The sequence below is a fragment of the Lotus japonicus genome, chromosome 3 (assembly GCF_012489685.1).
Source record: "Lotus japonicus ecotype B-129 chromosome 3, LjGifu_v1.2".
Taxonomy (NCBI): Eukaryota; Viridiplantae; Streptophyta; class Magnoliopsida; order Fabales; family Fabaceae; genus Lotus; species Lotus japonicus.
Window position 1 is genome coordinate 75296177 of NC_080043.1, and position 126071 is coordinate 75422247.

At 35.0% G+C, this 126071-nt stretch overlaps 13 protein-coding genes across 20 annotated transcripts; 9 read left to right on the forward strand and 4 right to left on the reverse strand.

The window, feature by feature from the left end:
* The first annotated feature begins 12572 nt into the window (after positions 1-12572).
* Positions 12573-15792, forward strand: LOC130745908 (rop guanine nucleotide exchange factor 12-like). 2 transcript variants are annotated; one of them, XM_057598330.1, is made up of 7 exons: positions 12573-13042; positions 13354-13470; positions 13627-13781; positions 13873-13947; positions 14038-14313; positions 14415-14735; positions 15038-15792. In XM_057598330.1, the coding sequence occupies exons 1-7, from the start codon at positions 12781-12783 to the stop codon at positions 15458-15460; spliced, it is 1629 nt and encodes a 542-aa protein (XP_057454313.1). In that variant the 5' UTR covers positions 12573-12780; the 3' UTR covers positions 15461-15792. The 2 variants fall into 2 exon arrangements, with proteins under 2 accessions (XP_057454313.1, XP_057454314.1); XM_057598331.1 differs by having other exon boundaries at positions 12903-13042; positions 13365-13470.
* Positions 15793-15993: 201 nt separating this feature from the next.
* Positions 15994-17686, reverse strand: LOC130745909 (photosystem I reaction center subunit VI, chloroplastic-like). Of its 2 annotated transcripts, none has more exons than XM_057598332.1 (3): positions 17478-17686; positions 17236-17374; positions 15994-16312 (listed from the first exon to the last, which is right to left on the reverse strand). In XM_057598332.1, the coding sequence occupies exons 1-3, from the start codon at positions 17603-17605 to the stop codon at positions 16133-16135; spliced, it is 447 nt and encodes a 148-aa protein (XP_057454315.1). In that variant the 5' UTR covers positions 17606-17686; the 3' UTR covers positions 15994-16132. The 2 variants fall into 2 exon arrangements, with proteins under 2 accessions (XP_057454315.1, XP_057454316.1); XM_057598333.1 differs by having other exon boundaries at positions 17236-17362; positions 17478-17684.
* Positions 17687-18236: 550 nt separating this feature from the next.
* LOC130745910 (protein CURVATURE THYLAKOID 1C, chloroplastic) lies at positions 18237-20746 on the forward strand. Its single transcript, XM_057598334.1, has 7 exons — positions 18237-18400; positions 18547-18662; positions 19314-19408; positions 19512-19598; positions 19800-19862; positions 20004-20041; positions 20407-20746. The coding sequence occupies exons 1-7, from the start codon at positions 18318-18320 to the stop codon at positions 20459-20461; spliced, it is 537 nt and encodes a 178-aa protein (XP_057454317.1). The 5' UTR covers positions 18237-18317; the 3' UTR covers positions 20462-20746.
* A 1368-nt stretch (positions 20747-22114) lies between these two features.
* On the forward strand, positions 22115-29934 carry LOC130745911 (probable plastidic glucose transporter 3). 2 transcript variants are annotated; one of them, XM_057598335.1, is made up of 15 exons: positions 22115-22263; positions 22369-22419; positions 22577-22697; positions 23333-23432; positions 23525-23592; positions 23694-23826; positions 24615-24714; positions 24821-24933; positions 25061-25154; positions 25708-25858; positions 26016-26159; positions 26254-26327; positions 27685-27773; positions 28277-28391; positions 29640-29934. In XM_057598335.1, exons 2-15 carry the CDS (start codon positions 22417-22419, stop codon positions 29826-29828), a joined length of 1494 nt encoding a protein of 497 aa, XP_057454318.1. In that variant the 5' UTR covers positions 22115-22263; positions 22369-22416; the 3' UTR covers positions 29829-29934. The 2 variants fall into 2 exon arrangements, with proteins under 2 accessions (XP_057454318.1, XP_057454319.1); XM_057598336.1 differs by lacking the exon at positions 22369-22419 and having other exon boundaries at positions 22147-22263.
* Positions 29935-32052: 2118 nt separating this feature from the next.
* LOC130745913 (cytochrome c-type biogenesis CcmH-like mitochondrial protein) lies at positions 32053-33958 on the forward strand. 2 transcript variants are annotated; one of them, XM_057598337.1, is made up of 4 exons: positions 32053-32209; positions 32615-32764; positions 33163-33294; positions 33404-33958. In XM_057598337.1, the coding sequence occupies exons 2-4, from the start codon at positions 32621-32623 to the stop codon at positions 33605-33607; spliced, it is 480 nt and encodes a 159-aa protein (XP_057454320.1). In that variant the 5' UTR covers positions 32053-32209; positions 32615-32620; the 3' UTR covers positions 33608-33958. The 2 variants fall into 2 exon arrangements, with proteins under 2 accessions (XP_057454320.1, XP_057454321.1); XM_057598338.1 differs by having other exon boundaries at positions 32056-32199.
* Positions 33959-41860: 7902 nt separating this feature from the next.
* Positions 41861-49933, forward strand: LOC130745914 (probable CoA ligase CCL8). Of its 2 annotated transcripts, XM_057598339.1 has the most exons (17): positions 41861-42184; positions 42779-42945; positions 43628-43780; positions 44463-44652; positions 44756-44844; positions 45103-45171; positions 45296-45349; positions 45458-45568; positions 45878-45976; positions 46219-46311; positions 46431-46508; positions 46877-46981; positions 47859-47949; positions 48344-48417; positions 48550-48729; positions 49430-49483; positions 49565-49933. In XM_057598339.1, the coding sequence occupies exons 1-17, from the start codon at positions 42031-42033 to the stop codon at positions 49607-49609; spliced, it is 1806 nt and encodes a 601-aa protein (XP_057454322.1). In that variant the 5' UTR covers positions 41861-42030; the 3' UTR covers positions 49610-49933. The 2 variants fall into 2 exon arrangements, with proteins under 2 accessions (XP_057454322.1, XP_057454324.1); XM_057598341.1 differs by lacking the exons at positions 48344-48417; positions 49430-49483; positions 49565-49933 and having other exon boundaries at positions 48550-48732.
* A 4257-nt stretch (positions 49934-54190) lies between these two features.
* On the reverse strand, positions 54191-60813 carry LOC130744731 (blue copper protein 1b-like). The gene is made up of 4 exons (XM_057596890.1): positions 60629-60813; positions 60234-60427; positions 54752-54950; positions 54191-54462 (listed from the first exon to the last, which is right to left on the reverse strand). The coding sequence occupies exons 1-4, from the start codon at positions 60804-60806 to the stop codon at positions 54266-54268; spliced, it is 768 nt and encodes a 255-aa protein (XP_057452873.1). The 5' UTR covers positions 60807-60813; the 3' UTR covers positions 54191-54265.
* Positions 60814-65565: 4752 nt separating this feature from the next.
* LOC130745916 (uncharacterized) lies at positions 65566-66688 on the forward strand. Its single transcript, XM_057598343.1, has 3 exons — positions 65566-65846; positions 66050-66193; positions 66290-66688. Exons 1-3 carry the CDS (start codon positions 65661-65663, stop codon positions 66449-66451), a joined length of 492 nt encoding a protein of 163 aa, XP_057454326.1. The 5' UTR covers positions 65566-65660; the 3' UTR covers positions 66452-66688.
* Positions 66689-71173: 4485 nt separating this feature from the next.
* On the forward strand, positions 71174-74764 carry LOC130745917 (uncharacterized). Of its 2 annotated transcripts, none has more exons than XM_057598345.1 (3): positions 71174-71790; positions 72007-72150; positions 72310-74764. In XM_057598345.1, exons 1-3 carry the CDS (start codon positions 71623-71625, stop codon positions 72451-72453), a joined length of 456 nt encoding a protein of 151 aa, XP_057454328.1. In that variant the 5' UTR covers positions 71174-71622; the 3' UTR covers positions 72454-74764. The 2 variants fall into 2 exon arrangements, with proteins under 2 accessions (XP_057454328.1, XP_057454327.1); XM_057598344.1 differs by having other exon boundaries at positions 71230-71790; positions 72292-74764.
* On the forward strand, positions 72310-76691 carry LOC130745918 (uncharacterized). 2 transcript variants are annotated; one of them, XM_057598346.1, is made up of 4 exons: positions 72310-72442; positions 75402-75638; positions 75899-76042; positions 76281-76691. In XM_057598346.1, exons 2-4 carry the CDS (start codon positions 75477-75479, stop codon positions 76440-76442), a joined length of 468 nt encoding a protein of 155 aa, XP_057454329.1. In that variant the 5' UTR covers positions 72310-72442; positions 75402-75476; the 3' UTR covers positions 76443-76691. The 2 variants fall into 2 exon arrangements, with proteins under 2 accessions (XP_057454329.1, XP_057454330.1); XM_057598347.1 differs by lacking the exon at positions 72310-72442 and having other exon boundaries at positions 74918-75638.
* Positions 76692-77330: 639 nt separating this feature from the next.
* Positions 77331-81531, reverse strand: LOC130745915 (protein NRT1/ PTR FAMILY 1.2-like). Its single transcript, XM_057598342.1, has 4 exons — positions 81312-81531; positions 80984-81201; positions 78645-79198; positions 77331-78444 (listed from the first exon to the last, which is right to left on the reverse strand). Exons 1-4 carry the CDS (start codon positions 81442-81444, stop codon positions 77547-77549), a joined length of 1803 nt encoding a protein of 600 aa, XP_057454325.1. The 5' UTR covers positions 81445-81531; the 3' UTR covers positions 77331-77546.
* Positions 81532-86550: 5019 nt separating this feature from the next.
* Positions 86551-89626, reverse strand: LOC130745919 (protein NRT1/ PTR FAMILY 1.2-like). The gene is made up of 4 exons (XM_057598348.1): positions 89376-89626; positions 89083-89300; positions 87824-88371; positions 86551-87724 (listed from the first exon to the last, which is right to left on the reverse strand). Exons 1-4 carry the CDS (start codon positions 89473-89475, stop codon positions 86803-86805), a joined length of 1788 nt encoding a protein of 595 aa, XP_057454331.1. The 5' UTR covers positions 89476-89626; the 3' UTR covers positions 86551-86802.
* A 7436-nt stretch (positions 89627-97062) lies between these two features.
* LOC130745921 (histone H2A-like) lies at positions 97063-97822 on the forward strand. Its single transcript, XM_057598349.1, has one exon. The coding sequence runs from the start codon at positions 97155-97157 to the stop codon at positions 97611-97613; it is 459 nt and encodes a 152-aa protein (XP_057454332.1). The 5' UTR covers positions 97063-97154; the 3' UTR covers positions 97614-97822.
* The last annotated feature ends 28249 nt before the right edge of the window (positions 97823-126071 follow it).

Below are 126071 nucleotides of genomic sequence, written 5' to 3' on the forward strand. Positions count from 1 at the left end.
AAGATATTGAATAATTAATACTTGAATTCAAAATTTAGAATTTCACTTCAAGATAGTTTTGAGTAAGCTCCCAAACTCGACCATTAATTAAAGACCTGAGTTCTAACCAAATTGATTTGTAGTTTTAATACTTAATCGAATTTCAGAAACAACTCATTTTGAAGAGCTAGGGAGAGATGCACTATGAATAATTTAACAATTTGTATTTTGTAAACATTGAAGCATACATCATATAGTGGGTGCATACTTGGGTGCCCATAAATTCAAATGAGTGTAGGCTACATGAGTTAAGTGTACCAATCATCTTTGTCCATTAACTCAAGAGGTCCATTAACCCAGGTCGGAGAGGAAACATAAACCTAGATTGGATGGTGGTCTCGAGCAATGGAGGCTTAAGCGACAAGTTTGATGGTGGTGCGACCACAGCAGATCGACGATGAGGCCGCAGTTGTGATCGCCAGAACAGAACAACACGGCGTGGTGCTAGGATTATCGATAGGCGTGTTGGGACGGTGAAACTGAAGCAGAGGTTTGAGCGATGACCCTCTTCTCTGATACTGCAGAGGTAGCTGGACTAGAACGCACACAGGATTGTGAAATGAAGGCGGTCGATTTGGATTTATGGGCACCCAAGTATGCACCCACTATATGATGTATGCTTCAATGTTTACAAAATACAAATTGTTAAATTATTCATAGTGCATCTCTCCCTAGCTCTTCAAAATGAGTTGTTTCTGAAATTCGATTAAGTATTAAAACTACAAATCAATTTGGTTAGAACTCAGGTCTTTAATTAATGGTCGAGTTTGGGAGCTTACTCAAAACTATCTTGAAGTGAAATTCTAAATTTTGAATTCAAGTATTAATTATTCAATATCTTTTTTTTACAGAGGAAAATTAATTATTCAATATCTTGAGTCAAATTATATTATATTATATTTTATTTTCTTACTTTTTTAGTCAACAATATAATAATTTCAATATTAAAAGCTAAAGTAATTTACAATAATTATATAAAAAATTAAATAGATTAAAAATCTGGTATTCAATTAATATGTCCATTTATTATTTCTCAAGTCAACTTTATTAATATACTAGATATAAAACCCGTGCGTTGAACAAGTGTTTTTACAATTTTATTAGCATAATATAAAATTTATTATAGTTAAAAAAAATAAATACTTTTTACTTATAAATTATAATAAAATAAAAGTAATTGTGTTAAAACATTTCATTATGAGTATTAGAGTTTTCTTTAAATAATTAATACTATTCAAATTTAATAATTAGCATTATAATAATTTTAAAAATTTAAAAATGAATTTATTAAAACATACAATAAATTACAAAGTGCATTTCAAATATTTTAAATCAATTAATAAGTTTTAATATCACCAATAAAATTATATCAAAATTTTCTTATACTTTTTATCAACAATTAATTAAATTTAAATTTAAATTTTATAATTACAATAAATTATAATTTTAATATTCTAAAATATTATTTAGTAAAATAATTAATTTTTAATTTTAGCCTTAATTATTTTTCTCTGTTATACTTCTTTAAGTTGATCTTTTTTACTAATATATAATAGATCAAAATTTATAATTGAATAAATTTCTGAAAAAAATACACATACGTCATACTTTTTTGACATCCACGTCATGCTTAATAATGTTAATTTTAAAAATATTTTTATAAATTATTGCGGCCTTTTTTAATTTTAAAAATATTTGCTAATTTTTTATTAATAAAATTAATTAATTTTAATTATAAATAATGTTTCCATATAAAAATATTATTTACTAAAATTTTATTCTAAGTATCATCTTGTGTATACTCTATACACTTTTTAATGTATATAAAAAGATATTCTAAAAGACTTAAATAATTATAATATATTAATTTTTTATGTATATAAAATTATTTTATAAAATAACACAAAACAACATTATAATAATCTATATTAAACAACACATGTAACTATTAAAAAAAAAGATTATAAGTATATCTTTACGAAGAGTATTTAATCATTGACTATTTCTGATATTTCATATATTTATTTTATATATATTTAATTTTTTTCTCAAGTTGAGGTCAATAATTAATATTTTAACTACATATGTTTAAATTTTTTATCACATTATATTTAGCTTTTACTTAAATGTATAGGAAATTTTGTAATTAATATATAATATATAAATAATTATAAAAATGAAGATAAATAAGTTTATAAATATATTATTTAATGTTGGTAGTTGAATATTTTTTGACATTACAATTTATTCAGTTTTAATTTTATTATTTAATATATTTATTGCAAATGAAATTCTTTATTTTTAATGCATTTTAATGTAGAGGTAGGAATTACTTGATGTATTTAATGGAAAAAACTCAAGTCTCCTTTACACATATATATAGATAGATAGAATATTTTGAATTTTAAAATTATTTTATGTAAATTATTTGCTAATAAATATTATTTTCTTATTTAATTTAATTTTTAATATCTGTGAAATACAAAACTCAAGGAAATTTTAAGTTTATGAATGTTTTTATTTAATGGTAGTAGTTGAATAGTTTTTTACAATATATATTTTTTTAATTTTAGCTTTATTATTGTTTAATATATTTATTACAAAGTTTTTTATTTTTTTGGTTGCTTTTAATACACACTTGAGTTTTGCTTATGTATTTAATGCAAAAACTCAAGTGTGCTTTACATATATATATAGATATATAGATAGATAGAATATTTTTAATTTTAAAATTATTTTATGTAAATTATTTGCTAATAAATATTATTTTCTTATTTAATTTAATTTTTAATATTTGTGAAATACAAAACTCAAGGAAATTTTAAGTTTATGAATGTTTTTATTTAATGGTAGTAGTTGAATAGTTTTTTACAATATATATTTTTTTAATTTTAGCTTTATTATTATTGTTTAATATATTTATTACAAAGTTTTTTATTTTTTTGGTTGCTTTTAATACACACTTGAGTTTTGCTTATGTATTTAATGCAAAAACTCAAGTGTGCTTTACATATATATATAGATATATTTATATATATATATATATATATCATTAAATGTATGTAGAGTGATTGTTAGAAGTGCGTACAAATATCATTGTTAGAAGTAAATAACATGTATCGGTCACAGTGGTAAAAAGTAGTTGTTTGAAAGGTCGAGAGTTTGATTTCTAAGAACCACACTTATTGGGAGATCTTTGGCATTCACCACACTCGGGCCGAAATTGCAAGAACAATTTAACAAAAAGAAAAAGTAAAGAAAATATAGTCTAGTTTTTTCTAAAATAATTATTATTAAATACCATTTTGCCTCTAATAATTATTAAATGTGTTATTAAAGATTAACACATTTATTAAAGATTCACTTTCCATACATTCATGATATTAAAATGAGAAAAACTAAAAATCCACTTAAAGAGAAGCTCAGAAAACATGCATATAATTTTTCATAAAGGAAATATAATTCTACAGATGAAGGGACAGATCCAGATCATCAGCTTCATCTTTCTCTTTTCCATAATTTGTACCATCAGAAGAAGAAACACATCTAGCTTCTTTTGCATCCATTGTAGAAAGAACCAATTCATTCTTCTCCAGCATCTCTCTTTCACCATGAATAGGTGGAAAAAGGTCGACTTTACGCCTTTTTAGTGGACGCAACATCGAGTTTTCTTGGACTTCATCTATCTTCTGCTTGCCAGCTCTCTCCTTAACATTGTTGTTAGTTATCTTAGGAAAAATATTTCCAAATGATCCCACATGATCTATTGTGGTTGAAAGTAAAAGGTTGGTATCCTGGTGATGAGTTGGAATATTAGGAAGTTGGTCTATCAAAGGTGTTGAAAAACTGACAGTAAAAAAATGAGAGTTGTCAGTTTCAAATTGATGCTTTGAAGTTGAGATTGCACGCATAGCACGACTTATAAGATTATCTGGGGGAACCAAATAATAAAAAGGAATGTCTTTTAGAACACCAGAGGACATAGTCTCTTCATGCTGAACTAATGGTGCTAGTGATGCATTATTGTTTATTGGAGCAGAATTATTTGAAGACATCATCAGTGGAGTCCCTTCTAGGCCATTGTTGCGATAAAAGTTCCCTGCATTGAACACTATTAGTTATACAGTGTCCATAAACCTATCCAATCCCATAAAAATCTAAATCCGACTAAACAAAAATCGAAAAAGTCAAGAACTGAGAAAAAACTGTTTTTTTTTTCAAAACCGAAACAATCCAAACCAAAATAAATATTTGAAAATATATAATTTAATTAATACATATATCATATATTTATATTTATTATACAGTACACACTTATTTATAAAAATAAATTAAAAAAATAAAGTTTCAAGTAATTATTTGAATAAATAATTAAATATGCACAAAATTAAACTTGGCAAATATAATCATAATTTATAAAAAATATTAGTTATTATAATTTATGAGGTCTGATGCTAGAAACTATTTATTGTATATTATATATTATATATCTTTAAGATTCATATACTACAATCTCATAGGAAAGAAAAGTTAAACTAAAATTGAAAAGTTCAATCCAATCCGAATAGTTAGAGATCATACCAGTTCGGATTGGATCGGATCGAATGGGATGAGATCAGATCGTATTTGATTTATAGGAAAATTCAAAGGATGATAAAATAACAAAATTGACGAGATTGGATCGAATGATTTTCCCCTTCAAAACCGATCCAATCTAATTTACGAACACCCCTAATTACTCATAAAACACAATCGCTTTACCATTCACTGCACTAGGGTTTCTTGCACTACCTACAGTCAAAGTTTCGTTTAGGGCATTCCCATGTCTACGATCAAATTTGATGATGTCTAATGGATCGTGAAAATGAATCATATCAGTTTGATTGGTCAGATGATTAATCTTACCTGAATGTACCCTTTGTCCAGCAAATGCAGGATGAATTCTTTGTACTCCTTCACCAATGTGACTGCACTCTCCTTTCTTCTCGGCGTTTTGTTTAGCAAGAGTTAAAAGACGACTCATCTTGGAAACGAAAAGCAATATTCTCAAGTTTAGAACGAATTATCTGATAAGTGAAGTGAGGTATATGCATGATCACCTATATTTATATATATTTCAAGGGAGCAGATCCAGGTCGTGCCTGAGAATACAATAACTTTAATTAATGAGCCTCGCATATTTAATAAATTTTATTTATGATTAAAAAAATTGTAATTTTTAAAACGTAGAAATTAATAGTATAATTAATAGTATGCCTTATCATATTCATTTTTCACTTTAGACTTAATTTAGTATTATAAATGTAAGGGTGACGGTCATAAACTGATGTGGGTGGGTTGAGTTGAGACGTTAGGTGATGCAACTCACCAATCCGCCTAACTCGTCCACCCCGCTTAATCCCCCAAATTGACAGGGCGGGCTAACGTAGGCCAACTCATCAACTCACTCTTGTTGGTGGGCCCAACCCGACCCATCCAGCTTAAGACAAGTTTAGAGTGGAACACGGCAGGTTGACCTACTTTTTCACCTTTATGAATGCATAATGAACTCACGTAACTTATGCTAATTGTTTTTTATTAGAATAAGGGAGAAAACTAGGGGTAAGAATATGTCAGACCGTTCATAAGGATCTATAGTCTAGCATACGTTTGACCTAGGTCAAACCATACCAAATTAATAAACAAACCAGACTTTTTAAAATACCTATTTGGTTAAAAAGGCTAGACTCAAGCCATTCAAAAAGTCTTGTAAGTCTAACAAGTCAATCTATTTAAATAGGCTTAAATATGTTGGAGGTCCCTCTAAAATAAGAGTCCTTTGGTTAAGGCCCCTACAATTTTTTTTTTGGGTGGAATAAGCCCCTAATGTGAAAATAATATATAGTGATAAACCCTTGTCGTGAGGTTATGTTTAATTCCTGATGATTCTGCAAACGACACTGACGTGAATTATATTTTGTATAAATTATTCAATTAAAGAGGGTGCCACGTAAGTAAATGAGGGTTGAAAAAAAAAACCAAAATCCCCAAATTTACTGAACCCTAAAATCCCAATTCCAGTTTCACGATACACACACACACACACACACACACACACACACACACACACACGAGCCAGAGGAAGAGCGCTTGCCACGACGAGAGGGAGAGAGCGTGCGCCGACGAGAGTGCACGGTGGCGAGAGGAAGAGACAACACAATGGTGGTTCGAAATTCAGTGTTACGAAGATGAAGAAGACGAACAGTGGTATCGTAGAGAAGAGGCTTCCCAGAAGCGATTCATCGTCCTCGACCTCTCTTTCTTCTAGGGTGTGCAAATGTGGAGAGCTAGTGACATATCTAACACCTGATAACCCTCGAAGAGCATTCTGGAAGTGCCCAAATTGGATGGTGAGTTTGATTTCTGGTTGATTGCTGGAAACTTGGTATGTTGTCCTTCCTTCCCTGTGCTTGAAACAGAGCCTAACACCTCTTATTATTTGCTATTTTGTTTGCTTTTAATTACTTCAGAATGAGCAAAATTGCGGCTATTTTCAATGGACAGATGAACTAGAGGAGAATTTGCAAGATAGGTGTGTGGTTGAACTTCAAGAAAAGAATGTAATGCTGAAAGCCAAGTTGGAGGCTCAAACTCAGAAGCTGGAGGCTGAGAGGCATATCTTGATCCACTCCTTGAGGCATAGCTTGGTTCTAGCCCTAATTTGTTACTTGAGGTCCTCCTGATGTCCTCCTACGTCTTCTAGATCTCACTTGTATAATTGATAGAAAACAAGTGGAAAGTAAGTTATGCATCTGAATGTGAGTTATATACCAATTAATTTCAAGACCAAAAGTTGCTCAAGTATGTTTTGATACCCTTGGACAAGTATGTTTTGATACCCTTGCACAAGCATGGTTGACCAAGATATGCCTCAAGGAGTGGATCAAGCTATGCCTCTCTAGCTTCTGAGTTTGAGCCTCCAACTTGGCTTTCAGCATTACATTCTTTTCTTGAAGTTCAGCCACATACCCATCTTGCAAATTCTCCTCTGGTTTATCTTTCCATCGAAAATAGCCACAATTTTGCTCATTTTGAAGTAATTAAAAGCAAAAAAATAGCAAACAATAAGAGGTGTTAGGCTCTGTTTCAAGCACAGGGAAGGAAGGACAACATACCAAGTTTCCAACAATCAACCAGAAATCAAACTCACCATCCAATTTGGGCACCTCCAGAATGCTCTTCGAGGGTTGTCAGGTGTGTTAGATATGTATGATATCACTAGCTCTCCACATTTGCACACCCTAGAAGAAAGAGAGGCCGAGGATGATGAACCGCTTTTGGGAAGCCTCTTCTTTGCGATACCACTGTTCGTCTTCTTAATCTTCGTAACACTGAATTTCGAACCACCACCGTGTTGTCTCTTCCTCTCGGCGTCGTGCACTCTCGCCGGCGCACACTCTCTCCATCTCGTTGTGGCAAGCGTTCTTCCTCTAGCTCGTGTGTGTGTGTCGTGAAACTGGAATTGGGATTTTAGGGTTCAGTAAATTTGGGGATTTTGGTTTTCTTTTTCAACCCTCACTTACTTATGTGGCACCCTCTTTAATTGAATAATTTACACAAAATATAATCCACGTCAGCGTCGTTTGCAGAATCATCAGGAATTAAACGGAACCTCACGTCAGGGGCTTATCACTATATATTATTTTCACATTAGAGATTTATTCCACCCAAAAAAATTGTAGGAGATTTAACCAAATGACCCCTATTTTAGAGGGACCTCCAACATATTTAAGCCATTTAAATAAATGTATGATTAACATAAATATATTTTATCCTTGTTACTATTGTTATACGTTGGAATTTTTGTAAAATATCTTGATTATATATTGATATATATTTTTTAATATGTAAAATTTTTGACTTATATAATGATTTAAGGATAATAGTCTATTCTAAAATAGATTTATGATCTATTTAAACACGTTATTATAAAGTGTGATTTTAATAGGATCTAACACGCTGAATTCAACATTATCTATCCTATTTTCATCCTTATTTAGTACCTTATATTCTTGCTATTTTGTTTGTATAAAGATTTATTTTAGTATAATTTAACACGTTAGTTATACATTTCTTTTTCTTTTTTGAAACCTCTGATAGACTCTTTACAAATTAGTTTATTGACATATGTAAAAATCGTATTATGAAGTAGGCCATTAAGCTAACATGTTAAGCCAGAGATTTAGGAAGCCCAGACTAGGTAAGAAAAAGCCTATGGCAGGTATTAGGTAACATGCCAGACTTAGGTCTTAAAATCTTTAGGTAGTCACACTTATGTATGCAAAGTCTAGCTCAATCCAGCTTATTGTCATCCTTAGTAATAATAATGATCAAACTTCAAACTACTTGATTATAGAGGCTCAACCCTCATAGAGGTGAATCACCGTAACGGTAATGAAAAAGAAAAAGAAAAACTAAATAAACAATAACAAATATGTGTGGAGTCGCCAACGTTACTTTTTTCTTTTTGAAAATTTTCAATTTTTGAGAATAACTTGAAGACCAACCTTTAACTAGAAATCTGAATACAAAAGTCGTTAATTATGAGGAGAAAATATATTAGCACCTACTACGTTCGTTAATGACAATTTCCATTAAGTAATGAGTTTTTAAGCAATTATGCAAAATTAAACAACTTAAAAAATTTATTGGGAATTTTATATTCAGACCCCACAGCTATTCAAACCCAAAACATTTTCAGAAATCCAAAAATACCCTTGTCAAACGCACTTTGAAAGTGCGACCCCTCTCTCACTTTGAAAGTGCGACAGTTGTCTCATTTTGAAAGTGAGACAGATGTCTGACTTTCAGACATGTGTCTCACTTTCAAAGTGAGACAGGTGAAAGTGTTGTCTCACTTTCAAAGTGCGACATTTGTCTCACTTTGAAAGTGAGACAGGTAAAAGTGCTGTCTCACTTTCAAAGTGAGTGCGTTAGGGTCGCACTTTCAAAGTGCGTTAGGTTGCAAAAAAAAACAGCAATTCTGAAAACGACACTTTAACAGTAGAAAAGAAGAGAGAGAGAGAGAGAGAGAGAGAGATAGGAGAAGATGGAGATCGTTGTTGTGGTGGTGGTGGTGACGGTGGTGGTGACAGAGGTGGTGGTGACAGTGGTGGTGGTGGTGGAGGAAAGAGGAAAGAGAAGATAGAGAGGAGAATATGGAGGTTGATGTTGTGGTGATGGTGGTGGTGGTGACGGTGGTGGTGACAGAGGTGGTGGTGACAGTGGTGGTGGTGGAGGAAAGAGGAGATAAAGAGGAGAATATGGAGGTTGATGTTGTGGTGATGGTGGTGGTGGTGGAAGAATGAGGTAATGAGAGAGGAGAGAGAATGTGAGTGAGAATTTTTTATATTTTTTTCATTCAGGGCATTTTAGTATTTTTACACATTTAAGGGGGATCTGAATAGCTGTGGGGGGTCTGAATAACAATTCCCAAATTTATTTCACCTCTTTTATACCTTTTTTTATAATAAAGATGAGAATCTCATTTTTGTTTTTTTTTTTATGTTTTGACATTCACAAAGTGAGATTGTCTAAATAACTCATGATATAGTTTAGGTTAAATAACTCATCATCTAATCACATTGGAGATAAGTGAGTTGAAATTTCTATATTTTATTTATTAATTTATTTCCAACTCACTTATCTCCAATATGATTGAATGATGAATTATTTAACCCAAACTTTATCATGAGTCATTTAGACAACCCTCACAAAGTAATTTACGATTTGTTGTTGAAAAAAATTAATAAAGCTTGCTCCTATAGGGGACTATGATGACCGATATTAGATTGACATAAAACTAGTTTTCAAGGCCTAAAAAATCTGAACAAGTAGGGTCCCGATATTTGTATGTATGGTTTGCGCGACATACTTCTGAGGTTTAACAACGATTTTTAACCTTATTAAATGTAAAGAGTAAAAAAATAGTTTAATAAGATAAACACGTAATTTTGTGGAGAGTTTCTCTTTACTCAAACCATAAGAAAAATGTTGAAAGAATAAAAGTTGTTTAACACCGCAAAATAAACACTCAAATGTTTTGAGATTTCATCAATTTGAAACTCTTCTCTAGGAAATTTATTCTGTTATGCTATGCTCAGAGATTGGGAAGCCTAAGGTTGTGCAAATTGCTAGAAAGGCTACTGTTCCTGCCGACTGGTTGGCCAAGTTTGATTTTAGGCAATCTATTTCTATTGTAACTCTAGATGTTCCTTCTTTTAGGTCATGCTATATCAAGATTTGGGGCGGAAATAAGTTAAGTTAAGCTAGATTTTGTGTGGCCCAAGCCTGGTCTACATTCTCTTTTTGTTGCCCAAGTCTGGTTTATAGCCTTTCAACAAGCCGAATTTAAGGTCTGGTTTAGCCTGTTATAAGGTCTGGTCTGACATACAAGACTACTTAAAAGCTTATTTAACAGACAATTTCAAATAAAGAAGACTAATAGACCGACAAGCTAATAGGCCACGGATTAATAGATCAACAGTAATATGTCTTTTTATATATTATTACATTTCATTATCAAATAATAAAACTTGTATATTATTGCTCTTAAATAATATTATTGATAAAAGATAATATTACACAAACAAGCCAGCTTATCAAGCTAAATAAGTTCTTTTTTTATAGCATAAGCTTGACCTTTTTAGTTAATCAAGCATTTTGAAAAGCCTATGTGCATCTTTTTTATTAAACAGGTCACGCCAGACCAGACCTCTAACGAATCAGACCGTAACCCTTGACAAACCGCTTGACTTATTTCCCCCCCTAATCAAGACTTGTTTATGTTTATGTTTATCTTCTCATGTAAAAAAAGAAGGCTTAATTGCAACTTTGGTCCCCGACGTTTACCAATGTCACGATTTTGGTCCCCCACCTAATTTAATTACATGGATGGTCCCCGACGTTGTAGGTCGTGTGCAACGTTAGTCCTACCATTTATTTCTTAATGGAGGAGACTTACGTGGACGTCTAGTTGGAGAGAAAAAGGAGGTATGAGAAGAGAGGGAAGCACGTGAGTATCACGTGAACCTTATATGAACCCATTATACCCAAATCTGAAACCCTAGGGATCTAAATCGTGTTACCTTCTTCGTTCTAGGGAGGTCAGGGGTTTGGGTATAATGGGTTCAGATAAAGGTCACGTGATACACACGTGCTTCCCTTTCTCCTCATACCTCCTTTCTCTCTCCAATTGAACGTCCACGTAAGCCTCATCCATTAAGAAATAAACGGTATGACTAATGTTGCACACGGCCTACAACGTCAGGGACCATCCATGTAATTAAATTAGGTGGGGGACCAAAATCATGGTATTGGTAAACGTCGGGGACCAAAGTTGCAATTAAGCCAAAAAAGAAATACTTTATAAATTATGGCAGTCAAAAGGCACCATACCATAATCTTTGAGGGTCAATCGAACACCACTAGCATCCGTATGTACAAAATCATTATGTATTAAGTAAGTTGAACCGAATAGTTGACCTGGCCAACAATTAGTTGACCAAGTATGAGTCCATAAAGAGATAAAGACACAACGTCTACAACTACATGAATTTAACGAAAAGTGAAAAGTTAGGTGAGTTTAAACAAAATTAAAACAGTCAGTTCTAAAAATATTAATTTGACATTAAAAAATTAATATGAGAATTTTGCATTAAGGAAATTTTTTCATCCAAATCAAATCTCTGCCTCCACCATGTGTGAGATACGAATAGAAGAGAGATAGATGAGATATATAACATGTGATTTGATAAAATAAAAAGAAGAAAATAAAAAAAATCGGATATAAATGTAATAAAAGAGAAAATTGGTGTGAATATACCAAAAGTTAATTTATCATGGATATCTCTATCGATCATAATTTGCTTCCATTGAACTGAATGAGATCAGAAAACATAGTTTCAGAAAAAAAAAAAAAAAAGAGATCAGAAAACACAATAACTTGAGCCCAAGGTAAAGGAAATTTGATTACATAACATCTCACATTAATAAAAGAAAAGTTTTGGGATGCCCAGCTGCAATGACAGGGTGGAAAATTTATGACACACTATAATAGTCATCAAATCTAATAAAAGAGTATAAAGTGTGAACAGATGGCATCATCATAACAATTAACAAAACACAAAATTTGAAAAATGTTTTTTTTTTTTGGACTTCACAGGTAGTAAAATAGTTGTACATGAAAGCTGAAACTGAAATCTCTCCATTGATTCTTCAAGTGAATGGGTTCATGTCTGTCTTCCCAGGTCTTTAGCAACCATTGACCATCAAATTAAAATAACAACAACCATCCAATTTGGCAATTTCTTTCTCAACATTAAATAGAATAAAAATAAAAATAAAATATAAAATACAAAATTTGTTTCTCCAACAACAACTCTTAAACCCATCTTACTTCTCACAACATGCACCCCACGTTCAATTCACACAGCTCAAAAAAGAAAATAAAACTAACAAATAATCACCCTCCAACCTTTTTGTCAAACTCATCCTCCTAAAAAAACACCATTTGCAACTCTGGCTTCTCCCCCTGCTATTTTCCTCCTTCTCTCTCCCTTGCCAGACAAGTAACAACAAACTTGCATTTTCTTTTCTTTCATTCCTCCCCTTTCCCCTCCCTCAGGGACCTGGGAACCCCATGTTTTGTTCTTGTTTGTTCAGGCTTTGAGAAAGTTTTTTCCTTCAAATTTATAAGGAAAAATGGTTCGGGCACTGGAACAAGAGCAGGAAAGTTACAGGTCCAAATTATTCCATTTCAGAGGGATGTTTGAGAATACGGGGAGGCATACAAAGAGCTTGAGCATTGAGAGCGCCAGCACGTTAAGTCCTTCAGACGAAGATCCAGCAACATCGAGAAGTCAAGGATCAAAACCTCTAAATGATTCTACTGAGAAGGCTCAAAGGTCAAGAGCAATCAAGGAGGAAATAGCAGCAAAAGAAGCCAAAGAGAAGCTATTGCAAGGTGAATAAACACCAATGTTAATTACCCCCCAATCTAATTTCCCATTAAGTATGCCTGTGTCACGAAATATGTTATTTTCCCGTTTTCATACTTTTTGATTGGTAAACAAACTGAGTATAAATGTAGAGTTTTACATTTTATAGCTGTTACCAATTTTTTCATGCATAGGGGATATTAATATACACCTGACAGAACAGAATTAGCTCATTTTCTTCAACTATAATTGAAACCATATTGATTTAGAAACTCTGAAGATGCCCTTGCATTGAATTTGTTTATAATTTTAATATTTATGGTTGGGTTTAATTCAGAAATGGAACAGATGAAGGAGAGATTTGCTAAATTGCTATTGGGGGAGGATATGTCTGGTGGAGGAAAGGGTGTTTCATCAGCTCTGGCACTGTCAAATGCATTCACAAACCTTGCTGGTATGTTGACTTTTTAGCTTTTACTTTCTTTATATGCTACTTGAATCATGATGGATACCCATTGTGATGTTACTTCCATTTTCATGAGCTCTGGATAGAAGAAATGTTTCAAATAGCTCTTGTAAGTTTTTCATCGTTTTCTTGCTGAGAATGCAGCTGCTGTTTTTGGTGAACAAAAGCGCCTAGAGCCGATGCCGCCCGAGAGGAAAGCCAGATGGAGAAAGGAAATTGATTGGCTTCTATCAGTGACAGATTATGTTGTTGAGATGGTTCCTACTCAACAAAAAGCAAAAGATGGATCCAGCATGGAGGTAACCCTCCTCACTCACCCTACTTTTCCAATGTTCCTTATTCTCCCTATGACAGTTGCTATACGATTGATCCTCATCTTTGAATAAATAGATTATGACAACGCGACAACGAACGGATCTCCACATGAATATCCCTGCCTTAAGAAAGCTTGACAACATGCTTATTGTAAGATCACTAACCAAAATGATCATTATTTTTCTATAGATAGGTCTCAATTGGTTGTTAGCTCTTAAAAAACTTGCTGATGATGAGCAGGATTGTCTAGATAACTTCAAAGACCAGAATGAGTTCTACTATGTATCAAAAGATGCAGATGATGCAGATAAAGATAGTTCAAAGAGAAAAAATGATGACAAGTGGTGGTTACCTACACCTAAGGTTCCTGCAGAGGGTTTATCTGATGTGGCGAGAAGGTTTCTGCAGTATCAAAAAGATTGTATGAATCAAGTACTTAAAGCAGCGATGGCCATAAATGCACAGACCCTATCGGAGATGGAGATCCCTGAAAGCTATATTGAATCCCTACCCAAGGTAAGTAAAACAGAACTAGTATCTGCATAGAAGTTTTCTTGATTAACAATTTCATATCTTTTCACATTATATAAATTTTGGTCTTTTTACTTCTTTTACAGAATGGAAGAGCCAGTCTAGGGGACTCGATCTACCGTAGCATTACAGATGACGTTTTTGATCCTGATCAGTTCCTAGCTACTATGGACATGACATCAGAACATAAAATCCTAGATCTCAAGAACAGAATCGAGGCGTCAATAGTGATTTGGAAGCGGAAGATGAACCAAAAAGATACCAAGTCAGCTTGGGGTTCTGCTGTGAGCTTGGAAAAAAGAGAACTCTTTGAAGAGAGAGCAGAAACCATCTTAATTCTTTTGAAGCACCGTTTTCCTGGGCTTCCCCAATCTTCATTGGATATAAGCAAAATCCAATTCAACCGGGTAAGAGCATCCCCTGCTAGTAGTTTGATTCTGCATGCTTCTCAGTTTCAATGTTGCATTAATTTTTTCCATGGATGATTGATATAAATATAATACAAAACCATTCATATGCTTTCACCTAACCGCTTAAGCTTTCAAGTTAGTTGGTTCATCACATGTTATCAGAGCCTTTATAACCAAGTATTCTAGAGCTTGATCCTGGCGTGTTGCCATATCTATTATAAGTTCTAGTCATAACAATAGACAAATATTAGTGTTTTGTTTCACTACCATATGTGCTTAAGGATCACTTATGATGGCAGGATGTGGGGCAAGCTGTTCTTGAAAGCTATTCAAGAATATTGGAAAGTTTGGCTTTTACAGTGCTGTCAAGAATAGAAGATGTACTCCATGCAGATCACCTCACTCAAAACCCATCACTAGCTGGAAGAAGGAGCAGTGTGAGAAACCAAGTTCCCAAGCCAGAGAAGTGTCCAACTCCTAGAGAAGAGGTGGACAAGGGTGGAGCAGAAACACCCGGGTCAATGACACTATCTGATTTCATGGGTTGGCATGGTGATCAAGGTGACTCAGACATTAAGAAGGACCCTCTTGCTGCAACAGATGACTTCTACAAAGACATTGATAGTGGAAAGCCTCAAAAACTCCCAAATGTAGTGACAGACAAGAAGGTTTCTTATCTTGAGACCTTGGGAGGTATGAGAAGTCCCACATCGCGTCATTAACCCAGAAAAGTTAAGAGTTAAGAGTTGTAAGAGGGAGAGATTTAAAAAAGGCAAGAAAACAAGAATGGTTGGTCTTGGAGAGGAGTTGTTTGAGACCTTATTTATTCTTGATCATCTATTCTTTCTTTTTGTACATAAAAATGAATATAACAATCATCAGGGTTTGAGGTATTTTTCACAAGTTGTGTATGGTGGCACCTACAAAATGTGAATTTTTTTATGAACTCACACCGCCATTGTACCTTAAAAAGGCTTGTAACTCTAATCAGCCTATGATGGCAGGAGGATTAGGCCTGATAGAAAGAACCATTCCTAACTCTCATTTGCATAAACACTGTCCAATTCTATTGACAATCATCCTCTCTCATCAATATTATGTGTATCCAAATTTGTTCTCATAATTAAGTTACTGTAGTTAACTCTGAAGTTACTTGTATATACATGAATTTGATCTTCTTAATATGTGTCTGTTTTTTTATTTGCATTAATACAATGTGATTCCACAAATGCCAAGACATAAAAAGAAACATGAATTAACATCATAGCAGTGCCACTCAATTAGATTGGAAATTGGAAATTAACATCTTTGAATAGCTGTACGCATACTTACACATTATGCAAGAGAAAAAAAGAAAAAAGAACTCAATAGATGAAGTTCTGAAGTGATAGTAATTAGATCTTGCCACGAGGACCGAGCTTTGGTGGAAGTTGAGGGCCCTTCTTGATTGGTAGAATGTCACCAGAAGCTGTGGCACTGTAGTATGCGAGGGTGGAACCACCTCCCAAGATCAGAAACTTGAGCAACAATCCCCTCTTTGTGAATGGAGCAGCAAATGTCTCAAAGAACTTGCTCTGCAAATCCATATGGATCAAAGAGCTATATAATTAGTTTAGGTATTTAAGGCAAACTCAAAGGACAAAGTTGTTTTGGAAAAAGAAAAAACTTTTTGGGGCCAACCATGTGTTTTCAAGCTCATTTCTATTACAGCATTGACACCGTCCCTATTCAGTTGTGGTGATAGAGTCTCAGGAGAATCCTAATCCTAGAATGGGAGCTTTAGGCCAATTTGAAAGAACTTAATCGAGCTAATCTTATAACATATATGCTTGCTTATGCAAGTGTCGAGTGAGCGTATGCAAATAACTCACGACCTACCTAAAAACTATTTTGAGCTTATTTTCATTAGCAACTCAAATTAGCTTATGAATAAGCGCTTACACTTATTTATAACCAATTTTTTGAGTTTATTTCAATAAGCTTATCAAATTAGCTCATGAGTAAGCATTTATGCTAGAATTTGTTGTCAAGAAATTCCTAAATTCACAAGGTCAAGGAATCTAAGTTGTTCAACAAAAATCAGAGGACTAAAACTTTAAGCTTATCTCTGCATCCAATCTTGATGAAACGTAAGAGCCGACCAATCTTAAAGGAGCCGGGAAGTAGAGTTATGACCCATACAGAAATGTTTCTTCATAGATTTCAAATCATTGAGTCATGGACTGCCTACAATCCAGAATTAACATTTGCCTTACAGAAACCATTCTGCCTATGGCCTTCCCAAAAACATTTCAATCTTCCTACTTTATTCCTTTTATTCTCTTCACTATTTTCTATGTTCATGTTATACATAAGTTGCATTTTCATGTGTAAGGTTTAGCCTCTAGTTGTGACAGTTCTAATGCAAGTAGCAAAGTTCATGTAAAAGATATGTATGAAAATTGAAGAGCAAATAGCCAATCCCCAAATATTACTACTACTACTACTCTTATCAAACCTGAAGAGAGTTGTAAGGTGAAGGTGCATCTGAACCATACAAGTCCCACTGTCCTGTAGTGTTACCAATATCCTCCAAATCAAAGTACACACTCTTGTCACCATACTTTGCTACCACAGCACCATTCCTGCAATGTTTGCTTAAACAAGTTGAGCATACAATTAAAACATACACAAAAAATAAACTAAGGATTTGATATTCCTATAGTCAAGTTGCACAATATGAGTAAATGCATGTGGAACCTGAAGTTCTTGGATTTGATGCTCTGGCGAGAGGACTTGAAGGAGAGCTTAGTTCCATTAAGGGAACTTCCAGCAAGACCATTGATTGCAGCTGGTTGAACAGCAGCTAAGGTAGCAAGAGAAGCCATGGTGATGGTGTTACCTTCAAACTTTCTTCTCTCTTTGTATCAATAAGTGATGATTCAGTTTCTGGTTGTTGCCAATGGGGATGTTTTGGTTTTGATATGTTACTTGGAGATCATGTTGCCATGTGGCCAGGTACGTTTACTTGAGAAGATTTGATGACTCATTTACGAGGTGACATGTGGCTTGAAGATAGATAAGCCTATCCTCTCCAAAACTCTTAGCTACAAAAGCAGTGATAATGCAACTATGGAATCTAAGGTACTTAAATATCAGCTAAACAAACATTGTACATGTAATGTAATATGTAATATTTTATACAAAACAATTAGATTCTAAACAAATCCATAATTCCTATGTTATTTCTTTGTTATTACAATCTTATTCAAAATCCACATTTTTATTCAAGAAAAATCAACTCCCATGTATGGTAAAATGTTTATCTACCCAAGATTTACGTCAGGTAAAATTATCCTAAGAAAAATACTTGACTTAAGGAATACATACATTTTAATTCAAATAAATATTAAAATGTTTTTAATTACAAAATATAAAAAATAATTAATTAAATAGTTTTTCCCTACCAATAATTATCTAAGTGCAAAAGAGGAATTACATTTTCAAATAGGTATTTTTGGAAATGGGGGAGACATGAAAATACATTGGGGGCACCAAAATTAATCCATTTTTAAATGGATATGAATTTGTCTTTATTTTATGTTGGAATTGAACGTCCCTGATTCTGTGGCTCATTTGCTAATCCACTCATCCTTTGCAGCGCTACATCAATCAAATACACGGTAAAGCTTTTTCTTTTTATTTATTATTTGTGTCCTCACTGAATTTTTAGTTCTTATCATCTCATGATCTTTCAATGAAGAAACCGTGAACTAAAATTTGCTATTATATTATAATTAATAATAATAATTATTATTATTTCTGTCAGAACTTTGAAGGTGCAAATGGCTTCCATTGCTGCGAGCTTGCAGCCACCATTGCTGCTCCATGGTAGAAAATCACATACAGGAAACTTCCCAAGTTTCCCTGTTTCTCTTCTTCCAGGTATGGTAACTCTTTACTGGGTTTCAAAGTTGAAAATTTCAATCCCATAGATACTATGTGGAGCTTGTTTTATTCTATAATGGTTTAAGTTTATAAATTTTTCAATTTTGATGTTCCAGTGTGAATAAATGAAAGTTTGGCATTTTTAAATATTTTATTAAGTAATGTTGCGAAGTGAAATTTTTTTGGCCTAACCTCTACAAAATTCTTGTGATCAAATGATATAATTACAAAGGTTGAACTATACAATCACCAGCATGGAATTTGGCAATTGACTGTATTTAGAAATAAAGAATTAAAAGAAGATATTTGTATAAGATTTTTTATGGCTTTTTAGCATGATATGTGCACTCTTGAGACTTGGTAAAACTGATGAGCATTTTGCACAAGGTGGATCCAATTTAAGAAGTCATTGTTGTATGTGATTTTGAAATAAAAGTTTTCATACAATAAAGCTCAATTTTGAACTTAAGTGGGTTGCTGTTATGTGAGCAATCTGTGATCCTAACTATGTCCAGGTCCTGATAACACAATTGATTTGATCACTTGTCATTAAAAAAAAAACTTCTAACTTCTGCTGGCGTGTGCCGTATGTGTTTGTATCTCTTTTGATGTACCTGCTCCCTGATGTTTTATTTGGCCACTTCACAGGAAGACGGAATCTTATTGCTTTGGTTGTGAAGGCTTCCGGAGAAAGTTCTGAATCTTCGACTTCCCTAACTGTTTTACAGTCAGTTCAGAATGTTGTGAGTTTCTCCTCCAACTCCCATCCTTCTTTTCTCTCTTTCAAAATAACAAAAAGTACCATATTATCTTAATTTATGTTTTGGTCTGTTGATGTTCAAACAGTGGGATAAACCTGAGGACCGGCTGGGACTAATTGGTTTTGGCTTTGCTGGTATAGTAGCACTTTGGGCATCAGCAAATTTGATCACGGTAATCTTCATCACGTGTAAAGTATTTTAGAAGTGCGATTGTAAAATTTTGAAGTTTAAACTGCATTACAATGACATTCCTTCTTAATATGGCTATTGAAGCTGTACATTTCTATACCATGAAAATTGAAAAAAAGTGTCTGTAAATTTTATCCCTCTGCCATTCTTATTTTGTTTCTGTCTTTGTGATTTTCATACATAGGCCGTCGACCAATTGCCAGTTCTTCCAACTGTACTGGAATTGATTGGAATTCTATTCTCCGTAGTAAGTGCTGTGCTAAATAATTGATATGGCTGTGAAAACTCACAAGGAATAAAAAGCACCTATGTGAATCAGAATATTTATTGTAATTTCCATTCTCTCTTTACATTTGGCGATCAATCTAAACTTCTCTTTTTATTTCAGTGGTTTACTTATCGCTATCTCTTATTCAAGCCTGACCGGTGAGCATTTTGATCATCTTTTTTTTCTGATCGATTTCCATTGTTTTGATGTTGACTACATCATTATATCATATAAATACCCGTGATTTCATAATTGATGTGAGGAAGGAAAAAGAAAATTAATATCAAGGGCCGGTGGATGTTCATACTTGTAGAAAAAGACCTATTTCTGTTATAAAGTCGTTATTGATTAACTACCTTATAAAGAATAATGCCTCTCTAGACTCTAATAGCTAATAAAACCCTATTATAAATGATATCATTGAGACATTCAATGTTCTTTTCAAGAGAAATCATAGTAGATTGGATAGCTTCTATTGCAGTCAGTTTGCAAGCAACTTCACTTGAGTGTTTTCTTTGTACAGGGAAGAGCTTTTTCAAATCTTGAACAAGTCAGTGTCAGATATCTTGGGCCAGTAAGACGTGCTGCCTCTAGATTGTGATTTGAAGTACAAATTCTCAGCAGCTGAAGTTTTTTTTTTTTTTAATATGGGATCATTGGTGAAAGATAAGGGATGTAAAAGGGGTTTTGTTTCAAGTCTCTGCTCCTATCTTAGATGACAGTGCAATGCTCATTTATCTGGTTTAAGACCACTAATTTGCATCCATGAATTAAAGTTCATGCCTATTGTGGTAGCTTCTCAATGTTGAACATAATAAGATGGTGTCACAATTCTAATGAAGTTCCCTTAAGTATTTAGAGAACCTAACAAGAGTACAATCAGAATATAACCTACTGAATGCCAAGGGAAGAATGAAGACCTTATGCACAGAAGGGTTAGACCCAACAATCACTAATCATTTATCCATTTTTGTTTCAAATATGCTCGAACTATTAATATTTTTCAATATGAATTTATGCATGCCAAACCATTTTACTACAGGCTTATAATTATATGGACAGAATATATTAAACCCTAACCAGTCCATATATCCATCCAAACACTGAGAGGGAAAGAACCTGAAACATGTAGGAAATATTCTCAAGCAAAAGCAATGGGTCTGCTATTTTATCTTGATGCCATATTTGTGTTGTGAAGTACTTATTTAGCACTGGACTTTTTCTGTTGGTTTAAAATGAAGTAACAAAGTTTATAATTTCATGTAAACTACTTTCAAGTTACTTACCACTAGGTCAATTCAAATGGTTTCAGGACTGGACGTTTAGGCATTGAATTGTAGGCAATAAACAGAGAGAGAGTTAGGAGAAAATATTAACAGATAGTTGTTAAAGGATGAACAGAGATCCAAGATACATAGTGAAATGAAAAGTTATTACTTATTACACATTGTAGATAACAAATTAACAAGTTATTACTTATTAGTATTACACATTGTATCATGAACTTGGCATGTCACTCTTGCATTTACCTGTTTCTCTAATAATTGAATCTAATTTTTTATTTTTGTGAAAAAATGAAAACATCACATTGTCATCTAATGAGAGGAACAGAAGTTGTTTCTTGTGTATGATTGATGATCTCTTTGACAATGATGGGATTCTGAATACTATAACAATTTGTTTCTTTATTTATCCCTCATTACATCACGAATCTGCTCAAATTAAAATGTTCGCCACCAGCAGGCATTCTTCTGTTGCACAACAACTCCTATTTGAAGATTCATGTGCAAGCAAATGCAAATCTAAGCAAAACTTTCAACCTTTTCCACAAATAGCCGTAGGAGCTGCCAAGTGTCCAAGCACACATAAAAGTAACATGCCATACCATAGTTAAATTCAGTCTTTCTTTCTCATTTTTTTTTAAATATTCACAAAATCTTTCCTATTTAATTAATATATGTAAAAGAATGCATAAATATAAACTCTTTCCTATTTAATTAAGCTTCTTAAAGACCTAGTTCAGGACTCAATCCCTATATGGTGTGTATGGAAAATGATTTAGCAAAGATTTACGCACCTGATGTGATCTCTTACCTCATGAGGATTAGTCTCGGTTAGCGGTAGATACATTGTGTGTATATATATATATATATTTATTGATTAAAATGTGTATTGATATTGATATAGGCAATACTTATTGCGAAATCTATGGCAACTTTAACATTGTATATTGACCGTGTCACATACTGACACGTGCCTTCGTCTTCAACTGCCATGGCTATACTTCACTCTACTTTTCTGATTCATTCTCACTGTTCTCTGCCAAACTCTGAATCTCAAACACCATTCCAACAAAATCTTCATCACAGAGAACAACAAGGTACCCACCTTTCACTTCTCTCTATTCACCTTTCCTCTTTCTTATTCTTTAACTGTATAGTGTATGATTGCATTTCTTTTCCTTCTTCCTTTTTCTCTTGTGTAGTATTTATGGTGAGACAAGCTTCATGATTTTTGTGATCTCTTCAAAACGATGGTGAGATTTCAGTTCGTCTCATTGTGTGACCATAGTAATGTGCATGAAAAAACCACTCGTGAAAGTGCCATATATATATGTAGCGTAAAATGCAGTTTCTGGGTTTGTCAGATCTGAGAAAAAGTTGTTGAGATTGGTCTCTTGATTGATGTTGCAGATTCTGCAGAAGCCTGTGGAAAGTTACTCTCTTGCAGGTTTATATCGTTTCGCCATGAGGGGGCGTCAGCGAGTAGCATCCAGGGAATACATGTATGGGAATGATAAAGAACAAAATCCAGGTACCTTTTGTTATTTATTGTCTAAAATAAGTATCAAGTTGTTGTTTTTTATTAATTCACTTTTTTTTATGTATTGACTTTGTATTTGAGTGATTTCACTAGTTATCAACTATAGGAGTTGTATGTAGCATCTGAGACTGAACTAAAATGAAAATGCATACTTTTAAACTGATTATAATACTGTATAGCACTTCAGTTTTTCAGCTATAGTATCTTCATTAGTTTCATTAGAGCCTGTTTGGATGCGAATCAGAGAGAACTTATTGGAGCTTATTTGGTGTTTTTTAGTAAATAAGCTCCAATAAGTGCTTTTTAGTCCGTGTCCAAACAGGCTCATAGTCATATGTGTTTCATGAGTTTCTTTGTGATGGGCATGAAATATTGCGTGCATGCATACACTGGTACACATTAGATAACATGATCAATCATGTGTTATATATTTAAGAAACTTGACAAGTCAACCAGCAATGAGCTCTTATCTACTTGAAAATTTTATATTTTCTTTCTGATTGGAGCGAAAATAATGAAGAGGTGTGTTTTTGTTTACCCTTTTCTGAATATATTTTTTATGACCCGTTTGGAGAATTAGTTTGTAATGATATAACTAACAGATTTTATTTTTTTATTCTTAATAGCTTCAATGCGTTTACTGAATGCCAAACCTAGTTGGCGGCGTTCTTTGCGGCATGTAATAGTGGCTTCTATTTCCTCATTCTTATATGGCTACCATATTGGGTATCTTATTCTGTGCTGACACTTGATCTACCTTCATTCTTCAGGTGCCTTTATGAAAACATCTAATTTTCTTATTGCTATTGCCAATGCAGAGTAGTCAATGAAACCTTAGAGAGCATTTCTGTAGATCTTGGTTTTAGTGGGAATACAATGGCTGAAGGTACTTCATCTTCATCTTAATTTTCTGATGATCATTTATCTCTTTAAGATGTTTTTCATCGGAATGTTGATCTAATTTCTTTTATATTTATGTTGGTGAAGGTCTTGTTGTAAGTATATGTTTAGGAGGCGCTTTTATTGGATCTCTGTTAAGTGGGTGGATTGCAGATGGAGTTGGGCGTAGGAGAAGTTTCCAGTTGTGTGTATTGCCTATGATCATCGGGGCAGGAATGAGGTATCAGCTGAAAAATTGAAATTTAATTTCTCTTCATTATTTGTGCATCACCTTGCATTTGTATGAAATAAACTTCGCATTCTGCTAAGGAAGTCTAAATGCCCTGCTTTTTATGTTAATGTTCTTCTGACTGATTTTTGTTTTTGGGGGTTTTGACTTTTGACTTCCGAGTTCCTTCCGCTGCCGAAATCAGAAAATGTTAACAAATTTGATTAGCCCTTTGTTTCTTCAGTGAGAAAATGGTGTAGTCAATTTTCTTTTCTGGTCACTGATGAATTACTAAATCCAGTTTTTTTATCTATTCTTTTTGTTCAAGATGAGCTTTCCTTTGTCTGTCTTAACTCTTAACTCTAAATTTGAATTTTCTTTTTCAAGTTACTTCTGTAAAACAATTGGAAGCTCCTTACTCATGGTTTCTTATTTTGATTTAAACTGTCAATGTTCTCTTGTTATGTGTTCAAATTAATGTCATTCTATTCCACCATGCTTCTGTACAAAGCAAAAGATAATGCCTGAAAAAATAAAAGGGAAAGAATAAGGGAACTTTTTCCATACCCATAGTACATGCTCCCCCACTTTAAATCAAGATACCTGACATGCATAGTTGGTTATTCCCTTTTTAAATGTATTTTTGAGGTAAAAAACTAAAATAACTGTCAATTGTGAGAGCGGATGTACTGAGTTTTCAATTCCATAATTTGCTCGAGAACAAGAAGGCAACAAATCATCAGTTCATCACAATAAACTAATGGATAAAGCTATACACTTATTACTCACATGTTTTGCAGTGCAACAGCAAAAACCTTGTGGGGTATGCTTCTCGGAAGGTTATTTGTTGGTACTGGAATAGGACTAGGTCCGCCTGTTGCAGCTCTATATGTGGCTGAGGTATACTAGATGAAATCATCAATTTTTGTTCTCTAAGCAGGAGATTACTATTTTTTCAATAGAGGTATTTTTTATTAATACTTAGAGGCTCCACTTGCGTTTGTAGGTCTCACCTCCGGCTATACGGGGTGCTTATGGGGGCTTAACTCAGATTGCAACATGTCTTGGACTCCTGGGTGCTCTCTTTATTGGAATCCCTTCCAAGGAAATAGTGGGTTGGTATGGAATGTTAAATAGGCTTGATGAAATTCATGAAAATATGTTTACCGTCGTTTTTCAATTTCATTTTTTAGTGACTTTTTTCCTGCTGTATTTCTTAAAAGGTAAGTATTTTATATGTGCTCAGGTGGCGGATCTGTTTCTGGGTATCTGTCATTCCGGCTATAATACTTGCCCTTTTCATGGAGATCTGTGCAGAGAGTCCCTACTGGCTTTTCAAGGTTATCAAATCTCCATGTAAATTATTAAGAACTTCCAAGTACTATGACTAGTTTACTTAATTTAATGTATTGGATTTTTTTACTATTTTGGATCCTTTGTTGGAGGCTAATTGATTGACTAGAATGGATCCTTTGTTGGATCCTTTTTTTAATGTATGAAGTTGATCTTTGTTTTATGATATATTAAATTTAGTACTTCGATAGATAGATGGATAGGTTAAAGAGAGGTAGTAGTAGAGCCTTCCTTGTTCATGTCTCCAGTCAATATTCTGTCAATATCGTGCTACGTGACTTGTGTGTCCGCCATGTTGTTTCTTATTATTGAAAAACGGAGGATATACTTTCTTTTCATTTTGACTGATACCTCTTTTCTAGATCTCTGAGTTGCCCTCTCAAAATGATTAATTTTAACCTATTATTGACTTATTGTAAAATTTATTTTGTAAGAAGAATACCAAGGGTCTCATCCTTCTAAACTGTATTTACTTTCTTTTTATTAAGGAATTAGCTTATTTGTCTACATAGGCACTTAATTTTCTTTGACTTTGTTCAGAGAGGAAGAACCACTGAAGCTGAAGCTGAATTCGAGAAGCTCTTGGGAGGAGTACATGTGAAATCTGCAATGACTGAACTGTCGAAGTCTGACAAAGGCGATGATTCTGGTGCAGTAAAACTATCAGAATTATTTGGAAGACATTTCAGAGGTACATATTATAATTTTTTATCTTTTGAAATATTTGGCATGTGGAACAGCATTTAGCTGTATCTTCTAGATAATTATATAATTGCAATTTCTTAAAGTTGTTTTTAGACAATATATAGTTGTGTCTTATTAATGGTTGTTAAAAATGCATTTTGCAGTGATGTTCATTGGATCTACGCTTTTTGCTTTGCAGCAGCTATCTGGCATAAATGCTATTTTCTATTTCTCTTCAACTGTCTTTGAAAGCTTTGGTGTACCATCAGATACTGCAAATATATGTGTAGGAATTTGTAATTTATTGGGTATTGCTGGCTAAACTCATTTGAATTCTTTTGTTTTTTTTGTTGATCTGTATTTGCTGTAAATTTCTCAGCGTTTTTGTGCCTGCCACTTCAGGGTCAGTTATTTCAATGATTCTGTTGGATAAACTTGGAAGGAAGGTGCTTCTCGTCGGAAGCTTTTTCAGCATGGTAAGAAGAAAAATGAAAATCATAGCTTTCTTGAATTAAATCCTTTACTTAGAGCCATAATGAACTCACCTCCATAGGAATCAGGACGGCACTGTAACCATATAGATCATGGATAAATGTTTGGGACTTCAGATCACCAAGTTCCAAACCTCCCTCCTTAGGCTTGCAACAGACCACTCAAGTGACAACACTAGTGGATAGACAGTAAATTGTAATGCAGGGCAAAGAAGCCTGAATTCAAGCTATGTCTATTATGATAACCGAATGGTGAGAGTGCTTAAAGCAAGCATGCTTAGTTTTTTTCCTTGGGGCATTTAGGTAGAGGGTGTGCTTGGTAAGCAATGGAGTAGTAAAGATTCAGAGAATGGAATTCTCTCATCTCATATTGCAATAAAATGGCAGAATATATACAAGGGAGTGTCTACATCCACAATTTCAGAACCAAAATCTGGGACTACAAAATTAGGACTAATTCTATATTTACTTACTTAATAAGGGAAAGGAAAAAAGTTATAGCTAATATACAAGAATAGTAATCCGGAAAAGTAAACTCCCTGAAATTAGTTTCTATCATAATAACCTCAAATGAGTATCAATTGTTAGAAATTGGGTATGATAATCCTGGAAAACTTCGAAGAATCGTGTTCGTACACTTTCTGAACAAAGTATTTCGACCCTATTCTTGCCTGGGTTCACGAAATCCTTGTTGGGATAATTCTTCAAGAACAATCTGCTTCAGGCAAATGAGAACAGACCAGGAATGTAGAAAGTAATATCGGTTTTTGTTTTTCTGTATATGAAACTGAGGACAATGACTCCTTATAAAGGAGTTTGTTTCAGAAACCGAAAAACGGTTAATAAAACAGAGTTTGTTTCAGCCAGGGGCTCCGCCCCTTGGAACCCCGCAATCTAATCGCGGTCAATTATGCGTTGGCTCAACAAGCGTGCACTCCGCACTACCCTAACTCGTTTCCGAGCTTAACGCATAATCGCATCGGCCTACAATAAATCACATTACTACTAAAATCCATTGATGATACTAAAATCACCAACATCAATTACCAAAAAGCCTGTTAAGGCTTGATTGTTTATCTGAATTTCCCTTATTCTTTATTGAAAAATCTATCCGAACTTATTATGCTCCACACATTTGTCATTTTCCACCACTTCATAATCCACTTGCTTATTTTCACTTTAAGTAAGCTCACCAAAATGTGACTTCATGTATCTGATCTCCTATCTTCGGTTTTCCTGCTGTCTAAGGCATTTAATATAAGGAACTTTCCTATTATGCTGTTTAAGAGCGTGTTTTCTTTCCAACTATATTATCTGACCTTCACTCTTTTTTCTTGTTTAGGCAGTAGCAATGGGTCTACAAGTCATTGCTGCAAGTTCTTTTGCCTCAGGAATTGGAGCCACGTATCTATCCGTTGGTGGCATGTTGCTGTAAGTGATCGGATAGCTTCAACTTGCATTTCTTTTAGGGATGTTTTGGGGAATCAAATAGAAAGGGAATTATTCTATGGAAAAGTGGTAGGAGTGGGGGAAAGATTATGTCAGCAAGATGAAATACTTAGCAATATATAAAATTCCATTCACTCAATGTTTTTTTGAAAATTCATAGCCAGCATCCTCAATTTGTCGTCACATCAGATGCACAAGTAAATATATGAATACACAAGGGGTTAATATAGGTTTCCTTCTCATTCTAGTTGCAGAATCACGGGGCAATAAGTCTGATATGGCGTCTTGAATTTACATTAAAATTTCAAAAATATTTGCATTTAGTTATTTATTCTGAAATGGATTGTAGCATAGATTGTTGGACACAGTGTATGAATTTCAAATACCTTGTTCCCTCTTTTGCACTGCTAATTACTAAACAGATCTCTACAAAATTGAGAGCTCATGTTTAAGATGTGTTGCTAAAATTGAAGTTGACTACGTAGGTTTGTGCTATCATTTGCTTTTGGTGCTGGTCCAGTTCCTTCTCTCCTCATGTCTGAAATACTACCTGGCAGGATCAGAGCCAAAGCAATGGCAATTTGCTTGGCGGTGCATTGGGTAATTTCCTCAGCATGCATTCATCTTTCATGCTTCCTAAAATCATACTGTCTCATCTTTTTGAATGTCTGACGTAATTATTTCGTTTGGACATTCTTATGGATAAGAAACCAAAAAAAAAGTTTGTTCTTACTGTGTGGTCTTTCAATGTATTTAAGTAATTTAACTCATACTGCTGGTGAATAGTTTATAATGTTTGAATCTTAAAACTAAATTCTGCTTAATATTTGAGTGATTTTTGCATTTATATTCTTGTAAGGTTCCTTTATGTCTTTGAGTTGTCAACAACTCAACATTATGTTGGTGATTCCTAAATTTGGGGTGGTCCTAACTCTAACCCAAAATTTAGGCTAGGATTTCCCAAGCCTTTTATAAGCTCTACTTTAGTCATATATTTCTAGTAGAAATTCAGGGGATGGCCGTAATGAAGGCGGAATTTCAAGTCTGATATCGGGTATGAGATAGGCTCTGATATCATCTTGAATTTGGGATGAGAAGAGGATTGTCCAAGTCTAGAGTTAGCTCATGAGATGAGGATTGTCCTAGTCTTTATAAAAATTACTTTTAGACATATTTTTCTCTAGTGGAAATTCTGGGGATCCGCAATGAAGGCGGAACTTCAAGTCCAATATTAGATCTTGGATAGGCTCTAATGCACTCAACCCCAAAAGCTAGTACATGAGGTGAGAATTGCCCAGAGCCTCTATAAGCTCTACTTAGGTCATATATCTAGCCGTGTGGGTTTCAACTGTGATAATTGGCAACTTGCCATGGTACTAGAGTATGATTGTCGATGAAGTTATTGATTTGAGAAATCTCTATACCCCTTTCCAAAAACCAATAGTCAGTCTTTATGACTGATATAGATTCCTGTTGAATTGTTCGTTTTTACGGTGCAAGACTGCAATTATAGTTGAGTATGGTATCATGTTGAAAATTTTAATATGCCTTAAAGCAGTTTATAACATTTTCAGGTTGTTCTTACTGAATATATTGCAGATGTTGATTGCAAAGTCTGGGATTTAAATTTTGAGATCTAAAGATATTCAAATTATAGTTACTTGAAATCTCTTCTCTTGAGATATTGTTCAATAACAGACTAGCATCAATCAAATACAATATACATGTTTGCATTAAGTTTGAATTTATCAGGGTCATTTAGTTTGGCTCCTTTCTCTTTTATCTCTTGCATGTTCCCTTCTCCAATGTTATGATATTCTCTTGAAATTTTAAACATTCCTTTTACAGGTGATAAACTTCTTTGTGGGTCTACTATTTTTGCGCGCGTTGGAGAAAGTTGGGGCACAAGTCGTGTATACTAGTTTTGGTTCATTTTGTTTGATTGCTGTGTTTTTTGTGAAGAAATATGTTCTGGAAACAAAAGGGAAGTCACTCCAGGAAATTGAGGTTGCACTTCTTGCACAAGAAGCAACCTAAATGTACTAAAGGGTGAAATATGGATATGGTATAGGCTTAGTTTCATTTTGCTGAATGAGTTGTGGAAACATTTTTTGGTGAAAAAAATAGTACTTTCTCATTGAAATTGGCAATATGCATTAGCTTACGAATTAAAAGTATAAAGTGAATTAAGTCCTTAAGCCAAATACAACCGTTCACAGAATAATTGAAATTTCAGCTTGGGATTTTTTATCTGTGGTCATGAAGTTAATACATGATAACCAACTTTTATTTATTCTTCAATTCTTGTTTCTATAACAAACGCCTGAAATCTCAATATAATTTAACTTGCACTGGCTTAGGAAGCTAGTCAAGTGTTTTTTTTTTTTTTTACATTATATCCTCAGCGAAGTATCAACTGCATTCCGCTCTACAAGGTAGAACACAACTCACTATAGGTGACAATCCTGAAAGGCATTCCCGAATGCATTCCATTATGCATTCTTCTTTAGACTTTGGGGAGATGCGTATGGCTTCTCCTTTCTCAACAAAAACAAACATTATGATGATGGCCACAAGAACAACAACTGCAACTTTGTTGGAAGCCATTAACAATAACGTTTTAGGTGACAAAAGCTCTAGTTTTAACAATGATTTGAATTCCTATGGTATCCTAAGTCATATTTATAGTTATGTTAGACAAGAATGATAAAATAAAACAAATTTTGGTCAAATTAAAATTTAAGTCTTGGATTGATATAATATATTAATATGAAAATAAAATAAATGTTTAATATACTTTTCAATCCTTGATATATGTAGTCAAGGTCAATTACTTACTTTTTTATTTGGATTTCCTGTTAAAAATTTGCATAAGTTAAAATATAATTTTCACATTCCTAAATTCCTAAATATGTATAATCTTAAATCAATAGATTAGGATACAATCAATGTTCTTTATGAGTATTTATATCTATATTAAAATTGTCTTGAACCATTCTAATGAATGAATTTTATGATTTTATCCCTCCCATTAAAATGAATGAAAAAATAAACTCTTTGGTGGTCAGTATATGATAAATGATTGGATAAGGATAAGATATGATAGACTCTTATCCTATCATGCATTTGAGGTAGACATGATATTGATAGGATATGATACTACAATGAAAAATGTATCAAATTTTCTTTTAAAATAAGAAAAAATTATTAAAATTTAATTTTCTAAGTAGTTTTTTTAAAAAGTGATTATTTTATTAAATTTATTTTTTTACATTTTTATAAATGAGCTTATGTTTTAATATATTAAATTAAGTTTTATTAATTCAGCTATTTTAATTTTTTCAAAGGGAGTCTATTTTAATTAAAATTATAGTTATTAAATATGTAACCAATGGATTTTAACTTTATTGGGGTAAGTGATCAATGATAAAAATTAATCAAATTTTTAAAAAATTATGCGTTGGCTTTCTTGATTGAGGTTCTGGGTGTTTGTTTTGTTTGGTGTATTTTGGTATTTGGTTTTGTAGGATAATTGATTCTGAACAAAAGCTTACAAAGCCAGAAAGCAACCAAAAAAGGAAAATCAAAAGAATCCCTCTAATGGGTTCTAGAGAGAAGGGCTCCGGCTCCAACTTCTCTCTAGGAAGGGAATGGAGGAAAGGAAATGTTCAACATTCAAGGGGAATTGGCGCAGTGATTATGTTCGAAGGTGGAAGGGTAGAACCCAACGGTTAGGTAGGCAGGGCTGGAAGGATGGTTTTGCAAGCAGATCAACAAAGAAGAATAACAATTGGAGGGCAAAGACCGAGACATGCAATGATGTAGAAATAGCAAAATGAAATCATATAAATTAATAGTTAGTAAAATTGAGTAATTTTTTGTTAAAACTTGAAAGAAGAAGGAATGTGCTAGTAGTCTGTTTGTTTTTTTTCTTTTAGGAGCTTTGTACCAAAAAGAAGAAGGAATGTTGTTGCGATGATTAAATGATAACTAACTTTTATTTATTCCCCCTCTCTTATGCAACTACTAATACTTTCGCTTAATTAGTGCTCACATTAAGCAATAAACGGCTAGTCATGAAATGTGTTATAGTGCATTGATCAATCTTTAACTTCATTGTTAGGAATGAGGTGAGCAACCACTACGTCACACCTCATTGTTAAAAATTAAAATCTTGTATTATAACTAAAAGGAAAAATATAAGATAGTAAGATACATCAATCAAATATTTCTTAAAAAAATAAATCATGCTTTCAATATATTTTGGGCTATTAATTCATGCTTTCTTATGAATTAGGTCCAGTTTATCACTGCACCGAACTCTATTGAATTTCATTGGCAGCAACAACATCCTAAACTCCAGGGCACAATCTCACAGACCCGAAGCTCCGAATCGAAGGAGAAGAAGGTCCATATTGGTACCCTCTCCGTTACTTATCAGTTTCTTCATCATTTTTTTCTTCCTGAGTTTCTCTGTCAAAAGCCTTTGCTATACTGCAATTGGTGTTTGCTAACTAGGTGTTTGACAAAATGAATGAAGCTTTTTCACTTTTCTTATGCTTCATACTATCACATTCATAATCACTGGGTGTTAGAAGTTAAATCATCATGATTCATTTCACACTTGGTGCTTCTTTTGTTCTTGTCACGGTTATGCCCTGCAACTGTTTGATGAAATGCCCAGCTGAAAGAAAACGTCCATTGTTGTATCTTTTAATTCTCTAGTTTTGTTGGAGTATTTACTTGCCTGGAAATGATTTGATGGGTTATGCAGCTGGCAAGATAGAAGAGAGTAATTGTAATTATGGTTTTTTTTTTTTTAGGTTTGAATGGGGAGTGAGGACGATGCGGTGAAAGAGGGTCTCATAGTAGATGCTCGGGCAAGAAATATCAGTCACAATGTGAGGTGCACCGAGTGTGGGAGTCAGTCCATTGAAGATTCTCAAGCAGACATTGCCATTCTGCTCAGGAAGGTACTTACTCATTACTTTCTCAATGTGGAAGTCACTAGTTAGCACTTTTATTTTCTCAACGCGATTTCCCCAAGGGAAGGGTCACATTAATGGTATTCTTTGCTGCTTAATTTTATTCATGGTTGGCCCTTACTGCTAACAGAAATATGGTTTGTAAAACTTCACTAACTTACATTAATGCTGTTGACATGGGGAATTCAGAAATAAATGGCTTTTTCTAATATTTGTTAAACCTATTTTTTAAGATTTTGAAGTTGCTTGCCTATTTTTGTACCCTTTTTCCATCCATTTCTGCTCAGAATTTCTTATTGTAAATAAAAAACCATGCCTGCTAGCAGTTCTTGGAAGTTATCCTTTGTGCTACTATATAAACCCTTTAAACTTGTCCTATTTTCCAGTTAATCCGAGATGAAATTCGGTCTGGAAAGAGTGACAAGGATATCTACAAAAAGCTCGAGGAAGATTTCGGTGAGACTGTACTCTATACACCTAAGTTTGATATGCAGACAGCAGCTTTGTGGTTATCACCGGTATGTTTTTGTTATTTCCTGAAGGATTGAAAGCACCTGATATTGTAATTAATATTTTTTAGTGCAGTTTATATTTGTGCTGATTCCAGAAACATGTGCTTTGGAATAGCTCCTAATTGCAGGTGCAGCTGCTGGAGTATGGGCTTACAAGAAGCATAAACAGAAGACTAATGTTCATATCATGGCTCTGAACCTTGTTAGAGGTGTTCCATTGACCCCAAGAGAGAAGGAAACAATGCTTGATATTCTCACACCACCTCCATCTCAAGGAGTTAGGACTTCCTACTGGTTGAGGAAATTGCAAGGTCAATGATCTCATTGGCTGTCATGTCAGGGCTTTAACCTTGTGGGAATTTCAGTTGTGGCTTAAATGGACCACACGCATAGTCAACTTGAAGAGAACCTTTGATGTTTTTGACTATTAGCTATGTTCACTTTGATGTTAATCCACAAATTCCCAAGCCTAGTATTTTAGTTTTATCTGCCAACGCCCTAGCTTAGTAAAGATATACATGCTAAGAATGTGTTTACTTATAATACAGATTTCATTTCTTTATTTCCATGCCAATCCTTAAGATATACATGCCAAGAATATGTGTACTTATAATACAGATTTTATTTTTTAATGTCCATGCCAATCCTTATTCTGGCTGGCATTAAGATATGTTTCTGTAACTAATATATTTAACAAAGGCTTAAACATGTTTGAGGTCCCTCTAAAATAGGGGTCCTTTGGTTAAGGCCCCTACAAAATATTTTGGGTGGAATAAGCCCCTAATGTGAAAATAATATATAGTGATAAGCATGGGCGGACCTACCACAGGGCTTGGTAGGTCCAATGCCCTGGCTCAAAGAAAAAAAAATGAAAATTTCTTTGGACTAGGTAGGTTTTTTTGCCCAAAAAAAAATTAGAGAAAAGACAAATTTATAAGGAAAGACAAAGTTTAGGGACTTAATCATAAAATTTGCATAGACTTCCTAAAATTTCTAGTTCCGCCACTGGTGATAAGCCCCTGTCGTGAGGTTCCGTTTAATTTTTGATGATTCTGCAAACGGCGTTGACGTAGATTATATTTTGTTAAAATTATTAGGGTTATTTTATTTTTATTTTTTTCAACCCTCATTTACTTATGTGGCACCCTCTTTAATTGAATAATTTTCACAAAATATAAACCACGTCAGCGTCGTTTGCAGAATCATCAGAAATTAAACGGAACCTCACGACTGGGGCTTATCACTATATATTATTTTCACATTAGGGACTTATTTCACCCAAAAACTTTTGTAAGGGCCTTAACCAAAGGACCCCTATTTTAGAGAGACCTCCAACATATTTAAGCCTTTAACAAATTGTCCTTTTATTCTTATTTTAGAGTTTTCTTGATTGTGGGATCATAAGAAGACTTGGCTCAAGAAGGAGTACGTATGAAGTTAAGAAAATACAGCAATTGGCTTATTTTTATAAGATTATTTAGAGACATACTTGATGTCCATTTATATAAGACAAAGTCTCAACCGTTGTATTATGTTTAGTGGGCAGCACATGTAAGTGAAGAAGTACTTGGATCTCAAAATTCATGAGAGAGTCAGGTGATGAAGTACCCCCTGCATATATACAAATTGATCACCCCATATCCTAAGGCCACACACTAGAATGAACGGTGTATAAAGTATTTAGTATTTTAGTTCAACTAGAATACTGATTTGCTCCTCCTTCTCAATAATGAACACGAAAATGTCGTTGTCTAACATCAAAACAAAGGATTTATATATTAAATGAGAATAGAGAGAGGCCTCTCATCGTTTTATTAAAAATTCAAGATGCGACATTTATGATAACCCAATAATAAAATCTTTCGTTTGACGTAGTATTATTTATAAATGAAAATTTATATATTAATATATTCAACAATTTAATACTATATTTTTTGGCCATCCATAGATGTCTCACCCAGCTCAAATAAAATTGTTTCAATAGAGAATGAGATTCTGGCTTAAACAATTTAATATACTATAAATAATTGAATATGAAATTATGTAGCAAAATAAGTTATTTATATTTAATATATTTCCTAATTTTAATCAATTTTAATTTAATCATATTAAAATATTTTACACAGTTTGAACTGTTTTTATTATGAGACTATAACCAATTGTATGCGTCAATTGCAAGAGATACATAAATTGAAAATTGTAATAGTAAGCAAATGTGTTTTTAAGGTTAACAATAATGAATGTTAGCTTATAAAAAAAACAATAATGAAAAGTTTTTTGTGTATTGTTTCTTTAAGCACTTATGTACCAAAAAAAAATAACAATTGATTAATACTTGCGAATTTATTGACTTATATGAGTTTATTTATTATTTTATTCATAATCTTATTCTATCTCTATATGACGCGGGATCAACACTAGTTACTAGTTGTATCTAATTACCAGTGGCGGATCCAGAACCCGGGGTCGGGGGTTCAAATTTTTCAAACGAACACATCGATAAAAATTTAATTAAAACAACTTTAATATGTTTATACTAATAAATTATACAAGTCATAATTGTCCTTTACGTGATTTTATATTCTAAAATCGTTGAATAATAAACTTGAAGTCAATGGTATTTTTTTTTATAAGCCATGATTAAAATATATTGAATGGAAGTACAAGGGGTACTTCAACCCAATACAAAGAAAAAGATAAAAATGTAAGAGGAAGAAAGAAACTGTAGAAAACCAGCAACAGAGATCCAGCAAACCTAATAACTACCCCCACATCACTCACAATGTAAGTAACTAAACAGTCGTTCATCCATGTATCTCTCATTCGGTTACGCAGTCTATTCTTTACAATATTCATAGCAACAAGCAAAATCAGTGCAAATTTCAAAAGAAGATAAACTTGTGGATAAACAACATGTTTTCCTTTTTCAACCAACTTCTCCGAAAGTTGTTGGAGTCCTTTCAAAGAGGTAACTTCATCATTCCTATGCATACCGATGATGTAAGAATCTAGTGCATCACCAAACACCAAGCACCACTAAATTAAATGGAGTGAACTCATTTGGATAAAAACTTGCAAATTCCAACACCTTTGCCTTATTAAAAGCAGAGAACAAATTACATGGATCCAAATAAGCCAAAGCAATTGAGTAGTATTAATCTCACTAAAGCGATCATTAAGTTCTTAAAGTTGCATGTCTATTACAGTATAAAATAACTCAACATGATAATGATGCTTTATTGTAATGCTATGGTTTGACGTCGTGCCTACTCAGTACTAACAAACACACTTCCTGTAATGAAGACATTGAGACACACGCGTGTGTGAGAGAGTGAGGTAAGTGCGTTTGAATCTTTGGTGCAAATAGGTGCAAAATTTAAACTACTAGTACAATTTAAAATTTTTAGGGGGTTCAAAAAAAAATTATATAAAGGGTTAAAATTTATATAGGGGTAAGTGTAATCTTCTTTTTTCCAGGGGGTTCAAATGAACCCCTCATCACCATGTAGGTCCACCTCTGCTAATCACTCAAAAAAATGTGAAATAGTATCTCTCCTAAAAAAAAGCATGGAACTCGAGTGTGATCAAATCATCACCTTTACTTTCTGTAGTTGTTCCTTGGCTGGCCAAAGATCATCTGTTGCAGTTTGTGGGTCTTGGGCCATCGAAAGCAAGGGTTGGTCTGTTGGTGATTTGGCTGGCAGTAATATGACAAATATGGGTGGGGCGAAATGCAAAGTTGTTTAGGGAGGAGGAATTTAGTTTGACAGTGTGCTTTAATCAAGCTCGAATGAAAGCTTGGCTTTGGCTTAAATCAAAGAATAAGAAATTCAGTCATGCTTTGTCAGAGTGGATTGGTGAACCGTTATCTTGTTTAGATGACATGTAATGAGTCAATGAGATGATATATCTGCTGCTGATTTAAGCTGCGTGCTGTCTTCAATTTTTATGTAATGTTGATGCTATTAACGTGACATAGCTGCAGGTTAACACATGATTATCAATGGCATGTTGTACTTTGACACTAACAGACAGGTTGGAGGCTTTGCTTTGTTGGGTTTTCTTTTGGATGCTGCATCACTCTTGGTCTTACGGCAATCATGATTTCCTTGGAGGTGTGCTGTATTTTTATTAACTTATGATGGAGACTGAAGGAATTGTATTCCGTACCTTTATTGATAAACAACTGAGTATTTATATCCAAAGGTCCTAAGCTAATGGTTAATAAGAAATAAATCTAGACTAGATTACATACGTAATTACATCATAATAAATCAAGAATAAATATTCTAATATTCTATTCTATTCTAACACACCCCCGCAGTCGAAGTTGGAGGTTCACCGATGCTAAGACTGGAACGAAAATCATCAAAAAGGAACTCGAGGTAGGCCGTTCGTGAAAATAAGATACTCTTCAAACGCGAGAGCGGCCGGAGAAAACTCTGAGTGACTTGAAGAGGAGGAACCATTGTTGGCGTAACGAACAACCGTTGGCGTCGGAGAGCCGAGATCGGAGTGTGATCGGCCATAGGACGATCAGGGAAAAATAAATAAATAAATAAAGCTGGTTTTTTTTGTGTGTTTTTGTATTGCTGCCTGGGTGAACTGGTTCAGTCCAGTCACGTGTTGGGCGAGCCGGCTTAGTGAACCGGAGGAAACCTAAACGTGTGAATCGGATGGTTGTGCACACGAGTCGGGTCTGGGCACGCGGGTCGGGTCTGGAGTGCTAGATCCGCAGTGGGCCAACACGGACAACGTGAAGTGGCGGCGCTAGGGCGGAGATGGGAGACCAGGGCCGGCGACACTGGTGGCGAGGCGCGTGAGGTCAGGGCCAGCGGCGTGACGGCGCTGACAGGGGAGGACGCAGGGGCAAGGAGGAAGCACCAATCTGAACGTGGCTGCGGAAGAGGAGGCCTTGTGACGCGGTGGCGCGAGCGACGCACGAAAAGGGCGTGCGGCGGTGCGGCCTTGGAGGGTCACAGAAGAGGGACGATGACTGGTGATGCAGACGACACAGGGTGGCGGGCATAGAGGAGGAGTGGGCCGGGGTAGCTTGCAAGAGTAACCCTCGGTGTAGGAGAACACGGACGGATCTGGGCAAGCAAACACGACGGTGGACGCACTTGTATGGTGCTGTGAGCGGCGGTAGCACTATGAAGGCAAGGTGTTGTGGCGGCTGTGCTTCCAAAGGAAGGATTTTTTTTTATTGAAGCAAGAAGAAGATAAGAAGAAGGTGAGGGAGAAACTAAAAATAAATAAAATAAAAAAGGCGGTGGCGGCGCTCTACTCTAAGAGTAGAGGGCGGCGGCGGCGACTCAGTCACGACAAAGATTGCAAGTGAGAGCGAGCGGCGGCGGCGCTCTAAGAGTAGAGTGCGACGGCGGGGGGCTCAATCACGGCGAGGGTCGCGCACGTGAGAGCAGCGGCGGTGGTGGCGCTCTAAGGATAGAGGGCGGCGGCTAGGAAAGCAATAAAATAACAATGAAAATAAAATAAAAACAAAAACTAGGTCATAGGATCGGAACTAGCTTCTGATACCATGAAGGAATTGTATTTCGTACCTTTATTGATAGACAACTGAGTATTTATATACAAAGGTCCTATGTTAATGATTAATAAGAAATAAATCTAGACTAGATTACATGCGTAATTACATCATAATAAATCTAGAATAAATATTCTAATGTTTTATTCTATTCTAACAGAGACCTTGTGGAGGAACTTGAAGGCATTGCATTGGGATAAAGCTGTTGTATTATTTGAAGACTTTCAGCTAGGGCATGGCTCTTTGACTATTTTATTTCATGTTTTTGTATAGTCCACCTTGAAGACTCCTTCTTGATTTATGAATCCATATACAATACTCTTTTTTCTTCACCAGATTTTCTAAGCGAATTTTTTCTGATAAGGTTTTAATGAAGCATGGTTTCTTTAATCTGTCTTCATGGAGGTGGTGGGGGGTGGGTTTTTACTAGTAGTAGGATCTTTGATATGTTGTCTTGTAACTTTTCGACTTCAAATTTTTTTCTCTCATTTTTCCTATTTGTATTGGGTTGAAGTATCTCTTGTGTTTCATTTCAATATAATATATATTGCTTATAAAAAAAATCATCACCTTTGTTTACAGCTGTCAATATTATATTCTAAAATCTAAATTAAGGCTAGTTGTGTGTGCCTATTTATTTATTTTAAAATGTGTGCACTTTATGTTTTCATTTCGGGTAAATCGCAAAATAACTTTCCGATGTGGGACCTCAAATTCGAATTCTTTTCTCGCACGTTGATTAATGCAACCAAAGTTAGTGATCGACTCATCGTTGATCGTCTTTTCCTTTTATTTTCCTAGTTCCTTGACTCTCTTCTTTTATTCTCAATAAAACCAAGCAAAGCATTCAAGAGAGAGTATCCAAATTGATTTCTGACTGCATTTCTACCAACAAGTTCTGACGCCCAATCACAGCCACTACATATTTTTCTGAGGTGGCCAATAAATTGCACCCCATGCAAATCATGTAGAACATTTATGCAGAGAGCATTGATAGGTGGATCCAAAGAATGAAATAACATTATTTGAACTATTTCTGAGTTGGCCAATAATACTTATGCTAGGTTAGTGTTTGGCACAAGTTATGTAAATAATTTATTATTATCTCTGTCAACGGTTTACTTTGAGAAGAAAAAACGTGTTTTTATATATGCTTTTAATAAAGCATTAAATATGTATTTTCAACAAATTAAATGTCTTTGCATGAACAATAAATGAGAAAATATAACATGCATTCTAAATGGTGAAATAGAAAAACAAATACTCCCTCCGTTCCTTATTATAAGACTATTTTTTAGAGTTTTTTTTGTTCCTAAATATAAGTCCATTTCTAAGATTTAAATAGCATTGATTATTTTTTTTCAAATTTACCCTCTTCATAATTTTACTTATTTTCAATGCTACAACCCTTCATTACCTTTTACTACCTTTTCATTTGCTCGAGTACTTGGAGTATGTGAGTATAACTAAATGCTATAGATACTACTTAGGAAATGCCATGAATTAAAGTGTAGTTATGGTACCCACAATATTAATCTATATAAATATAAGACTTTGTGAAACAAGTTTAGGAAATGCCATGGTATCACACTTTGTACAATTTGCTCAATATCTTCTTCATCTCTAGCTAACAAATTCAAATCTATATCCATTGTGGTGTAAATTGTTTAGAGCACACATTGGAATGGTGAATATTTAAGCTGAATTTTTTTAGTTCCCAAAATAAATTTTGGTGGGAACAAGTTTAGCGTGAAAAGTTTTGAGGAAGCAAATCAATTCATTAACACTTGAAATTGTTAGAGGGAAGTAAAAAATTTGGAATTTGCTGGAAATTAAAAATGAGAGGGAACAAATAATTTGGAGTCTTGGTGCAGTGTTTGCAATTAAAAAGGCAATGAATTATTCAACTAAAACAAGAAAACAGTGAATTGCCAATGGAGTAAATTTGAGGGGCCGGTTGAAAATATCAAGATAAACCCTTATATCAATGCTTGGAGTTACTAGTGGAGTAGTTAATTTGGAATAAGAATTAATTGTATTCAAAAAGTTTTATAAGTAAGGGTAATTTAGTAATGTTCCTTAAAAAACTTAACAAATTTATTGCTTTTAACTAATTTTAACAATTTTTCTTAATCCTAGAGATTTAGTTAAATTGGTCTTATAATAAGGAACGGAGGGAGTAATACTTTCATGAAAATTAACAAAATTAATTACACTTTTTAATATGTATTTCTTCTCTCTACAATTATATAAGAACATAGTAGTACGAAATCAGTTTGAAATCATTTTTATAAGTTGCTCACTCAAATTAACATTTTTTTGTGTGTAAAATGTTATTGTAATTTGACACGGTGTGATGAAGGTTGATTGTCTCAACTCTTTCCAATAATGTAGCTAAGAGGAATTAAACTTTTGACCTAAGAGTTAAAACAACCACTTTTTACCACTGCGATCGACACCGTCAAATTAATTGCTATTGATTGTTCGGGTTCAATTTGCACCAGTACAACTTTGTGGGGTGAGTTTATACGAGTTATTAATCAAAATAACAAAAAAAGATGGCATGTAGAGCCTTGACGGTCTATGACAGTGACATGGAATGAAAATCTAATTGAAAGTATCTCACTCATTTAAATAAATGAACTTTTAGTCAAAACTTCACCGGCGTTCAAGAACTCAACCAGATTTATGATTGCCAAAGAAAAGAAAATAGAAAATTTTGGGAAGAAAGGCAAGTTAGACAAGAAGTTTGTAATGAGATGAAGGTAGTATAAAGTTGTGAACCATTTTGATTAATTAAAAAAAAAGACAATTAATAATTTAAAAACAAATTGAATTGGTTTCCCTAAAGATATAAGTGTAAAGTATTTACGCAACAATCTTATTACAATAACTTGTACACATTCATTCAACATGCCATCACGTTTCTCCTTAATCTAATTGTTTTTTCTCCATTAACTTGATATATCTCTCACTTGCTAGCTTCTCTAGTTTTCTTGTCTATATAAGGGGGAGGTGGTAACTTGTTTGAGCAAAATCGAAGAAGCAGAGAACGTTTGACTGAAGAGACGAACGAGAGAAGCGGCTACGTGTGTAAGTAATAGCGCAACGCAGATTCCCCACCTAACTCTACCGCTCAAAATTATTTGCTGCAACATTTGTCTATCTATCTATCTATCTATCTATCTACTACCTAAATGAGCAACCCATTTAAAGCTCTCAACAAACCCTTCTCTTCCCTCTCCTTTCATAAACTCTCTTCTCATGCTTTCATAGCCGCCCCTTTCCCTCTCCAATCTGCTAACTACTCCAGAGTCTGTTGCTGTGTATCTCAATTTCGCCCTCACTCCTGTGAGTTTCCTTCCTCTATTATTCATTGCTGACCATTTTCATTTTTTTATAACCGTGTTTGATTGAGTTTGATTTTCAATTCATTTTTATATTTTTTAATATCTGAGGAGGGGGATTATTATGAAAAGGGTGTTATTTTAATTTTATTTGATTTGATTTCATAGCTTCTAATTGATGATCAAATTTGAAATATTGCTTATCATACAAATTGGAGGTGTCTGGAGCAATTATTTGTGCATTTACCTGGTTTATTGCTTTATGAACCTGAGGTTTCAACATTTAAGACCCCAGGAAGATTGACACTGGACAGGGTAGAAACTAAAAATTCACCAATTTCCCATTACAAGGTTGAGGTTTTTGAATATGTTCTATTAGCTGGAAAGTTTAGAGGGTCTATCTTGGTTCTGAGTTTTTATCAGTTTATTAAGCTCTTCTTTGAGAAAAATACCAAATTGATATTCTTGTTGTTCAGTTTAGATAATATAGTAGACACTGCTTAGTATCTAATTGATCCATTTATAAGGTATTTGTTTGTTAGTGAGATAAGACTTTTGTTGTTGTTTATAAGGTGTTTGTTTGTTTGTTTTATTACAGCATCTCCAACTGCTACATTTATGGAGGTCTTCAAAGCAATTGCTAAGCAAGAACATGCAGCTCCTGACAGTGTTGCTATCAGAGCTGATCAGAAGAGTTATAGTTATAGGAACCTCATCTCATCCGCGCGCAAGATATCTGATCTCTTGTGCGGAAAAGATGTAAAAGTAAGTGAGTTTCACCTTGGAATTTCCTTAATATTGGTATTGTTATATGCAAATAGTGCATACTATTAGCTTTTGACCAATATGATGAACAGAGGTTCTTAAAGGCTTAATCTGGAAAACAGTTATGCTTGTCTTTTTCAATTCATTACAAGGAGAGTACAATAAGATTGGAGGGTGAGGATCCAGATTTTGAAAAAACAGAACACCAACAAGATGATAACTAAAAGGCAGCAAGGCTGCCAATCTCTCTGCATATCGAAGTTGGCGTCACCCTTGAAACAAGCAAGGGTAGAAGCCTCAGAACATCAAAATGAGGCTAAAAGTACAGTCATATTGCATTGCATGCTTAAAAGATACATGCAGTCTGCTTAAACTAAGTGCAAAAAAAAAGCATAAATTGAACACTGCAAAATTATGAGAGCCTTCTTATTTTTACCCAAACTTCATACTAAACCATAAAACACAGCTTGAAAGTAGGACACACCCATTTCGTTAATTGACCACTTCGTTTAGATGTTATTCTGTTCATCTGCTAGGAATTGAAGAATAATCAAATGCCTTAGTCTGTTTCTTAGCATTCATGCTTGTATGGGAATGCTGAACTGCCTTCAAGTATATCTAATGACATTCCTGTATTTGTACAAAATAATTTTAATCAATTATTGATGGTATCAAAATCCAGGGAAATCTTGCGGGAGCTCGAATAGGGATTTTAGCCAAGCCGTCTGCTGAGTTTGTTGCAGCACTACTTGGAACTTGGTTAAGTGGAGGTGTTGCTGTTCCACTTGCACTCAGCTATCCAGAAGTAGAGTTCTTGCATGTGACTAATACTTCGGTATGCATTGGAGACTCTCCCTTTTTCATATGACACCCCTTTTATTTTGTTTTTGTTGTCATTTGGCTTGTGAAAATTATGAATTACGGACTCCCTTAGTTATCCGTTGATACAGTCTTGGTATATTTTATTTTTATTTTTCTTACGCTCTTTATATCTTTTATGTGAACTTTCAAATAACTTTTGTAAAAGCACAAACTGATAAATGCTATGCAAGTAAACCTTAAATGTGATACATTCCTTTTATTGGATGTTCAGTTCAGACATGAATAAACTATTGAATTAGGGATGCTGTTCCTCTATCCAACAGCAACAACTAAAATCAAAGTCTTTTCCCTTTAGTTGGGATCAGCTATGGATCAAAGAATGCCATGGTAGTCCAAAATTGTCTTTTGGATTAATTTTTACATGCTCATGTTGTCATTATTATGCCGTGCTGGCTGCTTATGCAAATATGATCATTGTCAATCGACCGAATGCTTATTATATGTGTGGGATGATGCCCATATGGTTCCTTCAATATATACTGAGTATTGTGTACCTAAGGAAGAAAGAATTAGTTATATTATATATGTTGCTAACAGATTAGTTGAACCATTTATTTATCATACATCGCCTTTGATTTTACTCTTGGTTTTGTGCTTATAATCTTAATATAAATTTGATGATAATTTGGCTGCAGAATGTGTCTGCAATCCTGAGTACTGAAGATCATAGCGAATTAATGCAAAGCATTGCCAGTAAAAGCTCTTGTCAGTTTTTTAACCTTCCATCTGTTCCCAGTACTTCTTCAGAGGAAAGCAGAGATGAACGTTCACAGGGTGGGGAAATTGATTCAAACGGAATTTCCCTGGAGAATATTGGAAGATCAAGTAAGAAAATTTCTGTTTTAACTTTTAGAAATGGACGGAGTAGAATCTTGTGGTTGCAATTTTGTGGCAGTTCTTTATCATCATTTGCTTTTCATTGGCTTAGGTGAAGATCCAGCACTGATTTTGTACACTAGTGGGACAACAGGTAAACCTAAGGGAGTTGTGCATACACACAGAAGCATCATTTCCCAGGTATGCTCTATTATTTATCTCTGCTTACATTTATTGCTACTTCAAGTAGACAGTTTCATCTACTAAGATAAAATCCTTGTCCTGAACACTAGCTCTTTGATTTTGCAAGTTATTCTGGTATCATAATAAAATCATACAAATACTGTTTTTTATAACTTAAAATCTTAATACAATTATCCTTGTTGACTAAATCATGTGAATCCATTCCTAGTTTGTTATTATTTCTTTAATTATTATCTTCAATTGTTTTGACTTTAGGTCCAAACCTTGACAAAAGCGTGGGAGTACACATCTGATGATCAGTTTCTGCATTGTCTACCACTACATCATATCCTTGAAATTTTTTGTTTTTACACTATTCAATATTTTTGTAATTAGATAAACATGTTATGCTGTGGTGTGGATGTTATTTGCGATATCTTTATGATGTCAATCCTTAATGAATGATATACATGTTCATGGGCTATTCAATGGTTTACTGGCACCTCTCTATGCAGGTTCCACGGTAATTTACTTCTTTCATTTCTGCTTCTGAAGCAAAGATAAAATTAGAAGAAAAAAATTATTGAATAGATAATTCTTTGTTGCTAAGAATCTAATGGTCTTGTTGAAGGTTGAGTTTCTGCCAAAATTTAGTGTGAGGGGAGTTTGGCAAAGGTGGCGTGAGTCATATCCAACTGGAGGATCAAAGGTTGATGGTGGTGCTATAACTGCATTTACTGGAGTAAGTATGATTCTTATCAGCATACTGCAGATCCTTGATATGGTTCATTCTCGCAGTACCTTGGTTTTTGTATATAATTTGGGCTTGTCTGATAATAACTATTTTTTCTGCTCTAACCATACAAAGACAACATTTATAGGACATATGATGGTGTTCTTTGTCATGCCCTAAAAAGTTAATAAGTTGCGCACTGCACAGTTTGTGAATTTAAAGTTCATATGTATACTATTTGCTGTCAACTATAGTTGCTATGATTGAAAACCTTGCCGCGGGTGACCTCATTATAATTAAATACTTTTGTTAATGAAGGTTCCAACTATCTATAGCCGACTAATACAAGGTTATCATGCAATGGATCCTGAGCTACAAGCTGCTTCAGCATCTGCTGCAAGGAACTTGCGCCTTATGGTAAGAGAGAAAGGCACTGTGACTTGCATCAAGCATGTTTATCTCCTAAAAGAAGATAATTGAATCTTTGTTCAGCTTTTAACAAATGAAGGATTTTTCTTTATTTCTTAATTTGATTGAACGAATGTGTAACTTTGAGTGATGCAGTAACTTACCTACATAGAGACACTGCAATTTATGTTATTTGTGCTGATTACTTACTCAATCTCAGAAATCTGATATATTATCATGTTATTATTCAGATGTGTGGGTCCTCCGCACTTCCTCAACCGGTTATGCAAGAATGGGAAGCCATCACTGGGCATCGCTTATTGGAGCGATATGGTATGACTGAAGTAAGTGCACTTAAGTCCTTCAGCTTTTCAGAGAATTATATAGTGTATTGTACTACTGTTCTCATTAAATTGGTAATGATTTTCTTACTTATCTTATGTTATTACATTGATGTTTCTAGTTTGTCATGGCATTGTCAAATCCATTGAAAGGTAAGCGTAAGGCAGGCACCGTAGGCAAACCATTTCCTGGTGTACAGGTTAGTTGAGCTTGCACTTTTCCATTTGCTTCTGTCTATAGAATATGAGCTTTTTGATCTCTCATTGGCGACTATTCATATTCTGTTTACATGATCTGGTAACTTAAAAAATGTGTGTGTAGTGGGGGGGGGGGGGGGTTATTACCAACAGTCTGGCACGAGCTTCAGTTTCTGGTTAAGCGAATCATATTTATTGTTCTAATAACGTTTAATAAAGCGGTAATATGACTTGAACTTGATGCATGTCAAAGATGGATGTTTTACTGTGAACCTGGAGGCAGGAATTGATTCAAGTGTTATTTATGCTCAATGTGAAAGATAATATATCACATGGAATTTCAAGGTTGTCTTTTCTGTATGCATGATAGGTCAAAATTCTTGAAGATGATGGGAGTGATAGTGGACTCACTGGAACGGGTGAGCTTTGCATTAAAAGTCCTTCAATGTTTAAAGAATATTGGAATCTTCCTGAGGTACTTTCAGAATGTTAAGTTCTTCGTTTTAATGAATCTGAAATCACCATTTAGTAATAGTCATTACCTTTTCTTTTGATTTTTCTATGCTCCAAACAGTTTTTGTGGATAATGCATGTGTATCATTACATAATACTCTATCTACCTGTTATGCCCCACCACTATCCTAAGACTGCAAGTCTTGTTATCTGGGAAGCAAGTACTTTGAGCAATTGAAATTTCAAGACGCTAATGATGAATCCCTGTTTAATGAACTTGACAATCACTGAACATGTCAAAATGAACAGTTTGTGGGGGGCCCAATGTTGGATCTAGAATAAGTTTTGCCACCATCTTGAATTTACGCTAGACCTAACACTACCTCAAAGTCGTTAGGTGATGATTGCCCACACCTGTTTGCTACTCTGTCCATATCTATAAGCGATATACGATCTCAACACAATGAAAGAATATTAACTATTTTTCCCAAATTGACTATTTGACCCTGACTATAACAGAATATACAGCTAGCAGTGGTTGAATAAAAAGGACTATGACAGGGAGAAACCTGTATATTAATGGTGAGGGTGTAGAGAGCCATGGAACAATGGAAGAGGAGATTTTTGGGTTAAAGTTGGTGGCCATTGACCTAGGTGGAGATTGCTTATTGCAGTTCTTGAGTATCTTTTCTTTTAATTTTTTTGCTACTGAGTCTGTGTTTTCTTGAGGTATTTCCTCTTTGAAAGGAGCTGTACTCCCTCCATGATATTCAGAGATTTTCAATTCCTATCAGAATACAATGTTAGTTTCAGTTACAAAAAGTGCAAAATTCCCAAAGTGGTAATGGTGAAAGAAATATAATATCTCCCATTGAGACGTTTTATTATTTTTCATGTAGGTAACAAAGGAATCATTTACAAATGATGGATTCTTTAAGACTGGAGACGCAGTTACCACAGATAAAGATGGGTATTACATCATTCTTGGACGTAAGAAAATCTGTATTCTTTACACATGCTGCATGGTTTTCGTGCATAATTACATATCCAAGTTTAAATTTCTAGGGCATTATTCTTGAGCTGGTGATTTCCATTTTTCCTAAATTGATTCTTCCAACAAAATAACTTAAGGTATTATCAGCAGTTTTGTAGATACTACATTCCTAAATTGCTAATAATTAGGACATTTGGTTTGCTAACTTTTTTCCAATCTTGACTGGTAACAAAATTTGGATATTATGGTAAAAAAACTGTAGCCAACTGTTTTATCTTGATCTTCTAGATGAAAACAAAGATTCTACATCTGAACTTATCATCAGAGGAGTAAAAGTTAGATCACGATGGCAATAAAACTTAATTTGTATACTCTCTATTTGTTTATTAGGTACTAATGCTGATATAATCAAGGCTGGTGGTTATAAGCTGTCTGCATTAGAAATTGAATCAGTTATAATAGAGGCAAGTAGCTATAGTTTTCTCATCCTATGTTGTTAGTTGTTAACAATCCTTTACATAGCTGCATGGTTTCTTTCCACGGAAGCAGCTGAATATATGAATGATATGATACTCACAAGCAGAACCTTTTTGCAGCATCCAGCTGTCTCAGAATGTAGTGTTTTGGGCTTACCAGACAAAGTCTATGGAGAAATTGTTGGTGCAGTTATTGTGCCAGAGCCTTCTGTTAAACGAAAGCGAGAGGAAGAGTCAAAGCCTGTTCTAACCCTAGAAGAGTTATCCTCCTGGGCCAAAGACAAAATTGCACCCTACAAGGTATGGTGGCATGGTTATTTTTTGTTTATACTTTCTCTGATGCATTATGTATGTATGTATCAAGTGAGAGTGAAGATTGTAGGGTCAACATTAGCTTCAGTCATTTGTCAGTCACCAAATACACTTCTTATGCGGGTGTGCGTTCATGTTGCACTAAATGTAACCTGTCATGACTTACCCTCAGAATCTTGTATCTCCTACTTCCCCCTCCTAAATCACACATTTCCTTCATTATCAGCCCACTATCATCCTAAGCTCCCCTTAACCTTTTGAATATTCTAAAGACGGAGAAAGAATGAAGAAAAATGTGTGGTCCTGGGAAACATGAGGTATGTTGCCTATAAATAAATGGAGGGGTTGAGAGGTAAGGAATCTAGTCATTTGTGAAAGCATGGAGGACTTCGGGTAATGGAGGTGCAGAACAGTGGAGTTTTGCAATATCTTTCATCAATTGTTTTTCCTTGATGTATCAATTCATTCATATAAGGGTAGTTTATTTTGAAATTTTCTTAGACAAAAGTCTTGTTATATCATGAGATTTATTGATTAAATTGACCGAGTTCTAATACATGGAAAAAGTTCATCAACGTGACATTTTGAAAGTCTTTGATGCATAAACCCATATTATGTTCATGATAATAGTAGGAGCTTTAAAAGTAATTTTCTCTTAAATCTTAATTATGTGTTTGTATCTTGTTAGATACCAACTCGACTCATCGTGTGGGACTCAATCCCTCGCAATGCAATGGGGAAGGTAATTTACTTTTGCATTTTTTCTTACCGTGAATTATTCTTTAGCAAAGCTAGTTTTAATCTTCTCTGTCTGAAATTTCAGGTAAATAAAAAAGATCTCAAGAAGCTGCTGGCTTCGGAACAATAAGTTCCATTTGAGCTTCATTTACTAGGCAAAGCCAATTTCCTGAAACCAGTTTCATGATGGTGACTATCTCAACAAAATTGCATTAATTATTTAGATTAAAGATAAGCCTTTATTCTGGCTTTTCTCTAGTGCAATAAGTTGTAGGTTTATAGTTAGGAGGGGAAAAAATGAAATTCATAGGGTGATTGAATGTATTCTATAGATTTATAGATTTATATTGTAACGCAATATAATTATGCCGTCACACATTGATATTATTTTGTTCAGAAGTAAATATGATGCTAGATCAGCCGCAGCTAATGTTCCTTCCCAGAGTCAGAAATATGTTGAGTCTCAATATCTTTATCCTCATAACATTTTTATGATTCAAAACTGGAAAATGATAAGTTAACTCTCTTGTGCAATTTAAATGGTTTGAACTGTGAGTGTAAAACTGGTTTTAAGGAAAGCAATGAACTTCAACAATAAGATTTTTTTCGTCAATCAAGAATAAGAATTTCGAAGATAATATTTGTGCCGAAGAAACACTAAAGTCAAGATTATAGGACGCCCAGAAAGGTGGCAAATCCGAGTGTAGAGCTGGAGCTTGGGAAATGTTCATCTTCAAGTCATGGAGTGGTTGATTTGGACCCCGTGTACAATCAATTGGTGCTTTTTGAGCCTCCGTCTCCTAGGGGCCCTCCGGGGGTTATGACGAGGGCGAGGGCGGCGTTGGTCTTAGGAAAACGGTTGGGGTTGTCTTATGATTCTTCGGATGAAGTGACCCTCCGAGGCATAGCAGATAATATTAGATCCCGAAGGGTATTGCGTAGTTGATTGGCTTGTCCGTTTTGGCAAGTTGTTGGTGTTTTGTCTATATGATGATGGGGTTGCTTTTAGTTGATTGTGGGTTAGGTTTTTTTGTTGCACACCTTCTTTCCCCCTTGTATTTTTCTCTACTTGGATTGCTAAGTATTTCATATATATTATATTCCATTTTGCTTTCTAAGAAAAACAGGACGCTCTGAAATAAGATTTTTGAAACATGCTAATTATTGACACACACAAAAACATGCTAATTCTTTAGTACAAGGAATGTGCTGGGTACGAATTTGCTCATGAGAAAGTATCAGAATTGAGGCTTTGGGAAGGAGGAGGCTGGAACATCTCCAAGATAGACCAACTGTTCAATCCAGCAGAAGCCCAATTAATTAAATCCATTCGCTTGAGCTGGAGGGATTCTGAAGATAAATTGATTTGGAGATGGAGCAAAGATGGAATGTTCTCAGTAAAATCAGCCTATTATCAAATTCAAAGCCAAAAGATTGCTGCTACTGCAAGTGGTTCAAACAGCCCCTCTTTCTCATGGAAGACTTTGTGGCGTGTTAAAATCCAGAGCAAGGTAAAACATTTCATGTACAAAGTTATTAACAACCTTACTCCTTGTCGCGCCAATCTTGCTAGAAGAGGAATTCAGATTCAGGAACAGTGTGCCCTGTGCGGTCAAGAGGTGGTAGAATCACAAGACCACTTATTTCTCCAATGTTCCTGGTCAAGGGCAGCATGGTTCCACCATTCCTTGAGCCTTCGTATGGATCTGGTACAAACTAGCTTCCTTGAGTGGCTCCAAAGCTTTTGTGCCAATCAAGAAGATGAGATAGTTGCACAAGTGTTCCAAGGGACCTGGGCTATATGGAAAGCAAGGAATGAAAGCTTGTTCAATAATGCCCAAGTTCATCCAACTGCAGCAATGGAGAAAGCCCAGAACTTGCTCGCGGAGTGGAAATATGCTCAAGAACAACAAGCTCCATGCGTACAAGAGAAAAGGCCACAAAAATGGAGTGCACCAAGCCAAGGGAGAATTAAAATTTGGCTTAATCCAGTTTTTGGTCCCAACCTTTGTCATAAATATGGCTTTAGTCCCTCGCCGGAGTAAAGGTGGGGGTTGGTCCCCCATTTTTGGCAAAATGATTGGTTTTGGTCCTTCCGACCTGTTTGATCAACGCCGGAGCTCCGCCAGCTGATGTGACACTTGCCACATCAATTAATGACGTCCTAGGTGGCTTTTGTTTTATCTTTTTCATTTAAATTCTATAAAGAAAAACCCATAATTGTTTTATTACAAAAATAACTCATAATTAAACTAATTAAAGCCCTTCATCCTAATTCCTAATAAACTAATCTAATTAACACATCTAAATAAAACCAATTCAACATCATTATTCTCACCGTTCTTCTTCACCCTTCTTCTTTTTTTTCTACTTTCACATCTTTATGAATCATCATCATCATTCTCCATCAACTTCAGTGTTCATCTTCTTCTTTTTTCACACTCAATCAATTGAAAATCTCTGGATTATTGAGAGTCTTAGATTAGGGTTTTCGTTTTCTGATTTCTCTAGATTGGGGGTTATGGGTTGGGGTTTCTGGGGTGGTGGAATTGAATTTGAAGAAAGGGTCAAAGGAAGATGACGAGACCTTCGGTGACTTCAAGTTCGCGTCGTTTCTAAATCAACCCACTTCATCCTCTAACCACCATTCAAAACCCTTTGACCCTTTCGTCGTTCCCCCCCCTCGGATCTCGCTGCTAAACACGTTAACGGCAGCTACGCCACCGCCGCTCTGGCGAAAAAGCCTCAAGGAGCTATTCCACTTTCAATCTTCTGCGAGGAAGAGGAAGAGGAGGAGGAACCTGCTCCTGCTAATGTCTTTTTCTCCAACAATGGCGGTACTGTGAAAAACATGACACATCTCCCTTGACTGCTTGGCTTCATACTATTATCTTCCTTATGACACTTGCTTGAATTTGACCCAATCAATTGAGGTCTGAAAACAGATCTACTTCCACATCTAAATTTAGGTTTTGGTTGGTATTTAATCTGGGTTCAGGAGGATGAATAAATTGGGTTTTGTTATGTCATGGTGTTTGGTTGTAGTTGGGTTTTTAAAATTGGTGATTAGGTTACATAGAAATTGGGGGTTAGGGTTGTTCTAGAATTTCTCAAGCTTCCAGATTCCAACCAAAAGATGAAGATGAATTACTTTTTCTGGGTTTGGTTGCTAGAGGATTAAGATATGATAATGAAAAAGGAATATCTAGATTTTTAGTAGGGTTAATTGTGTTCTAATTTATTTTTAAAAGAATTTAAATGAAAAAGATAAAACAAAAGCCACCTAGGACGTCATTAATTGACGTGGCAAGTGCCACATCAGCTGGCGGAGCTCCGGCGTTGACCAACCGGTCGGAAGGACCAAAACCAATCATTTTGCCAAAAACGGGGGACTAACCCCCACCTTTACTCCGACAAGGGACTAAAGCCATATTTATGACAAAGGTTGGGGACCAAAAACTGGATTAAGCCTACAAGGCTCGGTTTTGTAGCAAGGGACCACATATGAATCATAATGCTCGCTGGAACCTGCCTGGAAGCTCAACGTCTTGATCCCCTTATTGCTGAAACTATGGCCCTTCGCTGGAGCTTACACACAGCCTTGGAAGTGGGTTTAGATAGTGTGATCTTTGAATTGGACTCTCTCTCTCTGTGGTCAAAGCAATGAGAACCAATTCAAGCCTTTGGACTATCTAAAACCTTATGCAGGATTGTATCTATCTAGCTAGTCTCTTTACCTCTATTTCTATAAATCATGTATCCCGGAATGCAAATGTACCTGCTCATACTCTTGCTTCTTTGGCCTGCTCTTATAATACCAAGTTGTGGTGGGATGTTCCACCCCCTGAAATAGAGCAGACCCTCTTTGTAGATGCTGCTTTGTCTGATTAATGAGAAAAGACGAACTTTCATTAAAAAAAAGGAATGTGCTGGGTACTAAACACTAAAGAGCAGTTAATTTCAGTACTACGAGAAAAATAGGGTCTGCAGAGATGACTTTTTTACTTATTATCTTTCACCTCCAAAAGGAAAATTATATATTTTTTATATAGCTTTTCATGTCATGAATATAAGTCTATGAAACACTAAATAATTTTTTCCAAGTTAAAACATTTACTCCTCCATATTCAATTATCTAACACTTACCAATAAATTCTTTTTGGTTTTCCAGTAGGGGTAATTTAAAATAGAGTTGAACAACTAATCTTAACTAATTTTCTTAATTTGTAGGAATAAATTGAAAGGGATCAATGCTACTCTTTTTTTTTATAGGCAAATGTTAGTTGTTAGAAATGTTAGTAAATTAGTTCCTCATCCGGGTTTGAACCCGGGACCCTTCACCCTTCAACCCACCCAACATTTATGTCCCTAGCTCTTACCACTTGAGCTATCCTTCGGGGACGATCAATGCTACTATTACTCTCAGCGGTTCCTTTATATTTAATTATTTATTATTATTCTGTCATTTTTATAATTTTAAGAGCCTCTTAACTTTATACGATTATTGGGGGTAATAGAAAAATTGAAAAGTTAAAAATAATAAAAGAAATAAAGAGTATATCAGAAAGTTAGATAATAATTTTAATAAAAAAAGACAAGAGTACATTAATACTTTTTCTTAATATATGTGAAAACTATTAAAAGATGGAGTATATAGTAAGAGGTCAAGGGAGATTTATATCAATTCAAAATATATATTTGCAATTTTATAGCATGTAATGTAAGTTTAACTTCATATATTATAATAATAACAAGGACATATATAGATTTTCATTTTTATCTAACTTCAGGCTGCATTGACTGCTATTTTCATCGAAGCCTTGCAGTGACCAGGAAGACTGCAGATGAAGTAACTCTGACCCTGAGGAAGTGTTATGGAATCATGTCCTGATCTATATACTTTTCCATTTTGAACACTGCAATTGTTGTAGCCAGCCTCATCCACTGCCACCACGTCGTGAAACAATGGATTGTAATTGAATACTGCATACACATGTAAACTGTATTTATTATATTAAAAAATAAACATGTCTAAAATTAATAAATTGAAAAATATTTTCATCTCTAATTTGTTGTCTTGCACATATAAAAAGGAATTACAAAAACAAAAACAGAAACTTGATTGAAATGAATTGTTAGAAGCATAACAAGAAGATGGTATAGAGATGGTATAACGAATTTAAGGAATGAATATATATATTTATTTAAAATAAATCTCTAATTATGTTTAATCAAAAGAAAAAACCTTTGTTGATAAGATGATAACACTAACCAAGTATATCACCAGTCTTAAAACTCTTGCCCTGAGGCCAGTTATCAACATTGTACCTCCAACCACCTGCATCTCCAACTTTATATGTGATTGCATTAGCCATGTCACAATTAAGCACAAACGTGAAAAATAGTAATACGAGAACACTCAATGCACTATTGCCTCTTCCCTGAGCCATATCTTTTAGACTTGTTTGTGTTAATCAAAATTCAGAATGGTTAAAAAAGAGGACAGGGGAAGGAGATTTTATAGTTGAAGAGGCTTCTAATTTTGGGGGTTGTTGGATCGGATGAATGAAACGGGGAAACAGGGACTAGGCACATTGATAAATGATACATTTATACTGCTTATCTCTTACTCCCAACATAAAAAGCCTTAAAAGTCTAGCAATTTTGAAAATCAGAACAAATCTTTGAATATTGAGTATATTATAGATTTTTTTTTTTTTGATAAGCGAGTATATTATAGATAAAGGTAAACATGAAAAATAATAATGAATACTCTCTCCGTCTAAGTTCAATTTACTCAATAAAGTCAATTTACAATACAATAAATTCTATTCAATGAAATATTTATTGTTCCTTTAATTTAATAATTAAATTAAATTCCATTGTTCAAAAGTCAAAATGCATTGTATTTATTCATTGACGATATTCAATGATCCAAATTTTTTTTTTGGTTACATAAATGATCCTCAATTTGAGAATTCAATATTATGTGCTAATTAATTAGTTTTATTATTAAAAATATGGGATTGCAAAATTAGTTTGCATCGTTGGGCTAGCTTGTTAGGCCTGATTTTTTTGGCTGGACTTAGGGTCTCAAACTCAATAACTCACCTTGACTCATATTTGTAGCTCATTTTTTGGCGAGTGATTGACGGATCGAGTCGAGCCATCACATGGGACTAGAATATAAAATTATAAAATTTAGTTATTATTATAATAAAATTAAAAAATTCAATATTACTATCATCATGATGATGGTGATGGCGATGAAGATTTTAAAGATGATGCAGGTAATGATGAAGATTTGAAAGCCAGTGATAGAAAAGTGGATGCATCGATCTTCTTTCAACTGAGCAACAACTAATGTCTTGAATATAGAATGGATAGTGATTGAATCATTATGGGGCTTGGTAAATTTATCCTTGGTGTATAAAACTGTGGTTTTCATTTTCTTAATTTCTTTAAGGTTTAAGATATTTAAATAAATTTATCGTTTTGTTGTTTAATAAGACACTAAAATCAAATTTTGGTTGGGTTGTTTAAGAAGACTTTCAAGTCAAATTTTGTTTTATGATAGGTTGGTTAGTTTTGAATAATTTTTATATTCTTAATTTTGATTATTATTATTATTGGGTCGGTCAATAGTCAATCCACGAGCCCAGAGCGTGGACTTTCAACCCAAATACCAAAAGCAAGTCATGTTAACCCGACCCACTTTTTGGTGGCTCAGTAGGGTCGTGAACTTATGTTATAACACGTGTAACTGAAGGTATGAAAAACGGTAGAAGGGGGGTTTGAATAACGTTTTCAGAATAAAACTTCCACCTTAAGATTTTAACAAATCTTTCGAAACAAATAAAGTGCTTAAGATAAGAGATAGAAAAGCCCACAAGGATTTTATCCTGGTTCACTTGATGAATCACTCAAGCTAGTCCAGTCCACCCGTTAAGGTGATTTCTTCCTTCTTAGAATGAAGGCAATCCACTAATCAGATAATTGTTACAACTGCACTTGAGACCTACAAGTGACTAACAATACACTGACTTAGCTCACACTAAGATTCACTCTCTTAGTCTTCTCTAGGATCCGATCAACCTTGATCTCCTAAAGGTAACTAAACAACTGTTTAAGAAGTATTGCTTACAAAGAAATTGCTTCTCAAAAGCTTGTAGTAAACACAATGAATTCAATGAAGAAAGAATGCTTCGAAGTTTTGAATATAGCTTGCGCGTGTGAGATTCTTCCAACCGCATCTTTCAATCTTCAGCCTCTATTTATACTCCAACGATTAGGGTTTGAACACTGCATGAGAATGCTACCGTTGGAGGGCAGAACTGAGATTTCGAGCTTCTGCTGTGACTGAGAATGTTAGGTTAGGTCGTCATGATAGTGCATCTGCTTTTGTACTTTGGATAGTGACTTGACCTTTAACCTTGTAGACTTCTAATCAGAGGAATGCTTTGTGTTGGAACTTGTGAAGCTCGTTGATCAGAGTCAGAGGGAAGCATGGATCCTCTGACCGTTGTACCTTCTGATTTTGAACTCAGAGGGAAGTACATGGTCTTCAGAGCCATTTTGCTTCTGGACTTCAGAGTCTCCACTTATCAGCTTCTGGATCTTCAGAGTCTTCTACACCATCAGAACATCTGAACCTTCAGAGTGTCTGGGTTGTCAGAACGTCTGGATCTTCAGAACTTCAAGTGAGTTGAGTCCACGTCAGAGCTTGATTAACTTCAGATCTTCTGAAGCTTTTCTACTGTTCAGATTGAACATAGAGATTGCGAAAGCGTTGCTTGGGTCACTCTTTAAGCACAGTACTTCTGATTTGTGTGAGATTGGATTAAGGTCAGAGCCTGTAAATAGCACACTCAGAAAAACACGTTAGAGTATCATAATTGTTCATACTAAAATGTTAACTTGTAATCATCAAAACATAGAGTTGTACTACTCGATCAAAACTTGATCTTACAGTAACTTGTTTACCACTAGACCATAATTTTGTTAGTTCCATTCTTAACATCTTCTTTAAGGTTATGCACACTATTTAAAAGCTTACCGATTGATATGTAATTTGACTAAAACTCCCTTATTCACACGCACAGACGCACCCACACACACACAATTTGTGATAATTTTGATTTTGGTAAGGGAAGGTGTAGGTATCAACTCTTAAAGAGTGTAATTTTCACTCATAAAAAAAAAACACACAGACACACACATACACACATTCAATTTGTGATAATTTTGATAAGGGACATATATGTTGGAGATGGAAGGTTTAGGGATCAATTCCTAAAAAATATAATTTATTTTTCTGATTTATACCAAAAAATAAATTGAGACATATAATGCGCATTTTACATATCGTTCACTCTTTCACATAGTCCTCATTGAATGAGTTATTTTAAAAAAGTCTTAATATGTTTTTGTCCCTGTATTTAGATCAAATTTTAATTTTAGTCCCTTCATTTTTTTAATGATTTATGTCCCTCATTTTTCTTTTTATTTTATATATGTCCCTCATTTTTATAAACTAAAATGTTTTATTCCCTCTTTTTTAAGATGCCAACAAAAATATATTAAATGCAGACAGAATTTAGATCCTTTCCAACATTTTCTCTCTCCAGCATTCCTACTGCAATGTCCTCACCATTTATCTTGTATTTAAGGACTGAGACTGGTTGTAATAAAAAATTAACTCATGAGTTAAAATAGAAAACGTGTGATTTTGTTACTATTGCATCGCTGGAGAGGCCGTAAGGATCTCAATCCATGCTGACATGGTTAACTGCATATAGCCACACCAACATCCAAATTTTATGCATTTAGTCCTACATGGTCACATTCCACTTGGCGCTTTCATTTTTTTATAGACAAATGTTAGTTGCTAGTAAATTAGTATAATTATTCATTCTCAAGGTTCGAACTTGTCCCTTCACCTACAACTATCCTTAACTCAACCATGTGAGTTATCCATCTCCCGCTTCCCCGCCTTCATCTCCAATACCATTTCGAAAATCCAATAACATAACTAATGTTCTATTAAAATTAGAAAAATGGAAAATAAATAAAAATATAAAACATATTAAAATAGTGACAAATATAATTAGGAATAGAGATAGAGAGAATTATAGAGTATTTTAAAATTTGAACCCAGAAAGCTCTAACAAAAAACTTGAAGTAAGTGATGAGAGACATGAATTCTCTATGAAATCATGGGTCACCCAAGTTAGTTTCCTTAGTGATACGGGAATAATTGAATGAAGAAAACGGTTTATTACTATCTCCTTCCTTATTAACTTTGATGCCCACTAGGGTGGGTAACTTAAAAAGTGGTCCACCGGTGCACCAAGAGCTATTTTTATAATTTACAATATATTAAAAATATAAAAAAAATTCAGTCATCTTCCCTATTGATCTCTGCCTGAGCTTCAGACAATTCTCTTTCCTTATCTGCAACCACGCACACTCACACACACGCCGTCTCATGTTCATGACACTGCCTTCCTTAAACGATCCAGACCACCGCCAACGGCGCCGGAGTAGCCACAGCCGCCTCAGGTCCACCTTCGCCAGAACACTCCGCTATGGCCGATCTAACCGATGCCGCCACAGCTACTCACATCCAAATTCTCCTCCTACCTCTGAAGATCCCAAATGCTCGCTGTGCATAAATCTGCCAGGTCGAGGGAGAAGGAAATGTGGTTTCGCGGCGTGAGGAGCGTCCCCTAGATCCCAATCTCCCATGGCTTCTCCACATTCTGGAAAGAAAGCCTGCGTCTCCCAGATCCCCATCTCCCACGGCTTCCATCTTCCAGATCCCCATCTCCCATGGCTTCTCCATGTTTTGGAAAGATGAAGAGCATGGTGTACCAGCTGAAGAGAAGATGGGTATTTTTGGTGGCGGTGTGGGAGTGAGGGGGAGGAGGCGGGGGAGAGGTTCTGAAACTGGAAATCGCCGAAGTTGTGAGGTCAAGTGGCGGCGGTGACATGGCCGAAGATGAAAAGGATTGGGGAAGATTAAGAGATTATAAATTTACCTTTTTATCCTTTTATCATCATTTAATCCTAACCATCCAATAAATGAATATTCCAAAATTCTTAGATTCTACGACATATGATGACGGTGCACCGGTGGACCAATTTTAAAGTTGTCCACCCTAGTGGGCACCATTAACTTTCAACTTAGAAAAAAGTTTGTTTTTAGAGTTTAATAGATATACACTGTCAATGTAAAATAGTTTTACACTGACAACCAATCACAGTATGACACGTAGGAAAGTCTGTTACATTTGTTTTAAATTTTAATTAAAACAAGAATATATTTTCTGATTTGGCAAAATACAATTGGATGTCAGTGTAAACAAACTTTACACTGACAGTGCATACTCCTTTAATTCTTGTTTTTATTTATTTGTTCACTTAGAATTTTAAAAATGCATTAATTAATATGTTTTAAATAATATTATTGTGAGAACAATATATAATGAGAGATAATAAAATTTAAAGGATAAAATAAAATTAAAATTAAAATTTAGCAAAATTAATTGCATTTCTTATTTTTAAATAGTTAATCAGGAAAGAGGCGCAAAGTACATTATTTAAAACTTATATATATCATTTATGCCAATGGCTAAATCCATCCTTAAAAATTATACTTTTTTTTTTGAAAGGGTCCTTAAAAATTATACTTGTCATACAGATAAATGAGAAAGCTTTGATTATATCCTAATTAATTAAAATATATATCAGGCGGCATACACTGCCATTTTCATGCTACCATATTGGCACTGATCAGTAAAACTGCTGATGTAGTAACTTTGACCCTTTGGAAGCGTGATGGAATCATGTCCTGAGTTATATACTTTTCCACCTGCAGCGTTGCAATTCTTGTAGCCATTCGCATCCACTACCACCACATTGTGATTCAATGGACTGTAATTGAACACTGCATACACGTACATATAAATATATTAATTAAAAAACCAATCATATCTTCTTCATGTTATGTTTCCAACAATTCATCATTTTAACTTTTGTACCTCTAATTTGTTCTCTTGCTTAGAAGAAATACAAAAATTAAAATGAATTATTGGAAACATAACAAGAAGAAGCTATAATATTGCAAAATATGATCGATGACACTAACCAAGTATATCGCCAGCCTTAAAACTCTTCCCCTCAGTCCAATTAGTAATAAAGAATTTCCAACCATATTGATCCCCAACTGTGTATGTGGTTGCATAAGCCATGTCACAACAATGCAACAACATGCAACATAGTAGTATCAGAGCACTCAATGAACTTTTGCCTCTTCCTTGAGCCATCTTTCAGTTTTAGCCAAATTTCAGAATGGCTGAAAAGGAGGGTTGAGGAAGGAGGTTTTATAGCTGAGGATCAGCATCAAGTTTTTGAATAATGCCATATGATTAAATTTTTTCATTCCAATTCATGTTAAAGTTGAATATGTGATTAAATTAAGTAACAATTTAAAACAATTAAATATAATACATAAATGCCTCCTGTCAAAATATTATTGCAATTCATTCAATACAATTTACTACTAATAATTACGTGGTTGACTTAAGACTAATATAATTTATGATATTATTTATTGCAATTCATTCAATATGGATAACTACTGTAAATATTAAATGTTTAATTTAACAAATATATCAAATCTAATATTAATTTAAGTATGGTCAAAAAAAATATTAATTTAAGTAACAATTTAAAATATATAAATAATTAAACATAATACATAAATGCTTCCTATCAAAATATTATTGAAATTCATTCAATACGTTTCATGATAATTAATTGGTTGACTTAAGACTAATATATTCGTTTAATAAGGGTTCGTTTGGTCGTCAAGGCGGATTGGTGGTGGTATTGACGTTGTTGGTCGTTGATTGTCCCAGCTCTATAGTAGTGATAGTTTTTCTAGTGGGGTTTTGGCGTGTTCTTAGTTGGGTCTCTGTTTGTATAATTGTATGTATTGAGCGGTTAGAACTAGTATCCGTTTTCGATTTTAGTTGAGATCTATCTAAAGGGGTTAGTCTCTTGAGCATCTCCAATGCTAGTTCTTATTTCTTAGTTCTTAGCACTATTCATGTGGGTCCGTATTGCCACATGTGTTTAAGCAACTCTCAAGCAATTTTGCTCCAACCATGAGTTCTTAGTTCTTAGTTTTTAGTTCTTACCACTATTCATCTGGTATCACCAACCACATTATTTATACTTTTTATTTTCATAAAGTAATAAAACAAAACTCATAAAGTAATAAAGTAATTTGGATGAGAGAGAAATAATTAATATTTTAAGCTAAGAACTCAAAAAGCAAAACTTCTTATATAAGAACTGAGTTCTTATTTTTAAGAACTAAGGAATCCATGTCAGCACCTCCAATGGTAAAGTTCTTAGTTCTTAGTTCTTAACTCCAAAATAAGAATTAAGAACCTTGCATTGGAGATGCTCTTATGTGTGAGACTTTTAGAGATTCTTTAGGAGGTTTTTCAGCTATAGTTGTTGGGTTTTGTCGGGCTTTATGCTGGCTAGGTACCGTGCTCATGTTGAGAGAGGTTGTTTCTCAACATTTCATATATTTTATATATTATATATATAGAGGATGTATCATATGAGAATGATGTTCTTATGTGAGAACATGGAAATAAATCATGACCGTTAGATCTAATCATGAACGGTTAAGATTAAAACATGATGTCATCTGACTTTTTAAAAAAGTCACATGACATTTTTAAGTTGTCATGTGATCATTAAATTGTGTTAATCTTGATCGTTCATGATTAGATCTGACGGTCATGATTTATTCCCATGTTCTCACATAAAAACATCATTCTCATATGATACAACCCCTATATATGTGTGTGTGTGTTGCTTTCAAAAAAAGGGCTCGTTTGGTATGTCATATTAAACATGATAGTATATTTTTTTAAAAGCAAAAAGAAATATATAGATAAATAAGAGGCTTGGTGGGCCAAACACACAAAAAATACAGGGGAAAGAACGATAGTTCTTCAAACAGCTAACCAGAAACCAAAGTAAATCACCCCCACAAATCAAAACCTAAACAAATCCTACTAAATACAACCTAAACCAACAAAAAACCTATAGACAGAGGACCCAAAAACAAACCAAAAGAGCCCATCCAATCCAATCAGCTATAACCTTCTCGGCGAGACCTAATGTTCTGAGCAATGCCTTGAAGGGCAACCTCGTCAGAACAATCATAAGACAAACCTAGACGTTTTCCTAAAATCAAAGCCGCTCTTGCCCTTGTCATACCACCCAAAGGACCCTTGGGAGTCGAAGGTTCAAAAAGCACCAACTTACCCGAAAGATCCGACCCAAGACCTGAAGAAGAGTTAGTCTCATGCTCCACCTCACCAACTGAAAACACCACCTTCCTAGGCCGACCACGGGGACGAGGTGACAACGGGGTACAAAGCCCACCAGCAGCCTTTTTTGGTCGACCTTGCCGCTTAGGCAGCCTAATAGAATCGCCGGAACTGTCACAAAGCCCCTGAACATCCAAGTCTCAGCCTAGACCAGAATCACAATTCTCACCTACATCCAACGTCCGCTCTGAGTCCCGATATAAGTTTATCCAATACGTTATGAGATTTTTTTTACCAAATTAGTAGTGTATTTTCAGAACCTATTTACCATTACGTTGTAGTTTTTTTAAGGCTTAATCCTCAAATTAGTCCCTGTCTTTGTGTCGCCGTCTGAACTAGGTCCCTCACCGAAAAATTTTATGTAAATGATCCTCTTCTTTATAAACCGTTTGGAGCAGGTCCTCGATGAAATGGTCTGCTGACTGTGTAAATGGTGCCCACGTGGAATTTAAAAAAAATAAAAAATTACACATCAGGAAAATAAATCAATTAAAATATCCAAAGTTAATTAAAAAAAAAACCAACTTTCCACCATAAATTTATTAAAGTTAAAAAAGCAAAAAATATTAAGCTAAAAATTATAACTGTAATTAAACACAACCAAACTTGAACCCAGAATAATTAATCATCTTCCCTTACATTCTTCATGTTCTTCAACAAACAACTAAACCTGGAAATCAAGATCTACCCTTCAATTAACATTTTCCAAAACAACGACCAACCCACATAATAAAACCCCAGAATCCATAAAATCAGAAAAATATGAACTTAAATCAGCAAGCACAGTATTCCCAAAACCCCATCTGCTTCATCTCCTCCCCCTTCATCTTCTTCTTCTTCTCCAACCAACCCACACCTGCAATCGAAACCCCAACCCCACCCCACTTGCAACTGAAGGTTCAGAGCGTCCAGAACCAGAGCGTGAGATGGCGATGACAACGGAGCAAGGGCGTGGGCTCGGAGGAGATCCCCAACTCAGATCTCCATCGATCTGCTCCTTTCCAGTTTGAGAGAAGACCCATTGTGCTTTCGGAAGTGGTGGTGGTGGCCATGGAAGAAGAAACCGAGGAGATTGAGACCCATAAGTGGTGGTACTGTGTCAATCCCCTATTTCTGCGTGGTACTGCGTCGATCCCCCTGTTTCTCTCTCGCCCAACTCTCTGTTTCTTCCTGAATTGTTTCTCTTTGTGAAATCTGAAAAATCTAGGTTTGGGTTTTTTCTTCTTGTGGGATGAAAGGAAATAGAATTAGGGTTCTTTGTGATGGAGATGTTGAAAGGGTTTGTGAAAGGATCAAAGGAGCAGCCTCATCTTCAAAATCAAGGCCCTGAGTATGAAGAAGAAGCAAAGGAAGTAGCTTTCTGGAGCTATCAGAACGTGGAGCAATGGGGAAATTGGGGGAAAATGATAATTTTTCCAATAAAATGATTTTTGTGATCTTTTTTCTCTAATTGGTTTTAGTTTTTTAATTCAATTAAAATTTATGATGTATAATTTTTATTTTATTTTTTAAATTCCACGTGGGCACATTGACACAGTCAGCATGCCATTTCATCACTCGCCGGAGCTTCGGGCTCCGGTGAGGACCTGCTCCAAACGATTTATAAAGAAGAGGATCATTTACACAAAATTTTTCGGTGAGGGACCTAGTTCAGACGGCGACACAAAGACATGGACTAATTTGAGGATTAAGCCTTTTTTTAATAACCAAAATAGTATAAATCGCCACTCTGAGTGGTGATACCTTTTTATTTTTTTATTTAAGAAATCGCCACTTTGTCAACCTCAAAAAAATTAACTTTTTATTTTAGTGACGGACACAAATCCGTCACAAAATCCTGGTATATAATTTTAAAGGAATTAGTGATAAAATATGGAGAGAGAAATTTTCCGTCGCAAAGTACTTAGAGGACCAAAAATTAATTAATTTTAAAAGTAAAGCTTGATTAATTCTAACGAAACTATAGGGACCAAAAATCAATAGACCAAAACTAATTAGGGCAATTTAGTACTCCCTCTGTTGCTCTATAATTGATTAATTGTCACTATTTTGATCGTTTTATTGTTCCTATTTATTTGACACATTTACAATTTTAATAGAGTATTAATTATGGTTTATTAATTGTACCCTTAATCTAATAATGATAGGAAAATTAAAAAACTATAACTAGTAAGAGAGATAAAAAGTATATTAGTACTAGGAAGTACTCCCTCCGTCTCCTATTATAAGTCACTTTTTATGATTTTTTTTTTGTCCCTAAATATAAGTCACTTTACAATATCTATGAAACATTGATTACTTTTTTCCACGGCTACCCTTATGCTATTACTTAAATATTTTCACTTTCCAAAATTTGCTTTATTTCCAAGACCATTATCACTTAGAGATATTGAAATATTTATAAGGAAAGAGAACTTTCAATGAAGGTAATTTAGGAAAATTATTAAAAAGAATTATAAATTTATTACTACAAACTAATTTTAACTAGTTTTCTTAATTTTAGAAAATTAGATAAAAGTGACATATAATATTATGAGACGAAGGAAATATAATCATAATTTTAGTAAGACAAAAACATTAAAACATTATTCCTGCTACAACCTTAAAGTAACAGAGATATTATAACAAAAAAAATAACAGATATTAAATGTAGAGTGGACGTTTTGGCAGACAATGTTGACTTGCCACCCTCATTATGAAACGTGAAGAAAGAGTACTGAGATGAAAGATTCATTTGACAATTGACATTCTGGTTTTCTTTGCATGCTTGAGAACACAGAAATGGAAGATTCAGATCAAGGACTTGAGATAGCATTGAAATGGATAAATGCCATTGCAAATGGAGATTTTGGTCAGGAGATAGAGACTTCAACCGCAAAGGGTATCCGCGTAGTTCAAGCACACAAAGGCTTTCTCCTCTGCGACTTCACTATACACAGTGGCTTGTCGGTAACAATCTGAATTGGCCTCTGATGCAAAATCAATTATGGGGAGAAACTAATACGAGCAGTTTCTGCGTGTCAGAATTTTGATTCTCGTGACGGAGGATCAATTCTGACGCACACAAGCTGCTCGCTGAAATTTCTACCCATATCAATTATTGAATGATTTCCAAACAATGCACTTTATTCTTGCATTTGTCATGTTTATAGGATGAAAATGGAAATTGGCATGTGGGTGCAATAGCAACATTGGTTGATATCATTGGCAGCTGTGTTTCCCTCTCCATTACCTCTTCATTGCAGCAAGTCACTCTTGATTTCAGTATATCTTACTATACAACGGCAAGGCTTCAGGTAGTCCTCACCAAGTTCATTCATTTACTTTGCAAAAAGTTATTATTATTTTTGGGGGGGGGGGATTTTGAACATGTCTAATTTACAATGTGATAGGAAGAAGTTAAAGTGGAGGCAAAAGTTATAGGAAAGAAGGAGGAATTGACTTCTGTGATTGTGGAAGTCAGGAAAAAGGAGAATGGAGAATTGGTTGCCCTAGGAAAGCTGTGGTTGGCAGTACCTAGAAAGCATCCAAGACACCAAGAAAGTAAACTCTAACTTCTTTCAAGTTTTACAAGACCATGATTATATTCCATGCTTCATTTACATACTTTTTATGGTGACTTTGATTTATTTTCAATAAACGTCATTTAAATTGATAAGAGCATTGGGCTCTTAATCCATTACGTGTACTAGTTGTCATTTGTGATGATAAATCAGTTCCTTATCTACGACCCCCCTTGTATCAGACAGCTTGTTCAGTTTTGCTTATCAAAAAACTTAGGTTGCCATGAATCATCTTGCAAATTAGCATGTTCAAGGACTAATATATAGTTGTGAATTAGTTGCACAAATAGTCTATTCATAGATGCAACTACTAAAACCAGAAAAAATAAAACAATAGCAACCAAATTGAATCGCACCTTTAGGTCTGGAGTGGATCATGTGTTGGTTATTCATCTCTCTTTGATCTAAAGCCGCCACCACTTCATTTTCCATAATTTGGCTTCTCCTTAGCAAAAAGAAAACCCGAGATATAGAAAGCAGTGAACTACAGTATATCTTCATGCACATACCACTTTCTCTTTACTGAATTACAGGTAAATAACATCATTGAAACTTAATCCATTTTGTTTTCTAAGAATTGTCAATATCAAATAAGATATCATGACACCATCCTCAAACTCTGTTCTTATTTCTGCATCGACAAATTTTGTTCTTACTTTTACTCCTGTCTAGTACAGTCTAGGTACACTAAATCTTCTACTCTCTTGAGTTTCAGAGTGTTTGAATTCAAGGCAATAAGATACTGCTGGATATTCAGCTTTGAATTTGAGTTTAGTAAGTTTTAGGATTTTGTTAACCTGTGATTGGGTCCATGTATTCTGAATATTATACAGATCTATTAGGAAGAAAAATCTTTTTAAAGAATACAATCAAGAAGGTTTAGTTTTATTGCACGAGTTGTGAACAAACCAGATAGCATTTTGTAGTCTTCTTAAAACTCATTGATTATGAGAAATTGGAATGATCACTCAAATAGTCACTTGTATTTAGTTCCTTATGATCGAATCGGGGGCCTAGTAAGTAGTACATGATCTAAATTTTACTAGCTTCTTTCATTGAGAAAACATAAATGAAACGGTGCAGCTTTATCATGCACTGGAAATTACTTTATATAATATCAAAGTGTCTATTCAATTGTTATGGGGAAGGAATGCTGATAAGATAGGTAATTCATGGATAGCTTGGGTGTTGGGGTTGATTGCAATGTAAGTCTCACATTGCTAATGAAGGAGAAAAAAAGATCAAGTTATGCATCTTGGAGAAGTCCCACATCGCTTAGATTAGTGAGGGTTGGAGGGTTCAAGACTATATATAGGGATCTCAGGCTCCTTGTTTCAACACACCAAAACACCAAGATGTAGCACCTGAAAACACTTTAAGTTTATATTTGTGTTTTCTTTTTCTCTTATGCTCTTGTTTTAGAGCCTTGTGAGATTCTTGTTTTAGAGCCTTGTGAGATGTAGTTCAAATATTTACTTTGGAGAGTGTGGGTGTACTGGGGTTATGGGGTGGTTGAGAGTGAAGTCTGGTTGTCGGTTTTGACAACGGTCGTGTTTTTTTCTCCGGTTTTGGAGTTTCCACGTTATATTCTTGTGTTGTTGATTGCGCTCCTGGTTTATTTTACTTCTTCAGCTGTGTTATTTCCTAATATTGGGTGTTATTTCCTAACATTGGGATCCAAACTCCTAACATTGGGATACAGTTTGGATTTTAAAAGAATTCTGGTGGAGGTTTGGGGATTGGTTCACCAATATTAAAAAAACAGTGCATTACTTCTGAATTGGTGCTGGAGATTTGTGGTAGAAAGAAATGCACTATGGACAAATGTAATTTGCTCCAAGTCATTGTCTTCATTTGAACTATTTTTCATCTATCACCTTGGATAAAATATATTAACAACACTCAATGCATCCAGTAGTACTAGTCATAGTGACCCTTGTTAATATTATCTGCAACCCATCCCTCCTTGCCCCGTCATTTAGTAACACTTTGCACGATACTGAATACCAAACTAGACACCACATTTCCTGCAGCCATTCCCAATCTCAGAAGAGATGATGCAACACTTGACATGGTTATGGGAAACTCTGTAGTTGAACTCATTTTGGCCTATTGCATTCCATGCCTCTGCCAAGCCACCCATGAAAAGTTGAGGAACAAGCCACATTGCAGACATATTTAACACAGCATGAGTATCATTGATATAGCCCTCACTGATTGCTTTTTTTTTTCCGCCTCGTAGTCTTGACAATAGCTGCAGTTACAAGGTGAAGAAAAGAGAAAAACAATCCTCTTGGCACTAATCCTAACTGGTTTGCCTCTAAGCTTCGATGCTATAGGAATGATGACACGATCATAAAGAGCCACCCATATAAATATTTAATCACCATGATCACACCAAAAGAACCTGGTCGAACTTCAAAATTTGGAGTGGATTTAGCTTGCAACGCTGCAAATGAACCTCCAATGTTAAGCGCCATCACACCATGTGGGCATGCCACTATGATGTTTGCTTGACACGTAACACACGGAAGGGATTAAATTGTGTTTCCAAAAGTTTTTGCAAAGCTGAAACAAATAACTTCAACTCTTTAGAAAAACTTTTTCTTAAAAACCCATTTGTTTGTAGCAGCAAAATATAAGAGTAAATAGCAAAGAGAAAAAGAGATAAGAGAAGAACAAAAGAGATTTAATCTTGGTTCTCCCTTGTGTTACGTCCAGCCCTCGGTATCCAATCAAGATTATCTACTAAAAACTCAAAACGCGTATTCTTCAAGTTCAGGACTTCTCCGCTTACATGTATTCTCAATAACTTTTCCTTTTATAAGTATTATTTTTTTCAAGACTCTTCAGGGTTCAGAACATAGAATAAGAGTGTGCGATTTGTTCTGCTTGAAGTTCTCTGTAAGAGTTTATAGTAGAAAGTGTAAGCTCAAGTACTCTTGTGATGAGCTAAGTGTACACTAAGAGTATTACAAATGAAAGAGTGAAAGACTTAAGTAAGAAAATCAGCTTGGGTGAATATAGCAAGTGTTAGAACTAGTTTTCAAACTTTCTTTCAAGTGCCCTTTATATAGCCCCTCTTGGAAAATGTGTATCTTGGGAGATTAGGGTTGGGACTTCTTTCTTCTTAGCCTTCAAGCTTCCAACGACTTCAAGACGGCTTCTGAATGAGCATTATATGTCATTTAATACATTTGACTGTTGTTTGTACTTGAGATCTTCATTGGGAAGCTTAGCTTAGATCTTTGTCAAAAATGGTGATGCACAAAGTAGTATTCTAGAAATCTTTGAATGGGGCTTTTCCACCTGAAGCTCGAGGTTCCGCTCGCGCTTTGACAAGAGCTCGTAGGGATTTTTTGATTGCCAAACAGCTTGGTGTCGTACCCATTGGATCGGAGGAGGAAGCCATTCAGGGCTTCGCTGACCATCTCATCGCCACTCATCCGAGACTTTACGGAGACCCCTAGCATAGCTGCTGTTTTGGTCTGATGTTTGCTGGGTTTTAGTCTTAGTTTTTATTGGTGTTGTTTTCTGCTTGCTTTATGGTTTTGCATCTCTTGTGGACTGTTCTTCGCCGGGGTTTTTCTCAGTTCTTGGGGGTTTGGGTGGTGCTGCCGCTGCCGGTGTTGGTTTTTGGTTATGCCGTGCGGGCTTTTAAGGGTTTTGGGTTTTCTTTGGACCTTTTTCTTTCTCTCAGGTTTTGGAGGCGTTTGGGGGCTTTTTGTTTTTTCCTTCCCGGGTCTTACTGGCTCTGCCAGTTTTTTTTGTTACCCTTGAGGAGGGCTATTATCTTGACAATATCCTCACCTTTTATCAATATATTTTAATTTTCTAAAAAAAATAATAATCTTAGTTGACTCTACTTAAGCTTCTTTCGTCGGCTGAAAAAGAGATAGGACAAATGTCACTTTTCAGGTCATATGATAAATGTTACTATCAGTCTGACTTGTTCTTAGTCTTAAGTCTTCAATGTACTTGGTCAGACGAAGCTACCATGACAAAGTTGTTTTCTTAGGTCAGATGATCCATGCTTCAAAGCCAGACAAAGTCTTCACTTTGAGATGATAGACGATATTGGCTTCCAAAGTAAGACATAGTCCTTGTTAGATGAAGTTTCTTGATCTCATAGACTTAGTGTTTGAATAGAATGTGTTCCTCAATTTTTCAAGACACTATGATTAAGTACTTGATATCTTTATAACTTTTGCATTGTTATTATCAAAACTTACTAAAGGGATTTTTAGGTATCTACACTTAGACTTAACATTAGATGCAAATTCCTTTTATTGGCATGGCATATGTCTAAAGGCAGTGAGTTTAATAAGCTTACTTGCATTTTTGTTCTTCTTAGTTTGGTCTATGTGTGGTTTTAGTCCCCCAATAGTTTTTTTGAGGAGATTTAATGCCTCAACCTTTTGAGTTATTACAATCAAGCCCCTCAATCACTATTATTTTATTTAAAACTTTCAAATTCATATTTTTGAGAATTTTTGTCATAAATTGGATTTATTTTATCACTATAGACATTCTTCCCATCAAAACTCACTAATCAAAATATAAAATTTCTTTGACCAAAAATAAATAAATATATCCATATAATTTCAACCAAAAATAAAAAATCACAATTTCTCTAATCTTTTAAACGCCAAAATTTATCAAAATTTCACTATTTTTTCTCTCTTAAACTTTTAAAACTGTATTATAAATCTTTTTTCGAACGTAACTGTATCATAAATCTAAAGCAACATAAACCCAAAAATATTTTGAAAATAAATTGAAGATTAATTGATCTTAGACACATGGAATTTGAGAGGACCAAAATTGCTAGGGATGCCTTCTCCTATGCCGGTTTAGTGTGGATTGAGGAGGTACCTCCTGAAGCGTTTTCTTTTGTAACAGCAGACATTGTGGTTTCTATGCCAGTTTTAGTTTAATATAATGCAGGCAGTTTAAAAAATAATTAGAGGGGCCAAAAATAATAGACCAAGGCCATTTAGTATTTGGGAAATGGGAACTTTGACAAATATGTAGTTGACTTTCTCGTAGACAATGTTAACTTGCCAGTTGCCACCCTTATTATGTGACGTGATCAAGAAAGAGTACTGAAATGAAAGATTCAGTTGACATTCTGGTTTTCTTAGCATGCTTGAGAAAGAGAAATGGAAAATTCAGATCATGTACTAGAGGTAGCATTGAAATGGATAGAAGGCCTTGCAAATGGAGATATTGGTCAGGAGATAGAAACTTCAACCACAAGGGGTATCCGTGTAGTTCAGGCACACAAAGGCTTCCTCCTCTGTGACTTCACTATACACACCGGTTTGTCGGTAACAATAAGAATTTCCCTCTGAATTACTTATCTTTTCCATTACTAATCTAAGTAGTTTCTACGTGACACAGAATCAATTCTGACACACACAAACTACTCGCTGAAATTTCTCCCTAGATCAGTTATAGAATGATTTCCAAATAATGCAATACATTTTAGTTTCTTTGGTTATGTTGTTGTGTCTTTGACAGTTCTTGCATTTTCATGTTCATAGGATGAAAATGGAAATTGGCATGTGGGTGCAATAGCAACATTAGTTGATACCATTGGCAGCTTTGCCTCCTTCTCTGTTACCTCCTCATCTCAGCAAGTCACTCTTGATTTCAGCATATCTTACTATACAACGGTAAAGGTTCAGGTAGTCCTCTCCTTTTCAATTGTGACGAAATTTGAATCCTGTAGTCCAATTGTTCCACTCCCCAAATACATTCATTCCCTTTGCAGGAAAAATTATTTATATTTTGTGGTTTTTGAACATGTCTAATTTACAATATGATAGGAAGAAGTTAAAGTGCAGGCAAAAGTTATAGCAAAGAAGGATGAATTGACTTCTGTGATTGTGGAAGTCAGGAAAAAGGAGAATGGGGAATTGGTTGCCCTAGGAAAGCTGAGGTTTGCAGTACCTAGAAAGCATCCAAGACACCAAGAAAGTAAACTCTAACTTCTTTCAAGTTTTACAAGACCATGATTATATTCCATATGCTTGTATAGCCCATATCATAAAACGTTTCTATAAACCTCATTTAATTTGATAAGCGCATTGGACTCTTAATCCATTACACGTACTAGTAATCATTTGTGAATTGTGGTTAATCAGTTCCTTGTTTATGACCCCCTCCGCCTTGTATTAAACAGCTTGTTCAGTTTTAGTTATCAAAAATCTTAGGTTGCAATAAATCATCTTACAAATTAGCATGTCCAAGGACCAATATATATAGTTGTGAATCAGTTGCACAAATAGTCTATAACACTAAAACCAGAAAAACATAAAACAATAGCAACCAAATTGAGCCTGACAGCTAAGAGTATATACTACTCATAACATTGAATCGCACCTTTAGGGTTGTGGAGTGGATCACGTATTGGTTATTCGTCTCTCCTTGATCTTAAGCCTCCACCACTTCATTTTCCATGCTTTGGCTTCTCCTTAGATGTAAAAAGCAGGGAAATACAGTATATGTTCATGCATATCCACTTTCACTTTACTGAATTACTGGTAAATAACATCATTGAAACTTAATCCATTTTGTTTTCTAAGAAATTATCAAGATCAAGTTAGATATCAAGATACCATCCTCAAATTCTGTTCTTATTTCTGCGCCAACAAATCACGTTATTAATTTTACTCCTGTCTAGTACAATCTAGGTACACTAAATTTTCTACTCTCGAGTTTTCGGGTGTTTGAATTCAAGACAATAAGATACTTCTGGATATTCAGCTCGCAATTTGAGTTTAGTAAGTTTTAGGAATTAGGATTTTGTTAGCCTGTGATTGGGTCCATATATTCTGAATAGTAAACAGATCTATTAGGAAGAAAACTCTTCTTAAAGAATACAATCAAGAAGGTTTAGTTCTGTTGCACGAGTTGTGAACAAACCAGATAGCATTTTCTAATCTTCTTAAAACTAATTGATTATGAGAAATTGGAATGATCAGTGAAATACTCGTTGATTATGGGGAAGGATGCTGATAAGAGAGGTATTTCATGGATAGCTTGGGATACAGTTTGAATTTTGAAAGATTTCTGGTGGAGGTTTGGGGATTGGTTCACCAATATTAAAAACAGTGCAGTGTTTCTGAATTGGTGATGGAGATTTGGGGTAGAAAGAAATGCACTATGGACAAATGTAATTTGCTCCAAGTATGGCAGGGACCAGATTTCTTTATTTTCATCTAACCAAAAGTTTAAAAAGGGGAAGGTTTCAAGGAATTCTTAATGCAATTCTGATAAATGATCCAATGTCTACTTTTGTTTAGAAGTGAGCTGTTATGTAAAGTTGGAGAGGGTGGGTCTATAAACTTCTGCCATGATCCCTGGTCTGGGTTAAATAACCTGAAATTGTCCTTTCCTATTCTTTATGCCTTATCCTGTCAAAAGAAATGTTTGTTTAAGGATATGGATATTTGGTGGGAAGGAAGTGGGAATGGAAAATTGATTTGAGAAGACTGTTATTTGATTGGGAGGTTGAGAGTTGGAATGCAATGTGGGCACTGATCAATAAAGTAGTTCTAGTTAAATTTGGAAAGAGGACTAAAATTAAAAAGATTCTCTGTTTATGTGGATGACTTTGAAGTCAAGAGTTGGATGTAGATGAGTTATACTGGAAGAAGGTGGATTATGCTCAATATGCTGGAAGGAAACTGAATCAGCATCACAACTATTGCTCCATTGCCACAAAGCATTTGGATTTGTATCATTTGTATGGTTGCCAAAACTGTACAGGCTGTCTTGTCTGAATGAGAGGTTTCATGTGGTATAACTGATGGCGTAATTGGGAAGATAATTCCCTTCTCAATTCTGTGGTCAATTTGGTTGTCTAGGAATGATGTTATTTCCTGCCATAAGGAATTTGATTCAAAAATTTCCTGGGAAAAGGTCAAAGTTAACGTGTCTTGGTGGGTTAGAGGTATCTGGAATAGTTGTCTATTTTCTATGCAGCATCTCGGCAATAATTTGGAAGCTATTTGGTTGCCTAAACCAAGTAAGAGAGTTAGAAGCCAGGTGTGGGAGCTGTTGAGCCGCCCCCTGCAAATTTTCTCAAATTCAATGTTGATGACACTGCAAAGGGCTGTCCAAGATATGCAGGAAGCCAGGAATAGATGGAATTCTTAGAAATGAATATGGAAATGTCATGGGTTACTTTTCTAAACTTTAGGTCCATGTTGGGCTTATGAGGTAGAGGTTGACCAATTTTGCATGTTTTATTGTTCTGTGCTGAGTTAGAATTATCTAATGTTTTATTAAAAGTGATTCGTCTTTAGCAATTGCATGGAAAAATCAAGAATGTAATAGGCCTTAGAAGCTCCTGAATAAGCTTAATAGAATTGATATACTTCATGCAGAGGTGTTATTTGTAGGCATATTTCTGATAGTTAGAGAACAAAATAAGTTTGCTGATGTATTGGCCAAACAAGGAAGTTGTAGTAAAGGTGATTTGTGATCTCACTATTGTGGAAGTCTTATGCATATAATCCTTATTGAGGGATGTTCTCAAGATCTTATTATCCATACGAGTTGGAGTTTGGAATGAGAATATCAGAGATCAATGACAAGGTGTTGTCTAAGGTGCATTAGTAGGTAGGTCTTGCACCGATGCAAGATGTTTTTAACCACATAAATGAAATATTCTATAAAGATGCTATTGTGATAACCGGTTACACTTGGAAGGATTAAATTATGTTTTATTTAAATTTTTTCACAACTATCCAAACATTGAATTTTTGGACTATATAAACAATACTTCAACTTGAGTGCATATTGAGAACCATATACCCAAACAAAAGAAGTTATCGTAATCTAACTGATATATGCTTTTGAAAAGTAATGCCATTTGCAGAAAAATTGTCTGCCACTATCATTCCCATCTAAAATAAACATTTTTCTGTAGACAATATTACGTAACGCGAAGAAAGATTCAGTTTACATTCTATTCTGGTTTTCTACGCATGCTTGAGGTTGAGAGATGGAAGGTTCAGATCTAGATGTAACATTCAAAAGGATTAATGACCTTGCAAATGGAATTGATGGTCACGAGATAGAGACTTCAACCACAAAGGGTATCCGCGTAGTTCAGGCACACAAAGGCTTCCTCCTCTGTGATTTCACAGTACATAGTGGCTTGTTGGTAACAATCAGAATTTTTCTCTGAAGCATTTGTCATTTTCCATTTCCAGTAAAATTAATTATGGGGAGAAACTAATGCGAGTAGCTTCTGCGTGCCAGAATTTTGATTTTCGTGACAGAGAATCAATTCTGACACGCTAAAGCTACTCGCTGAAATTTATCCCCAGATCAATCATAGAAGGATTTCCGAACAATGCACTACATTTGAGTTTCTTTGGTTATGTTATGTTGGTGACAGTTCTTGCATTTTCATGTTTATAGGATGAAAATGGAAATTGGCATGTGGGTGCGATAGCAACATTAGTTGATATCCTTGGCAACTTTGCCTCCTTCTCCTTTAGTTCACGACACTACCAAGTCACTCTGGATTTCAGTATATCTTACTATACAACGGCAAAGGTTCAGGTAGTAGTCCTCTCCTTATCTTGATTGCAGTTTGTGATGAAATTTGTTAGAAGTCTCGTATTAGCTAGAGATATGGCAAAGATAGTCCTTATATATGAGACAACCCTTGGAGCTAGCTTTTGGGTAGAGTTAGGTCTCCCAAATTCTAATATTGTATCAGAGTCTATTCATTTACTTTGCAAAAAGTTATTATTAATTTGTTGGGGTTTTTGAACATGTCTAATTTACAATGTCATAGGAAGAAGTTCAAGTGGAGGCAAAAGTTATAGGAAAGCAGGATGAGTTAACTTCTGTGATTGTGGAAGTCAGGAAAAAGGAGAATAGAGAATTGGTTGCGCTGGGAAAGCTGTGGATGGCAGTATCTAGAAGGCATCCAAGACACCAAGAAAGTAAACTCTAACTTCTTTCAAGTTTTACAAGACCATGATTATATCCCATGCTTCCTTTACATATTTTTCATGGTGACTATGTTTTGCCCGTATCATAAACCGTTCGGTAAACATCATTTAATTTGATAAGAGCATTGGACTCTTAATCAATTGCCTGCACTAGCTATCGTTTGTGATTAGTCTTATTTATGAACCCCCCCCCCTCTTGTATTAAACAGCTTGTTCAGTTTTGCTTATCAAAAAATTTAGGTTGCAATTAATCATCTTTCAAATTAGCATGTTCATGGACCAATATAGTTGTGAATCAATTGCACAAATAGTCTATTCATAGATGCAGCTACTAAAAAACTAAAACCAGAAAAAATAAAATAATAGCAACCAAATTGAGTCTGACAGCCTAAGAGTATATAATGTCATAACATTGAATCGCGCTTTTACGGCTGTAGAGTGGATCATGTATTGGTTATTCATTTTTCCTTGATCTAAAGCCGCCGCCACTTCATTTTCCATGCATTAGCTTCTCCTTAGCAAAAGGAAAACCAGAGATGTTGAAAGCAGGGAACTACAGTATATCTTCATGCACATACCACTTTCTCTTTACTGAATTACAGGTAAAAAACATCATTGAAACTTAATCCATTTTGTTTTCTAAGAAATTATAAATATCAAATAAGATATCAAGACACCATCCTCAAATTCTGCTCTTATTTCTGCACCAACAAATTATGTTCTTAATTTTACTCCTGTCTAGTACAGTCTAGGTACACTAAATTTTTTACAAGACAATATTAACATTTTTACTGAGTATGAAACAGTAACAGCTTCTTTTACAGGGAATGCCACTCTTGTGGTGAACAACCATAATACCATAAACATGACATTCTCCATGCAACCTTGCAACTAGGGGTCATACAAAATAAGTTGAGTTAGGTTAGGTTAGACTTTGAAAGACCTGATTTTAGAATATAACAATTCACTATAGAGCAAATATACCTTATTACATTCTGGCATAGTTTATATGTAAGTTCAGTTCATTAATAGCCTAGTCATAGATATATGCAGCTGCCGCTGATCAAAATATTAAAATAAACTTCAACTTGTCTTCCTTTTCCTTTTCATCCTGACTCTTTCTCCTTCAAGCCATTGTCTTCATTTGAACCATTTTCATCTGTCACCTTGGATATTTGATCAACAGTAGGTCCATAAGCCTTGCTACAAATTAGATAATAAAATATATTTACAACACTCAATGCAGCAAGCACCCAGTAGTACCAGTCATAGTGACCCTTGTTAATATTATCTGCAGCCCATCCCTCCTTTCCCCCTCTTTTAGTAACATTTTGCACAATACTGAATACCAAACTAGACATCACATTTCCTGCCCCCATTCCCAATCCCAGAAGAGATGATGCAACACTTGACATGGTTTTGGGAAACTCTGTGTAGTAGAACTCATTTTGGCCTATTGCATTGAATGCCTCTGCCAAGCCACCCAAGAAAAGTTGAGGAACAAGCCACATTGCAGACATATTTAACACAGCATGAGTATCATTGATATATCCCTCAGTGCTTGCTCTTTTTCGCCTCATAGTCTCGACAATAGCTGCGGTTACAAGGTGAAGAAAAGAGAAAAACAACCCAATTCCCATTTTTGTCTTGGCACTGATCCTAACTGGTTTGCCTCTGAGCTTTGATGCTATAGGAATGATGACACGATCATAAAGAGTCACCCATAGAAATATTGTAATCACCATGATCACACCAAAAGAACCTGGTGGAACTTCAAAATTTGGAGTGATGTGTCTGTTCATGGATTTAGCTTGCAACACTCCAAATGAACCTCCAATGTTAAGGACCATCATGATACCCGTAGACCACAGTGGAATAACTTTGATAATGGCTTTTAGTTCTTCTACTTGATCTATTGTGCATAGACTCCATGGATTAGAGGGTGACCCATCAGAGGCTATATCTTTTTCATGGTCTTTAATGAGGCAAGCTTTATTCAGAAACCTACAAAAGAAATTAAGCATCTCTAAAAGTTCAATGTCATTAATTTCATCTGGAGAGTACGTGCATGTTTGGAAACTCGTTTGAAAACCCAAAATGATGGTGGGTAGAACCATGATTTGGGCTTCACCGTGGTTTTTGAATGAGTTTCCAAACATGCGCAAAAGAAAAACAATGACTACAGAAATGTGATTCAATCTAACCTCAATTTATCAGTTGGAACAACAAGATTCGTGTCCTTCTTACGATGATACAGTATTCCAGCTGAGTTCCCTGCTGGTAATGGAAGTTTCCTGTTCTTATAGGCCACGACGATTACGCGTGCAAAGCCAGTGATCAAGCTATCTTGTATTTGATTCTTCACATAAAGTGGAGAAGCAAGGAAGAAAAAGATAGTTGACAAGAGCATTAGTGCTGTAGGAACTCCAAAACCCAATTTCCATCCAAGATGATCTTGGATATAAACTATTCCTGTGAGAGCAATTATGACAGAAATAGCTACAAAAGCATAATACCAACTAAAGTATATTTCCAAGGCTCTCTGTTTATTGGAGTTGTTGTCTTTTCTGTTGACCTGGTCTGCGCCAAATGCCAGAGAGCATGAAAGGCCACCTTTTCCAATTGACATGAGAGCAAGGGAAGAGATTAACATTGTCATTTGCTTAGTTGTTGCTGGTTTACATGTTTTTGTTGCTGAGTTGCAAGGAGAAGGGCGTGCCTGTGGTATCATGGCTGTTAGCCACAAGAGCGCCATTCCCTGTGACAAAGGAAAAAAGTTGTGACTTCTCTTGATAGAATTGTTTCGAGAAACGAAAATGATTGTTAGATATTAGAGACTTGTGTCATATGTTATGATAAAATCAATAATACTAAATTATTTTTTTAAATTCAATGATACTAAATTCTTAATTGAGATTAAATTAGCAAAACTTCTTTTATTAAGTAATAAGTTAAATAAAATATTTATTTGTAAGCTCTGTATTTATTCTATTATATAATTATATTTAATACTTTTCAATTATAAAATTCATAGTAAAATTATTAAATATTTTTAGTATACTTAAACTTATAACTAAAACTAAAAAAGCTAGCTCTGTAAAACAATTTGTAATATAATAACATAGATAAAGGAGACAATACACTTATGATCTATAAAAAGGTTTTCAACTCTTATTTTTAAGTATATTAAGTGTTAACAATCCCCTCGTAATTCATCGAAAAAGTATATTAACAATCACATAGAGTACACCACAAAAGTTACTTAGAATAAATAATTTAATAAAAGCCCTTAATGTAGTATTATTTTTTTATCTCAAAATTAATTTATTCTAGAGAGTCCACATGCAGAACTGGAAGTGCTTCTGACGAGGGATTCTTTTTCTATTATTTAGTGTTTTGTGTTTGTTTTGTCTAGTTTTCCGATGGATTAAAAAAAAATCTCAAGTGCCTGAATTCTGACAAGCTGAATCATCCATTTTTGTTTCATTGATATAAATTCGAGCGAAATTCGGATCATTTGCCATAGACTAGACAGCCCACCGGCCACCACTCAAAGCCTAAATGCAATTGACTATTTTACTGATCATTCCAATTGCTAAACTAGTACTAATGAGTTTTCAGAACTAGCATATGACATGCGGTTAATTTATTACTGATGAGCAATAGAACTAAAACTAGCACATTACTATTCTTTAATCCTTTCTTTAAAAAGTATTATCTTCTAATCTATCTAGAGGGCTAGAGGGGTTTTTTTTTTTTTTTGATAATGTGAGGGGCGAAAGCCCAAGCTAGAGGGTTCTTTAGCCTTGAGTCATTCTTTCATGTTCATAAGTATCATATGGTACTTCCTACTTCCAATAGGCATGAACAGAAACATGAGTTTTCTTTATCCAATTGATTGGGTTGCATATTTGTTTCGAAAATGTTAGCGGAACTCACTTTCACACTCTTTTTCACATAAGTCTCATCACATGAATTTCAACTAATAAAATAGAGTGTTAGTAAGAAAAGTGGTGAAGCCATAAGGGTGACCCAATGTGGCCATGTCCCCTAGGGGCAACCTGGCCAAGAAGTGTCTGCTTCTATTCTATTGCAGTACGGACAGTTTTCATTACGGGGCGATCTAAGGGTCTTAGAAACAATGGTTTTCTACATCCAAACTTGACCTACATAACACTTTGCTTCTTGAAGAAAGTTCATTGGGGCAGCCAACACCTGTAGGGGTTGAGGCCACTTGTGTTGACACTTCTCCTTGGGTCAGTAGTGATACTTTTCATACATGATAAACCTCATTTTTTCTCTATCGCCTAACATATCACATTTATCCCTTCTATTCTTCTCTTCTTATCTCACTCTGCGTGTCCACACCATTCGGGTCTTTCAATCCCTTTTCATTTTTTATCGTGGTGTACAAGTATGAGAATAATTATATGAAAAGGCAAAAGTGACAAGATAAGGGCCTAAATTGATCTCGAGAATTATCAAAACTCAACACACAAAGGAATCTGAAAAACAAGAAAGTAGGATGAGAAGAAAGAAATACCAGGAGAGTAACTATGGAACCTAAGCCGACAACGAGAAATCGACCCAGATAAGAATCAGCAATGAAAGCACACAACACAGGCGTGACATTGGTTGCTGCGGATGACAAAAGGTTGATCTGAGTTGCTTTGGCCATATGAATGTTGTAACTCCCCATCAAATACAATATCATGTTCGGAAGAAGACCAATTGTTGCCACATTCGCAAGTGCTTCATTTGCTGCACTCACACCAACATTAACAACAACATCAAACTAAATGACATGATCACATACAATATAATCCATGTTAATTCTTTGTGATGATGATGTGGGGTGAGTTTTGTTTTACCTATGATGAAAGGCATGGTGACAAGGCCACCCTTGCTTCTTTGTGGTTTTTGTGAAATGTTTTGGGAAGCCATTTCCATTTCATTTTGAGAAATCTCCACTACTTCCTTCTCCATTGCTGATGAGTTCTTCATGATGGCAAGAAAAGAAAAATTCAAGAGAAGAGAGTGGACTCTTGAACACTAGTACAACTCTTCATAATACTATAGTGCACGGACCCGAATTCAAGGGGTCCCCAATCTTCCAATCAAGATTTTTTTTTGATCACTTTTTAATTAGATTTTAAGGTAACCGGAACTTTAAAGTTTATGATAATGTTTGGGTGTCTCAAATTAGAAGGTGAGAATAAATAAATAAATGTGATATATATAAAAATATAATTAACTTGTACTTAGTAATAAGTATTAATGATAATAATATATTAATTTATTTATGAGGAGTTATATCTATGATTAATTGTATTAATTTTTTATTATTAATTAGTTTTGCATGAATTGATAAAAAATCAATGAAAGAATTGATAATGATCAGTTAAGTTTAAAAATTGAAAATTCATTTGAAGACATATGATAAATTATAATAAGAGAACAAATGTACCAAAAAAAGAATAAGAGAACAAAATATATAAAAAAAAAACTCTTAAACATTAGTTAAGTAATAAAAAATGCTAAAAACTAATGGAGTATAATTTTAATAAATATTTCTTTCATTTCCTAACATAATGACTAGTACTCTAAAGATATCAATTAGCAAAATCTTTTATTGTAAAATAAATTTTATGCATTGATAGCAAATATACCTCCCATTTTTTTATTTCTTAACTAGTTTTATGCGACGAAACTTTTACCGTTTCAGTTTTTTTTTTTACAAGAGGAAAGTAAAAAGAAACTTTACCGTTTCAGCTAGTTCTATGCTCTCAATTTCAGAATTTCTCCTTAAAAAAAATTGCTCCCAAATTCTATTCCAATTAATGTATTATTGTATTTACTAGTACTATTTACTTCAACAGTATCATAAATTAATAGGCGTCATAAATTTGACTTTATGTCTACTTTAAATGCATTATTTAATTATACTTATTTAATGTGTCATAAAGTGTTGTATTGCTTCAATGCTAAAATAAATGCATTAATGTTACATATATAATGTGTCATAAATTACAATAATTTCTATAAGAGTATCTTCAATGCAAGGTTTTTAATTCTTATTTTTAAGTTAAAAATTACTAAGAACTAAGAACTTTACCATTTGAGGTGCTGACATGGAGCTCTTAGTTCTTAAAAATAAGAACTCAGTTCTTATATAAGGAGTTTTACTTTTTGAGTTCTTACCTTAAAATATTAATTATTTCTCTCTCACCAAATTACTTTATTACTTTATTAGTTTTGTTTTTTACTTTATGAAAATAAAAAGTATAAATAATGTGGTTGGTGGGATCAAATGAATAGTGGTAAGAACTAAGAACTCATGGTTGAAGCAAAATTGCTTGAAAGTTGCTTAAACACATGTGGCAATGCCAATACGGGCCACATGAATAGTGCTAAAAACTAGCATTGGAGATGCTCTAAGATGCATGTTTTTTTTATATGCAAATGTCAGTTGTTAGTAATATTAATAAATTAGTATTCCTCAGGATTCGAACTTTAAATGCATTATTTAATTATACTTATTTAATGCGTCATAAAGTGTTGTATTGCTTCAATGCTAAAATAAATGCATTAATGTTACATATATAATGTGTCATAAATTACAATAGTTTCTATAAGATACATATTTTTATAGGCAAATGTCAATTGTTAATAATATTAATAAATTAGTATTCCTCAGAGTTCGAACTCTAGACTCTTCACCCTTCATCTCACTCAATCCTTATGTCACTAGCTCTTACTACTTGAACTATAATTCGAAAACTATAAGCTTGCATGCAATGGCAGAAGCAGGGGGTACCTACCTATGCCATGGCACCACCCAAAATTTTACAATTCTTTTGTAAGAATTTTATGTAGTCTTTTGAAAATTAAACTTGGTTTGGAAGGTCGACAATTCTCTTTGATATTATATATCCATCGAGTTTCAAAAAAAAAAAAAGATCCATCTAAAAACTTAATTGCTATGATTGGTTCATGTATTCTAGTTGGTTATGTGTCTTGTAATTAATTGATATGAGGTGTCATCATTTAATCAACTTGTTAATTGTATTAAATAGGTTGCATAACTCTTGTTTTAGAATCATTATAGCCCCCTCACTCTACAAGTCTGCCTCCGCCACTTCAGAAGATCAAATACAAAGGATGCAATGGCAACTAATTAGAAGCCAAGGCAAGAAACAGAATTAAAAACAACTCTAACAATCAGCAAAAGAAGCGCCCCTCCAAGCTAGCTAATGCAGTAGCACTACCCACAAAAGGCAAAAAAAAACTCAGCAATGGAGAAGGAATCAGAGGAGCTTTCTCAAACTGAAATGGAATCGGATTCCCAACACTTGATTTCACAAAAAACACAAAGGAGCAAAGGCGGTCTTGTCACTATGCCTTTCATCACAGGTAAGTGGCGGAGCCAGTGGGGTGACACACCGGTACTTAGTCACCCCCAACTTTTTAGTTTCTCTTACCGGTATTTACTACTTAGCAAACAAATTGCATATTCTCTCTAGAAAAACAAGAAAAGTGGGATGAGAAGAAAGAAATACCAGGAGAGTAACTATGGAACCTAAGCCGACAGCGAGAAATCGACCCAGATAAGAATCAACAATGAAAGCACCCAACATATATATGCGTGATATTGGTTGCTGCGGATGACAAAAGGCTGATCTTTGTTGCTTTGGCCATATGAATGTTGTAACTCCTCATCAAATACAATATCATGTTCAGACGAAGACCAATTGTTGCCTCATTCGCAAGTGCTTCATTTGCTGCCACTCACACCAACATTAACAACAACATCAAACAAAATGACATGATCACATACAATATAATCCATGTTTAATTTATTTGTGATGATGATGTGGGGTGAGTTTTGTTTTACCTATGATGAAAGGCATGGTGACAAGGCCACCCTTGCTTTTTTGTGGTTTTTGTGAAATGTTTTGGGAAGCCATTTCCATTTCATTTTGAGAAATCACCACTACTTCCTTCTAGGTCTTTCTTCTATAGGACCTTCGGATAAGGACCTAAGATATGTGTATTTAAGCCAAATTTCTTTATCTGGTATTTTATTTTGAATCTAAAAAAAAAATCACCATAAATCTCTACATATTCTATCTTGATTTACTGTGGGGGTCTCATAATTTTTAAAAATCATATGATATTACAATTTTGCAGCAAAATGCACTTTTCAAATGCGTTTAGTTGCAGAAAAAAATTACTGACAAACAACAACGGCAAAAGATGAGAGAGGAGGAGATGGAGGTTGTGGTGGTGGTGGTGGTGGGTGGTGGCGGTTGTGGTCGGCGGTGGTGATGACGGTGGTTGTGGTGGTGGCGACGGAAGAAAGAGAAAAGAGGAAAGGAGAGGAGATAATGTAAGGATGGGGGATGAGAATTTTTTATATATTTTTTTAAAACATTTAAGTATTTTTGCAGTTTGTAGAGTACGAATAGATGTTGCGGTCCGAATAACAACTCACTTTTCTTTAATCTAAAGAGTCATGCTTAATGGGTACACAATACCATTCACCCAGCAACTGTGGACCTGTAGTCCAATTATTGGGAGTCAATCATTAATTTAACTCTCGCTCTCTCCTTTTCTCCATTCCATCATCCTTTCTTCGTGCTCTGTAGCTAATTTGGTAAGCGAGCGGGAGTCATCTATAAATTAAAGATACTCTGACGTTCAAGTTAGTAAATAACTGAGCAAAGAGAAAGTACGGAGAATGAGTGCATACTTTTTTTGTGAGGGAGGTCCCTTTATTTATAATTGGTGATGACCTACAAGTTATGAGACACAGAACCATGTTTGTTATGGTTCTTATTGAGGAGATCTTCTCAAGAGTTTACACGTCTAAGATGCCACAACTTCTCAAAATATAGCAGGCCCTTCCAACTAGTTCGTCAGAAAATAGAATTGGGAAGAAGAACACTAAATTAAGAAAATACAAAAAGATAAAGGGAAAAACATTTAGCAACTTCCACCTTTATCTGGCGCTGGCAGCATGTATTTATATATATCACTATTCAACTTTTCAAAAACCTGCTTAACAGCAGTTTAAGCTTTAAATGAAACAAGATGTTACATGAGACTTAAAAACAATCAATTACGTAGTAAATAAAACGCACCACAGTTTAGAAAGAACAAAAGTTAGTAACGAAACATTTAAAAGTATAACAAATAAACTGAATTAAGAGGATTTAAACAGTAACTTAAATTGTTTGTTGAAAAATCAGAATTCAAAGATTAAAATAGTAACTGACAATATGGGTAAAAACTTTTGAAATAAATTACTATATACATACAGATAAGCCGTGGAAGTTAAACTTTCAAAGTTGGAGGGTAATAGTCCCGTTTGAGAAAACAGCTTAATTAAGCTATGTTAAAAAGTTTATTGAAATTTAAAATAAGCTATCTAAGCATAAACTCTTTTTCATAAGCTATCCTGAATAGCTTATGAAAAAAAACTCAAAACAGTTGCATAAGCTCTTTCAAACACTGGCATAAGCGTTTATGTTATCAAATAAGCTCAAATCAGCTCTTCCAAACAGGAACAAACAAGAATGAACTTTCTTGTGCTTCTATACCCTCCTTACTATACCCGTATTCTTCCGAACTAGTGTCATTGCATCATAAAGAACTATGTATGACATTTATTTTTCTAGGAAGTATTGAATTGAATATCTACGCTAACAAGGTCTAGCACAGTTGGTACATAAACATTTAGTCAAGGGTTTGATTCCTGAGTGATGTGTATGGAAAATGATTTGCTGGAACAGACTTATTGGCTCAATGTGATCTACAAGGCTCGAAGGAATTAGTTTCATGGCTACATGCGGTGGGGATGCCTTCGAAAACCAAAAAAAACTACTGCAGAAGACCTAAAAAGTTTATGAAAAAGGAAAGAAAGAAACGCATTGCTACAAGTGATTATCATAATGCACGATCTATTTATATTCACAAACAAATTAATTGGATGAAGAACAAGCTAAGATACAAGAAAAAGTACTGAAGATCATCATAATGCACGATCTATTTATCTTATAAGTATGCTCTGGTATTATGCCTGAGAATATATAAATCTGAGATTCAGAATACAGCAAAAACGATATCATTCAGTAACTAAAACATTCCTTAATAATTTGTAGCTTGACACGCATGTGAAGGATCCTAAATATGAATCTTTTGTCTTTAATAGTGGCAGCTCACACAGGATACATAGAAGCTAGCTAGCATTCTCATTTATTGTAAACACCAAAACTCATTTCATTGTAAGGTGGATCCGAATTTTTATAAGTTACAGCTAGTGTACAAACTTTACATTATAAAGAACTTAAAATTTCTTCACTAACCTGACTTGTCATGTCGAGCCTGAGTCCCAAATTCTATTAATGGTAATTCTTCCTCATTTGAATCATTTTCTTCAGTTACCTTTGATTCCTGATCAGCAGTAGGACCATAAGCCCAACTGCATACTAGATAATAGAGTATATTGACAGCACTCAATGAAGCAAGAACCCAATAATACTTGTCATAACGACCCTTGTTAATGTTATCTGAAACCCATCCATCCTTACCCCCTCTTGAAGTAACGTTCTCCACAATTCTAAATACCAAAGACGATAACACGTAACCTACCGCCATTGCCAGTCCAAAAAGGGATGAAGCGATGCTCGACATAGTCTTAGGAAACTCGGTATAGAAGAACTCATTTTGGCCTATTACATTGAATGCTTCAGCTATGCCACCTAAGCAAAGTTGAGGAAAAAGCCACATTGCAGACATGTTCAACACTGCATGAGTATCATTAATGTATCCCTCACTGATTGCTCTTTTTCGCCTTGTAGTCTCAACAATAGCTGCTGTTACCAGGTGGAGAAACGAAAAAAACAACCCAATTCCCATTCTTCTCTTGGCACTTATCCTAACTGGTTTTCCTCTGAGCTTCGATGCTAGAGGAATGATGACACGATCATAAAGTGCCATCCATATAAATATTGTAAATATCATAATTACAGTAAGAGAACCTGCTGGCACTTCGAAGTTCCGGGTGATATGTCTGTTCAGGGATTTTGCTTGCAGCAATCCAAACGAGCCTCCAATGTTAAGTGACATCAAGATTCCTGTAGACCATAGGGGAATAACTTTAACAATGGACTTTAGCTCTTCTACTTGATCTATTGTGCAGAGACTCCATGGATTTGAAGCTGATCCATCAGAGGCTATATCTTTTTCTGGATCTTTAATGAAGCAAGCTTTATTCAGAAACCTATAAAACAAAGAATTTCCCAAAGTTTAGTATACAGTATTATTTATCTGCCAAATAAGTAAAAGATAACAAGGCAGTAATGTGGACATGTGATTCAACCTTAGTTTATCAGTTGGAAAAACAAGATCAGAGTCCTTCTTCTGATGATACATTCCTGCTGATTTCTTAGACGGTAACCGAAGTTTCCTGTTCTTGTAGGCCACAACAATCACTCGTAAGAAGTCGGTGAATAAGCTGCTGTGTGTTTCATTCTTTATATAGATAGGAGATGCAAGGAAGAAGAAGAAAGTGGATAAGAACATAAGCACTGCTGGGACTCCAAAACCTAGTTTCCATCCAAGATGATCTTGGATATATACTATTCCCGTGAAGGCAATGATGACAGAAATAGCTGAGGAAGCATAATACCAGCTAAAGTATATTTCCAGTGCCCTCTGGTTATCAGAATTATCTTTTCTATTCACCTGGTCTGCACCAAATGCTATGGAACATTGAAGGCCACCATTTCCAATGGACATGAGAGCAAGGGAAGAGATTAACATTGTCATTTGCTCAGTCGTTGCTGATTTACAGCTTTCAGTCGCAGGATTGCAAGGAGGAGGACGTGCCTGTGGGATCATGGCTGTTAGCCACAAGAGTGTCATTCCCTGTTATCAAAAGGGGGAAAAAGTCTTCTTTTATTACAGAATCACTTTGAGACCATCAAATCAACTAGGTTTTCCTTAACTAATTTCAATGTCCGGTAGTAGTAAGTAGTAACCCTATATGCAGACTTATTTCTTCCAAAGAAAAAAAAAAGTAAGGACAGTTAAAAGGAAACTAAGACCCTGTTTAAACTTAAAATAGTTCATTTGAGTTTATTTTCATAAGCTTCTCAGATTATCTTATGACTAAGCACTTATACCTATATATAGGGTGTGTTTGGGTAAATTACTTATGGCAATAAGCTCGCATAAGCGCTCATTCATAAGCTAATTTGAGAAACTTATTGGAATAAGCTGAAGACAGGTTATGGAAAAGCATAAACTCTTATTCATAAGCTAATCTGAACAGTTTCTGAAAATAAGCTCAAAATAGCTTATGGTTATGTCATAGGCTATTTACATAAACTCTCACTAACGATTACATTGGCATTTATACTCTAAGATAAGCTCAAATGATATCTTCCAAATAATTTGAGCTATTTCAATATGTTCCTCAAATTAACTTATGAATCTTATGCTCACCAAATGCATCCTAATAGTGTTAATCTAATCTTGTGTGAAGTGCATAAGTACTTCAAGATAGCTTACTCATCTTTCTACAATTCACCAAAGCTTTGAAAATCACAAGGGGTGTGATGGCAAAGAAACACCTACCAGGAAAGTGATGATGGAACCTAAACCAACAGCAAGGAACCGACCCAGATAAGAATCAGCAATGAAAGCGCCAGGAAGAGGCATGAAATTAGTGGTTGCAACTGATAAAAGTAGTATGTAGGTAGCTTGGGATAAATGAAGATGGTAGTTCCCCATCAAATACAATACCATGTTTGGCAACAGACCCAACGTTGCCACCCTCGCAAGTGCTTCATTTGCTGCAAATCATTCATTCACTAAAATCAGCATCCAAAAGCATGAAACAACAAGAATTCAATCATGGAGGAACAAACCTATGATGAAAGGCATGGTAACGAAGCCACCCTTGTGCTGTTGGGGTTGGGAAGCCATTTTAGGTTCAGCTGATGAAGAAAGCTCCACTTCTTTCTCCATTGATTACTCGATGTTTCAGGGTTCCTCCTCCTCCGATTTGTAGTGCAACAAGACAGAGATAGTTCAAGTAGAAATTTTCATCGGCACCGACATGGAGTGCTGCCAGAGCCGGCGACCACCTGTGATGTTTCAAAGTCAACAATGTCTCCCTTTCGACATTATAAGACCATATACAATGGTTAATGGTTAAGCAAAAAATGTTTTGTTTAACCTTTTTCTACCCTACTTTTCTCTTCCCAACACTTCACATTATTTTCTCTCTCCAATTCAACACTCTTTCAACAATTACTCACTCCGTGTGTGTTTGGATCAGCGTTAGTAGAATTGGATCTAGCCATAATTGGATCTGGTCATAATTGGATCGGTAAACGTGGGTTTGAGCGACGTGATTTATGTTTGGATACATTTACTAGAATGATTTGATTAGAATTGTTTTTAGGTATGTAATGACCAAAATGGGTATAATCAAAATAGAGTATGCATAAAATAAATAACACATTAAAATAAGAAAATAACTTGATTTGTATGATTTCTAAAGTTTAATTTAATTTAATTAGTACAAGAGTATTGTATTCCATTTGGCATTTGTTTCCTTCCAAAATCCATTTTTATAAAAAAAAGAAACGGTGGTTTTGCTTTTCTAAAAAGTTACCCAAACACTAAAGGCCCATATGGTGCTTTTCTAAAAAAAAATAAGCCCATGGTTTTACCTTCCTAATTCCTACCCTACCCGTGCCACAGAACAAGCGGTGGTAATTTAACATTACCAATTTTATCTCTCAATTTCTCCTCAAGCTCACGCTGCTATGTCCTAAACCATTAAAATACAGAATATAGATCATTGGTCAGTATTGATAATAAAGAGTGGGAAGGGTAAGATGGACCAAAATATCTCACAGGCTCAGATCCGGATCCCCTCCACGCAAAAGCTACTCTTGCTTGCTTCAGTTGGATCCACGTTTTGTTACTGAATCAATTTTCAGATTGAAGTACCCAAACATCTTTAAAGCATGGAAGATCCACGTTTGGGGCTCAGATCCATTTTTAGGCCCAGATCCACGTTTCAGAAGCTGAACCAAACACACACTCCAATGGTTTTACTTAACTCTCAACACCCTACCCCACCACTCACCACTCACCCTACCCCACCACTTTTTTATTTCACATTTTTATTTAATTTTATATTTTTGTTTTTATCATTACATAAAATTACAATTATCGATTTAAATTAAATTAAAACAATAAACACTTAACAATTTATTTTTTTTTAAATTGAAATGGTGATTGTTGGGATCCATTTCAAAACAAATGCTAATAGATAGATAAATAAGATGGTGAGAGAGATAATAAGAGGGTGAAAAACTTGATTTTTTTTCTGTGTCCAAATCAAACGAACCAAGTCTCTATTTATAGAGGAAAAAAAATCATGAATTTTGGTATAATTTTTTTTTTCAGAAAATATTTTTTTTGATGAAATAATTGAGTTCAAAAGATAAGAGTAAAAGAAATCTGGAGCCACGAATCAGAAGCTGACACGTGGCAAGCAAAAAAAAAGACTTTCTCTTTCCTGCAGACAAGGCGCGTCACGCGCCTTGTCTGCGCGTGTGCTGCACGCGCCAGCGGTGGCCACTGGCCTCGCGCCATGTGGCACACCGCAGGCACTTAAATTTTGTTGAAAAACTTCAACAATTTTCTTCTCTCTCATCCCTTTCAACACACTTCAACAACCATTAAACCCACTCAACAAAATTCAACACTCAATTAAACCATCCATTGTATATGGTCTAATGGTTACTTGCTAAAAAAAGACATAAAAATCGGGTGTATACTATGAGCTTGGTTTTCAGCACATTCACTCAACCCAACAAGTGCATTTCGTTGGCTGAATGTGCATTGGAAATCGTGATCTCGAATTCCAATGCTTTAAACAGACTTCCTAACTGAAAACCAAACAGGCACTGTATATGCAGGTTTCATTTTCAATTTTTAAAACTAAAATCTCAACATATTTTTTTATTTTTAGATTTTAAATTATTGTTCTTAAATGTTGCAAATTCATCTCTCTTTACTTTACCAAATAGATAGATCTAGAAGCGTCCTATTTATAGGTGTGGTCCATTAAGAAGAAAATAAATCCTTATATTTATATTTTTTTGGGTATCGTCACGCGGCTTAATCCGATCACTCCCTCAGGAATAGGAGGCAATAATAGAACGCACAATAGAGAAGAAAGTACTCCCTCTGTAAACAAACAAGTCCCCTCGCGTCCTTTCTTAATAAATGGAGTAATCCTCGCTACACACCTCGAAAGCATATCAGTACAAACTCACGTTATCTGTATTCACTTACGTACCATGCGTGCTTCGCCGTACCCAAACTACTCCTCTTTCACTAGCTTAATTGAAAGGATCAGATATTGTCCCCTACTTTTGACAGCAGAACGAAACATTTTTTAATAGATTTTAAACCAATATTTGTTTTGAATTCGGGAAAGTAAAGTAGTAACCAAACAAGCGTTTGGCATTGATTCTGATAGGTTTTGGATGTAACATCCCTAATTCTCGAGGGTCACTTTAGTAACTTTTTTCCAAAAACGTGGGTAAATTTTAGCCGGAATAAAAAACCTTTTTACACATTAGTTTAACAAAAAGAAATAACTGAAGGAGTAAATGGACTGAATAATTTCATTTTATTAATAAAATCTTGATTACAAATAATTCCTTCAATTTTAAAGGCATAAAGGTAAACTAGTGTTCGACCGCCCCCGAGCCAACACAACAAGAAGGTCTCTAGGTTAGGTTTGAACCCTATAAGCAAACTCGGCTCACCCCCAAGTACAGACTCAATCTCACACTCAATACCCGACTCATAATCCACGTGCCTCCAAGGCCTCCTCCAGCGCTCGCGTCATATTGTCTCGCGTCCTCTACTCTCGCCAATCCTATAGTTGAACCATCAGTCAAGTGGTCGATGTCCCAAAACATGTCGTCGTCCACATCAAGCTGGTGTAGAGCCGCATCTCGACTGATCACACGCATGCTCGTTGTCTAGGCGTTAAACGCCCCAAACAACAAACAACAAACAACAAACAAGCAAGGATCAACTTCTAACACACACGTGTCATAAGTAGGGTATACTATTTGTGTATGTTAGCTTAGGGAAGAACTTGTATTGATAGGGTAGTATACCGACGCATGCCGACGCGTCGGCATGCATCCCTCATGGAAAGTCGGGACGAACATGACTTCACGATCGAGGTTGGACCTCTCCAACGCATCGCTTCCCAACAGTTTGATGATCGGGGTTGGACCTCTCCGACGCACTGTCGTATCACGTTCGTCCTTGTTCAGATCCATCCCCTGAACGTCACCACCGACTAGCCCAATCTAGGAACTAGTCGTAGCCTACCAAGCTCAATCCAGACACTTGGTCCACATATGCATGTCATGCAAGTCAGTCATCATCACCAGACCCTAAGCCTTTCACGTTCATCTCATATGAACAAAATCTCATAACAGTTATAACTTGCATGCATAACAATAAATGAAGCTAACACCCTAGTCATATAGGCATGTTAATAATAACAACAACTAACATTTACCGCATCAGTAATCATATAGCATTTATAGCTCATAGAACATTGATAACCCTAGTATCATGTTATGTCTAGCAATCACAACCACAAACAATATCTCTGGGCCAAGGTACCCTTACTGGCATATTCATCTAGCATATGGTCCTTAACATTTCCTAGTCATACAATCACAATGAAGAATTATAAGTCATAGCCGAAGTGCCCTTACCTCGAAGGTACGCTTTCCTAAAAGTCTCGGGTTGCTCCTTGAAGCTATGTCTACACTCGGAAAGTTCCTACCAACGAATGGACAGAGTAACGTTACCATATAAGCGATGATATACCCATACCGCTTGGAATTTCAAAATCCTCTTTGAAAAACCTTGGAAAACCAAAAATTTCTCTTTCATAAGATCAAAACCTTCTTTCTAAAATATTTTGTTTGAAGATCATAAGAACACTTTGAAGAAAAACATAATTTTCACATAGTCTTCATGCTTTGGAGATCAAAAGCTCTGTCTAATAATGTTGTTATGAATATGGAAGAACATCATAAGAACACTTTGAAGAAAACACTATTTCTACAAACTTTTCATTGATTATAAGATCAAATGACCATTCTCTTCTAGATGTGGAAGATAAGTATGCACTGTGGCCACAGATCATAATAAGAATGACCAGAGTCTCCTCTAATCAAATAAGAAAACAAGAAATAAAACCAAAAGAATTACAAGATAGGGAGAAAGAGACTCACGGCTAGGCAAGCAAGAGAAGCTTGGTGAGTAGTGTGAAGAAATGAGAGGGGGAAGAGCTCTATTTATATTGAGGGATGAGAGCCAAGCATTAAATTATTTTCTTCCTCCCCAAGTAGCAGCCCAAATCCACGAAATTCTCAGCCCATCCTAGGGTTTCTAGACTCTTCCAACCTTCCTTGATTAAGGCCCCGTTTGGAAGAGCTTATTTGAGCTTATATGATAGCATAAGCTCTTATGCCAGTGTTTGGGAGAGCTTATGCAAACAGCTTATGGCCAGCTTATTTTCATAAGATATTCAGGATAACTTATGAAAAAGAGCTTATGCTTATATATAGCTTATTTTCAATTTATTTCAATAAAAAATTTAAAATAGCTTATGTATAAGTGCTTATGACCATAAGCGCTTTATTAAGCTGTGTTTCCAAACGGGACCTAAGTCCTCAAATTTTGGGGTAATGCTATATAGCACAACCCATTGGTGCACTATCATGCACTACCTTTCAAAACAACCAATCAACATCATGGAAATAAAGGCAGAGGAGAGGGAGAAAAAAGTCTATTACTTGGAAAAAGGAGAATTACACTGGTCGTGTGATTTGCACGACTTATCAGTCGTGTCAACAAGCATTACCGCAAATTTTGGCTTGCTTCTTGATTAAATCCCTTTTAAAAATGCCACTTAAAACCCTAATTTTTAGGAGTTATGAAATCAGGCCTCCAAGGACCTAAATAAAATATATTTTATTTTTAAAAAATTCCCCATAAAATATTTTTATCCAAAATCAAGTCCCTTCATTAAGGAAACTTAAAGGAAAATCCCACAATTTGCTCCAATTAGCAATAACTCTCAATTTTTGACTTTTAACTTAAATTAAAAAATTCCTCTTCCATTTCCCACCAAGAATTTAGTCCAGCCCCTTCTTAAATGCTCAAAATATTTTTTTAAATTATTTATTTAATAAATCATAGGTTTAAAAATAATTAAATACATTTTATCTAAATAAAACCCTCAAAAATAAAAGAAAGGAATATTCCCTCATGGAATATTCTTAGAACCATGCCCAACACCATTCCATAAGGTGTGGCCCACAAAATCATCCTCGCCGACGCGATTCGCCAACTCATCACCACCGTCGGGGCATTTTTGACCTAAAACGTCGCTGTCACGAAACCCTAGCAATATTACAGTCAAAACAACCATAATGATGAGTACATCATCATCTAGGTATTATTAAGGTCCAATATGTCCCTAATAAAATAATTTACCTTTCTAAAGGCATGATATCACATATAACACAAACAATTCACATAATATTATTTAATATTATTATTAAAATAATATGCTCTAGAACCAGGTCTTACATTGAATGTGTGTTTGGGAAATAATATGCTCTAGAACCAGATCTCCCTCTCCTCTTGCAAACCCGCGACCTCAATTGGGGGAAAATGAAAAAGTTCGGGAAACCCTGTTTTGGATAGTGACCGAGACTTGTATGTGTTAGGATTGGGAGAAAAATAATTTCTGGGCAAGCATGGCCTGATGGTTATTGTAGCCCTTTAAGTTTTCAAAACTTTGGCTTTGGTTTCGTGTCGTTCCGAGTTCTGTAGCTCCTGTTGTCCATTCGTGCCTAAACGTCAAACTCTGAAGCATCTAAAGTTTCTTTTCGGGTTTTGTTTAGTGTTAATAGTTTATATTACTTCGTAGTGACTAAGCAATGATACTTTGCTTAAGGTTTGGAACGAGTTGAGCTAAGGGGAGAGATTTTGGAGCAAGCGGCGAGCTTTCACGATGGAGGAAGAAGCTTCAGGGAACTTGCTGAGTTCGAGAACTTGATTTTGGATTGGATTGCTAAGTCGAGCTTGGATGGAGACATAAAAGGTTAGGGTAACTCAGCTTTAGAGCGTCTTTGAATCTTGCCTACTTTAATCGCACTGCATGCGTTTGAGATGAATGTGTTTAAGTTGATTGGCAATTGATTGATATGTTGACATGTTTTGATATGTTGTATACTTGCTTATGTTGACTGTTCTGAGGCTTGTGCCAAATATTTTCTGAGGCTTCAGCCATTGTTAAACAATAGAGACGTGCGTCTAAAGATTGACCGTCTAAAACTCAGTTGAGGAGCTAAGAACTAAATGTTCTAATGTTGAGTCTAAAGCCTCCTCTTTGACAAATTCCCTAAAAGAAAAAGAAGTATAGAAGCAAGATCAAGATTCTAACTTGAAAAAACTATCCAATGCTACTTTTGAAAAAAAAAATACTCTCGCTCTTACTTGAGTTGAAAAGCGGAAGAATGAGGTATACTATAAGCATCTTTGGAGAATGTCAACACTCAGATCATCCAGGAGAAAGGGACCCTTACCTTTTCATGGTAGTAGTGCTGCAACGCTTATGATTTCTTTGCGACCTCTTCGACAAAGAAAATGGTAGATGCATTGGGTTCTTAAGATTTAGCGATAATCTCTGTGACGGTGAACAAAGGGTTGGATAACACTAAGAAAACAACAACAAAAAAGGCAGGAAGTTGGATGCTTAAGATTTCTTAGCAACCCCTACGACTTTGAAGAAATGGTTGGAAAACATATATAAGGCAAACAACCCAAGGAAAACGACGCAGGGAGGAAACCTTAAGGCAACACAATTTTAGAGTAAGATCCGAAAGAAAAATCACGAGCAAGATTGAGCATCTATTAAGTCTACGCAGAAAATAACAAACAATGAAGATTAAAACCAGTCAGGAGTCAAGATTGATTTCCTATTAAATTACTAACAAATTTATTGAAATGACCGTGTATAAAATTTCACTCTTATGTATCGATTTATTAAATTACTGTTTTACACTCAAAATTGTCGAAACAACTTCTTCTTTGAAAAAAGTATTAAGATATTCAAATATCTAAATATTCAATTTATTTATTTCATTTTTAATCCACACTATAAATTGTATTTCAAATAATTATTTGAGGACCATTTAATTTTTTTTTAAAAGTAACTGTTTTTATTATTTTTCCACATCAATTGAATGAGCTATATTTTCCGATGTTAGAAAAAATGAGCTAAAATAATTTGAACCAAACCAAGATTTGGAACGAGACACTACACGGATCGCCAAGCTGGCAGGCACTACACGGATCGCCAGGCTGGCCATCCTGAGCCGTCGATAAGATCCAATCCAACAGTCCACATTTCTCCATCTACCCAAAATCCTTACTGCGACCGCAACAATGCCACTCACGAAGCCCTATAAAACCGCGCCAACGCATCATCCACTTCCATCTCACCACCACCAACCACCGTCACCGCTCACAAATTTTCTTATCCTCCTCCGCTACAATCTAGGGTTCCGGCAATGGACACCACCACAGGAAAGGCAAAGAAAGGCGCCGGAGGGAGAAAGATCGGCGGCCCAAAGAAGAAGCCAGTTTCCAGATCCATCAAAGCCGGTCTCCAATTCCCCGTCGGAAGAATCGGCCGCTACTTGAAGAAAGGCCGATACGCTCAGCGCGTGGGAACCGGCGCTCCGGTGTACCTCGCCGCTGTTCTGGAGTATCTCGCGGCTGAGGTGCTTGAATTGGCTGGAAACGCGGCGCGTGACAACAAGAAGAACAGGATTATCCCGAGGCATGTGCTGCTTGCTGTGAGGAACGATGAGGAGCTTGGGAAGTTGCTTGCTGGTGTGACTATTGCTCATGGCGGTGTTCTTCCGAATATTAACCCTGTGCTTCTGCCGAAGAAGACTGCTGAGAAGGTTGCCAAGGAGCCTAAGTCTCCGGCTAAGAAGGGTGTGAAATCGCCTAAGAAAGCTTAGATTTGGTTTTGGTTAATGTTTTTAGTTAATTAATTAAGGTTTCATTTGTGTGTGTGTGTGTGTGTGTGTATATTGCTGTTTAGGTCTTTCTTGTGTGATGGAAAGATTAAATGGGTTTGGGATAATGTAATTCTGATCTACCTCTAATTGTATCACCTGTAGGGAGTTTTATGCATCAATGGAAACATCTTGTTTTTAATCCCCAAAAAGTTGCGTTGCCATAGATCACACTTATTAGTTAATGGATTCTTCATTTAAAAGAATAATTGGAAAATTAATTAGTATTTATCTGATTTAATAATGAGGTTTCTTTCTGGCTATGCTGATTTTGACCCTCAATTTCCTCATTAATATAGATTAATGAGGTTCTATTGAGAAGAAAATATGATTTAACTATGGTATTAATAGGTGATAATGCAACCAAGGTGTTGGTGTAGTGGTATATAAGTTATATCAGTTGTAAGGATGAAGTCATAAGGTCGAACTTGAACTTTCAAAAGTTGATAAAGAACCACATGTAAGTGATAATACAGTCTCAATTTTAATGTATAGGGTTGAAATTTGTACAAATATGTTGATTCAAGCCTGAAAAAAGTATGATATTAAAAATTGATTAACTCTTTATTGTTTATGCAATTAATTAATTTAATTATATTTTAAAATTATAATTGAGTTAGTATTGATTAATTTGAATTTCAAATATATACAAACCCGCACACATGAAAATTCTTATTTGAAGACTTCCCGCGTCTTCCTTGAAAAGCTCTCACAGTGCAAACGTTTTGAATTCAGTGGCGTAGACTGTTAGATACAATCTTTGAGAATTAGAGTACATTCAGTGCAGGTAAATAGATATTTTAGGCCTCTCTTATATGAGTCGGGTGGTTGAAAAAGATTGGAAAAGATTATGATATTGCAATAAAGGGGGGGATGTGTAGTTATGTTTGTAGATGCATGCAATAGTTTTAGTGACAAGTTTGGAAAGGGGATATTTTGTCTCTTTGTTTACCTGATTGGCTTAGTTGTTTTCACGCGCTCTTGGCATAGTCTTCATCAAGGCTATCAAAGTTGGCATAGAGGATGTTTTGATCTTCCAAACAACTTAATTGATTGCAATTCTATCAGAAAGTTTAGGTACCATGACTAGTACCTATAGCAGCATACCATGAAAATGATTATACCTTCAGTGGCTGTCTTCTTTGTCTGCTGTTATTTGAGAAAAATTGCTTTAGTACTTGCAGCTTTGGTGATATGCCCATATAGGCTAACTAAGTCTATCTGTTTTGTGTACTGTAATTCATGAATGAATTGGAGAACAAAAAGTGAATGTTGTTTAATGACATGTATGAATGAATATGATATTCAATTTTTGCTGCCTTGTGTGATTAGAGCTTCTTGTTATCATGGGCTGTGGGCATTCTAATGAGTCAAAACTGATAGATGTAAAAGATGTTTAGAGTTGGATGATGAAAACCTTCAGCCTTAATTAGATTGTCTTATGTTGCTTTCACTAGGAGCAGTTCAGTTCTCTTTAAAGTGTTTTTAGCGTCAGTATAAACTCCATTTTTATCACTTGCATATCTAAGAAGGGGCAAGTCTTACAAAGAAGTTTCTTTGTCAGATTGAACTCACTGGTGTTAGATACCATATTTGAAAACTAGTGCATCTTTGCAGGTAAACAAATATTTGATGCCTCTCTCTCTCTCTTATAGGAATCAGGTGGTTGAAAATACAGGACAAGATTATGATAAAGCAGTAGAAGAGATGCATGGTTAAGTTTGTAGATGCTATATTTTTATTTCTGGTTGCCTTTCTGCTACTGCTTTTTGTTAATTCTGGTTTCAAGGTTAGTCTGAAGTTAGGCAAGTGGTTATTTTGTCTGTATTTGTTTAACTTAGTTCTTGTTGGTCTTCGTCAAGGGTATCAAATCTGGGTTAGAGTTTGATCTCCTACATTTCTTTAGCTTGTGCAAAATAGGTTTAATTATGTTCTCCCAATTTTACTAAAGCCACTTAATGATTATGATTTATGAACATATCAAAAAGTTTAGCACCGTTGCTCCTACCCATAGCAATATAGAATGAAATTGAAAACCTTAATTCCTTTATGATATTGTGAGACTAGTGTGTAGCAACCAGCTACCCCTCATGAACTTTCCCCTACTAGTACTACTCCCCTCATTTTTAAATAGATATTTTATGAATCCCATAATTTATGCTAAGCTCCTAACAATATTATATGTTCCTAACAGAATGCATCTTATTGTCTCATAACAGGATACACACTTATCTACCAAAAAACATCAACAAGATACTATTATCACCTCCTTCTGGAATAGGTGTTCCAAATCTTAGTGCCATGTGACAGCCGGTTTACTGTTGAATCCTGAACTTTGGTGTCTTACTAACACATGTGTTTTTCTTAAATAAGCTTAATTGCCAACAGTTAACCACTTTCACATTACCCTACTGATTTTACCAGGAGTCTAGTAAATGGCTTGAATGATGAAATGTAGAATACGAGAGAAAGTGTGTTTTGGACAGCTAAAATTTCCCACTGATCTATTGGCCAATTAAGCTGATATTGAACACTATAGTTCTTAGGTATAACATTTTAAAAACTTGTAAGTTCTGGAAAACTTGTATAATGATGTGAGATTAACCAATTACTCATTGATAGAATTTATTTCTGATAACAAGCCATGACATACATCTCTTTAGAATTTCGATCTATACTGAATGATATTGGCTGCTTTCATCCTCATGTGAGTAAGTTGCTCACATACTAGAATAAATATGTTCATTCTGACATATTGGATTTTTTTGCCTTAACATGTGGATATTTTTATCTAAACCAGTGATAGGTACCGTCACAATGTCATTGGTATCAGGTTCACACGATGAGAGATTTTTTAGTTACAACCTTATGAATCAATGTCATTTGAGAAGACATCCAATCAGTATTTTACTCCTCATCAATATTTTACTGGGTATGAAACTCGTTCAAAATGGTTTGAGGAATATTAGATTGAGGAGGCTTGCTTGTGAAGATTCTGCTCTGCTGTTGGTTGAATTTCTTCTTGAAGAGGAGCTTCTTCATCAGCTTCTGGAATTTGTTCATTCACAGTGAGAAGTGGGACTTCTGCAGCTGCTGGAATAACACACCCACTCGTTATGAAAAACACACCCACCAGTTAAGAAGACACCTATTATTTACAGAGACGTGAAACACCTACCAATTACATTCAGAATAGGAGTCTCTTGCAAATCATTTTTCTTGTTCCTCTTGCATTTCTTCTTCCTCTTGTACACAATTAATTCCTTGACGGCCGGATCAGCAGCAACCACACAGTCGGGGCACACTAAAACCTGTAAATTAAATAAAACACATAGTTATTAAAGATGGTACATAAACAAAATAATAAAGCTTTGAATTCAAAAACTTACATCCTCACTGGTCAAACTATCAAGTATGTTACCCCACTCTTCATTCCTACGACTTTTGAATTTGAAAACAGCAGGAATGCCCTCTTCATAGTTGGGGAAGAACATTGGTCGCAACTTCGGTACTCTCTCAAAAAGCATTGTCTCCAAAACTGGAGTACAAGCAACAAAGTTCTGTTTTCCCTCAGCAATTCTTGAAGCAGCAGTATGAATTTGGTTTAATACCGCTTCAGCCCAGTTCACTCCTTCAAACTTGTTCAAGTCATTGACATGCTCAAAGATCATACTCCTCACATAGGTTTTTTCACTTGATGGAATTAAAAATTGATCAACAAGAAAAAACAGCAGCAGCTTCATGTACTGGGGTTGCCGTTGAACATCATCCAATGTCATATTCTTCAAAATTGTCTTCAAGCATTTGGCGCTTAAGGCTCTCTTTGTATTCTCCCCTACTCCAATTTTTGACTTATCATCTTTGTTTATTTTCTCCTTTTTGGTTAATTCATCTCCGTAATCCCTCTTCAGAACATAAACAAAATCAGGAAAATGAAAGGTTTCCAGTTCCATAGGAACTCCACCTGCATTAATTCCCAACACATTCGCCACCTCCCTAGCACAAAAACTTATTGAAGTTCCGTTTTCATTTAACTTGAACTTCTTATCCGTGAAACTTGAGCATATAGTCAATGTCAGAGTTGTAGAGTTCTCTCTTAGATTTTGGCTCTTCACCATTCCTCTCAGGAATTGATAGAACTGACTGGCCCTAAAAAATTCCAACATGTCCTCATTTAAACCAACCTCTTCGGCCTTCAAATATTTCATGGTACATGGACAACCACCCGGCTTTTTGGGATTAGAAGGATCCATAGTATCCCTACATAGGATGAATAACTATGATAAATCATATTCTGGAAATAAGTGTTAAAGGATGCCAGCATATATCATACTGGAATATGCTGATATATTGGTTTTTTTTTGCCTTAACATGTGGATATTTTTATCTAAACCAGTGACAGGTACGGTCACAATGTCAATGGTATCAGGTTCACACGATGAGAGATTTTTCAGTTACAACCTTATGAATCAATGTCATTTGAGAAGACATCCAATCAGGATTTTACTCCTCATCAATATTTTACTGGGTATGAAACTCGTTCAAAATGGTTTGAGGATGAATATTAGATTGGGGAGGCTTGCTTGGGAAAATTCTGCTACCTTGTTTATGAAACTGGTTCTATCTTGTAGACCTGTTGTTGAGGGTAGGGTGGTTCATCAGGATTTTAGTTGCAGAGGGCATTATTGTTTCTCATTTTTCTGGTGGTCATTATGTTTCTCACAATGGGAACTGGGTGGATTTTCAATTGCAATTTGGAAGAGGTCATGAGCTAGTCCTTGGGGTGATTGCTGAATCCTCATCTCATGAGAAAGGTTGAAGGAAACAGGTATATGTTCATGGAGGAATAACTCTTTCCATGCAGCCAAGAACAATTTCCATGCAGCCAAGAACAATTTCTCCTTTTTAGTGCAAGGTCAAGATCCATGCAGCCAAGAACAATTTCCATGTTGTCCTTAAAATTTGTTCCATCAAGGATCGGAACCGAATTCAGATTAGCAGATATCGAACCAATAGTAGCTGAAAATAGAACAAAAAAAAATGCTGTAAATATACTCACATTAAGAAAAATTGAATCATCAATATGTTCAAATAATGACATAACCCATCTCAAGATACCTAGTGCACCATCAATATCATGTCTTTTGATAGTAATACTAATTGCTAGTGGTACTCTTGTTGTAATGATCAAACATTGATAGTAAATCATGTCAAATAACAAATCCTTCTTGGATTGATTTATCATTCACATGTAAACCCTTAAAATTATCACGTGTTTATCATCACAGGTGTGTATGAAATCCGGCCAAGCATTAACTTTTCCTTTGGGGTCCATTAATACTCGCATGGATAAACACACACAAACTTTTAATATTTCTTACGAGTAATCTCCATAAAAAGAGGTCACTTTTGTGACTTTATTATTTTAATTGACTCATTTAAAATATTAAATAATTGTATAAAAATACAAACCATAGCCAAAATTTGAAAACACAACTCAAGCACTGAAACTCAACCTGTACATGAAATTCATATACACCTAATGTTGTTGAATCCAAACCAGCAAATATATATTCCAAAGCTTACTGGTCTTATAAACAAAGTTTTGGATTCAAAAAACAAACTAAATTCATACATACAAAAATAATACCACTTGCAAATATATATATATATATATATATATATATATATATATATATATATATATATATATATATATATATATATATATACACCAAGAGGGGGTCGGAAGCAGAAGGAGGGGATGAGAAGAGGATTAAGAGAAGTAGGACGCCACCACGGAGGGGCTTTTTGCAGAAAATTAAATTGCAGAAATTAAAAACAGGAATTAAAACAGGAGGCTCAGCCTTCCATAAACAGAAAAATAAAACTAAAACAGGAGGCTCAGCCTTCCATAAACAGAAAAATAAAACTTGAACAAGATATATATTACATAAACATAGATTACAAAACTGAAACTTAAAAACTGAAAAACTGAAACTTAAAAACTGAAAAGATTGAAAGAAAGGAAAACTGAAGGAGAACTTACAGAAGAAATTCTCTCAGGTTACTTGGCTAAAGCAGATATGAAATTCCAAACCTTCATCGGATTAAGATCTGTAAGGAAAAGAGTTGTTTCTCCAGATTTCTCCGTTCTATCTCAGCTTGTTTGTTGACATAGAAGGCTGCACAGGACCAAGGGCTCTTACTCCTGCGAATAAGTTTCTTTTCAAGGAGATCATTGATTTCCTTTTGGCAGAAATGAAGAAGTTCTTCATTCATTTGAATAGGCCTAGCCTTGGTTGGAATCTGTTTGTCTGAAAAATCTTTTTCATAAGGAAGTTCCACCATATGGCTCTTCCTTTCCCAAAAGGCGTTGGGTAGATCAGAACAGATGTTAGATTGAATATCTTCCAAAATATTCTCAATCCTTGATTTGACAGAAGGTTGTTGTAATTGAACCTCAATGGTTTTGTAAGAGATTTCTTCCTTGAGGAAGTTAATCTGCTTCTCCTTGTAGGATATGACATTCAAAGTCTTTTCTATGGGGGGTTCAGAGAATTTGAATAAAATCGGCTGTCCAAGATGCTGGACAGTAATGCCATCTACGTCAGTATTATAGGGGAAGAGCTTCTTAATGAAAGGGGTCCCTATAATGATTTTTTGACTCAAATTTCTGACTAACAGAAATTAAAAACAGGAATTAAAACAGGAGGCTCAGCCTTCCATAAACATATTTAATCCATGCTTAATTATACAATACCTTTATTCTTTTCTCTGCTTTTGCCTCTTCCTCGTGAGGAGGAGGAGGAGGGGCCTCTGGAGGCCATGTTAGGTTCTTCCCTGCAAATATTCACGAGTAAGAAAATCAGGGAGAGAATTGTTAGATCCTTTTATATATTCAATATCGAAGTCAAAAACGCTTAAAATAGCTTGCCATCTGGCAAAGATATGTTTTGAAGCTAAGTTTTTGACATCTTTTTGTAAGATTTCTTTCGCAGATTTGCAGTCTACATGGACTAAGAATTTTTGATTAATGAAATCAGATTGAAATTTTGAAATAGATAAACCGATTGCTAAAACTTCTTTTTTGACAGTAGAATAATTCTGTTGAGCAGGATTCCAATGTTTTGAAGTAAAAGCAATAATTTGTTCCTTGTCAAAAACCTTTTGTTTCAAAATACCACCAAAGCCAATATCAGAGGCATCAGTTTCAATAATTTTGAAAGCTTGAGGATTAGGGAGATAAAGACAAGGGAGATTCTTGACACGAAGTTTGATTTGCTTGACCACATTGGTATGAATATCGGACCAAGGTGGAGGATCCTTCTTGAGTCTATCATGAAGGGGTTTGATTATGGTACTGAGTTGAGGACAGAAGTCCGCAACATAATTGAGACAACCCAGGAATCTTTGTAGTTGGGTTTTGTCAATGATTTGATCAGGGAATTTATCCGTGAACTCAATGGCTCTATTGATAGGAATGATGGTTCCTTGGTGGATGTTGTGACCAAGGAATCTGATTTTGGTTTGGAACAAACTGACCTTTGTCTTGGATACAGCCAAGCCATTCCTTTTGATTACAGAGATGAATGTATTGAGATGTTTGAAATGTTGATCTAAAGTTTGGGAAAAGATTAGAACATCATCAATGTAGACAATAGTGAATTTGGAATAAGGATTGAAGATTTCGTTCATAATCCTTTGGAATTCAGATGGGGCGTTCTTTAGCCCAAAAGGCATAACGTTCCACTCATACTGCCCAAAAGGAACAGTAAAAGCAGTTTTATACCTATCCTTCTCTTGCAATTGGATTTGCCAGAATCCAGATTTCATGTCGAATTTTGAAAAGACCTTAGCATCATGCAGTCTGGCTAAGAGATCTTTCTTGTTGGGGATAGGATATCTAATCCAACAAAGGGCTTGATTGAGAGGTTTGTAGTTAATAACCAGCCTAGGGGTTCCCCGTTCTATCTCAGCTTGTTTGTTGACATAGAAGGCTGCACAGGACCAAGGGCTCTTACTTCTGCGAATAAGTTTCTTTTCAAGGAGATCATTGATTTCCTTTTGGCAGAAATGAAGAAGTTCTTCATTCATTTGAATAGGCCTAGCCTTGGTTGGAATCTGTTTGTCTGAAAAATCTTTTTCATAAGGAAGTTCCACCATATGGCTCTTCCTTTCCCAAAAGGCGTTGGGTAGATCAGAACAGATGTTAGATTGAATATCTTCCAAAATATTCTCAATCCTTGATTTGACAGAAGGTTGTTGTAATTGAACCTCAATGGTTTTGTAAGAGATTTCTTCCTTGAGGAAGTTAATCTGCTTCTCCTTGTAGGATATGACATTCAAAGTCTTTTCTATGGGGGGTTCAGAGAATTTGAATAAAATCGGCTGTCCAAGATGCTGGACAGTAATGCCATCTACGTCAGTATTATAGGGGAAGAGCTTCTTAATGAAAGGGGTCCCTATAATGATTTTTTGACTCAAATTTCTGACTAACAGAAATGGAGTTTCGATTTCAAGACTACAATTTTTGATGATAGCTGAGGGGATTTTATACTTGATTTTTAGTCTAGATCCTTCGGCAGCGCTGAGCTTCTCAGTTGTTTTCTCAAAATATCTGGTGGGAATGAGTCCCTCCGAAATACAACTGGAATCTGCCCCTGTGTCAAAGAGGGCAGGGATTTCGAGAATAAAATCACCTATGAGGATTTTGACATGGATGAAGAATTTCTGAATGGCGACCTGGTTAATATTTTCCAGAAAGTCCTCGCAGTTGTCGTTAGGAGCTGGATTGGAATCAGGTACAGAAGAATCATCTTCCTCATAATTTCTAGTCAGTTTCTCCAAAATAAGCTGCTGACTGCTTTGGATTTGTTTGAGGCTTTTAACCTCAGTCTTAAGGGAATTGACTTAGAATTGGAGGTCTTGAATAGTGACGGGCTTGACCGTAGATTTCTCAAGACGCTTGAAAGTATCCCTAAGATTGAATTTATTAGTGGTTATAGGACTTTTGGGAGGCCTATCTTCAAGAGTAGACCTGAGGCGTTCCAAATAGATTTTCTTTTCCTCAGGATCAGGGATAGAATTAATGGCCCTGAAGAGTAGATCTTGTTCATTGGTCAAAGTGTTGATAGACAAGGTATTGACGGAGGATGATGATTGAGAATCATCATTCTGAATTTGATTTAGGTCTTCAGAGACCTCATAATCCGAAGGATTAGATTCTTCTTCATCAGAAGTTTGAATGAGAAGATTGTTGATCTTGTCTTCGATCTCAGGTTCAAGATGAAGCTCAGAGATTCTCTTTTTGAGTATGCAATACCTGCTAATATGGCCCGGCTTGCCGCAGTTGTAGAAGGTAACATCTTTTCCTTGAGAGGGTCTAGTCTCAGGAGGGTTCTTTGGAATTTGCGAAGGTTTTGATCTAGGCTTGGGTTTCCTATGATCATTCCTGCTAGATCTCTTTCTCCATTGTTGTCTGGGAGGAGGATCTTGCTTTCTGGGTTTAGGTTTCTTGGGACAACCTTGAATACCAAATTGTTCGCAGAAAGTACCCAAATCCCTGCGATTCTGAGACTTCTCCTTAGTGAGTTGCTGTTGGATTTTGTCGTCCTGACAGATTTTGAGAGCAACTCTTTGAATGATAGCTATGAGCTGTCCATAACTAAGGGTATGATAAGGGATTTCTCCCCCCGGATTTTGGCTTCTAAGTTTCTCACGAACTTTGTCGCCAAAAGATTTAGGAAGACCGGCCAGGAATTTCTCTTTCCAGAAAGCTTGTTGGCTGTCTTCTCGGGTGTAAACCCTGGTCAGGAAGGTATCCTTATACCACCTGAAATCACCCAAAGATTTGCACTTAAGATTGGACAAAAGATCACCAGATCTGTCCTTGATGAGAGAAGGATCTCCAACAAAATGTTGGGCTATGGTAAAGATTAAGGAGTTGACAGCATCAGAGATGAATTTGCCATCTTCCATGATAGGATTGCCTTCTTCATCCGTCTTGACAGCATTTAAGATCTGATCCTTCTCGTCTTGAGTGAGATAATTATCCCACCAACCTTTGAGCTGGCCACAGAAACCAGCAACCAAGACTTCAACGATAAGAGATTCAGGACAATTGTTGGCGGTAACATAGGCAGTGGCTACCATAGTCATATTTTGGAGGATTTTGGTGATGCCATACTCGTTTTCACCATCAATATTCCATTCATAGACATTGTTGGCACTGAAGCTTTTGAAGTTTGAAGATTCTTCTAAAAGAAGATCAAGAGCAGTAGCTCTAGGATAGTAGAGCTTGGTTTCTTTTCTCCACTGATTCTTAGAGTTGTGAATGACAGTATTGACCGGAATACTTTTGATAGATTGAACGTTAGACTTCATAGATTGAATATCAGAATCAGACTCAACCTTACCATCTTCAATATTATTTAAAGAAGTAGAGGTATTACGAGTAGAAGTACGAGTTTTAGGAGGAGGAGGAGCAGTAATAGTGGGATTAGAAACTGCTTCCGGAGTAGGTTCCGGAGTCTCAGGAGGTTCCGGAGTCTCAGGAATAACTTGTTTGAGAAGCTGAAGTTGTTCTACCACCTTTTGGAGGAGCTCATTGTCAGATTCCTTTTTTGCTCGAAGAGTTTGAGCCGAGTGTCTGGAACGGCTACTGATTTGAAAGGGTTTGAAAAGAGGTTTTTCAAGCTGGCATCCCTTAGGGATATCAAGATTAGAAGGGGAAGGTTCAATCTTGACCTTTTCTTTTCCTTTCCTGGAAGAGCAATCCTGCACTTGGGATTCTCCAAGAATTTGAAGATACTTATTGGTATAATTGGATTGTTCCATGAGGTCTTTGATGTCTTTTCCAGTGACATCACCTTCTTCTTTCCTAGTCTTGAAGGGAGAAGCTAGGACAGGTGTAGATTGGGCTCCTTTAAGAAGGAAAGGAGTTTTAGGTGGCAGGTTAGAAAGGGTTTCTTTTCCATCCTTATGCTGCCATTTAACCATGTCAATTTGGAAGGGGTAAGATTTCCAATTCTTGTTGGCATAATCTTGAAACCATTCAAAAAAAAAAGATGTTTTGCTGGGTTTTCTCAAGGAACCCATAGAATTTTTCTTGGATCTTCTTTCTCTTTTCACCCTGATACTTTGCAAAGAACCATTTTCTTTGCTGAGTCCATCGGTCAGAGTAGAAATCTGCCTTGATACTTCCTTTGTCGATGACGAATTCAGTAGTGATTGCTCCAATGAAATCAGAAGTTTCTCCAGGGGTTTCTAGAGAAGAATACGTGGGAGATAAGGTGGATTGATGTTCTTCATCACCCTTGTCATAGGTAGTCTTGACAGGAGTGGTATTGACATATCCAGCTAAATGGATAGTAGATCCGTCATGAGAGAGGGAAGGTCGAGCGCTAGACTCGGGTTGGTTCCTTCTAGTCATAGAAAAAGATCTTATGGACATGGCAGATTGGAAATCAGAGGATGTCCTAATAGATCTAGGGATGGAGAAAGAATTTCTTCTATCAAAGATGAGATCTACTTGGCCAGATTGGTGTTGGACAATTTCACGAAACTCAGGAGTTTCAACAGGTTGGGCTGGAGTAGCCTTTTCCAAAGACCATTTCTCTGGAAGGGTGATATCACTCCATTGGATGGTTTTGGGAACAATAACGTTTGCCTTATCATAATCTGTAAGGAAAAGAGTTGTTTCTCCAGATTTCTCACAATTGGTTCGCAAGAAATAAGATTTGATAGAGTTCATTACCTTGTATTGAACCCTGTAGATTAAGGAGATGGGAATGGAATCCTCCTTCATATCAAGGCCGTGAAGCTTGATATTTAGGAAGAGGACATCAAGGATGTTTTTATCTTCCAGACTAACAGTTAAATCTGGGAAGTAATTGAAAAAGATTGGTCCATTACTCAGGCTGGTTTCAACCGTTCCTAAGAGGGAGTCCTGGAATTGATTATGTCTAACATCCCTAAGACAAAGGAGTACAGCGATGTCAAGAGACTTTCTGGTTAGGGGTTTAAGACCAACTTGAACACTACCTATATGAAGATAGTTAAAGTTCTTGCTGATATGTTCTTTGATGCTTTTCTCGGAAAGCAGATGGATTTCTTCATCATCAGATCTGAGCTTGTAGGTTTGCTCAACGGTTTTGATAATGAAATCTGATCGTTTGAAAAAGGATCCGTTTGGTTTGTAGATCTCAGCATGAGAATTTTTTGGAATTTCCCAGTTGTCAAGATCTTGATTGATATCTTCAAAATGAATTTCTTCTTTGAAGACAGATTTGGATAATTGATTGGATTGATGAGGATGATCGATAGAAGAAGAAGAGGGTTGGGAAGATCTGAAAGAAAGCTTAGAAGAGAAAGAGCGAAGCATCAAAAAAGGTAGATCTTCCTCACCCGTAAGTATCATCGCCATCACCTGGTTCTATAGAAACAGATAAATAAATTAGAAATATAAGTTAGGTTCTGCGTTGTTCTTAATAGTTGAGCAGTATAGATCTGGATCAGACTTAAGCCACCACAAAAGGAAACTAAACAAGGACATTAAAAATATTCAGAACTTAATAACATGTCTGTAGTATGGCCAATATAGACTTACTGCCACACAGGGACTTACTGCCTTCAACGCCTCCGCTGCAGAGATGATCATAAGTCTGAATAGTAATAATCCTAGAAGGTTTTCAAAAGAGCTTTCATTTTAGTTTAGTTCAAAGTGTACTACCAGTCCAGATCCCGACCATAGTGCTTAATTATACAAGAACAGAACAGAGAAATAACTTATATCTAACATATTTAGCATGTTCCTACTTCCCCATCAGGCTCTGATACCAAGAGGGGGTCGGAAGCAGAAGGAGGGGGATGAGAAGAGGATTAAGAGAAGTAGGACGCCACCACGGAGGGGCTTTTTGCAGAAAATTAAATTGCAGAAATTAAAAACAGGAATTAAAACAGGAGACTCAGCCTTCCATAAACAGAAAAATAAAACTAAAACAGGAGGCTCAGCCTTCCATAAACAGAAAAATAAAACTTGAACAAGATATATATTACATAAACATAGATTACAAAACTGAAACTTAAAAACTGAAAAACTGAAACTTAAAAACTGAAAAGATTGAAAGAAAGGAGAACTGAAGGAGAACTTACAGAAGGAATTCTCTCAGTGTTTCTCTCTCTAAACTCTCTATCTAAGCTCTACCAAACTCTGATGAACAAGGTTCAGAATGAGCCTATTTAAAGAAAAGATTGGACACTGTATGAATAGTTCCGGTAGACGGTACTATTTGACTGGCACTATTTGCTACAGTAAAAAGTCAATTTTACTGTTGCTACAGTACAAAAATTGAATTATTACAGAATAAAATGATTACAAGACGACAAACTTAGCAGAAGTCATCATCATTTGATTCTGTGGTTTGGACAAAATCTGACGACCCAAGAGAGGATGGCTCGGAGACTTTGTGTTGAGGGGCCTTTGAAGATGAGGCCTGCCCAATTGGCTCCTTCAATAATTGAAGAGCAGATTGAAGGTTTCTCAGCAAGTCTTCTTCTGTTGAAGCTCCTGCAAGGGCCGCTGTGATGTGGGCCTTTTGGTTTAGCAAGAGACTAGTCTGTGGACTTGCATGCTTGAGATATTTCTGATTGGTTTTGAACCATTGGCTCACATTTTCTTTGTGGGCTTTTGTCGCATCAAAGATTTTCCACCATTTGATGAGAGCCTGTTTGTAAAGGATTGGTTGGGTTTTGGCCTTAAGACCATAGCGCCAAGAGAACACCCAAGAGAGGGAAAAGATTGTAAAAAAGTTTAAACAATCTGGATAATTGTTCAACTCTTTGTTCCAGTGTTTAATGAAGTGATTGTATCCCTCAAGAACTTCAGAGGGGAAAATTTCAGCTGTAGGTCCAAAGAAGCTCCACCATGAATGAAACCAATTTGGAAAAGAATATTTGTTGGTCCATTTAAAATAAATGAGCCAAGAATGTTTGAAACTTTTGTTTTGTAGACCAAGGATTATATTATCCCAAGCCCTGATATAGTCCCAATAATTAAAACCAACTGGGTCGAAATTCTGGGAGAACTTTTTGTAACTGTTTGGATTTGGTCCAAAGTCATTGGGACGAAGGACACGGAGGATTTGTAGTGTAGAATGGGTAATTAGGGAATTATCATTTTTATCCCTAAAATGTTTGATTTCCACACTGTTTGTGTCAACCAAAATAAACTCATAGAATCTTTGGTTTTTGATTGGGTGAGTGGGATCAAGATGACTTGGGAAGAGCTTGGTACCAATTTTATTGGCCAGGTTAACTCCTCCAGAATTGTCCCACCATTCTGGTTCGATGAAGGTTTGGAATTTCATATCTGCTTTAGCCAAGTAACCTGAATTTGGGCTAGGTCGGGCAACTGGGCTAGGTTGGGCAACAACAACAGGTTTTTTCCCATCATAAGTTGCTAAGCTTCTGGTTCTATCAATAAAAGCTTGGAGGGATTGAATTTCTTGGTCATCATCTTTGTCAGCGATGCTGGCCCAAGATTTATTTGGAAGTTTGGTGAGGCCTTGAGGTATTTCATCTAAGCCTGCTTGTTTGAAGGCAAGGAGTGTTGGGATGGATAAAGCATAATCTGCTTTAGTTTGTTTTGGCTGGGAAGATTGGGTCTGAGCAGTGAGCTCAATTTTTTGGACAGTGGGTCCAGATTGGTGAGTAGTGGGCTCAGATAAGATTAAAGGGTCAGAGATTACAATACCTTTATTCTTTTCTCTGCTTTTGCCTCTTCCTCGTGAGGAGGAGGAGGAGGGGCCTCTGGAGGCCATGTTAGGTTCTTCCCTGCAAATATTCACGAGTAAGAAAATCAGGGAGAGAATTGTTAGATCCTTTTATATATTCAATATCGAAGTCAAAAACGCTTAAAATAGCTTGCCATCTAGCAAAGATATGTTTTGAAGCTAAGTTTTTGACATCTTTTTGTAAGATTTCTTTCGCAGATTTGCAGTCTACACGGACTAAGAATTTTTGATTAATCAAATCAGATTGAAATTTTGAAATAGATAAAACGATTGCTAAAACTTCTTTTTTGACAGTAGAATAATTCTGTTGAGCAGGATTCCAATGTTTTGAAGTAAAAGCAATAATTTGTTCCTTGTCAAAAACCTTTTGTTTCAAAATACCACCAAAGCCAATATCAGAGGCATCAGTTTCAATAATTTTGAAAGCTTGAGGATTAGGGAGATAAAGACAAGGGAGATTCTTGACACGAAGTTTGATTTGCTTGACCACATTGGTATGAATATCGGACCAAGGTGGAGGATCCTTCTTGAGTCTATCATGAAGGGGTTTGATTATGGTACTGAGTTGAGGACAGAAGTCCGCAACATAATTGAGACAACCCAGGAATCTTTGTAGTTGGGTTTTGTCAATGATTTGATCAGGGAATTTATCCGTGAACTCAATGGCTCTATTGATAGGAATGATGGTTCCTTGGTGGATGTTGTGACCAAGGAATCTGATTTTGGTTTGGAACAAACTGACCTTTGTCTTGGATACAGCCAAGCCATTCCTTTTGATTACAGAGATGAATGTATTGAGATGTTTGAAATGTTGATCTAAAGTTTGGGAAAAGATTAGAACATCATCAATGTAGACAATAGTGAATTTGGAATAAGGATTGAAGATTTCGTTCATAATCCTTTGGAATTCAGATGGGGCGTTCTTTAGCCCAAAAGGCATAACGTTCCACTCATACTGCCCAAAAGGAACAGTAAAAGCAGTTTTATACCTATCCTTCTCTTGCAATTGGATTTGCCAGAATCCAGATTTCATGTCGAATTTTGAAAAGACCTTAGCATCATGCAGTCTGGCTAAGAGATCTTTCTTGTTGGGGATAGGATATCTAATCCAACAAAGGGCTTGATTGAGAGGTTTGTAGTTAATAACCAGCCTAGGGGTTCCCCGTTCTATCTCAGCTTGTTTGTTGACATAGAAGGCTGCACAGGACCAAGGGCTCTTACTCCTGCGAATAAGTTTCTTTTCAAGGAGATCATTGATTTCCTTTTGGCAGAAATGAAGAAGTTCTTCATTCATTTGAATAGGCCTAGCCTTGGTTGGAATCTGTTTGTCTGAAAAATCTTTTTCATAAGGAAGTTCCACCATATGGCTCTTCCTTTCCCAAAAGGCGTTGGGTAGATCAGAACAGATGTTAGATTGAATATCTTCCAAAATATTCTCAATCCTTGATTTGACAGAAGGTTGTTGTAATTGAACCTCAATGGTTTTGTAAGAGATTTCTTCCTTGAGGAAGTTAATCTGCTTCTCCTTGTAGGATATGACATTCAAAGTCTTTTCTATGGGGGGTTCAGAGAATTTGAATAAAATCGGCTGTCCAAGATGCTGGACAGTAATGCCATCTACGTCAGTATTATAGGGGAAGAGCTTCTTAATGAAAGGGGTCCCTATAATGATTTTTTGACTCAAATTTCTGACTAACAGAAATGGAGTTTCGATTTCAAGACTACAATTTTTGATGATAGCTGAGGGGATTTTATACTTGATTTTTAGTCTAGATCCTTCGGCAGCGCTGAGCTTCTCAGTTGTTTTCTCAAAATATCTGGTGGGAATGAGTCCCTCCGAAATACAACTGGAATCTGCCCCTGTGTCAAAGAGGGCAGGGATTTCGAGAATAAAATCACCTATGAGGATTTTGACATGGATGAAGAATTTCTGAATGGTGACCTGGTTAATATTTTCCAGAAAGTCCTCGCAGTTGTCGTTAGGAGCTGGATTGGAATCAGGTACAGAAGAATCATCTTCCTCATAATTTCTAGTCAGTTTCTCCAAAATAAGCTGCTGACTGCTTTGGATTTGTTTGAGGCTTTTAACCTCAGTCTTAAGGGAATTGACTTCAGATTGGAGGTCTTGAATAGTGACGGGCTTGACCGTAGATTTCTCAAGACGCTTGAAAGTATCCCTAAGATTGAATTTATTAGTGGTTATAGGACTTTTGGGAGGCCTATCTTCAAGAGTAGACCTGAGGCGTTCCAAATAGATTTTCTTTTCCTCAGGATCAGGGATAGAATTAATGGCCCTGAAGAGTAGATCTTGTTCATTGGTCAAAGTGTTGATAGACAAGGTATTGACGGAAGATGATGATTGAGAATCATCATTCTGAATTTGATTTAGGTCTTCAGAGACCTCATAATCCGAAGGATTAGATTCTTCTTCATCAGAAGTTTGAATGAGAAGATTGTTGATCTTGTCTTCGATCTCAGGTTCAAGATGAAGCTCAGAGATTCTCTTTTTGAGTATGCAATACCTGCTAATATGGCCCGGCTTGCCGCAGTTGTAGCAGGTAACATCTTTTCCTTGAGAGGGTCTAGTCTCAAGAGGGTTCTTTGGAATTTGCGAAGGTTTTGATCTAGGCTTGGGTTTCCTATGATCATTCCTGCTAGATCTCTTTCTCCATTGTTGTCTGGGAGGAGGATCTTGCTTTCTGGGTTTAGGTTTCTTGGGACAACCTTGAATACCAAATTGTTCGCAGAAAGTACCCAAATCCCTGCGATTCTGAGACTTCTCCTTAGTGAGTTGCTGTTGGATTTTGTCGTCCTGACAGATTTTGAGAGCAACTCTTTGAATGATAGCTATGAGCTGTCCATAACTAAGGGTATGATAAGGGATTTCTCCCCCCGGATTTTGGCTTCTAAGTTTCTCACGAACTTTGTCGCCAAAAGATTTAGGAAGACCGGCCAGGAATTTCTCTTTCCAGAAAGCTTGTTGGCTGTCTTCTCGGGTGTAAACCCTGGTCAGGAAGGTATCCTTATACCACCTGAAATCACCCAAAGATTTGCACTTAAGATTGGACAAAAGATCACCAGATCTGTCCTTGATGAGAAAAGGATCTCCAACAAAATGTTGGGCTATGGTAAAGATTAAGGAGTTGACAGCATCAGAGATGAATTTGCCATCTTCCATGATAGGATTGCCTTCTTCATCCGTCTTGACAGCATTTAAGATCTGATCCTTCTCGTCTTGAGTGAGATAATTATCCCACCAACCTTTGAGCTGGCCACAGAAACCAGCAACCAAGACTTCAACGATAAGAGATTCAGGACAATTGTTGGCGGTAACATAGGCAGTGGCTACCATAGTCATATTTTGGAGGATTTTGGTGATGCCATACTCGTTTTCACCATCAATATTCCATTCATAGACATTGTTGGCACTGAAGCTTTTGAAGTTTGAAGATTCTTCTAAAAGAAGATCAAGAGCAGTAGCTCTAGGATAGTAGAGCTTGGTTTCTTTTCTCCACTGATTCTTAGAGTTGTGAATGACAGTATTGACCGGAATACTTTTGATAGATTGAACGTTAGACTTCATAGATTGAATATCAGAATCAGACTCAACCTTACCATCTTCAATATTATTTAAAGAAGTAGAGGTATTACGAGTAGAAGTACGAGTTTTAGGAGGAGGAGGAGCAGTAATAGTGGGATTAGAAACTGCTTCCGGAGTAGGTTCCGGAGTCTCAGGAGGTTCCGGAGTCTCAGGAATAACTTGTTTGAGAAGCTGAAGTTGTTCTACCACCTTTTGGAGGAGCTCATTGTCAGATTCCTTTTTTGCTCGAAGAGTTTGAGCCGAGTGTCTGGAACGGCTACTGATTTGAAAGGGTTTGAAAAGAGGTTTTTCAAGCTGGCATCCCTTAGGGATATCAAGATTAGAAGGGGAAGGTTCAATCTTGACCTTTTCTTTTCCTTTCCTGGAAGAGCAATCCTGCACTTGGGATTCTCCAAGAATTTGAAGATACTTATTGGTATAATTGGATTGTTCCATGAGGTCTTTGATGTCTTTTCCAGTGACATCACCTTCTTCTTTCCTAGTCTTGAAGGGAGAAGCTAGGACAGGTGTAGATTGGGCTCCTTTAAGAAGGAAAGGAGTTTTAGGTGGCAGGTTAGAAAGGGTTTCTTTTCCATCCTTATGCTGCCATTTAACCATGTCAATTTGGAAGGGGTAAGATTTCCAATTCTTGTTGGCATAATCTTGAAACCATTCAAAAAAAAAAGATGTTTTGCTGGGTTTTCTCAAGGAACCCATAGAATTTTTCTTGGATCTTCTTTCTCTTTTCACCCTGATACTTTGCAAAGAACCATTTTCTTTGCTGAGTCCATCGGTCAGAGTAGAAATCTGCCTTGATACTTCCTTTGTCGATGACGAATTCATTAGTGATTGCTCCAATGAAATCAGAAGTTTCTCCAGGGGTTTCTAGAGAAGAATACGTGGGAGATAAGGTGGATTGATGTTCTTCATCACCCTTGTCATAGGTAGTCTTGACAGGAGCGGTATTGACATATCCAGCCAAATGGATAGTAGATCCGTCATGAGAGAGGGAAGGTCGAGCGCTAGACTCGGGTTGGTTCCTTCTAGTCATAGAAAAAGATCTTCTGGACATGGCAGATTGGAAATCAGAGGATGTCCTAATAGATCTAGGGATGGAGAAAGAATATCTTCTATCAAAGATGAGATCTACTTGGCCAGATTGGTGTTGGACAATTTCACGAAACTCAGGAGTTTCAACAGGTTGGGCTGGAGTAGCCTTTTCCAAAGACCATTTCTCTGGAAGGGTGATATCACTCCATTGGATGGTTTTGGGAACAATAACGTTTGCCTTATCATAATCTGTAAGGAAAAGAGTTGTTTCTCCAGATTTCTCACAATTGGTTCGCAAGAAATAAGATTTGATAGAGTTCATTATCTTGTATTGAACCCTGTAGATTAAGGAGATGGGAATGGAATCCTCCTTCATATCAAGGCCGTGAAGCTTGATATTTAGGAAGAGGACATCAAGGATGTTTTTATCTTCCAGACTAACAGTTAGATCTGGGAAGCAATTGAAAAAGATTGGTCCATTACTCAGGCTGGTTTCAACCGTTCCTAAGAGGGAGTCCTGGAATTGATTATGTCTAACATCCCTAAGACAAAGGAGTACAGCGATGTCAAGAGACTTTCTGGTTAGGGGTTTAAGACCAACTTGAACACTACCTATATGAAGATAGTTAAAGTTCTTGCTGATATGTTCTTTGATGCTTTTCTCGGAAAGCAGATGGATTTCTTCATCATCAGATCTGAGCTTGTAGGTTTGCTCAACGGTTTTGATAATGAAATCTGATCGTTTGAAAAAGGATCCGTTTGGTTTGTAGATCTCAGCATGAGAAATTTTTGGAATTTCCCAGTTGTCAAGATCTTGATTGATATCTTCAAAATGAATTTCTTCTTTGAAGACAGATTTGGATAATTGATTGGATTGATGAGGATGATCGATAGAAGAAGAAGAGGGTTGGGAAGATCTGAAAGAAAGCTTAGAAGAGAAAGAGCGAAGCATCAAAAAAGGTAGATCTTCCTCACCCGTAAGTATCATCGCCATCACCTGGTTCTATAGAAACAGATAAATAAATTAGAAATATAAGTTAGGTTCTGCGTTGTTCTTAATAGTTGAGCAGTATAGATCTGGATCAGACTTAAGCCACCACAAAAGGAAACTAAACAAGGACATTAAAAATATTCAGAACTTAATAACATGTCTGTAGTATGGCCAATATAGACTTACTGCCACACAGGGACTTACTGCCTTCAACGCCTCCGCTGCAGAGATGATCATAAGTCTGAATAGTAATAATCCTAGAAGGTTTTCAAAAGAGCTTTCATTTTAGTTTAGTTCAAAGTGTACTACCAGTCCAGATCCCGACCCTAGTGCTTAATTATACAAGAACAGAACAGAGAAATAACTTATATCTAACATATTTAGCATGTTCCTACTTCCCCATCAGGCTCTGATACCAAGAGGGGGTCAGAAGCAGAAGGAGGGGGATGAGAAGAGGATTAACATTTTATTATAACATTTCTATTAGTTTTAAGTTAAAGTATTTTCATGTAAAATGTTCCTCATGTAGTAGGAGTTTTTTTACTATATAATTAATAAGTATAGACTAAATATGTTTATTCTTCTCTAATTTCCCGTGGGAGCCCTATATTCACAATCAAATTATAGTGTTTATATATATCTACTCCTAAATTTATTAAAAAGTTTGGCAAAAGTACAAAATTAATTAAACCATATTTTCTATTAATTCCAACTTCAAAGTATTTTCATGTAAAAATTTCCTACTCGTATGAGCTATTTAATATGTAATTTAAACATAAATAAATAAAATGTATATATGTTCATTTATTTCAATTCCCGTTAAAATTTCATATTTTTATATACATTTAACTTTAAACTTATGAAAAAAAATTAAAATTATATCAAAGTATATTGTTTGTTATTTTCAAATTGAAAATATTTTAATATAAATGTTCTTCCGCGTGGAATCTCTATTTTCACAATCAAATTAAAATGGTTTAAATCTACTTTTAAAATTAATTAAAAGTCTGGGAATATTACTAAAATTATATTCAAATATTTTCTATAAGTTTCAACTTGAAAGTATTTTCATGCAAAATGTCTCTCATGTAGGAGCTTTTTACTATATAATTAATAAATATAGAGTAAATATGTTTATTTTTCTCTAATTCCTCGTGAGAGCCCTATAATCACAATCAAATTATAATGCTTATGTTTTTTTGGTAAATTTTTTATACTGCTTATGTATATCTACTCTTAAATTATTTAAAAAACGTATGAAAAATTACTAAAATTATATTAAAACATTTTATATTATTTTTAACTTGATAGTATTTTCATGCAAAATATTCTTAATGTAGGAGCTTTTTACTATATAATTAATAAATATAGACTAAATATGTTCATTCTACTCTAATTCCCCGTGAGAGCCATATATTCACAATCAAATTATAATGCTTTTGTATACCTACCCTTAAATTATTTTAAAAGGAATGAAAAATTACTAAAATTATATTAAAATATTTTATATTATTTTTAACTTGATAGTATTTTCATGCAAAATGTTCTTCATGTAGGAGTTTTTTACTATATAATTAATACATATAGACTAAATATGTTCATTCTACTCTAATTCCCCGTGAGAGCCATATATTCACAATCAAATTATAATGTTTTTGTATACCTACTCTTAAATTATTTTAAAAGGAATGAAAAATTACTAAAATTATATTAAAACATTCTCTATTAATTTAATCTTGAAAGTATTTTCATGCAAATTGTTCCTCATGTAGAAGTTTTTTGCTATATTATTAATAAATATATACTAAATATGTTTATCCTTCTCTAATTCCCTGTGAGAATTATTACCACTTTTGGAAACTTGGGAATGGTTCACTTGATAATTGTAATTTTAGTTAAGGGTAAGCATGTAATAGCACACTTAATTTATTTTAATTTCAAATTTTTTAATCACTAATATGACTTACATTAATTACTAATTCAAATTTCAATCCCACTAACAAATTATCGGCCAATCATAATTTTTTTGAAAAAAAATTTAAAATTCCACCTTCATCATACCCAATCAGTAATAACAACAATTCATCTTTTCTACATGCTTTTTAAAATCTCGAAACATGCTCTCTCATTTTCATAATTGATGTTTAATTTTTTATTGGTCATTTCAAAATAAAAATTATTGGTGAAAATAGACATGTTGTTCAATTTGACCAATTATAGGAAATCTCTAATCTAATACATTTAATATCATAGTAAAACACGGCTATCATAATCAAACTGGTTTAACAACTCATGATATTTGAATTGAACAATTACAATAGATCTACTCTCTCTTAATCAATTATTGATTTAAATAAATGAGGTCTCCAATGCCACGTTTTTTTTGGTACATTCCATAAAGAAAAAGACAGCTAAGGCCTCACAGAGGAGACTCCCAAGGCATCAGCCAAAACCAAAAACCTCAAACCCTCCAAGGGTTGCTCTATAACCACTAAAGGCATATCCTGCTCCGCTCCAATGCCACGTTTCTTTGACTCCCATTACTTTCTTTTATTTCATTGAGAATTGAGATACATGTAATCCTTCCACTTCTCTCCATCTTATTCATTTGTCCAACACTATATAAGCTGTTGTTGGCAATGATATTTCCACACATTGAGGATTACAAAATGAACTCCCTCTCATGCCGCACATATAAGCTGTTGTTGGCAATGGTTTTCTTTTAAGGCTTCTTTTATATTGTATTTAGATACCCTTCAACATAATCAAATTAAAATTAATCAATATAGTAACAGTACAAATAAATTCTCCCGTGCGCTGAACTCCAACCATTTTCTAAAGCTACTTTCTTCCTATAGTTTTTGCTTGAATTATCTTCAAATAAGAACTTCTTCCTTAAAAAAATTACATTTTCCTTGGCTTCTTCATAACTCCACCGCAAAACTAATTTTTTGGATCCAGTGTCTCGTCATGCTTCATGACTTATAAATCATGGTTCTTTATAACAACCATTCAGATTTGGATTAAGAATTTCCATATATTTACAAAGCTTTCTACCCGAAGGTTTTTATAAAGCTAACTTGATGTCAACTAACTACTGTGAATGTAGATTTCACAATGAGAAAAAATAACTTCTTTATAGCAAAGCTTATGAAAAAAAAACTTCTTTATAGCAAAAAGTCAGTGTTCCCACGGATCCGGTTCAACTTCAGATTCTCCACCCATGTTGATATGAATTTAAGGCAAACCACAACTCAAAATATAGACCATAGCTCTTAATTCTTCCAAGGACTTCAAGCTAAGCAAAATCCTAGTTCCCTGCAAAGAAATTGTAGAAGAGAAATGAAGAGGCAAAATCATAGTTTTCTCTTCATCTCACAATTGTGAATCCCAATTATCTTAATTGTTCCCACCATCTTGGATCCTCCAATAGATAAAGCATAGAACTTAGGTATCTTAGGTATGCATCAAACCAAGATCCATGTATTTCAAGCAAAAACATACACACAAAAAAGCAAATAGATAGAACTTTAGAAACGAATATAAGAGAAATCATAAGCATAACACACAAAAAAAGGGTCTAGGGTACACGACAGTAAAAAAAAAATTCAAAAGGGAAAGCTAGAGAAGCCTCATTCCGCCATCACCATCTCCGACTGTGCCTTTAAGAAATCCGGCCACAAATCCCCACAAAAAATAGGATTTAATCAACGAAAATGAGATGAAAACAAATAGTTAAGAGAACGCATACGAAAAAGAAGAATTAAATCCCAGGATAAAAAAAAGCAGAACCAGTTTAGTTGCTTAGATATTAAGAGAAGTTCGGTTAGATACCACAACCTAAATCAAATTTGTTAGACGACATGTAAAGAGGAGTTCCAGATCCAGCACAATTGTAAATTCCTCCCCCTTATAACTTGTTATCTTCTCTGGTACCTTCAATCTGTCAAACACAGAAGAAGAAATAATCCCAAAACGATCCTTTGTAGTGAATAACAAAAAGAAAAAGGATTGAGAAATTACTCACTCAATCCCTATCTGGCGAAGGATCCACCGGAACTGCTCAACAACGTAGGTGCTGAGAAGGAGAGGAAAATTGAGAAAGGGATTCGTGTGAATTGAGATGTAAAATTGTTGAGTTATTTATAGGAGAAATATGTGATAGTATCCAAAAATTGAATTCAAAAAATTAAATAAGTATTGGGAATATTGAGAATTAATGACTCTGAAGTATTTTTCCTAAGCTACTTGTGGATTGGACTCTCAAAAAATTTAAACTCTTGATATCTTTTTTTTTAATTGGTCAGAATGGGAGGTTGTAGTTTTGCATTAGTTTTTAAACAATTGGAAAAAAGAAGATAGAAAGGTTGTCAAAGATAATCACATAAAAAGAAAAAAGAAAAATCTGCAAGGTATTAAAGAGGATTTAAAGAGCACCAAAAGAGGTTAAATCTAATTGGCTATTAATGAGTTGTATTGGCATAATCTATGTGGGAGGTTCATGTTTAATAATTTGGATAACAATAACACAAGACGGGAAGTTGTGTTCTTTGGAATTGTGCTTGGCATTTGGCAATGTTCTTTAGTAACTTGGATAACAATAACACTGTCTTCATTGAATACATTATCGAGTTCCTATTTCAAAAAAAAATTCTAATTGGTTATTGATGTGGTGGTGGAAGTAGTTTGTAGGAACAAAGTTTGAATTATAGTAATTAATGTTAGATATATTATAGATTAAAAAAAATCAAAAATAAAATAAATTAGATGTGCTATTACATGCTTACCCTTAAATGAAATTGCAATTTTCAAGTGTGCAATTTCCAAGTTTCCAAAAGTAGTAATAACATTTTCTTTTTGATTTATTTAATTCTTGGAAAAATGGTTGAAAGGTCCCTCAATGCTTGCCAAGTGTCAATTCTTTCCTTCTTATAGTTTCTCTTTTATATTGTATTTAGATTACTTATGGAATAATCATTCAAAATATTATTATTTTTCGTATATTTTTTTTAAAACTATCCTTTAGCTAAAAACGGATTTTGGCTTTTGTTATATGGTTTTTAATATTCATTTTTCTTATACGTATACTGCATTAATTCATTAGTATTCTTATTTAAAAAAAAATACTTTTGTTATACGGATATTTTTATGTTGTTCAAACCGTTTTTCGCTCCAATTATAAAAGTTACATTTCTGAAATAAATATTCAAATTTGCTTCGTTCAAAATAAATAAATAAATAAATCAATATTCAAATTCAAATGTATTAATTTTTGACAACCTATAAATTCAAATTTTGAATTTTATATTTGCAGCATTAATCTCCTTCCTTTTTCCACCTGCAAAAGTCATTAACCCAAATTGTGATTCATCTATCTAAAGTCTCTTATGTTATTCTTCACCTGCATCATTCCTTGGATTAACCAGCCTCCAATAACTTTGAAATAACTTCTGTTATGATGTCTGGCAAAATCGACGATCTCGCAACAATCGATGCCTCTAAGGAGAACTGAATTATTGTTGCAAAAGTGAATCGTTTATGACTAAGTCCGAACTTATATGGTTCGAAGCTGCCCTTTTCGATGGACATGGTTCTCATGGATGACAAGGTATGCCAATTTTTTTCTTAATCACCAACTTTGAATTTCGTGTTTTTACTGTTAGACCATCTCTGATCTTCTCAATTTATTTAATTTCAGGGTTGTAAGATTCACGCTTCAGTTCGGAAGACTCTTATTTAGCGATTCAAGTCTTTGCATGAGTGAAGGACGCGTATATCATATTTCATTCTTTGGTGTTGGTGAGAGCGGTCATGATTTCCGCCTAACCTCTCATCCATTCAAGATCAACTTTGATATACATACTTCTGTACGATTGGTTCCTAACAAGGCTATCAACTTAAGCCATTTTGCAACCTTTGAGTTTTTAAAATATAGTTCTTAATTTTCCTTAAATGTGCGTTGTTTTTTTGAGCAGATGTCATTGGAATTCTAACTGGAGCAAGTGGTGAACAAGAGTTTGAGAAAGATGGTGCGAAGCAGAAAATGATAACTATTGAACTTGACCAAGATGGGTACACTCAATGTTCTTTACTTATTCAAAAAATTTCCCCTAATTTTATGTGTAATTAAATTTATAATTTCCAAATTGGGCTACTAGGGTTCGGGTTGAATGTGTTTTTTTTGGAAAATATGTTGCTGAAGTCGTTGGTCATCTTGCATCTGGTGATGCAACAATTGTTGTCGTTGTTGTGCAGTGTGACAAGATAAAGCCTTTTAAAGATATTTATAAATTTTACTGTGTCAGCTAATTAAAAGTGCAAACAAGAATTTGGTTTTTTAAAAATGAAGAAAAAAAAAGATTTTTGAAATCAATCTAAACAATTAAATAGGTTTTGACTTAAAAGTTAAAACCTATTTCGTATTTATGAAAAAAAAGTATTATTTTTAATGAATATCAGATAAAGAATGTTCAAACATTTTTCAAAAAAATTCCAAGTTTACCATGTATTATGAGCTTAAATCAATCAACCATAATTAATATTCCATTTTTTTTCTTTATTTAAAGTTAAATTATGCAAGATCTAAACAATTAATTAGGTTTTGAATCGAATTTTAAAACCTAATTCGTACTTATGAAAAAAAATATTAGATAAGGAATATTCAAACAGTTTTTGTAAAAATTTCAAGTTTAAGTAATCAAATGGTTTCACCTATTATGGGTTTAAATCAATCAACCATAATTAATCTGTCGTTTTTTTTTCTTTATTTAAAGATAAATTATGCAAGATCTGCATAATTAATTAGGTTTTGACTCAAATTTTAAAACCTAATTCGTACTTATGGAAAAAAAATTAATGTTTTAATGAATTACAACTAAGGAAAATTCAAGCAGTTTTTAAAAAAATTGAAAGTTTAAGTCATCAAATGTTTGTATCTATTATGAGCTTTTATCAATCAACCTAATTAATATTCTAATTTTTCCTTTATTTAAATATAAATTACGCAAGATCTGTATAATTAATTATGTTTTCAAAAAAAAATCGAAACCCTAATTCGTATTCATGGAAAATTTATTTCTTAATGAATTACAGCTAAGGAATATTCAAACAGTTTTTTAAAAAATTAGAGTATAAATTTAAGTAATCAAATTTTTGCATCTATTATGGGATTAAATCAATCAACCATAAATAATCTTCTTTTTTTAATTATTTAAAGTTAAATTAAAAAAGATCTGATAGACTTTTGGTCGACCGATTTACAGTGCTACCTTTAATTTGCTTTTCACCAAATTAGGAAAAGTCATGTTTTTCCAATCCAAATTTGGGGTAGAAATCCACGTTTTTGTGGTATATGAGGAAATGTATATTCGAATAAAATCTATACAATTAATTATGTTTTGACTCAAAATTTAAAACCTAATTCGTATTTATGGGAAACAAATATTTTCTTAATGAATTTCAGATAAGGAATATTCAAACCGTTTTTAAAAAATTTCAAGTTTAAGTAATCAAATGGTTCCATCTATTATGAACTTAAATCAATCAACCATAATTAATCTTCTGTTTTTTTCTTTATTTAAAGATAAATTATGCAAGATTTGTTCTAATTGGGATCAACCTGTATACAATGTTACCTTTAATTTTCTTTACAACAAATTATGAAAAGTCAAGTTTTTATAATCTTATTTTTGTGAAGGAACCCACGTTTTTTTGGTATATGAGAAAAAGTATATTCGAATAAAATCTTAATAATTAATTAAGGTTTGACTAAAATTTTAAAACCTAATTCGTATTTATGAATAAAAATAATTTTTTAAATGAATATCAGAGAAGGATTATTCAATCAGTTTTTTTAAAAAAATTTAATTTTAAGTAATCAAATGGTTGCATCTATTATGGAATTAAATCAATCAACCATACATAAATTTCCTTTTTTTTAATTATTCAAAGATAAATTATACAAGATATGATCTACTATTGATCAA

Coding starts and splice junctions, on each gene's coding strand:
- LOC130745910 (XM_057598334.1), top strand. CDS start 18,318: ATGTTGGAATTGAACGTCCCTGATTCTGTGGCTCATTTGCTAATCCAC. Junction 19,599..19,799: donor CATCAGCAAATTTGATCACG/GTAATCTTCATC, acceptor TTTCATACATAG/GCCGTCGACCAATTGCCAGT. Junction 19,863..20,003: donor TTGGAATTCTATTCTCCGTA/GTAAGTGCTGTG, acceptor TTTTTATTTCAG/TGGTTTACTTATCGCTATCT.
- LOC130745919 (XM_057598348.1), bottom strand. CDS start 89,475: ATGGAGAAAGAAGTGGAGCTTTCTTCATCAGCTGAACCTAAAATGGCT. Junction 89,301..89,375: donor TACCATGCCTTTCATCATAG/GTTTGTTCCTCC, acceptor AATGATTTGCAG/CAAATGAAGCACTTGCGAGG. Junction 87,725..87,823: donor TTTCCAACTGATAAACTAAG/GTTGAATCACAT, acceptor TTTGTTTTATAG/GTTTCTGAATAAAGCTTGCT.
- LOC130745918 (XM_057598346.1), top strand. CDS start 75,477: ATGGAAGGTTCAGATCTAGATGTAACATTCAAAAGGATTAATGACCTT. Junction 75,639..75,898: donor CAGTACATAGTGGCTTGTTG/GTAACAATCAGA, acceptor TCATGTTTATAG/GATGAAAATGGAAATTGGCA. Junction 76,043..76,280: donor ATACAACGGCAAAGGTTCAG/GTAGTAGTCCTC, acceptor ACAATGTCATAG/GAAGAAGTTCAAGTGGAGGC.
- LOC130745917 (XM_057598344.1), top strand. CDS start 71,623: ATGGAAAATTCAGATCATGTACTAGAGGTAGCATTGAAATGGATAGAA. Junction 71,791..72,006: donor CTATACACACCGGTTTGTCG/GTAACAATAAGA, acceptor TCATGTTCATAG/GATGAAAATGGAAATTGGCA. Junction 72,151..72,291: donor ATACAACGGTAAAGGTTCAG/GTAGTCCTCTCC, acceptor ACAATATGATAG/GAAGAAGTTAAAGTGCAGGC.
- LOC130745914 (XM_057598339.1), top strand. CDS start 42,031: ATGAGCAACCCATTTAAAGCTCTCAACAAACCCTTCTCTTCCCTCTCC. Junction 42,946..43,627: donor TGTGCGGAAAAGATGTAAAA/GTAAGTGAGTTT, acceptor ATCAAAATCCAG/GGAAATCTTGCGGGAGCTCG. Junction 45,569..45,877: donor CTATAACTGCATTTACTGGA/GTAAGTATGATT, acceptor TTGTTAATGAAG/GTTCCAACTATCTATAGCCG.
- LOC130745911 (XM_057598335.1), top strand. Junction 27,774..28,276: donor TCCGTTGGTGGCATGTTGCT/GTAAGTGATCGG, acceptor TTGACTACGTAG/GTTTGTGCTATCATTTGCTT. Junction 28,392..29,639: donor TTTGCTTGGCGGTGCATTGG/GTAATTTCCTCA, acceptor TTCCTTTTACAG/GTGATAAACTTCTTTGTGGG.
- LOC130745913 (XM_057598337.1), top strand. CDS start 32,621: ATGGGGAGTGAGGACGATGCGGTGAAAGAGGGTCTCATAGTAGATGCT. Junction 32,765..33,162: donor TTGCCATTCTGCTCAGGAAG/GTACTTACTCAT, acceptor CCTATTTTCCAG/TTAATCCGAGATGAAATTCG. Junction 33,295..33,403: donor CAGCTTTGTGGTTATCACCG/GTATGTTTTTGT, acceptor GCTTTGGAATAG/CTCCTAATTGCAGGTGCAGC.
- LOC130745909 (XM_057598332.1), bottom strand. CDS start 17,605: ATGGCTTCTCTTGCTACCTTAGCTGCTGTTCAACCAGCTGCAATCAAT. Junction 17,375..17,477: donor ATCAAATCCAAGAACTTCAG/GTTCCACATGCA, acceptor AACTTGTTTAAG/CAAACATTGCAGGAATGGTG. Junction 16,313..17,235: donor CACCTTACAACTCTCTTCAG/GTTTGATAAGAG, acceptor ATGGATTTGCAG/AGCAAGTTCTTTGAGACATT.
- LOC130745915 (XM_057598342.1), bottom strand. CDS start 81,444: ATGAAGAACTCATCAGCAATGGAGAAGGAAGTAGTGGAGATTTCTCAA. Junction 79,199..80,983: donor GTTCCATAGTTACTCTCCTG/GTATTTCTTTCT, acceptor CCTTTGTCACAG/GGAATGGCGCTCTTGTGGCT. Junction 78,445..78,644: donor GTTCCAACTGATAAATTGAG/GTTAGATTGAAT, acceptor TTTCTTTTGTAG/GTTTCTGAATAAAGCTTGCC.
- LOC130745908 (XM_057598330.1), top strand. CDS start 12,781: ATGGTTCGGGCACTGGAACAAGAGCAGGAAAGTTACAGGTCCAAATTA. Junction 13,471..13,626: donor TGCATTCACAAACCTTGCTG/GTATGTTGACTT, acceptor CTGAGAATGCAG/CTGCTGTTTTTGGTGAACAA. Junction 14,736..15,037: donor GCAAAATCCAATTCAACCGG/GTAAGAGCATCC, acceptor TTATGATGGCAG/GATGTGGGGCAAGCTGTTCT.
- LOC130745916 (XM_057598343.1), top strand. CDS start 65,661: ATGCTTGAGAACACAGAAATGGAAGATTCAGATCAAGGACTTGAGATA. Junction 65,847..66,049: donor CTATACACAGTGGCTTGTCG/GTAACAATCTGA, acceptor TCATGTTTATAG/GATGAAAATGGAAATTGGCA. Junction 66,194..66,289: donor ATACAACGGCAAGGCTTCAG/GTAGTCCTCACC, acceptor ACAATGTGATAG/GAAGAAGTTAAAGTGGAGGC.
- LOC130744731 (XM_057596890.1), bottom strand. CDS start 60,806: ATGGCTCAAGGAAGAGGCAAAAGTTCATTGAGTGCTCTGATACTACTA. Junction 54,951..60,233: donor TGAAAATGGCAGTGTATGCC/GCCTGATATATA, acceptor GAATTTTGATTA/ACACAAACAAGTCTAAAAGA. Junction 54,463..54,751: donor TAAGACTGGTGATATACTTG/GTTAGTGTTATC, acceptor ATGTGTATGCAG/TATTCAATTACAATCCATTG.
- LOC130745921 (XM_057598349.1), top strand. CDS start 97,155: ATGGACACCACCACAGGAAAGGCAAAGAAAGGCGCCGGAGGGAGAAAG.